The 140,150-nt window shown below is 39.4% G+C and overlaps 4 protein-coding genes and 1 long non-coding RNA gene across 7 annotated transcripts; 2 read left to right on the top strand and 3 right to left on the bottom strand.

Moving 5' to 3' along the window:
• Positions 1-9,350: 9,350 nt before the first annotated feature.
• LOC127661513 (homeobox protein engrailed-2a) lies at positions 9,351-12,195 on the top strand. Its single transcript, XM_052152252.1, has 2 exons — positions 9,351-10,137; positions 11,836-12,195. The coding sequence occupies exons 1-2, from the start codon at positions 9,675-9,677 to the stop codon at positions 12,150-12,152; spliced, it is 780 nt and encodes a 259-aa protein (XP_052008212.1). The 5' UTR covers positions 9,351-9,674; the 3' UTR covers positions 12,153-12,195.
• A 7,315-nt stretch (positions 12,196-19,510) lies between these two features.
• Positions 19,511-40,799, bottom strand: LOC127653845 (uncharacterized). Its single transcript, XR_007971867.1, has 3 exons — positions 40,617-40,799; positions 37,461-37,570; positions 19,511-19,699 (listed from the first exon to the last, which is right to left on the bottom strand). It is a non-coding gene; the product is annotated as an uncharacterized LOC127653845 (long non-coding RNA).
• Positions 40,800-54,391: 13,592 nt separating this feature from the next.
• LOC127657146 (RNA-binding protein 33-like) lies at positions 54,392-121,437 on the top strand. Of its 3 annotated transcripts, none has more exons than XM_052145820.1 (19): positions 54,392-54,557; positions 55,364-55,442; positions 55,724-55,772; positions 56,069-56,142; positions 64,204-64,480; positions 70,632-70,751; positions 74,998-75,184; positions 75,409-75,695; positions 78,282-78,603; positions 79,074-79,129; positions 90,125-90,251; positions 91,326-91,675; positions 94,409-94,702; positions 95,861-96,148; positions 97,464-98,033; positions 102,477-102,647; positions 115,445-115,612; positions 117,948-118,036; positions 119,249-121,437. In XM_052145820.1, exons 1-19 carry the CDS (start codon positions 54,539-54,541, stop codon positions 119,295-119,297), a joined length of 3,576 nt encoding a protein of 1,191 aa, XP_052001780.1. In that variant the 5' UTR covers positions 54,392-54,538; the 3' UTR covers positions 119,298-121,437. The 3 variants fall into 3 exon arrangements, with proteins under 3 accessions (XP_052001780.1, XP_052001789.1, XP_052001772.1); XM_052145829.1 differs by having other exon boundaries at positions 78,279-78,603; positions 91,326-91,663; XM_052145812.1 differs by having other exon boundaries at positions 78,279-78,603.
• Positions 121,438-124,415: 2,978 nt separating this feature from the next.
• Positions 124,416-129,051, bottom strand: LOC127655283 (putative uncharacterized protein DDB_G0271982; the record flags this gene model as incomplete). The annotated part of the gene is made up of 2 exons (XM_052143006.1): positions 124,416-124,792; positions 128,878-129,051. Coding segments are annotated over 2 exons (366 nt in total), but the record flags the coding sequence as incomplete, so codon positions are not given.
• Positions 129,049-136,141, bottom strand: LOC127657165 (sonic hedgehog protein). The gene is made up of 3 exons (XM_052145841.1): positions 135,487-136,141; positions 131,339-131,600; positions 129,049-129,775 (listed from the first exon to the last, which is right to left on the bottom strand). Exons 1-3 carry the CDS (start codon positions 135,784-135,786, stop codon positions 129,081-129,083), a joined length of 1,257 nt encoding a protein of 418 aa, XP_052001801.1. The 5' UTR covers positions 135,787-136,141; the 3' UTR covers positions 129,049-129,080.
• Positions 136,142-140,150: the final 4,009 nt, after the last annotated feature.

The raw sequence follows: 140,150 nt of genomic DNA, 5'->3' as shown, positions 1-140,150 counted from the left end.
CCATACCCGTGTCCATTCCACTCTCCACCACATTGCATTGAACTTTCACCTTTCATGCGAGTAGACAACTAAAAACAGGCGGTGAGAATGTTCCTCTCTAACCCACGGAAGCATAACTTACCTCCCATTGCTTCCGAATTCGAATTTAAATTTGATAGTGAAAACAGTATGTATTTTTCTTTGAATTCAAATGTCTTGAAACACTTCACTGTCAAAATATACAACAGTAGCCGGTTGAGAATATTTTTAAATTGAACGAAGGAATGGAGAAAAGTGAAGATAAAAGATTCGTGTGTGAATCGGTGAAATGTCGCATTCCCCATCACAAAGCAGGAGAGCAGCTGTGGATGGAGCGGGTTCTGGTCGAGTGCAGACACACAAAAGAGGACTAAAACTTTCTAAGAGGGGCACTGGAAGGGACACAGGGGTAAAAACCATTCGACTTACCCTGAAATGTCTGAGGTAGAAATCAAGTCTGCATTTAAAACTTTAAGGTTAATCGAAAGAAACATTCAAAGACGTTACTACACACTCTTATGGCGAAATCGTAAGGATTTATACGACTTTTCTAAATTAGGCTAATTCGTATGATATGTTTGACTGCACTTGTATGAATTCGTACGAATAATTTATGTTTACACACTCTACTGATCGGTTAGGTTTAGATAAGGTTTGGGTAAGGGCATAATATTAATAAGCATGTCCTTAACACCTCATGCCCAGAACTCAGGCTTACTTCTGCATTAGACATCTGGGTATTTGCATGTGATGAAACCATACAAAGAACGAACTGGTATGAAATCATATGAAATATCCAACTCCTCAAAAATGTACACATTTTCATGAGACTGTGTTGGACCTTTGACCGCATGTGTTTTTTTTATTACCATGATTGGCAACTGATAAAAGGCCTTTTTCAGCTGGATTGGAAGCGCTCTCAGCTGTGGTCAAAAGAAATATCTTAGACATAAGGGTTAGGTTAAAGGTGGACACATGGAATCAGCCTCTGTAACAAAACACTATTTTCTCTATTTATATGCTTAATCTCAAAATCTGATTACCTACGCAACACAAGAAGGAAATCCAAGCCCATTTACTTTCCCCATTTGCACAGCCATACCCAAAAAACAGACCCACAAATCAACGAAAAATAGGTACACCTAAATGTTCACATCTTGCTGCCTATAACGCCAGTTGTATAACTTCAGCTTCTTTTTCTTTGATGCTTGTTTTCAATCATTCTCAAACTCTTATGCACAGTTATAATTTTGACAAAATGAAATGGCAAATGAGTTAATTACTCACTTTACAAAACGTTATGCCACACTAAAGTGATTGAAGCAACAAGTGTACAGTAGCGATTAGGTGGGCAAAGAGTTTGGAGACAAATATTTACTGTGCACATGTCACGCGCCACACTTGTCCCGAGGGTCGTGAACAATCACAAGCGCGCGAGACAGGTGCCGACGGAATTCAAGGCATCTAAACACCCGAGAAGCAACCAGGATAGCCTACCACCATTTGGACCATGAGCTGTCTAATGTAATTTCCTTATAGTTGGAAGTTTTCAGGGACGTGCCTGCATCTTATGGAAGCTGATTTTCTTTGGGTCCTGTATTGCTCATGCCCACTCATAACGCTCACTCATAATGCCCACTCATAACGCTCACTCATAATGCCCACTCATAACGCTCACTCATAATGCCCACTCATAACGCTCACTCATAATGCCCACTCATAACGCTCACCTCTGCTCACACTTTCCTCTGTTTGTTTGTTTTTTGGTTGACAGGGACGTAAACCCCTTAACCCTATTGACGGGTATAGCAATCACGTGGTTTTTATTACTAATTGTCACAAGTAAGACGTCCAAAAACGTGAAGGGTCTAATTGCCCTCATATTCGCTGGTGTTCTGGCCGTTAAACATAAATACATATTTAGAGAGGGACGAACATTCCCAGAAGTCATTCACCGTGCATATTAAAAAATACATTATTAGTTATATTCGGTGCTGAAACATAAATATTTGAATGTCTTGTACATACATCTCTGTTGTCATATCTAAAAAATTTGTTTGGACTTAATAAACTGGGCGTGTAACCTCAAATGAAAGCTTATTACACTTTATGTTAGTGTTCTTGTTACAGTGTAATTACACGTAAGTACAGGGTAATATTAACCAACAACATGTACTTTAAGTTTATGGTTAGGGTTTGATTTAGGGTTAGTTGTTTGCAATTAAGCACAATTAACTGTTAGTCGTTATGTGTCATGTACAACAACACTGGACACTGTAAAATAAAGTGACCACTAATTCTACAATTTTGTAATGGCTTTTTAAATGTTATTTAACTTGATTGCATTTAATATAATATACATGATTAATTAGTTTTTTAAACAAGTGTAATTATTTTTGCTGACTGACAATTAGAAAATAAATTAAAGAAAATAAAAAAAGAAGAAAGATTAATTCTTTACAACGACAGATAAATATTATCTTTACATAGGTAAAATATGTTGGTCTCTTCGAAGAAACTGGACATGAGAACAGGAACTCATGGGATTAACCTATTAACGAATTATTGTCCCAATGTTATATTGCTGGCCTGGGAATAGCCAAATGATCTCAAAATAAATCTTGAATAAATGATTATTGTTAAATTAACGCCATCAGTAATGTTTACACTATGAGATAAACAATTCAAATTTTAAATATTTACTTGAGAAAAAAAAAAGTTTAATTTGGCAATTAAATAAAAGTATCACTTCTACAACACTTCAATGAAAATCCGATCACCTTGTTTGAATGACCAAGATCATTCATACGCGGTTATTACAAACCATAAAATTAGTATTGCTTTCACATTTAACATTTGAACCCCAAAAGGCAAGAAAACGCATTCACGTTTATAATATGATTCCACATCAAAGACAATATTTAGTCTTATATATATATATATTACACACACACACACACATACAAGAAGACCGTCAACGAACATGTCGTAACAGTGTTGGAAGAATTAGATAAGGTTTTTTTTTTTTCACTTTCGCAAAAGTTACTGACAACTGCAGCACAAACCAATCTGAGAAAAATGCGTTTGATCCGTGATGTTAATGAAATATAATTTGGACTGGCGTGTCTGAGAAGCACTCTAAATGCGAGTTTTCACGGTGAGAAAAAGCTTGGTATTTGTGAAATGCACCTGTGGCACTTTGAATGTCTTGCATTTACAAGGCTCTCTCTCTCTCTCTCTCTCTCTCTCTCTAGGCCTATAATTGTTTATTGTTTTACTTTAAAGTTGGAAAAAAAGCTCCACTGAACCACGAAAAAACATTTTGTCACTCTGGTTCACTGAAATATTCGAAGTGTGATGCTTGAAGAGCGATACATGGCTAAAGCTTTCACTGTCAATGAAGCCATTTTCTCCAAAAAAAAAAAAAAAGGGTCTCAAGATGGGAGCAACATTCAATTAGCTTGATCCCATCTAAAGAGCCTTAATTAGGTTTGTGGAGGACGCCGCATGCACGGTGGGTCAGGGACAGCAAGACTATGTCGACTGAAAGGAGACTTATTTACGCCAGGACGATCAGACGCTTTAGAATTAAGGGCATTTAAACCTATCAACGATATATCCTCCCAGCGTTTTCAAAGTGTCCACTCTGCTAAGACCCGGACCCCGACAGTTCTCTGGCTTTGATGGAGGAATCTGGACTTAAAACAAGCAGCATCAGTCAGGCATTTAGACCAATACCCACAGAGGTATTGGTTTCACTTCAAAACAGACACAATATTGGGTGGCGGATTATGGATATTGCCAAATTCATTTATTGGCGGTCATTTGCATCTTTCACGTATGAGGTAGCCTAATACACGACACTAGATATTATTCAAACTGAACATTTTTTACAAGTTCTTTGGGATAAAAATATATTTGGGTGTCATTTTGAAAATAACTGTCCTCGTGTGTCTGTTATCGCAGATGTAGTTGATTGGTGTAGTTGGCTGCTGGAACACTGCATGGTGTCAGGAGGACTCATATCACAAAGACAGGGAGAGAGTTGAGGGGGGTGTGTTCTCCTTTATATTGGGCGTTAAGCACTATGATCGCTGAGGCTCACTCGCGCGCGCGCATACTCTAGCGCGTCCATTCACAAATGGACTCAGCGCGTCAGCACCTATTGTAGTGACTAAGCGCCAATGGCATAAACTATGACGTGTTAGACCTCAAGAGAACCCGAAGACAACACAACGAGGGTCAAACACTAGGCGTCTTAAACCTAACTGGAACATGGCATCCATTCAAATAAAACTGCACTGTAAACCCAAATAAGTTAAAAATGTTGAGGTAATAATTTACAAAGGAACGGTCCGTTTTGTACTACTTATGCATGATAATTACTCTTAATTTGAAAAATTGAGTAAGCTAACTCACACTGTTTGACGGCACTTAACTTTTTGAGTAAACCGACAGATTTTTTTCCCCATTTTCCATTTATTTCCATCACTTTATTGACCCAAGTTAAGTTTGCCTAGTGACTTGACTAAAATGGATAAAGCAGTACGTAAGGTACACATTTGGTATCGGTCCTCAACCTAAGTTCAAGCTCCACTCTTCACTTTAATGGTAACCCCAAAATCCTAACATAACAGAAACTCTTCTAAATGGCAACATAACAAAACAGTAAATGCTAACAAGTTTCCCTCTTTGCATTCATGTTGCAAAAATACATAAAATAACACTCAGTTTTATCATTTACTTTCCCTAGACTCCCTGGGAACAAGAAATACCCTGCCCAATTTGAGTTTACCACAAAAAACATAATAATATCTATCTATATAATTAAATTAAACTCAAAACAATAAAACAGTTCAGGTTACTTAAAAGGTGTCAATTTCGTGAACTCAAATGGAAGAGAAAGTTCTAAATACTCATCCAGATTAATTTACTTGAACTAATTTGAATTATTGATTTTTCCCTAATCAATACAATTAACCCATTTGAGCATTGGGGTTTACAGTGTGTGCTGGTTGCATCATTGATAAAGGAACTTTATGAGATTTTGTAGAACCAGTAATTTCAAGCATCTCCTGTAACTATATTTGCACTTGTTGGTGTTTTGATTTCTTTAGCTAAAATACATTTTGCAAAAAGACCAAGCACTGGACTGTGGAAGACCATTTTGTTTGTCTGGTTGTTCGATGGCACTCGGGAGGACAACAAAACCCGTAGCATTTCTACTAGAGTGTAATTGTGATGTGTACCTGTATTCCATCTGAATCTGTATTTGCATTTGCAAGAATTAACATTTTTGCATGAATTATGCAGAATAATTTAAATTACCTACGCCCAAGCAGCCACCACCTCTTGCTAGCACATTTGACAGGTTTTGTGTGATCAATATTTATATTTTACTTTCGGTTTCAAACATGAAAATACTAAATATTCATTTTGCATAACCAAGAGAAGATTTTCCATTATGTTTTGAAACTATTTACAAATACGTCTTCCATTTATCCAATTTAAATAACATAATAGTTGTTATGGACCTTCCAAATAGATATTTTAATTCGTCTATATACCAAAGGAATAGGGACCATGTCTTGCACTACGCCTGTATGAAACTTAATTAGGCATATAGGCAATTAAATAAAAAAAAACCTATTAGGACAACCTTCGTTTCAACAACAGCAAACACGGCAGTTATAATAATATCAAAATGAAGATCATAATGATGAAAACACGAATAAACCACTTCGCAGGATCTCCAAATTATCACCAAGGGTTATTTTAAACAATATAACAACGCAAAAAGAGATAGCTGTCGATTAGCTACCCAAAAAAAAAAAAAAAAAAAAAAAGTCATGGCTTAACCTCAGTAAAGAAAACCCATGCACAGCGAAAATATCTGCCTCAGGGTTTACAAACAATCAAAATTGAGCGCCAAATTAATAGACTGCCCATGTCATTTCTTTAAGATAATGTATATAGCCTCTGTTACTTAAAGCCAATTATATTCGTTATAAATGTTTAGCTTATTCATTTCTTTTTTAATTCTAAGAAGAAACGTCCTTTTTGTACGCAGGAAATGTTTGTTTGTTTTTTGTCTGTGGGGATCACAGTGCTGTGAAATGCATCTTTGATGAATAAGGTGAAGTAAATGAAATGTCACCCATGGTATGTATGCAAGTGAACGCCAACACACAGACAGAAAGCGCACGTCAACATGCTTAGATAACACAGCAACACAAAAGAGGGACTGATGTCATATCCAGGCAAATCAAAAACTCAACCCATGGCCCTAACCCCATTCAGAGACTTTCATTAGTGTTAGTGCAGTTATGGCTGCATGATAGAACTTGGCCTAAAAGGAGTTGCTCGTGAAATGAACGTGATATGAAACACTTGGATTCCTTGAGGAACGAAACCCTTTCAGGGCACACGAAAGTTAAATAGGCTACTCGGGATTTATATAAAAATACGCTATTTATTGCCTTTATTAGCTGTAAGCTATCAGAGACGACGGTTTGCTGTAGCATAGGCTATGTTTACATTATCGCTTAACCTGTGTTTTGTTGTGACGGGGAGGTGGAGTGAAATCATCATAGCCTACGAACAGAAGAGGAAGAAGCAGCAAGGGTGGGGGTTAGGGAAGAGGGTGGTTCATTTATAGCATCGGTAATAACACTGATCTGTTACATTGGTATAGGCCTACAGTAAAAGTATTTTAATCACCTAAATGCTGACTCTTACGATCATTCCTAGATAGCAGACGTAGCTACAACTCCGAGATGTCCGTTTTAGATCTTTTCATCTGGAAAGCATCACAATCTAATTCATTTCAGATTAACATCTTTAAAAGATCAGATTTACAAACATTCTTAAATCATAAACGTCTCAAATACATCTGCTGAAAACATCCGATACATACTTATTGACATAGGCTACGTCTTACAGACGTATTGGAGATGAGCACACAACTTAAACTGAATAGCTAAATAAATAAATAAATAAAACGTCTTCCAGATGTAAACCCACACATCAAATAGACGTCTGGTTGATATACGTATGCTATCAGGGTTATAATGCTGGTAAGATTGACATATGCACGTTCGATAATTACTTCATTTATTTTGCGTGTAAGAAAGGAATAACGGCGTAAAATGCACGCGCGAGCTCAATTACAGTCTAAACCATGGCGAACGTTTGAGCTCTGTGTGTTATAAAAGAGAGGTTGGGTTAGAGGGTAGACTTCGGCGCTTGCGATCTGTCCATTGTCTTTCATCCATTTCGCGCATGGAGTCGGTGAATATTCTGCGGGTGATTAAAAATTGCTGCAGGATAAAGCCTTATGTCATTATAGCCAAAGCATCCTTGAAGATCTTATTTCCACCCTTGAAAAGACCGGTAACAGGGCACAAGCTGTCCCGCTATGGACTATTCGAAATGCTTGTTGTTGAGGGATCTAGCCTACATCAAGCAACAATAGGTCAATATGAATGTAGCTAATTAAAACAAAATGACTAAATCTCTATCACAACATAAGCCATTCCTTGACAACAGCATGACTGTGCAACAATATAATTTCTGCTATTGTGCTGCAGTCAAAAAAACAGTAAACACAATGCAAGACTAACCATTCAGTTTGACAACAACAACGTGCGTGATGCCTTGCAGATGTTACCGGCTATAGAAGTGTCAAAGATCTTAATCAGATCTACTGAACAAACATTGACATTATTGTTGATTATGATACACCATAAACGTCAAAGACCAATTATTATCATAGAATCGATTGTCGGTAACGACTTTGTCAGTGTAGCCTATGTGCTCCTATTAGGCCGAGGCGTTTATTATAACTATAACTTCACAGGGCTGCATTAATGCATAGAAAACAAAGAGAACTGACCATCAGAATAGCACAGATTATGACATTTTATGGATTTACCGTTATGTGGTTTACCTGCTTGGCAAATGCGTCACAGTAACCGTATCTGTAATAAAAGGTTTTGTCGTTGCCACGGTGCTTGCATGGGCTGTGGTTTAGATGGTTAAGACTTATAGACAAGTGATAGATAAGTCCCTCAAAGCTTCATCTTTGGCGCCCATAATATTTTTGAGACTTCAGGCTCTTATTAAAGAGTCAGCAATGAGCATCCAATCAACACTATCATCCAAACAATTAAGAATTCCCTCTCTGTCCCCCTTTGTATCTTTTTATTTGTAGTGCGTACAGTCATGCCCATAGCAAGGTATTATGAGTCCCCTCTGACTCTATATTGGTCAGGCCCCCTTTCCTTTTAAAAATTACAGTTTAGAATTTGTTGTGGGGCCCTCCTGGACATGTAGGCCCCTAGAATCATTACCACCTTTCACCCCACTAGCTTCGGCCCTACAGTGTATCCATATATAGTTAGGGTAGCCTATATGTATGATTCTGTAACAAGAACGCGCTATGTGCTGTCATAATATAGATATACAGCATGTCGATGTGAATTACTAATCTATGTTATTGAATAACACCATGACATTTATATAGCTACCACAGTTCTATATATGGAGTAGGCCTAGCTTATATTTCAAGCATTTACAGAGCATAATAGTTCTTTCATGAATCATGATCTGTTAGTATAATTTGGAAACATGAACTCCAGTGCGGAAACCATTTCTCTCTCACTCATTCTAGCTTGGCGCAAATCATAAAACATTGGTCTACCGGTCTTTACACAATGCACCAAAACGGTGATGTGAAAAATTTAAATAGACCCTTTATATATATATATATATATATATATATATATATATATATATATATATATATATATATATATATATATATATATAAAGGGTCTATTTAAATTTTTCACATCACCGTTGTAAACTCCACACCGTTGTAAACTTTCACATCACCAAACTCATTGATACAATTGTAACATAATTTACTTTTTTACGTTTTTAAATCAAGTAAAATATATATATATATATATATATATATATATATATATATAAAAACGTAAAAAAAGTCAATTATGTTACAATTGTATCGTAAGGGCGAATATTTACCGCACTTATTTATTTATTATTATTTATTTAAAAAAATCTAATGTATTCAGTATGCAGGCTGCGTTTTTGGCACTGCCTGAATTAGTATTTTGGTGAAGCACTGTGTCTTTAAAAGCGCAAGGATGAGCGTTGTCTGTTACTCTCGAATCAGGGTCATGTGACTTGCTCTAAACTAATCTATTGGTCAGAGGCACGTGTCGATTTTACTGGATTGTAACGTCACTGGGGGCTCGTATTAGAAATAAGAACAAAAATCCGGAGTGAAAGTATTTCAGGAGCAGTAAGGAGCCCCACTTCTCTGTCCTCAGAGAAACTGAAGCCCGATAATTGCATTGCGCAGGAAACGAATAGCACCAAACGGGCAAGTTACTGATCATCCACCTAAAATAGAGTTCATACCGTCATTGGAACCGCAAAGCGAAACTATGTTTTCCCTTTGTGACCACGGTGCGCAAAGGCTGTTTATTGTTCCCCAAACTCATTGACAAATTTTCTTAGTCAGTTTAAAATTTTTACTGAGGTGAACAAAGTGGACGGAGTCGCCCGTGGAGTGGGGTGCGGGAGAGCGATAAAGGGTTAAGGACGGAGAGTGGAAAGTGTTTCCCAGCATGGATGAGAATGAGCAGAGCGCAAGAGACGCGGTACAGCGAGGAGCCGCGGACGAGTCCAACAGTGCCATAAGACCCCTTCTGCAAGCTCCGGGGAACCTGCAGCTCCCGCACCGAATCACCAACTTTTTCATCGACAACATCCTGCGACCGGACTTTGGCCGTAAGAAAGACGCAAACATCACGCGCGATGAAAGCAATCACAGCCCTACGGGTCCTAGCACGGGACAGGTGGGAAGTACAGTACCAGCAGAGGGAAGTTCCACAACGCATACGAGCAGCGAAGGAAAGAAGCCAGAGATAGTGAGCCAAGAGCCCTTGAAGCCTCGTGGGGAGAATGTGGATCAGTGCCTTGGTTCAGAAACGGATACTTCACAGGCCAATTCAAACGGACAGACTGCCCAGCCTATGCTGTGGCCCGCTTGGGTTTACTGCACACGGTACTCGGACAGGCCATCGTCAGGTAGGCTTTCCTTATGTTCTTGCACCATGCGCCAGGACATCTTGTGTTAAATTTATGCAAAAGCACTATACGATTTTTTTTATCACGTATATCCCAAATGTATATAGGACATTGACATTTTTAAGTTGAAAAATAAAGCGCCAAAGTCTGAACATATGAACAATTCACAAAACAAATTAAACTCTGACGTATTTTGAACACTTACACTGAAACAACAAAGATAGGATTATAATATATAAACAAAACAAAGGTCCGAAAACGACAAAACACAAGCTTATGTTGTCTTTTAAAATGTTCTGAAAAGCACAAAAGTGCTTTAACAAAATGTACGTAAATCCGACCGACGCGTATGGGTTCAAAGTAATGGTTTGGATATTTTAAATGTCTTTAATGACCAATCCATTCCATGGCTTTTGGTTTATAACCCAAAGATAAAGTAGTTTTTGTTGTTTTGAGAAGAGATATATTCGAGTAGAATAGAGTCGAAATGGTTCTAGTTTCATAAAGAAGAGCGATTTTTTTTCATACAAACGCCATTTACACGCTGAATGGTTGTAAATGAAAGCTTTTGCCCTCCAAGCCTTCCGTCTTTGTTGATATTTCATTAGCATATTTTTGACAAAGGAGCAGGCCTCGTATCTACGATATCCCGAGCAGTTGCCCATCATGGTTTCTGTGTTAAAGTACCCTACATTGCATAGCCTACCTCGTGTATTTAAGTAAAACTGCATTGTTTCACACTGGAAATCAACTAATATTTAATAAGAGTAAATGTGCATGTGCATAACAAAAGCAGTAATTTGCTATGTTAAAAAAAAAAAAAATAATAATAGGCTAAAGGTGTTGGTGGGAATCTTGCACAACCAAAGTTTTAATGCAGGCTTCCAATCGGAAATATTTGGATCCGTTTTTGGCACACCATTCCCCATCTTGCAAATGGTCAATTGGTTGAACTAGTGGAGTGCCCCGATTGACAGTCCACATATACGCGAGAGACTGTATTTCATACGATGATTAGCATAGCCTATTTTCTTTTAACCAATCTTTCCATTTCCAATATTGTGAGCTAATAGTCACCACTATTCAACTTTGACGTTCTTTTCAAGTCAACGTCTTTTCGTAATGTTAACGGTATGGTGACTTTTTTTGTAGCCAAATATTTATGAAATCATAGAGCAAAGATTAGAAAGTGTCTTCGTTTTTCATCGTAGTAAAGCGATTTTCTGTTGAGTTTATTTGTTAAGAGTGCTCTAACTATTTCTACAGCTTTAAACAGACAATGGTTAGCAACTGTGCTCGCTATACAACCATAGCCATGCTATTTCACGGCTTGAAAGGGATTTTAACCAAGAAATGTCCAAATTGGAGCTAGCCGAGAATCCCTCATCAATATTCTGCTTCATCTCTGAGGTTTCCCGCATTACCTATTAATGTAGCCTCCACTGTGCAAGAGAGAGAGAGAGAGAGAGAGAGAGAGAGAGAGAGAGAGAGAGATAGTATACTGTTCACACCCAAATGTGACGCAAAATAATAAATAAATAAAGGACACCTAATAACATTTGGTTAAGAACACGCTACACCCCTATACTCCAGACCCTGCAAGAACATAAACAGATTACACTTAGGTCTGTTTTTTCTTCGTTTTCTTGCTTCGTTCTCAAACGTATAATTTCTGTGTTATTTTATCCACACACGCAGGTCCCAGATCTCGTAAACCAAAGAAGAAAAACGACAGTAAAGAGGACAAACGACCACGCACGGCCTTCACGGCGGAGCAGCTTCAGAGACTCAAGGCCGAGTTCCAGACCAACCGCTACCTGACCGAGCAGCGACGGCAGAGTCTGGCGCAGGAGCTCGGCCTCAATGAATCCCAGATCAAAATCTGGTTCCAGAACAAGAGGGCCAAAATCAAAAAAGCCAACGGCAACAAGAACTCTCTGGCATTGCACCTGATGGCGCAGGGACTGTACAACCACAGCACGACGTCAAAGGACGAACAATCAGACAGTGACTGAGATAGAGAAAGCTGGGAGGGGTGAAAGGTGGTGGTGATGGAGGGGTGGGGTTGGGGTGGTACAAGGTTATATTTACAATGCAATAAGACTAAGTTTAAAAGAATAAAGGGCCAGTGAATAAATATACCAGCATTACTGAAGTTAAATATAGGCTATATTGAATTAGGTCGAAAATACATTTATTGAATTCTCCTATGAAATAACGGTCAAATTATTTCAAAAACATAGGCTATATTGGTGCCGTTTCTTTGCACTGGGCAGAGTGTCTCTTTTGAGAAACAAGCGTTTCTATTGCGCGTTATTTTTCATGCCATCACTAGAAGAACAAAGCGTCAAATGAGCGTTAGCGCAACTGACGTTTAGATCAACATGTGAAAAAAATGCGAAAATCTTGCTTAAGTCCAAAGAGTCTTTCTGCTGCATCAAGGCAACTGTGAATAGTATCAATTGCATAAGAGTCGTTTTATTTCCACCTATGTCGTTTTATTTGATTTGATATTCATTTGATACAAAATGTAGCCTACGCAGCATTCCTCGGATCTCAGAATATCATTTTTAAAAACTGTTCATTTTTATTGTAAATAAGTATAAAGTCTTTGCCTGCATAATTACAATTAAAGAGTTTGAAAAAAGAATCGCGATGGACTACTCAGATCGCAAGAACTTCTTTTACTGTGCTTTACATATAGTTGTAATAGCCAATAACATGCGTAATAACAATGGATTAACCTTCATTTCCTGGTCAAAGCATTTCAACCAGGCGCGCTAAATAAATACATGTACCGAAGCGTCTTAAATCGCATACATAGTTTTTATAAAAGAGCAATACAATCATCTTTTGTAGCAAAGTATGTTTGAATCATTTCAATGCTGCCTATAAACGTGTAGCATACTGACAGTGATATACTCTTCTGACAATAGTCAGGGTAAGCGCCACAACATAAATATAAATAAATATATAAATATACAGCTATATATAAACACACACAACCATCAGATAAAAAATGAAACCAGCTGTTTACTGTATTACAGATGTTAAAATACTGTTTTATTGTTGACTTCATATTTGTTATGTATTTATATAGATTATATTAAGGAAAAACTTTATCCAATGACCGGTGTTGCTTTTTATGTGAGAGTAGATTTCTAAAGTGTTACATTTGCTTATTTATATTGCAATAATTCTTTATGTGAATGAAGCAGTATTGGGGCATTTGCATGAAAGCTGCAAATTGTCATATTAGGGCATATTCACGCGTGTTAAGAAAAGTTTAAAAAAGAATGATCGAGATTTAAGTTGCAGACTGTATATCCATATACCAAATTGTGGAGTTTTTACATTTTTTTTTTTTTATCTTATTTGTTTTATATCTGAAAAGAGTGTGTGACATAAAGCCACCAAACTTAACACACTTTGCCTTACAAGTTCAAGTGCGAACTTAATAACATAGAACTGTGCCGAATCAGATAACCAGTGTTAGTTTAATTGCATATGAGCATATCTATGAAATATGGCCTTCTATCTGGTATACGACTTAATGAATTTACTTATCAGCGGAGATCTATCTATAAAAGCTATGTTGAAAGCTAAAATGACAAAAGATGTGTAATACAATGCTATTTTTATTTTGTGTTTACAAGTACTCTTTGTTACATGTGTAAATAATTTGTATCACGTACGTATTAATTGTGTAATTAACTGCCTCCTGAAATCTTGATAAGAATTAAATAAACAAAAAGAATAACAATTTTCAATGCCTCATTAGTTTCCACCTTTTTTGTTTTGTCGTAAAGGTTAAATAACGATCTCGCGCTGCAGCCTTCTCTGGCTCTGGCAGGTTGAAAAGAACGTGCCACCCTCTCATCAAATGGGAGCTGAGCCCAGCGGATGTGACGTCAGGGCGCTGGCACACAAAGCATTACCAAATCAGGAGTGAGTAGTGCACCCTCACCAACAAGGCGTTTGAGGAGAGGCTGTAGATATCAGATATTATATAATAAACACTAAACAACGCATAGCCATATGGGTGTTTGTGCAACTCTTGAATCATCTCATTAGGCTCATTTTGGTTAACTGGGACTGGAAATATAAAGTCATTATCACAGAAGCGCTGCACAGTTAAATGCTTTTAACCGTAACTGACTAGACTCAGCAACTATATCGTTTCCATATGTTTCAGGAATATCAATATGACAATTTTAATATATGCTTATGTTTGCTAGCAACTTACAGAAATGTAAGTTTTCACACCATAGTGTACAGCTCACAGTCATTCGTACCTGTAAAAATACCTGTATCATTATAGGACTATTTCTAATAACAAAATTGAACCTATTAACGAATTATCCACATATGAGGACCAATGTTCGGGCACAAAGCGGGTTAAATTGAACTTATTTGTTCGGGATCCCTTTTGTTAGGAACTTCAGTTGGAATAAAACAAATATAGGCGAAGTCCCAAATAAGCAGAAATTAACATGCAAATTATAATTAATAGTTGACAGCCTAAACATTGAAAGTAACATATAGTAAAATTTTTGGAACGTACAAAATAAATAAATAAATAAGAATAAAAGAAAAACGGCCTTTCTTCATTCCTGTAAGATTAGCCACTGAAGAACACTGACGACAGTTAAAAAAAATAAATAAATATATATATATATATATATATATAAACGAATTAACCAACAGTGATTTCTTTGTTAATTTTATTTAAAATACCCGCCCAAAAGGCTTTGTTTTTTCCCTCCAAAGATCATGTGCGTTAACTTTTGAAACAGAATAAAGTGTCAAACTTAATCCTTTTTCTGCTTACAATGTTCAATAAAATTCATAAAATCAATTCATTATCACATAGAATTATTTAGATCATCAAAGGACACAATCATAAACTTTACTGCCTAAAAAAATATATAATCGCGAAATAACCTTGGTCGGTCTTCCGTATTTAGCCTAATTACTGTAAACTTTGATCAAAAGAATTACACATTACTAACACTTGGCTTTTTGCAGAAAAAGACAAAATACGAATAACAGTTCAAATTAGGCATGTCAAATCTGGTAAGATGTACTTGGGGTAAAACTTATCACAACAAACTTCAAACAAATATTACAGGTAATCTAATACAATGACTACAACATTAACAGGTCAACATTTATTTATACATATAAAGTGTTTTAATACAAGAAGCAAATTTCGTTTTTTCTATAAACAGACAAAGTTAGCTATAACAAACTTTCAGTTTCCTATGATATGTAAAACTGTTGCCTTTTGGAAAGCTCATCAAGCCAACCAGACTCAAACTAAATGACATCCTATTATTAAAACTCTCAACAGATGTCCTCTTGATTGGTATCAGTTATGCACATCACTCAAAAAAATAACTTGACTTTACAACATGGGAAATTATCTTTAGGTAAAAAAATCAAATAGAATCTAGTCTACCTGTCCTCTGGGGAAAGTGAAGGGGTGTACAGACAACTGGCATTTCCCATGCACTGACCTGCTCAATGACAAAGCCTCATATACATTTCTTTCTAGCACCACTTGTATGAGGAAGTGATGCCCTGGTTGCGGGGAGAGGTTCCTGACTGGCCTCTTTCTATAGACCAAAAGTATGTGTGTTTGTGTGCAAAGTAATGAGAGAGGCAGACAGAGATTTAGAGAGAGAGAGAGGGAGAAAAATACCCCAAAGAAGGTCAAAACCTCCTGTCATGGCTGCAGGTGGCTTATTTCCTCTGCAAGAAGCAGACCCCAATCCTTCCCACTCCCCCTTTTACTCTCTCTATATTGCACCCACATTACCCCCCCACTAAAAAATACATAAAATAAAGTTGAATCTCATAAGGTAGTTTAAGTACACATTTTCAGCACCGTAACAATGCAAGATAGAAAGGTCTAGGATACTGATATTATTGTCTGTGATAATTTTTTTACATTACTGTATCTATGAATCATCATCTTTAAGATTATGCTTTTCTGGTCATTACAGAGCACTTTTATGAATTCATTTAGACTTTCCCAACAAACATATTGTGAAAAAATTTAGTCTAAAAATCTTCAACTTTGTCTGAATCTTCTGAAAGCCATGATACCATTTAAACAAGAGTAAAGCTTGAGGGAAAGTATTAGAATATGGATGTCTACTCATCTGCTTTCCATACAAAAGACTGAGATTCCCCTCCCGCCCCCCCACTGAGATTCCCTTCCCTGCCTAGAGTTTTCCAAACGCTTCCTATGGACCAGCGAGGAATACGCCTGCAAGGTTCGGAAACATCCTTAAAGTAGTAAGGGATGCAAATGGAGGACAATAGGAATGACATCAGGCCGATTTCACACCAGGCCCTTGGATGGCCAGACCCAAGCCAGTGTCCTCACTACGCACGGCAGATCAAAAAGACTGCTGCACATACGCAGACCAGTCCAGTAAAGGAACGAAAAGGATGGTAAAGAACGCTAATCCGCAGGAAAAATATATATTAATCTTATTAGAAAACAATAATGCTGCAGCTAGATGATGGCAATAAGTTGAAGAAAAGGGATGGATGCATTCGTCATCTCATTCCTTACCTAAACACTATCCATCCATCCATCTATCAAGTTCCACCTTACAATAACACTCTTCTCAAACAAGAACATACACACAAACAAAGTTTTTTAATTTAGGGGAAAGCTCAACTAGTGGTGTCGGTGACCTCTACTGAAACCCCAGCAGGGCTCTGACATGCAAAGGAAATGAGTCTGAGTGTGTGTGTGTGTGTGTCTATCTTCTGAGCACCTTGGTAACTCTTGATCTCTCATGTATGGAACTCCAGCAATGGGCTCCTAAGAAGTCAACTCAGAGGACAAAAGGAAGCAGAGGCATTGAAACTACATTCTCTTGCTTTTTCTTGCCCTGTCTCTCTCTAGTCTTTCACACACATACCACCACAAACACAAATTTGTCTAATTTAAAGGAACATTAATAAGAACTCTTAATGAACACTATAGTGACTTGGAGACTGTTAACATGTTAACCCTTACATAGTGCTCTCAATTAAATGGCTTGCGGATGCATTGTCAAATCTGAACAACAACTATGAAGTCTAAAACCTTCTTGAAGACAACAAAATAAATATTTTGTGTATCTTTAAAAAAAGCAGTAATTCACTTGATCTTCAAAGTCTAACTTTCTACACATTCAAAGACAATTAAAAAAGTACCCTTTTTTGCAGAGGATGATGTCGTATTTCATAAGAATATCCAGCATTTAGAAAAGTGTGATATCTGTTTAATGCATTGTGTCTGCATGAAAAGTAACATTTGTTATTGATAAAACAAAAACAACAATGTTGAAAATACTCCTCAAGGCTGAGTTACTTTAACAAAAACAATTTCCTAAATGTGCAAATAAACACTGACAACTGACGACACGATATGGATAGGATCTTGAGTTTCAAAATTAGTAAATGTATTAATCTAGCTATCTCTCAGTGGTGGATTATATATCAGTATACAAATACTGTATAAGACAAACAAAATAACGCCCCCACAATGTAGAAACCTGATCAACCGGTGTCCAAATCCAGTGTATACTTACACAACAGAAGCTGTTGAATGTTATTGAGGGCTGAAGAGTCCTTTTTAGATATACATCATTCCAAAATTCATATTAAAATAGCCACACATTAAAACGAATTAACTATCTGCTCAAAAGCTAAAAAATCTCACATGACAGTAAAAAAGCCACAGACTGTATTTTGAAGTCTTAATGGACAGCTCTCACTGAGAACGTCTGAAGATTGTCATTACACAGGGACATGTACCATTGGAAACAAACAGTGTGGCTGACCTTTCCAGAATGGTTACGGTCGTCTTTTTAATACAGAACAGCGACTTTTGACCTTATACTTTATGACATTTGGAGACATAATTGGCTGTGGCTCCCACTATCCATGAGCAGGCCAAAAAAAAAAACATTTAAAACATTCAATTCAGCTTAAAGGTCTACAAATACTAAGCGAATGATGTGTGTATGAGCCAGCTCCTACTTGATATGAAAACTTGAAATTTGTTTTAAATTTAGTTTCAATTGACATTAAAGTCTAAACCTAAAAGCAGTAACACTTTATTTTAGTGTCTGTGGTAGACAAACAATACATGTTAATATTATTTATATTTGTTATTAAAAACCATTACCTGAATACACATCTACTTAAATCTTTTCAGTTTCGGAGTTCTGAAGTCATTTTTATATTTTTTCTCAAGGTTAATGTAAGAAATTAGGTGTAACCTAAAATAAAATAAAAGTCTCTTTTAACAGCTGAAATTCTTGAAAAAGTAAATGCATGTTGGCATAAGTAGTTTGAAATAATCTTTTATCTCTTTAAATAAGCATTGAAACAGTTTTGTTATTAATGTTTGAAAAACTTTTGTCCTCAACACCCAAATCAGATGATGTAACCAACATGAATATGCAGGTAGCCATTCTGTTGATGTAAGAAAAAAAACAAAAAAAAACAGAGGGGACACCTTTAGACTCTGATTGCTGTGTTTATTTTTAAAAAAATAATATTAGATATTTTCAAATTTCAAGTCAAATTCTTTTGTGCAGGTCAGATGGAGTAACCCCAAGAAAACATAAATATTCATGACTCAAAAGATAATTATGTTTGTAAAATGTGTAAATTACTTTTAAAAATTTGTTTGAAAACTTTTGAAATGAAATATAAAGTCGCATATCCACTCATGTATTCAAGAAGCAATAAAACAATTTGTAATAGCTTGTACTTGATTGTTACATCACTGGATATTTTTAAAGTCATTAACTCATTTTATTAATTTTTTTTACATTTGGGGCCTTCATTAAATGATTATTTTAGAAATGTTTTTTGAAAATGTTTGGAACCAACATGGATACAAAGATTACATTTACTGTAGACAAATGTGACGCTTTAAATTAGATTCTAAATGATTGATCATTCTGATCACCAATTTGTCTCTGAACCAAATACACAAATACAATACTGTAAAATAGAGTATGACCCTCTAAAATAAGTCAGTATAAATGACTAAATAAATCAGTATAATATAATTGCACCTTAAATAACATACGATTACAATTTCATAATTCACAATTGCTTCACACTATGTAACCATACTTAATGCATCAATATATGATTTATAGGAGCATTTCAAGCTGTGGAGGTGGATGGTGCCATTTTATAGAGGCCATAAGTTTGAGCCTCCAAGTAATAATAAAATAACGGACTTGGAAAAACTGAATACAGGTGAAATCCTATTTTATCTAACATGACAACAAATAACAGATCATCTGTTTATATAAGAAAAAAATTATGCGTGTAACTTGTCCAAAGTACTAGAAACCAGATCCTTTGCCATTTTTGTATTTATATGAAGGCAGTTAACAGTTCTGCATTCACAGAAAAAAGGAAATAGAGACAGACAGGAAGTGAGGGTATTATAGAGAGATATACATACAATTACTTGAATAGTATACCCGTTTTATCTCAGCAGACACCTCATCTCTGTTCCTTTTTGCCATTCCTGTGAAAAAAACACATTCACAAAGAGAGCATCAGTGAGACAAAATAATGTAAAAAGAAAAAACTATTATATATATATATAAATATAATTGCAAGCTTCATATTCAATGGCACCATCTGAAAGTATGGCATTTAAGTATAAATAGTGTAATTGTGATTCTGGCGTGCAAAGATCTATTCATTTGAACTGCCGAGCTCCATTTTAAGATCAACTCAAGCTGGAAAATAGGGAGGGTGACATGTTTTCCACAGAGTAAACTTGACATAGTCTCTTTAAATGCTCACATACACAAATACATTCAAAAGGGCAATATCAGACAGGGCAGATACGCTCCAATATATCATAGTCAAGGAGAGCTATTTTACGTTATTCGTGGATCTGCCCTGTCTCTCTCTGGTGTGCTGGCAAAGCCAAACACAAGATAGGCAAACAAACTGGGTCATTGTTCAGACCGTTTCTTGGTAACAATGATTTAATCAGACACCTCAGCAAGTTAAACTTTTCTATGACAGTCAAAATTTGAACTAGAAATGTAGAAACACATTATTATGTTACATATAGCTTACAGAATCTAAGCGCCCTTCATGGAAAAGGCCACATTTGTGAGATTAATTGTAAAGCAAGGCTGGAGAAAACGCAGCAGAAATTCATAGAGTCGACAAATGCTCAGGGTATCAGACATGTACATTTTCTATAAATACATTGCACTAAATTTGGTAGAACAACAGTCAAGGTTTTAATGGACCCAACAGAACACAATCAGTATGCTTAAGATGTACAAAGAAAGGAGACTTCGCCGAATGCAAACACCTGAGTGTTTTCCAATCATTTGGCAAGTGAGAGTCAGAAATGAGACACATATGACAACATTCATTAAAACATTCATGACATTTTGACTGCCATAAAATGTATTTACTTGAGTGTCCTCCGTATGAAGCTAAATTAGTTATATTACATTCTTCGCGGTTATGGACCATTGATTATAAATTGAGACGAGCTATGTATGTTCAAGGATAGGCATAACCGAGGGGTAACGTCCACTTTGTTTTCACGAATGAACTGCTACCAGTGTGGTATGTTCAAGCTTCGTACACAAGCCAAGACAGTATTAAAAACATGGGCTTGAGATGTGATAGTGGCAAAGAAGCATTAGCATCAATGCGAAAGGGGTCGAGACCTTCAGCCTGTAGAGGACACAAGAATCGAATTCATTTGATTGCAAAAAAGTGACAAAACATTGGAGAAGGAAAATGGGTGGGGGGACTGGGGAAATGGAGGGGTGGGTGGAGAGTCAGCGTTCTCTTGGCAGCTCACTGCAGCTGCCATTTTCTTGGCTCTGAGTGGCTGGTCAGAGGGCGGGGCAGGAGCAGCCACACAGAGTATGCCATAACAACCCCCACCACCCTGCCTGATCTACAAACCACCTATATAAAAGGCGTCCTCTTAGGGCTGTTCCAGGGTCAGATTTATCCAAACTGGTCTGAATTATAACCGACAGAACACTCGACCAGAACAGATTCTAGGTCTGTAAAGGATACTGCTGCATGACACTGGAGGGAACCGGCAAAGCAGCAGTTGTAGTAGTGATGCGGGCACTCACCCACACAGGAACAACAACAACGGCACTTCCTGCAGTTTCAGTAAGAAAACGATGTCTACAGCCATTCGTAATGAAAGGAAAGCCACTGTGTACACACATTATTCACAGCAGCGTTTCAGAGATGTTTTGAAATTGCAATATTCCTGCGACCAAATATTTCACCTGTCATCAGGTTTTGTGCATCCAACTCCCAAAAGGCTCAATCATCATATTTTAGCAAAGACCTTGACTCAGCATAATACAAGCAAGTAAGGACAATGATGTGGTTTTATGATTCAGTACCTTCCACCTTACGCATGTCAAATGAAAAAATAGATTCACAACAGAGAACAATAACATAACTCTATTTTGGTATGGGTTTGCTTCTAATGATTAATTTATACATGTAGAAATTTGTTTACATTAACACTGAAAATAGCATATATGTAATGCAGAATGTACTACCACATGTCTGTCAATCTAAATATAACACAAATGAAATTACATTCCAGAGAAGTTCTTTTAAAACTTTATCCCATAATGGCATATTGCTTGATCATGATTTGGAATCAACACAAACAGCAAAAAAGGCTACATAATAAGAGTATTATCAATTGTCTTATAAAAAAAATAAAAAATACTTACAGAAAATGTGGAGCCTCACAATTTGGGGTTTTCTGACATGTGAGGTTGTCAAGAAATTGTACTGGGAAGAAACCCAGTTTAAAAGTTTCTAAAAAAAAACGAAATAATTAAAAGAATTCTTAATACTTCAACTCCTCAAACTGCAGTGTAATTGTTGACCTTGATCTTGAACGTAAAAAAAGAGAGGGCAGAAACTCTACACCAACTACATGAAAAAGGTCATTATCCATTTGTTAACAGCAGAGTCTAGACAGGTCAAGGTGCAGGATGTTCCTTCCCAAATGCCCTCTCTCAATATCTCTGGTCGCCTCACATGATTCTCTTTGGAAGGAGGGGTCAGCAGTGGCCAAGTGCAGTTTAATCAGGGCAGAGGGTAGTGTGACCCCCCAGTGTCTCCACTTGGCTAATCAAAGCCGCTAGTGCTGGGTGTCAGGCTCTGGGCTGCAGAGGGCAACGGGGACAAAGATGATGGGGGGGGGAGTTGTGTCCACTCGTCTTTGTCTCCTTTTAGACACAGAGACAAGCTTCCCCTCAAACGGATGACATTAGGGCAGGGTTTTTTTCAATAAGGACACCCTTGATTCCAGAACAAAAGTGTAGACAGAAAAACAGCCAGACAGAGAGAGGCAGACAAACAGACACACACACATACATATAAATTCGCGCTCACACACACACACACACACACACACACACACACACACACACACACACACACACACACACACACACACACACACACACACACACACACACACACACACCTCTACACCATCTGGGGCCTTCATATCCCAAAAGGGCTGAGGAGGGGAAACCAGGGTTTAGCACAACTCCTCTTTTCTCCCTCCTTCCTTCAATCTTCTCTTATTCATTTCTCAGGGCATGTTTAAACAGACAGATACTGCAAACACACTGAAAAGCTCCTCAAAATCATCATGCAAATCACAAGGCAATCTGTGTAAAGGGAGACATAGGCATTTTGGGTTTGGGTGGAAATCATTAACTCCTTTTTCTATGTATTTTCACCAGACACGGCTCTTCCAGATGAGTCTGCAAGGCCTGTGCTGTTTGGAGGGTAGAGTCCACAGTTTTCTATGCTAAAACTGGTTTTATTAACTTATCACAACCCATTTTATTTTGTTTTCTTGTGGAAGAGCATCACTGCATCACTCTGACATTAATCTAAGAGTATGCAACAGACTGATCTCACAGTGACATCAGAAAATATTACTCTGTAGATTTTCCCATCAAAAAACAGTAAAGAACTGGCAGCAGGGTTGCTAGCAAGTTACTGTAAAAATAACGGTGTATTACTGTTGCCGAAATGTACAATTTGCTACTGTTTTTGCAAATACAACATAAAGCTGTAGTCGCCAGCATCATACTGTAAAAATACGGTGTTTTACTGTTGTTGGAATTAACAGCTAGATACTGATTTTACAGCTACCGTATACAACTGTAATTTAGCAGTAGATACAATACCTGTCAAAAGTTTTGAAACACTTGCCAGAAATGTTTCTCATGGTCTTAAAAATCTATTGATCTGAAGGCGTATGCTTAAATGTTTGAAATGGGTTTCGTTGACAAAAATATAATTGTGCCACCATATTAATTTATTTAATTATAAAACAAAAATTTAATTTAATAAAAAAAGAAAAAGTTTTTGAAATTGATGACTTGGACCATATAATAAAGAAAAGCAGCCAATAAGTGCCCAACATAGATGGGAACTCCTTCAATACTGTTTAAAAAGCATCCCAGCGTGATACCTCAAGAAGTTGGTTGAGAAAATGTCAAGAGTGCATGTCTGCAAATTCTAGGCAATGGGGGACTACTTTGAAGATGATAAAATATAACAGAGTTTGGATTTATTTTGGATTTTGTTTAGTTACAACACAATTCCCAATTATGTTATTCCATAGTTTTGATGACTTTACTATTAAGCAATTATATATATATATATATATATATATATATATATATATATATATATATATACATTTTGATTAAAATTATTACTAAATATTGGAAAAATATGAAAATAATTTTAATACTTAAGCAAGTTTGACAATATTGCCGGTTTGTATATTCACTGGATGAAATTTGTGTTAAAAATTTTTAAATGCCAATTAATGTAATTATTATTGTTTTGTTTTTTTAAATTATGTTTTCTCTGTTCAGTCAAGAACTTTTTGGAACAATTATTGCTATTATTTGAATGATTAGTGTTCAGGCCCCTTAGTATTGTGTAAAATAAAACCATGCAAATATAAGACAAATGACTGAGCTCACATATTTTGCGCTTGATTGCACTACATTAAAATGACTTAAATAAACAATTAAATGCCCAATTTGATCATTTTTATGACTTTTTTCAACCAATTCAAACCAATTCATTTTTCCCAACATGTCAAAACTCTGTCAAGTCAATTACATTACCTCGTTTGAAGTAAAAAAAATAAAAACATTTCAGGGTTTGATGGAAATGCACACAGCTGGAAGGCCAGAGAGAGCGTGTGTTTTTATACTGCATGTTTGCCTGAAGCACCCAGTTAATGAAAGTCTGCGGCAGCATCTTTATTAAAACGAGTGGAGAGGAAAAATGACTAGAGAATATGATGAGAGGAAATGCACACAAAACATCATAAAACTACTTACAAAATCTTTTCGATGTGCTAACTGACGGCTGAAGCATGAAATAAGTATTTGACATTGAGTTACACGTTTCAGTCTCCATATGCACACACTACAATAATTCAGGAGAAACTAAACAGCCTTTCATTCAGGCTCTCTAATATGCTTGCATTAAAAAGGATTCTGATTGGCTATCGGGTATTGCATGATTTCAAACACTTCAAACACTTAAACACTTTTTGACATACAAAAAACAAAAAGGCTTTAATAGAAAGTTAATGTGGTATTTCAGCTTATGTGTATTGGTAGTCCACTCTCTCAGAACCAAATGTAAAGAAAAATCCCTGGCTAAGTTGATTAAACTCTTCATGACAGTTAAACTGGAAAGTTCTAACAAGTAAAATAAAAAGGAGAACTAACAAGCACTCTTTATGTTCGTTAAATTAAATCTACTACAAGGGCATTAGGGATAATTTACCCAAAAATGGAAAACTCTGTCATCATTTACTCACCCTCATGTTGCATTAGTGTACATTGAGTTTAGAACTAGAAAAATTGTATTTCGGATGAAACTAGAGGCTCTTTTGACTCAAACAGGTTTCAATGTAAAAACTTAATTAGGTTTCTTACCAGATGTTGTTTTGTTGGTGTTTCTCCCAAAGACAATCTCTGCTGTCATCAGTGACATATTGTTTTGTCACATGACTTTGTACGTGGAATGTTTAACCCTTTACTGACAGCCCAGAGTCTCCTGAACTGAGATCAGTCGGTTTAAATGAAATTAAATTATGCGTTGTGTACAGCAAAGCCAAAATACAATGTCCACGCATGTTTACACAGGGGTCATACGAGGATAATCAACACACACACACACACACACACATACACACACACACACACACACACACACACACACACACACACACACACACACACACACACACACACACACACACACACACACACCAGCCAAAATCACCTAAAAAGTTATAGAGGAAAGTTAGAGGTGTATTTTCCTTATATATGGAAAGGACAAGCTTGATTGTCAGGACTAATATAGGTTTAGTGGCTGAATTTCTGCAGCATTTTAATTAAAAAAAAAAAACATATTCCAATTCCAAATTAATAATCGTATTTATTTTAGGAGTCTTATGGGGAGCCTTATATTTAGGAGCGCTGCTCTCAGCACACTAGCACACCAATAGAAAACACAACAGTCTGCTTCGTAGAGAGTAAATATTCGGATTACGAACGTGGAACACCTCTACTGCTCTGTTTTGATAGGGCCATTTGGTACTATAAACTTTCCTGTCAACAATTATTATGTAGTCATATGATCTACTCAAAATTCAGGATTTAAGTGGAGCTCAATTCCAACCCACACTTCCTGTTGAACACAGAGAACTAAGAATAGATTTCTAACTTGTTGCAGAGAGCATCCATGCTACATTCTGTTTTCATAAATACAAACAGCAAAGAGAAATTACAAGTGTTCTTTTCCTTACTGGCTCTCAAACTTTATGGATCATCGGCAAGAACATTGTGATCACACAAATGGATTTCTGTACATAAAGGTTAATTGCATTAGTAATTTAAATACTTGACCAAAAGTTCTCCAAAATAGTATTGTATAACAGTATTGTTTTCAGAATTACAGAACCTAATCAGAATCACCACTGAGTATTATAGAAATGACAAAAAACGTCAAATGTCCAGACACATTGAAGTAAACAGTAAAAGCACTTTGTTGTAAGCATTTTTAGCACTACAGGAAAAGTTCACAAAAAAAAAAAAAAAAAAAAAAAAAGGATCTACTCATACTCATGTCATTTTAAACTCATATGATTATTTTTCTTCCATAGAATGCAAAATGAGATATTTTGCAGAATGCCCAAGCTGCTCTAAAAAAGGATTCACATTTTTATTGTCAAGCTCCAAAATATGCAAAAAAGCATGATATATTCCATGGCTTCAGCCACCCATACCTCACTGAAAATGTTTCTTTTCGTCCATTCAAATCACAATGATATTGACATTCATCCAGAAGTGAATCACATTCGACACCAGAAGTAATTGTGAACTTCATTGGCTCTCACATGTGTGCAAGTGTGAATGCGATTTGAAAGCTAGGGAAAAGGCAATATTTTCAGTGAAGAACTACTTAAATGTGGTCTGTTCTGTACATACAGTCATATGGACTACTGTTATGTTGTTGTTTTTTTTAGGCCTTTTTGACCATGTAAATTGCCATTTATGGAAAAGAGCAGCAGGGTCATTCTGCCAAATATATAGCTTTTGCATTCATGATGGTGTGTAGATAGATTTTTAGTTTTGGGTGAACTATCTCTTTATTGCAGAAGTGTGTAATTTCTCCGCCACCAGCATCACCAAACATTATTTAAAAAAATAATCCCTTTTCAAACGGATTCCACTAAAAACTCCCCCCATCTTGCATTGGATGTATAAATAGATTAACTTAACCCAAACTGACACCACTGATCAAGCCAGCGTTGCAGTGTCTGGATGGATGGGCCGCTCAAAAACAAAGAATGTTTTATTAGCACTAGAGTGAAATTAACCTACAAATTGTTTACTTATTGTTGACAGCATATTAACCTGGGATGGGAGAAAGAATTTTAACATTGAAACAATACACACATTAAACTTATAGGCCTCTATACAAACCAGCATACAGTAATCCAGCACATTTTATACGTCTTTCCACTTTCCACGATTGCTCTATTTAAGGCCAGAATATAGTTATTGTTGTAAAATCAAACTTTTCATGAGGAATACAGCAGTTTTACTACACGAACATTACAGGTCCATGAATATAAAGTAAGGCCAGTTGCAGTTTATTCCCTGAATGCCGCTACACACCAACATTACCCAGACTCAAACTGTGAGTTTCATTCTGCTGGCCTTGTTATAAGAGAAATGCTGTCAACATTGCTGATTCACTCTCACCAGAACAACACCAGCATCACCCCACAGCATGACTAATCATCTAATATCCAAGCATCCTTCCCAAAGACACTCTTGATAACATGTCCAAAAAAACTCTGAACATATCAGTCTACTTCCCCTATTAAACTAGTGAATTATATACAAAAAGTCAGACAGAGAGTCAGCGTAAATAGGAGAGAGAGAGAGAGAGAGGGAGGTCGTCACTAATTAGGGAAGCAGGTGACCCCTGCAATTCAGCAGACCTACACACTGATCCTATCGGTTTCCTCTGTGTTGCAGGGGTTAATCCCCTTCAGGCACTAATTGATAGGAGATAACATGCTCATTCTTATCGAAGAGTCACAGTGTTCATTTAGTGCTTATGTTACAGACTGTGGCAGCGGGGGCGTGGTCAAGCGCCCGTCCGGGAGAGAAAAGCGGTAAGGGCGCTCACACCTGAGCTAAATTATGTCTAACACCTGTCTCTAATTGCAGTAGCTTGAGGAGAGCGGCATAAAAAAGCAGCAGCAACAGAGCCCAGAGAGAGCCCGACACGAAGGCCAAGAAGCTACTGTGTTACATTAGTGTGTTATATTAGTGTGTGAGAATTAAAAACAACCTTACCTGAACCCTGTTGCTGTTTCCGTCCCTTCCTCACTGGAAACTTGTTACACTGGTGCCGAAAGCCGGGAGTTTGCAGGAACAGTGGTCCAAAGCTATGGAACAGAGTCGCCCCCATAGAGTCCTCCCAGCTGGCGGAAGTCCTCCAGTCCCTCGCTACGCTCCATCAGGGCCACCAACAGTCTCTGCTTGAGCTCCGACAGGACCAGGATCGTCGGTTCTTTGAGATCATGCGGGCTCAAGCAGAGGACCGGCTTGCCATCCGGAGCCTCCTCAGCCAGGAGGCTGCTCCAGACGCAGCCGCGACCCCGGATACCCGCGCCACACTGCCCCCACCCGCGCTACAGAAGATGGGGCCGGCAGATGATCCAGAGGCATTCCTGGACCTCTTTGAGCGCACGGCGGAAATTTGGGGTTGGCCACGCGACCAGTGGGCAGCCCACCTCGTCCCTCTCTTGTCCGGGGATGCACAGCTCGCGGCACAACAACTTCCGGGCCATGAAACTGGATAAATCCGACCACCCGTTTGCGTTCGCCCAGCGGCTCCGTGATGCCTGTCGGTGGTGGCTGCTTGCGGGGGACCGCGACGTCGAGGAGCTCGTCGATCAAGTGGTACTGGAGCAGTTTGTCCAGCGCTTGCCCCGGAAAACGGCGGAGTGGGTCCAGTGCCACCGCCCGGCGTCGCTGGAGGAAGCCGTACGACTCGCGGAGGACCACATGGCGGCGATGCCAAGGGCGGATGAGCCCTCTCACTCTCTCTCCCCTTCCCCTGTGTCTTCCCCTGTTTTTCCTCCCCTCCCCTCTTCCCTTTCACTCTGCTCTCTCCCCAGGGTCCGTTCCTGCCCCCCGCAGGCGCGGAGGATTCACGAGACCAACTTCCCGGCCGTGGGAGAACCCGCCTACCCCTTCCCGTCCTTCAGCCGCTCTCCTCCTCAGGTGGGAGCCCGCCAGCTGCAGGTGCGGCCGTGGCGCCTGGGCGGTCTGCTGGAGGTGCGGAGACCCGGACCACTTCCGGGATCAGTGTCCGCTGATGGAAATAGGGGCGGTGGTGCTGGTCTCCGACTTCCGCAGGCTGCCCCCGATCGGGCTGGACCGTACCATATTCCGGTAAGGATCCAGGGGGGTACATACCAAGCATTGTTGGATACCGGCTGTAACCAGACCACCATCCACCAACGCTTGGTTCAACCCGGGCTTTGGGATTAGCTAAACTGGTGAGGGTGAGGTGTGTGCATGGGGATGTTCACAAGTATACCATGGTGACCTTGGCGATTAAATTCAGGGGAAAAAAACATAGTGTGGTGGCAGCGGTTAGTTCCCGCCTCACCCATCCGCTAATCTTGGGTACTGACTGGCCGAATTTCAAAGATATTTTAGAGGGTATTTGTGCGGATGGGTCCTGCATAAAGAGGTGTCGCGGTGTCGCGATGCTTTGGCAGGGAGGTGGAGCGGGGCCGTCCTCGGCTGCTTCGGAATGACGAGGGAAGAGGCGAGGTGGCGCCCCTCCTCTCAGGGAATTCCCTGAGGGGACTTCCCTCTAGAGCAGTCAGCGGGACCGAAACCCTTAAACATGCTCTTGGCCAAGTGAGAGTAATTGATGGTCAACAGCTCTGGCGGGCGTCGCCATTGCATACCCATATTTTTAAACTTATTAAAGATCGGTTGTACAGAGTGGCGTGGGGCGCTCTAACAAAGGAGGAAGTGACACAATTATTGGTTCAATGGAGCTGCCGGAAATGGTTTTCCAGGCGGCTCACTATAATCCTATGGCGGTCACTCGGGAAAGAAAGACACTTCTCCGTCTAGTAGCCCGTTTCTATTGGCGGGCATTGGCGGTGGCGATCCGCAGGTGGTGTCGCGGCGTGCCGTGAATGTCAGTTGGTAAACCCACCGGCCGCCCCAAAAGTGCCTTTGCGCCCCTTCCATTGATCGAGGTCCCCTTGAAAGAATTGGAATGGACCTCGTCGGGCCATTAGAACGGACAGCACGCGGACATCGGCTTTGTGTTAGTCCTAGTGGATTACGCAACGCGATATCCGGAAGCAGTGCCCCTGAGCAACATCTCCGCGCGTAGTGTTGCTGGGGCACTCTTCAAAATAATCTCCGGTGGGGATTCGAAAGAAATCCTCACCGATCAGGGCACTAACGTTTATGTCACGTACGCCGCAAGCTTTACGAACTATTGGGCATTAAGTCGATTCGCACTAGCGTTTACCATCCGCAGACTGATGGCCTAGTGGGCGATTTAATAAAACACTAAAAAATATGATTCAGTAAGTTAGGTACCGAAGGCGCTAGGAATTGGGATAGGTGGCTCGACCCCTGTTATTCGCAGATGCGGGAGGTCCCACAAGCCTCCACGGGGTTCTCACCGTTCGAGCTGCTGTAATGGCGGCCCACGCAGGGTCCTCGGCGTCATCCGTGAAGCTTGGGAGGAGGACCTTCTAATAGTAAAAATGAAATTCAATACGTTCTTGATCTTAGAGCAAAACTCCACACACTGGGGAAATTAACACAGGAGAATTTGCTCCAGGCTCAAGAACGCTAACGCCGGCTGTATGACAGGGGTGCTCAGCTACGGGAATTCGCACGGGAGATAAAGTGCTTGTATTACTCCCAACATCGAGCTCGAAATTACTCGCCAAGTGGCAAGGACCCTTTGAGGTCACCACGACAGTAGGGGATCTCGATTATGAGGTTAAATGTACCGATAGAGGCGTAGCGTCAAATATATCACCTCAACCTCCTGAAATTGTGGAGAGAAGCGGCCTCTGTGGCGTTAGCAGCGGTAGTTCGGAGAGGCGGAGCTCGGACCGGAGGTAAACAAAGCCCGCAATCTCAACACCCAGGTTCCTTGTGGAGACCACCTCTCACCGCACCAACTTCGCAGAGGTTTCCGAATTACAAAGAAGTTTGCAGGCGTGTTTTCTCTTCTACCGGGCCGCACAAAGATCATACATCACCATATCGAGACCGAGCGGGCGTGGTGGTACGTTGCCGCCCCTATCGCTTGCCCGAACATAAAAAGAAAGTAGTTCGAGAAGAATTGGACGTGATGCTTGAGATGGGTGTAATAGAAGAATCCCACAGTGATTGGTCCAGCCCGCTCGTCCTGGTTCCCAAGAGCGATGGGTCTGTACGTTTCTGTGTGGATTATAGGAAAGTCAATGCGGTGTCTAAATTTGACGCGTACCCAATGCCCCGTGTTGATGAACTGCTCGATCGGTTAGGTACGGCTCGATTTTATTCGACCTTGGACCTAACGAAGGGTTATTGGCAGATCCCCTTGACACCAATTTCCCGTGAAAAAACGGCCTTCACCACGCCGTTCGGATTACACCAATTCGTGATGCTTCCTTTCGGTTTGTTCGGGGCACCAGCCACGTTTCAGCGCCTCATGGATAGGATCCTCAGACCGCACACTGCTTACGCCGCTGCCTATCTAGACGATATCATCATTTATAGCAATGATTGGCAGCGGCACATGCAACATCTGAGGGCCGTCCTGAGATCGCTGTGGCGGCGAGGCTCACGGCAAACCGAAAAAGTGCTGCGGTTGGGCGTGTGGAGGTACGGTATCTGGGGTTCCACTTGGGTCATGGCCAGGTGCGTCCCCAAATTGACAAGACCGCGGCGATTGCGACTTGCCCTAGACCCAAGACCAAAAAGGGGGTGAGGCAGTTCCTGGGGCTGGCTGCCTATTACAGAAGATTTGTGCCTAATTATTCGGATGTCACCAGTCCGCTGACTGACCTCACTAAAAAGGGGGCTCCAGATCCGGTCCAATGGTCGGAGCAGTGCCAACAGGCGTTTACACAGATTAAAGCTGCACTTTGTGGGGGGCCGCTTTTGCATGCACCTGACTTCTCTCTCCCTTTTGTTTTGCAGGCGGACGCTTCAGACAGAGGGCTGGGGGCGTACTCTCGCAGGTGGTGGAGGTAGAGGCGCCGGTGCTGTACATTAGCCGGAAGCTCTCCTTGAGGGAGACTAAGTACAGCACCGTAGAGAAGGAGTGTCTGGCCATCAAGTGGGCGGTCCTCACCCTCCGATACTACCTGCTGGGGCGGGCCTTCACCCTCTGCTCGGATCACGCCCCACTGCAGTGGCTCCACCGCATGAAAGATACTAACGCCCGGATCACCCGTTGGTATCTGGCCCTCCAGCCTTTTAAGTTCAAGGTGGTCCACAGACCGGGGGTGGTAGGCAGGCCGGATGACGCCCCGGCCTGAGTCGGGCGGTGGGGGTATGTGGCAGCTGGGGCGTGGTCAAGCACCCGTCAGGGAGAGAAAAGCGGTAAGGGCGCTCACACCTAAGCTAAATTATGTCTAACACCTGTCTCTAATTGCAGTAGCTTGAGGAGAGCGGTATAAAAAAGCTGCAGCAACAGAGCCCAGAGAGAGCCCGACACGAAGGCCAAGAAGCTACTGTGTTACATTAGTGTGTTATATTAGTGTGTGAGAATTAAAAACAACCTTACCTGAACCCTGTTGCTGTTTCCGTCCCTTCCTCACTGGAAACTTGTTACACAGACCCTTTGCTGGGATTAACCACTTGGCCTTTAATCACTGTGACCAGATCATTTGGTTTTCAACCCATCAGCACATGCTTTAGCAGACTGGCATAAAAAACAAATTCACTCCTGTTACTGTTAAGGAGTCTGAAACCTTTGTCAGTTTGGTAAGCCCCAACACCTTGCAGAATAATCATGAGGCTGAGATTACATCTGAGTGTGACTTCTTGAGTCATAAATCAAACCATTTAAAAATATATATAACACCATTGCGGAAGACATGGAAAGAAAAAAACAGAACTGCAGTACAGCATACTGTAACTAAACGATTGGTTATTGCGATTTTTAAAAACATATTGCAGTCATAGTTAGGGATGGAGAGATCATTTTTGTGCTAATCAGCGATTTAGTGTCAAAGAGAGGCATACAGGGACTCATCCACACATTCAAACTAATTAAAAGGCCATTAAGTGAACAGCAGCTGTGAAAAAGGAAACAAGGCTGAAAAAGACAAAAGAGACAGACTGTCAGAAAGACAGAGATGAGATTTCATTAAAATACCATGCCTTAAGGGATGTTGGAATGAATAAACCTTTTCCCTCCAAATCTTACTGAAATATTCAAACAACTTAGGAAGCATGCCTATCACAACAAAAATGAATAAAAAGTGAAACACAAACAACAACATGCATAATCTGGAAAATGTTTGCCTGCAGCCATATCACCCTGTAGCTCAAGACTAGTTGCCCAATGAAGCCAAGCAGTGTTGAGCCTGGCCAGTACCTGGATGGGAGACCTCCTGGGGAATACTAAAGTTGCTGCTGGAAGAGGTGTTAGTAAGGCCAGCAGAGGTTGCTCACCCTGCGGTCTGTATGTGTCCCCAGTACAGTAAAGGGGACACTATACTGTAAAAAGGCACCGTCCTTTTCAAGAGACGTTAAACCAAGGTCCTGACTCTTTGTGGACATTAAAAATCCCAGGGCACTTCTTGTAAAGAGTAGGGGTGTAACCCTGGTGTCCTGTCCAAATTCCCCCATTTGCCCTTCTCAATTATTGCTTCCTAATAATACCCATCCATTAATTGGCTCTATAACTCTGTTCTCTCTTCTCCACCAATAGCTGGTGTGTGGTGGGAGTACTGGTGCACTATGGCTGCCGTCGCATCATCCAGGTGAATGCTGCACACTGGTGGTGGTTGAGGAGAGTCCCCTGTTCACTGTCGTAAAGTGCTTTCATTGTAGTGTCAGAAAAGCACTATATAAATGTAACATTCACTGAATATGATTACTTTTATTTTAAAATACGCTTTAGAATCATAAACTAGTAAAACATCCAAGAAATATGGCGAAATATTTTAAAACAAACTCTGCATGAATATTATTACAAATATAACCAGCAATTTTGGAAATGCAAGAAAAAGGACATATCCAAGTTTAAAACGTTTAAAACCTTTAAAAAGCCCAACAATTTTCACAACTAATATTCAGCTGTGCATTTTGGTATCATGAGTCAAATTTGAAAATTCAACCATCATAGCAATGTGCTGTGTTCATGACCTTAACCAAAGGGTGAATATTGTTCTCGGTCAACTCTTAGTGATGATTGGCATTTCATCTAATATATATAAAAACAACATAAAAAAAAGAATCAGAGACATTTAGACATTACACTTCTTTTGAACCGAAATACATGAAAATCAATGAAAATATAAAATCGGTAGACATAAGAATAAAGTTCAGCGAGCCTAAATATCTTTAGTTAAACAAAGAGTGCATGGTGGTAATATTTTTACAAAAGAGAGATTATGCCAATATACAAGAAAAACATAACATTAATTTAAAGCCTAAAAACAGCTTGAAATTATTAAAAATAAAATATCTGAACAAAAGGGCATGTGCCACTTGCACTGAAACAGTACAACGTTTTTGTTGAATAACCAGTGCCACAACGCTAATTTTCAATGAATCATCACACAACTTTTAGAACTTCTACAACTGTGAAACAGGGTCATTCTTCTTATTTTAGCCATTCTTCTTTTATCATTTCCTTTCTTAGCATCACCAAAAGCCTTGAGTGTACAATGTTACATAGTGTACATTACATCTATCAGTCCTTTTAAAAAAAAAAAAAAAAAGTTAAACTGGTACATGTCTGTCGGCACAGAAGTCTTGTGCAAATACACGAGGCAAGAGTGAATGGAAATCTGAATGGGAATTCCTTTCTATTATGTTTTATAAAGGTTAGAATTAAAACTTCAAATTATAAATTGCACATATATGCCTTCAAAAAAAAAAAAGTTTCTTTTGAACATACCTATACCAATAAATATGTAAACATCAAAGATTTTAGGCACATTGAGTCACTTTAAAGGCCAAATCTTCCACAACAATGTGTACCTCATGTACTGAGCCACAAGGCCCTAGACACCAAGCCAAAAATCCACCCTCCCACACACACACACACACACACACACACACACACACACACACACACACACACACACACACACACAACACAAACAAACAAACAAACAAACAAACACAAACCCTTACACCCCAAACCAGTCTCGCTCATATTAAGTATAGTTTCATCTTACAAGAAGACACGGTTACATTAAATGTAATTTTATTACAATGAACAATAATTTTTTTTTATTCACTTCACATTTAGAATGAAAAATTATGTAATTGTTCGGGATAGCATACAATTACGTTAAAAATGACTATCAATTTAAGCATATATTGTTTTATCAGAGCAATTTAAAATAATTTTATTACAATAATAATAATTACATTTACCCAAATGTATGAAACAATGCTGCAACAATGTTCAACAGTTATAAAATCACCACGATTTAACAAAAATAAATAAATAATAAAAAAAGCTTTTTGACCTGACACTAAAATCAAAATCTAAAACACAGGTTTATTGTGTAATTTTTATTTACATCGATTAATGTTTGATTCAAAATCCACTCACATTTTCTGTTCAACATAAATATTTTTATGTTATAAACACAATCACCTTCAGAGATTAAAGCATAGACAGTAACCAATATTATTCAAAATTGCATATGGAACACACACACACAGAAAAAAAATATTTAAAGGATAAGAACAAAAAATAGTAAATATACGCTTTCATGTATGTAATGTCAAAGACAGAATCAACAGACTAAACATTGTATCCCTGTTAAAGAACCTTGCTAAACGTACAAGCAAAAATATTTTATGGTCATACTATCTGCCAAATGTGCAATTTAGGGGGTAAAACCTAATATATCATAGTTAACTGCATGAGTAATATAGAATAAAATAAGACAAATACAATTTCACAGCAGATTAGAAAACAACTGTTTACCATTAAAATCCTAAATGGCCTGAGGACACCATTATATTTGGATATTATATTTTTATATACCTTTTTTAATTACTAACCATTTCAATTTCAGAAACATGTTTTAAATGCCAATTTGTCAGAGTGTATGGGAACACAAAAGTTCTTTAAGATCAGCTTTCATAATAACAGCTGAATAATGAAGAAAGCAAAAATTTGTGAACAGCCAAAAGGCACATTCTGAAACTGGTAAGCTATGCGACAATAGCATGCTTCATAGTGTTACAACTGCAAACATTTTAATAACTTTTATTAAACATTCTTTTTATAATACCACAAGAGCAACTGAATCAAAATTGGGAGTAAATTGATTACAAACAAACAACAAATGAACACCGAATGACAATTTAAATCTCAATTTAAATCTCACTTTTGATAAAAGCATTTGCTAAATGACTAAATGCAAAAATATAGCTAAATCGTCTCAGACAATGCCACAAATCAGAACTCTTTCACGTTGCAAATTCTGGTATTGTAGAAAAGGGTGTCTATCTTTCTCTGCAAAACTCCTCCCTAAAATGGAGGCAGCTGTCCAAACACATCCACGGTCTCGCTCCAGCACTTGGGCAAAGCTTTGAGAAGAGTCAGACATTATGCTGCCATCAGCACAAGGACATGAGTAAAATGAATAAAGCAAATAAGCCAGGACAGCCACCAAAAGGAGAGAGTTTAGAAGGAGTGTGGCTCTTTGTTTCTGACTCCCTGCCAGTGATCCGTTTAAAATTCCATTGTGGCTTTAATACATAATAAATGCACACAATTCAGGAGAGTGAGAACATTGTTCTTTCCATACGTTCACTCCATAAGCGCTAGAGAAAGACCTGGGAGGCATAGTGCATCTTGTCCTACTAATATAACAACAAACATGGCCGCCATCTTTATTTTGCAACAGCTTATTTCTCGCAAAAAGTTCCGAAAAAGATTGGGGGATTAAATGCAAGCTAGAAATGTCTGCACCTTTTCAAAGGTCCATTTGTACTCAAAAAACAATTACTTCTAGTAAGAGTCTTTTTTTGTAACCTTTACATTAAAATGCAGTGATAGGCTCTTTCTATGCCAAGCTGTCGGTTCAATGTTCAGATTTTTTTAGCCACTGAATTATCTGTCTACTAATTTACCCATCTAATCTTGGTGTTCAATGAAGAAATCAGTAAGAAGTGAATACTGGAAAATATTGGTGAGCCAAGCTGAAGATGTGATAACTAAGCAACATTTCAAACGTCACATCTGACAAAGAAAAACAGTGACTCGTTTCGGTTAGCATTAGCCTCTCTAATGCACACTCATCAGCCTGCAGGCTTTCATAGTCGCACCTTTGCACACCTCTTCGCATTCCTGCCATTCCACCTCACTCTCACCCTCTCCATGACAGGACCAAATGTGCTTCACAGAGTACATGGTGGGGGGAAAAAATGCCCTTTTAAACCTACCGTCAGTTTGGCAGCATAACTCCAGAACATGGGTATCACCTTTTAGTGCAGCTGATTCTGTGGCAGCACCAAGAGGTCATCACAAGGTACCAGAATGTCATTCTTCTTGCCTGTAAAGAAAGCCCAAATACAAAAAATTAAGAATGAATAAATTACAAATATATATATATATATAAATAATCAAAATGGAAGCAATGCTACCAAATACCACTTGACAATTATATGATGATTTATATATAATTGCCAATCAACTAATTGCCTTATAACTTGAAGTTATAAGAATGGGTTCTCCCCACTATATTGGGATATGGTGAGGCTAATTCTATTTACAGTTCTTTACATTTATTATCACATACTCTAAAATAAAAAATATTATTACAATTTTATAAGATCATCACTTTTAACATGTTGAATAAATCCAATTAATTCGGAAGGCAGCAACACATTAAAAATCTTTGTGCAAGCATAAAATATCTAATAAAACTTCACCTTAAATGCCACCTTGACATATTCCTGAAAGACAAATCAAAAGCAAAGCCAATTGAAAAACCGTCAAACGGAGGAGTATAATTTCACCAACAGGTTGTTGATATGCACAGGTTGTTGAGTACTACAACAACAATATTTTTACAGGCCTGTGGGTTGAATAGAAAAGCGCGCACACACACAGATGTCTTGACCAGTTGAAACATGTCATGGAGTACTGAGGTTGGACACTGATAGGCCTGTGAGGTGAACTGATATACAGAGGTGTGCAGTGGAGCATTTATAATACCATCAAACATTACAGTAATGAAAACCTTGTCAAGTATGAGGAAAAATAAGCACCTCTTACGCTCACTGAACTGCTCAAATTGGCCGAAAATATCGGTCCATCAGTTTGTGGTACATGCAAAACAAAATAAATGCCAAAACCAAAAGAAAAATAACTTCTCAAGGGCTCTCGGCTAGCCACATCTCTTATAAATTGGCTGATGTACACCAAAATTGTATACATTTTGATTACAAAATACTAAAGCTAGAAATAAATAAAAACTTACCACAATGTTATAAACACTACTTTTAAAATCAGTCAGTTAGTGCCTGATTTGACTAATTTGTGCATAAATACTGCAAGAATTGAAATAATCTTGTGTACAAATAAATGTAGCAGGTTGTTCTGGAGGTATGAGAAACATCCACAGCGCAGTACATCTAAAAACAGAATATTTCACAATTCAACAGGACATTGGCACACATTTAACTTTTGTGTATGAATGGAGCTCTTCCTTTCTGTTAACCATAGGACATTATCTACAAGCAATCACAAAATATAATTCTTCATATTCTAAACTTACATTGTCATGAGTCGTAAAATGGCATTAAAACATTATCTAAAACGTATCGAAACTACAGGTAAGCTGCCACAACAGTGTGGATTACTAAAGAACAGTTTTGTGCCATGACCTTCGTCACGGATTACAAAAATAGTTTATTTGTTAATATATTGTACTTATTTAATTAAACGAATTATTTTAATCATCTGCACCCGGTAAGAGAAATGAAAACACGATGCAACATTAAGTGTATATAACTAAAGTAAATCAACACAATCATATTTGTTTATATATTCATTTTGGATCACACAACACCTCTAAATCAGGGCATGACATCACTCTATGAGTGCAGGGTTCCACTCTCGCCTTATGCTAACTGAAAACATTTTAACAGACAGGATTAAAGAGACTATGTTGGAGTGTCTCCCATAAGGCAGCCATCTTGTTTCGTTTATAGCTGAAAAGCTGAGTCATATGATTCTGCTCCTGCTTATATGATAATATCGAAGGCAGACGTCTCTGTCTGCTTTCACATTATGAAAGCGCACGCATGCAATGCCAAGACACACGGGCAACCAATTTAAAGTGCCTTCACAAATCTTGACAAATAAGGACATACAATAGTTTAACAAGAGTAAGAACAATCAGAGAGCAGAAACGCAGAACTTCTGCGGCTGAGTTGCGGAGACATTTAAGGAAGGAATAGAGACCTACTCTAAAACGCTATATAACTGACACTTTATATTAAATGTACAGAAAAGGTCAGGTAATTAATGACAAATTTAAAAGACCGCAAGGATGCCTTAACTAAATCTGAAATGTTTTGGTCTGCACACCACAGAGGAATCCTGAAAAACTGCACAGGGTGCATTTTGATACAGGACTGTAAATAAAAGAAGGGTATATTTAAAAAAAAAAAAAATCACATACAAGCATTAAATACATAAGAATAAAAATGAGGGGTTGGGTGGGGGTATATCCTACCTTAACATTGGGGTATATATTAGGACCAAATAAGCTTTTTTCAGAGATGAATACTAAGTAAAATATGAAATAATTTTTATCATAAAAGATAATCAGTTTGTTTAACCATAACTAGGCCTAATGCTTAAACATTTATGGATTTTGGGGGACAAACCACTTATGTATCCACTACCATCCTCCACTCTAATGACACCGGTTGTGAATTGTGGTCAGAGACGTCATGACCCACAAGACACGTGAGCAGCTTTTGGATTTCTATTTCATGATTAAACTCTCCAAATGCATCTGACATGTTAAGTACTCCATTTAGACTTACAACCCCTGTCTTTCATTCTACATGGGTGCACTCTGTCTGTAAAGAACTCAAAAATAAAACCCAAAGCATGATGTAATACAGTGCGGTCATGCACCGCATGCGGAAATCTCAAGTGAAAGGCTTAAACGGAAAAGGAAGGGACTAAAATGCACAGATAATCAGCAAATGTTTTGGTGCATTGCGATGATCCAGTGTGTACACTCTTTCCTGTGCTCTCTCCAGACACTGCAGACTGTTTTGGCATCACGAGGTCATGGGGTTAATGAGAGAACGTGCTCACGTGAGCACAGGTGCGTCATTTGGCTGAAGAGACGCAAACTCTTTCACCGGACGACATGCGGTAACAAATAATCACAATAAAATCACGAGCTGGCAGCGGTTTACGTGCGCGGTCTTGTATGCCACGAACAAGCAACATTGAATGATTTTCACACAGTTAAGTATCTTTTCATGAACAACACAATCACCACCATAATAATAATATTAGCCAAAAAAAAAAAAAAAAAGAAAAAGATTTGCGCCCCACCGCGATCGTCTTACCTTTAAATACTGTCTGATGAAAACATGAAATAAAACTTTGAAATGCGTTACAACAGAACCAATATTTTTCGAGCTACAATATAGCTATAGTGTTGGACGATTGCAAAGTTCCGGTCTGTCTTTCTAATGAATATGAGCGAGACTCTGGAAACTCCATCAGCATTTGTATCAGTTTCAGACAGACTCCAGACACTCTCTGGCCACTTGCGTGTCGTGCACTGTCTGCGCGGCGCGTTCACGAGCGTCGGCGCGCTGCAGACTGACAAGCAACAGACCAATAGCGTCCCGAATTTCAGCATGATATCTTATAACAACAGCCAGAAAAGAAAAACCTCTTACTGACTTCCCGGATGCAGAGAAACTAATCTTTAGGAAACGCAGTCAAAGGAATGTGGTTGGAGCTGGTCGGGTCTATCATGCAGACATGTCCCATGAGAGGTAGAAACTCTTTGAGCCATATGAGGGAATAATAATAATCAAACATTTTATAATTGATTTCTTCAGCTACTTTGATTTTGAACAAATATTGCGTGTATTGCAATATTTCGTATAATTGAAATCATAAAATGACTCATAAATATTATAGGCAACTTTATCATTATGCACTTCTTTGGGATATTTGGATAATAATTTTATTATATGAAAACGACAAAATAGAGTTTACCAGTAGAAACCCTGTTTTGAGGCACATAAATACAATTAAAAATATATGGTACATTGCATGTACTGTTGCTTAATCGTAATATAAATAAATGATGGATTATTGTCTATTTAAAATAAATAAGACATTCAAGAAATCAAATAAATAAATCCAAATAAATGATTCTTGTTTGAAATCAAAGCATTTAAATAGGTAGCTATGCTTCAAATAGAAACACTACAGAGCACAGTGTTTATTAAACACTTTTATTCTTTGTTTTGATGTACTAATGCAGAACATGGCTGATGACTGAACCTTAATGTTGCAAACTATTGATATTAAACACACACAAAACTAAACAAAACAAAACTTATAATTTCTATAAAGGTTTTTAAAAATATTTACAGAGTTGGTAAATGTTTTTACATATTTACAATGCACAGTCTTTCACATAAATACTAATACAGAAGGCTTACAATCAAATTATCAAACCTACCTTAAAAAATAAAAATAAATAAATAAAAATATATCCATGGCCAACTCAAAATATTTTTTCGGTACAAAATCGGAATTTTCATTTCCGGTCATTTTTAATTATTATCTAAATGTCTTAGCTTATCTCCTACCTTAGTCAAAAAAAACAAAAAAAAAACTGTGAACTGTGAAGAAGATCCCTTGAAAACCCTCTTTTGACTAAATCCAAGTGGGACACTTTTTTTTTCCCCCTCTTAAACAAGCTAGACATGGGCCTGCACTTTAATATCGTTTATTTTAAGTATTTATTTTGTTTGCAACATAAAGATTGCATAAACATATTCACTTGTTAAATCAACTTAAATGATCAAATTAAAGTAGTTAATTCTAAAAATATCAGTATTAATATTTGTGTAAAACATTTTGTAAACACTGTTAAGTATTTTACTATACACTGTATATATTTATTCACACACTGAGTACTTTATTGGGAACACTGTGGTCCTAAAAAAGTGCCTGACATGGTCTTCTGTTGTTGTAGCTCATCCACCTCAAGGTTTGAGGATTGGTGCATTCTGAGATGTTTTTTGTTTTTGGCATCATTCAGAGTAAATTCTAGAGACTGTTGTGCATGAAAATCCTAGGAGGTCGTCAGTTACAGAAATACTCAAACCAGCTCGGCTGGCACCAGCAATCATGCCATGATCAAAATCAATGAGATCACATTTTTATCCCATTCTGATGGTTGATGTGAACATTAACTTAAGCTCCTGACCCATATCTACATGTTTTTATGCACTGCTGACACACAATTAGCTGATTAGATCATTGCATGAATAAGTAAATGTACAGGTGTTCTTAATGAAGTATATATATATATATATATATATATATATATATATATTCAGATAATTAAAATGTATTACATTCTTGTAGCAGAAGACTTAATCATTGATAAGACGATACAAAAAGCGGCTTTACAATACAATGTATTGTTTACTACCATATTATTGATCATAAGTCAATCATTGGCACACAGTTCACAGCAATCCATTTCACAAGTGAATTTGTCAATCAGTTCGAGATTTATTATGAGGGCTTGTTTAAGAGACCGTCAATCTACACCTGTGTCAGACATGCTTGTGTAGCGTCTTGATGTCACGAACGCTGGTGAAGGCGCCTCCTCCCTCAGCCGTCAGAGATCGCCTTCACCCGAATACTGATCATTTAAACTACATTTCCCTACTGCCCGCATACCTAGGTCTGATTAATCCACAGCTGTTTTGTGTTACCCTGCCCTATTTAACCATGCCTGTTTAATCCTTCTTTGCGAAGTCTTGTTAGCCCCGGTGACATTACCAAGCAAGTTAAACTCTGTCTATTTCTGTAGTTATTCAGTGTGCCAACCTAGCCTGTTACTTAGACCTTGCCCGTTTGCAGCCTGCCTTGTTTACCTCTTGCCTGTCTCGTACCACGATTGTTTGCAGCCTGCCTTGTTTACCACTTGCCTGTCTCGTACCACGATTGTTTGCTGCCTGCCCAGGCTGCCTGTTTTAGTTACGCTATTGCCTGCCTGTTATATTCTCTGTTTGCCTGCCCACGACCTTGCTTGTACGACTTGTGTTCTGCTATTCAATAAAGAACCGCAGATGGATCCCAACTTGCTGAGTCCTCGTTACAGAAGACTTCGCCACCCATCGATCCAGCGGTGATCTCTCGCATGTCCGAGGAACTCTCCACGCAAGCGAGCCTTCTGTCCGCACAGCAACATCAGCTCGGGCGGCTGACATCAGCCATTGAGGAGATAATGCGCGCCGTTCAAGCCTCGCAACATCCCATATCCGCGCCAGCACCCACGCCCGCGGCGGGCCAAGCCAGCCTAGCGGCCGCGCCATCTCTCCTCCGGTAACCGCGGCCAACCCCCGACTTGCACTCCCGGAGAAATTCGACGGAACACCCTCGAAGTGCAGGGGCTTTGTGATGCAGAGTTCCATCTTTCTGTCACAACAACCGGCTCTATATCCGACCGACGAGAGCAAGATCCTCTTCATCAGCTCAGTGCTGATGGGCAGAGCCCTCGACTGGGCGACCGCGATTTGGACGAACCAGGGTTATTCACAGTTCACCTTCGACTCATTCATGCAGGGTTTGATTGAAGTGTTTGACCATCCAGAAGGCGGCAAGAGCCCTGGGGAACAGCTCCTGGCACTCCGCCAGGGTAATCGTTCAGCGTCCGACTATGCTCTCACTTTTCGCACCCTCGCCACTCAAACCGGCTGGCTCGAGAGCACGCTCAAACTCCTCTTCCGCTAGGGGCTAAACTCGGAACTGCAGTCGGAGCTGGCATGTCGCGATGAGGGAGTTCCGTTGGACCAATTCATCTCGTTGGCGATCCGCGTGGACAACCTCATCCGCTCCAGACGACCAGCCAGGTGGTTCCTGCAGCCCGCTACAGCGCCTCAACAGCATGCTGTCCCAGAACCCATGCAACTAGACCGTACTCACCTGACCCAGGAAGAGAGAGAGCGCCGCCGCGCCCATCACCTCTGCCTATACTGCGGTTTAGCCGGCCACCTCCTGGCCAACTGCCCGACGCGACCGTCCGAACCACAACGACCCGGGGTGAGTTTGTTGCTTTCCTCAACCCTAACCGGGACCAGCCTAATGGTACCCAATAAGCTCCGTTGCCAGTCTTTTAGTGTAAACACCCACACTATGGTTGATTCAGGATCAGCAGGCAACTTATTACTGTAAGCAACATAACATATCCCTGACGGCCTGCTGTCCTCCCCTAACAGTGGCGGCGCTAGACGGACGTCCCTTGGGCTCAGGTAAGGTGAGTCACACCACCACCGACATCTTCCTGCAGGTGGGAGTGTTACACACTGAGACCATACACTTCCACGTTGTTACTTCCCCCAACCATCCAGTCTCCCCTGGCTCCGACTTCACAACCCACGCATCTCCTGGCGGGACAGCCAAATCGCGCAGTGGGGCTCCGAGTGCTCGGCAAAATTCTTGAGGACCATTCTTTCCACCACCGTGGGGACCACGAAGGTCCTGGGGTCGCCCGACCACTCCACCTAAATACCCCCTGCATATGTCGACTTGAGGGAGGCCTTCAGCAAGACCAAGGCATCCCAGCTCCCTCCTCACAGACCTTACGACTGCGCCATTGAGCTCAAGCCAGGAGCCACTCCACCCCGAGGTCGTATCTTCCCCCTGTCCGAACCCGAGTCCCTCGCCATGAAGACTTACATCGCAGAGGAACTGGCCAAGGGCTTCATCTGACCCTCCACCTCTCCGGCGGCAGCCGGGTTCTTCTTCGTTGGCAAGAAGGACGGCTCCCTCCGCCCGTGTATTGACTACCGAGGCCTGAACGATGTCACCGTCAAGTTCCGCTACCCCTTGCCACTTGTCCCCGCGGCCCTGGAACAACTAAGAAGCGCCAAAGTCTACACCAAACTGGACTTGCGGTGCGCCTACAACCTGATCCGTATTCGGGATGGGGACGAGTGGAAGACCACCTTTTCCACCACCAGCGGCCATTATGAATATTTGGTGATGCCGTTCGGATTGTCCAACAGTCCCTCCGTGTTCCAGTCTTTCGTCAACGAGGTGTTCAGAGACTTGCTCAATCGCTGCCTGATTGTGTACATCGACGACATCTTGATCTACTCCAACTCGCTCGAGGAACATATCTGTCACGTGAGAACGGTTCTCAAACGCCTGATCGCACACCAGCTATACGCCAAGGCAGAGAAGTGCGAGTTCCACTTGAAGTCGGTGACCTTTCTGAGGTATGTCATCAGCCCGGAGGGGGTGGCCATGGATGACAGCAAGGTGCGAGCCATCTTGGAATGGCCACAACCTGCCACAGTGAAGGAGCTCCAACGTTTTCTGGGGTTCGCAAACTTTTACCGCCGGTTCATCCGTAGCTTCAGTACTGTCGCCGCACCTCTGACCTCCATGTTGAGGGGGGGAGAACCAAGCTCCACTGGTCCGCCGATGCCCTCCAGGCCTTCGCCCGGCTTAAGGAGCGTTTTACCTCCGCTCCCATCCTGCATCATCCCAATTCTGACCTCCCTTTCGTGTTGGAGGTGGACGCGGACGCCTCGAACACTGGCATAGGGGCCATTCTCTCTCAACGCCAGGGAGACCCCCCGAAGTTGTTCCCCTGTGCCTTCTTCTCCCGCAAACTGTCTTCGGCCGAACAAAACTATGACGTCGGCAATCGGGAGCTCCTGGCCATGAAAGCTGCACTGGAGGAATGGCGCCACTGGCTGGAAGGTGCCAGACATCCATTCCAGGTCCTCACCGACCATCGAAACCTCAAATACCTCCGCTCCACCAAGAGACTCAACCCCAGGCAGGCCCGGTGGGCATTGTTCTTCACCCGGTTCAATTTCACCATTTCTTACCTCCCAGGGTCTAAGAACATCAAAGCTGACTCCCTCTCTCGGCAGCACGAAGCCACCTCCCAAAGTCCTTCGGCCGAACCGATCGTTCCCCCAGCACTGATTCTAGCCCCAGTCCAGTGGGATCTCATGTCTGACATTACCCAGGCCCATGCCTCAGCTCCGCCTCCACTTGAGTGTCCACTTGACCGGACCTTCGTGACCCCAGTCTCCGGGAGAGGACGCTCCACTGGGTGCATGACTCCCTGAACTCTGGTCATCCCGGCATCTCCGCCACCACGCGACTTCTAAGGAACCGCTTCTGGTGGGAGACATTACCCGAAGATGCCGCCGACTTTGTTAAAAGATGCCACGCCTGCAACTTAACCAAATCCCCGAAACAAGCACCGGCCGGCCTGCTACTACCACTGCCCGTACCCCAGCGCCCCTGGTCACACATTGCAGTAGACTTTGTCACCGACCTACCCAGCTCCCAAGGAAACACCACCATTCTCACGGTCATAGACCGGTTTTCTAAGGCTTGTCGCCTAATACCCCTACCCAAACTGCCCACAGTACGCTGAGCACCTGTTTCAGTACGTGTTCCGCTTCTACGGGCTGCCAGAGGACATTGTCTCCGACCGGGGGCCCCAGTTCACCTCCCGGGTATGGAAAGCTTTCTTCCGCCTCCTCGAAGTCAACCTAAGCTTTACTTCAGGATACCACCCCCAGCCCAATGGGCAGACGGAGAGACTCAACCAGGAGATCATCAGGTTCTTACGCACCTACTGCCACCACAACCAGTCTGACTGGAGCAGATTCCTTCCTTGGGCCGAATACGCCCAGAACTCCCTGCTCAAACCGTCTACCAACCTGACCCCCTTCCAGTGCATCCTGGGTTACCAACCCCCTCTTTTCCGGCGAACCCTCACAGCCGGGACGGCTGTAAACGACTGGCTTCAGCGCAGTGAGGCAGTGTGGGAACAGGCCCACGTCCACCTACAACGGGCCATGAACGGCTCCAAGATACAAGCGGACCACCACCGCCGTCCCGGCCCTGACTACGCTCCAGGCCAATGGGTTTGGCTTTCCACCCGAGACCTCCGTCTCCGCCTACCTTGCAAGAAGCTCAGTCCTAGGTATGTGGGTCCCTTTAAGATTTTAAGAAAAATTAATCCAGTAACCTTTCGTTTACAACTCCCCGCTAATTATCGTATCTCTCCCACTTTCCATGTCTCCCTATTGAAACCGGCTGATGATCCGAGGGCTGAAGAGGAGGTGACCCACGGCCCCCCTCGCCTAGTAGTGGGCGGCGAAGAAGCCTTCCTGGTGCGAAGTCTGCTTGACTCCAGGCATCTCCGAGGTCAGATCCAATACCTGGTGGACTGGGGTCGACGCCGGCGACATCTTCGACCCAAACCTCATCGCAGAGTTCCATCGGGTCAACCCGGAGAGACCAGCCCCTCAACCTCGGGGAAGACCTCGACGCAGGTCGCGTCTTCGCGTCAGGAGCCGCTCACAGGGGGCTATGTCATGAACGCCGGTGAAGGCGCCTCCTCCCTCAGCCATCAGAGATCGCCTTCACCCGGATACTGATCATTTAAACTACATTTCCCTACTGCCCGCATACCTAGGTCTGATTAATCCCCAGCTGTTTTGTGTTACCCTGCCCTATTTAACCATGCCTGTTTAATCCTTCTTTGCGAAGTCTTGTTAGCCCCGGCGACATTACCAAGCAAGTTAAACTCTGTCTATTTCTCTAGTTATTCAGTGTGCCAACCTAGCCTGTTACTTAGACCTTGCCCGTTTGCAGCCTGCCTTGTTTACCTCTTGCCTGTCTCGTACCACGATTGTTTGCAGCCTGCCTTGTTAACCTCTTGCCTGTCTCGTACCACGATTGTTTGCTGCCTGCCCAGGCTGCCTGTTCTAGTTACGCTATTGCCTGCCTGTTATATTCTCTGTTTGCCTGCCCACGACCTTGCTTGTATGACTTGTGTTCTGCTATTCAATAAAGAACCGCAGATGGATCCCAACTTGCCTGAGTCCTCGTTACACTTGGGTGTGTTGCATCATAAACATAAAATGTTTAGATCACTGTTTCAATTTAAATATAGTTTAATACTCAATCGTTAAACACATCTTGAGATCCCTTAGATCGCATTTGCGCTCCTTCGAGTGTTTTGAACACAAGAACGTAACGCATGTTTATGTTTTTCTGCTGCTCAAGGGTGTTTTTCTTCAATGTATAAACTGTGTGTTGCCACACAGCTGAAAATTCACTTATTGCGTACATTTTTTTGTAAAATTAATCGCACTGAATTAACGCGTTAAATCGACAGCCCTAATATATATATGTATGTATGTATGTATATGTGTGTGTGTGTGTTTTACCATTGCTTTTCCCACTGGTGTTCATGAAATGAGCTCTGCCATGCATACCGATGCCACTTTACCCTTTGTCCTACTTTAACCATATTCACCCTAATGAACTCATGTTTTACAGATAGAATTTATTCAGGGATGTGATACAAAGTACATATCCAAATATGAACAAGGATTGCTCACTCAATATTTTGCCCTCATGTCATTCCAAAAAAAAAAAAATCCTTTTCGAGAAGCACAATAGGAGACATTCAGCTGAATGCCCAAGCTGCTTTTTCCAACAAAAGGGCTGGGGCTGTCCATCTCTGAGCTCCATTAAAGTAGTCCATTTTACTCATGTACTGCATTTCAAGATTTAGAAGGTCATACAATAGCTTTGTGTGAAGAACAGACCAATATATTGAGGGCCTGGGTAGCTCAACAAGTAAAGATGCTGACTACCACACCTGGAGTCATGAATTCGAATCCAGGGCATGCTGAGTGTCTCCAGCTAGGTCTCCTGAGCAACCAAATTGGCCCGGTTGCTAGGGTGGGTAGAGTCACATTGGGTTAACAACCTTGTGGTCACTATAATGTGGTTCTCACTCTCGGTGGGGTGCGTGGTGAGTTGTGTGTGAATGCTGCACAGAATAGTGTGAAGCCTCCACACGCGTTACATCTCCGTGGTAACGCACACATCAAGCCACGTGATAAGATGCGCGGATTAACGGTCTCAGACGCGGAGGCAACTGAGATTCGTCCTCCACCACCCAGATTGAGGCGAGTCACTACGCCATCACAAGGACGTAAAGAGCATTGGGAATTGGGCATTCCAAATTGGGGAGAAAATGGGAGAAAAAAAAAGAACAGACCAAAATTGCAAATGTTGCACTAATTGCACTGTAAAAATCTTAAAAAAATGACTGTGATTGGTTCTTACTTACAAACACTGAGAAAAGTAACAGAGACCATGTTGCAGGCTGTCAACATGCCACTTCTTCATAACAGCGATGTAAATTAAATGCACTGCACTGAATCGTGAACATTCATATTTATTGGTACCTATGGCAATTAAAAACAAACAGCAACAAAAAACAAAAGATTACATGATGCCCCCCGGACGTGGTGCCCTTGGGCATGTGCCCAACTGCTGATATGGTTAAATTGGCCCTGCTGAGTATGAACTCAAAATAGAAGGACATTATCAAATTGAAACATTTTTATTATACAAATTAGGCTATCACAACTTGCGTTTTTTGAAACAATATGTGCATTCACTTTTAAATTGTAACAACATACTATGAATTTAGATTGAATTATTCAACTTCATTAGCCTGTAGATTATAATGAATAGTGAAGATGTTTGAAATGTACATGAAACGCATGAAATTATTAAACAAATAACCCATGGATTATAATAATTATTAAATTAAATAATTATAACACCAGCAGCAACATGCCACAGTGTGACTTCTGCCCCAAGCAACATTTCACTTTACAATATCACAAATTTAAATATATTACTGTGTCCAAAAATCTCTCATTAACAAATAGACATAAAACTTTTATTATCCAACATAATTGAGTCAAAGATCACAAGTTTCCAATGACACAAAATTAGATCAATTAACCTCAAAACTGTTCCGATGGAATAAATCTCACAAATGTTGACAAGAAATACATGAAATTGTCAAGATTAAGAAGAGCATAGCCATTTAATAAATGTGTTGAGATGAGATTTAGTGCCATTTTACCCCAGGGGGTGTCTTCCCTCATCTTCCAAAATCACCAGTTACAGAATGTTTTACTTTGTAAATGTTAATATTTAATGCACTTAATATGGACTTGCTAAACATTTTGCAAAGACTTTCCCATGTGCTGTGCTGTCTTTTTCAAGCAGTGACAAAATTGTCTGTTGTCTGATAACCATTTGTTCTGTGAGGTTAGAGGTTATAAACGCTAAAGGTGGTCCATTGGTCTCATGCCCAACCCTCACTCCCATTAAACTGAGCTAATTGGATTTGTTGTCCCTGATAAATTTCCTGCTAAACAACCAATGTTTAAAAAATTAATTGGCAGCATATAATATATATATATATATATATATATATATATATATATATATATATATATATATATATATATATATATATATATATCTCAAGTTTACCTGTTGAGAGTGTTGACACAGTCTGTGAGATTGGTCAGTTGAGCTGCCAGGACTCCAGTGATGAGTCAAACAATCATGCAGCAGCTTTGAAAATTTATTGACAGTTACATATTCAAAAACCAAAAGGGCGGGAACCCCTAAAGAGCTATTTCAGCACAAAGGGGTTCTGCAAGAAGCTATGGTTCTAAATAGAACTATTAATGTTAGTAAAGCACATTTACAGAACCATCATTCCACACAATGCAAGTCAAAGGGTACCAACATTTTAAAGCTCCAAAAGCACATTAATGCAGCATAAAAGTAATCATAAGACTCCAGTTTTTAAATCCATATCTTCAGATATGTGGCATCTTCATGATAGTTATGGGGGAGAAATAGACCGGGTTGGGAGGGTTACTTTAAAATGTATTCCACTACAGATTACAGAATACATACTGTAAAATGTAATTTGTAACCTATTGCACTAGATTACTTAATGTCAGTAACTTAATCTAAATACTTTGGATTACTTCTTCAGCACTGTCAGATGTTTATATCTATAAGCAAGCAAGTAAATTAAGAAAATTGACTGTAAAAATACATTCTCTGAAAAATGCCTAAATATCTTATGCAGTTTTGCTACTCAAGTAAATTGACCTTGTTTTAAGGATTTTCTTTAAAAAAGTTTACAGGAAAACAACATTTCAATTCTATTTAAGAATAAAAATGCTGCTCTAATATCAAAATCTTCATTCTAACATCAAAGGTCTTACTAGAGAAAAAATGATATGCTCCAATTGTGAATTTTCTTAATAGAATTCATTATATGGTAACCGATGCATGTAAAGGCAAGAAATAGCATTTTAGCTTGGCATAAAGCAAATGTTCATACGAAAATGTACACAAGTTTAACTATTTTTGCTGCTACAAACTTCATCGACATCCTTTTCAGATTGTATGTGGATTCTGTTCATAGAATGTGGCAGTAGCTTCTATATAATGATAAAGGCTACATCGGTTAGCATTTCTTGTAAAAAATACCATAACCACATAAAAAACATTGAAAAGGCAAGTAATCATGTATTTATTGGATTTATGTTTCATTTGTCAAAGCATTTCTAACTGTTTTTTGTTAAGCTGTAGAAACAAGATGTAGCTCCTCTAATAAGCTCCCAAAGGAAAGATCCTCAATGACGTCATATCCACCTTTTCACTCATAACAGTGTGAAAGCACTCGTATGAATGAAATGCATCATAAAAAAAGTGTTTCACCGCTGTTCAAAAGCTCCTTGGATTGCATAATTTATATGTATAAATGTTTCCCATCTGAAAGGACTAAATATTAAACTAAAAAAATCAAAAATAAAAGGCAAAGTAATCTCTTTGGTAATCAAAATACTTTTTGATTGTATCTGTATTCTGATTTCCAATTATTTAAATTGTATCTGTAGTGGAATACAGTTACTTATATTTAGTATTTAAATACATAATTTCATTACATGTATTCCGTTACTCCCCAACTCTGGAAATAGTTTACTATTTAAGTCCTTTTTTACTATCAATCTCCACTTTCACTTTCACGTTCTTCTCCTTTTGTTTTTGTCGATTCACATTCTTCGTGCATGTCGCCACCTAATGGGCAGGGAGGAGAATGTATAGTAAAAAGGGACTTAAAGGAATATTGTGGGTTCAATAAAAGTTAAGCTAAATTAATAGCATTTGTGCATAATATGAATTACCACAAAAAAAAATATTTTGACTTGCCCTGCCTTTTCTTAAATAAAAGAAAATAATCGAGGTTACAGTGAGTCACTTTCAATGGAAGTGAATGGGGAGAATCCGTAAACATTAAAATACTCACTGTTTCAAAAGTAATAACCACAAGACATAAACAATATGTGTGTAAACATGATTTTAGTGTGATAAAATGACCTTTTCTGTGAAAATTACAGCCAATTTTACAACTATGATGCCATGACGATGTAATTTCAACAAACCCTAAAACTACTGAAGAATTAATGCAAGTGCTTTTATAACATTATAGGCTTCACATTTATATGTTTAAACCCTACAGAAATTGGCCCCATTCACTTTCATTATAAGTGATCACTGTAAACTCGATTTTTGCTTCTTTTTTTAAAGAAAAGGAGGAACGAGTAAAACAATTTTTTGGGTGTGGTGTAATCAACATTATGCCACAAATTATGTCAATTGAGCTTAACTTGTATTGAACCTGGAATATTCCTTTAAATTTTTACCTGTTTCTCACCCACACCTATCATGTTGCTTCCGAAGATATAGATTTAACCATATATATATATATATATATATATACATACATACACACAGGGTTGGGGAGTAACGGAATACATGTAACAGGATTACGTATTTAAAATACAAAATATAAGTAACTGTATTCCACTGCAGTTACAATTTCAATAATTGGTATTTAGAATACAGTTACATTCAAAAAGTTTTTTGATTACTAGAGAGATTACTTTGCATTTTATTGTCATTTGTTTCATTTAATATTTAGTCCTTTCAGATGGAAAACATTTACACATATAAAAAGTGCATCTGAACAGCGGTGAAACACTTTCTTATGATGTGTTGCATTCATATGAGCAGACAGAGAAGTAAGTTTGGAGCAGCAGAAATAGAAATAAAACTTGTGTAAATTGTCAGTTTTACGCTATGCTAAAATGCTATTTCTCGCCATTTTACATGCCGTCACGATTCACTGTTGTCTGCCCTGTGTTTCTCTCCTGTCATCTGTTCCCGGACTACACTTCCCATAACTCCCTGCTCTCATCACTGCCAGCTGTCCCTCATTGTTCCTCACCTGTGTTTATGTTCTCATTAGTCTTTGTGTATGCCCTGATTTCTGTTCAGTATTGTCAGGTGTTGAATGTATCTAGACCCACCGTGTGATGCCTGTGCCCTTCGTGGATGTTATCTCATGTTTGTGTTTTGTTTCCCATCGTGGATGTCTTATTTTTTCCGTGTTTTTGTGTATCCTGAGTTACTCGGTTCATCTTTTGTTTTCATTAAAAGCTGCATGTAGATCCTCATTCCTCGTCTGCCTCGTTACACATGCACGTGTTACCAGACACGATCATATTTTTTATCAAGATAATTTATGTTGGATCATAATTTCCTTTTTCTACAAAGATCTTTGATTTTAGGGCAAAAATCTTATTCTTGATAATATTTTTTTTTTTTTATTGTTTACCTGTAAAAACATTAAAATATCCTTAAAACAAAATCAATTTGATCGATCTTGCTTTAGAAACAACACTGCATAAGATATTTAGGTTTTTCAGAAAATGTGTTTTAATATGTGTATTTTGTCTTACTGTACGTTTTATGGTCAAAACAATGTATTTAGTAATCCAAATTATTTAGAATACGCATCCCTGCAATATGGAAATTTAGCTAAAGGTAATGGTACAACTTCTCATTGAGGGAAATTGACAGAGCAAAATTGACCAGAATTTTCAAAAGACTCGTGTTCATACATGACCTCTTACACGAACATTGCAGTACGTTTTCTGAGAAAGGCTTATGTGTGAAAGGGGCTAATATCATTATTTATTTTCCTACTGTCACTGAGAATAACATTACCCTAAAGTTGCTGTACAATTATAAGCTCAATTTTATTTTGAATCATCTCTAAATCACTGAGGGTTAGAAACATATTAGGTTGAAGTACCATCAGCACATCCTCCTCTCAGTCTCATACCCATGATGCAGCGCTGCTGGGACCAGTCGCCATGATTCTTCTGCAGATGTTTTCATGCTAAGCTAACGGCCTGAAGCTCTGCACTTAAACCTCTTCCAATGCACTCACTGACGTTATAGGGATACCAAAAGTATCCAAGATAACATACAGTCTTGTGTTATGGCGACCAATGCCGGTGGTATGATATATATGTTATATTAATTGACATTCAGTTGAGCTCCCAGCTAATGCTAACGAGTTAGTAGCTTTTGTTCAATAATGTTCTGGGCTTCAGAGACCTGCCGCTGGTTTTACAGTTGAACTCCGCTTACCTTTATGCTTTGCTTTTTAACTGTACACTTGTGTTATGTTAACGGTCGTGGAGCATGTGTTATGCGCAGGCGTGTATTTACATATTTTGCTGCAGTGAACGCGCTGTCTCTGTGTTTATGAGCAAGATAATGCAACTGCACAACTTCAGTCATTTGTTCTTCTTCACGATGCTCAGCTGAATGAAGAAGTGTCGTGAGTTGTAAAATATGTTCGGGTCTGTATTGGTTATGTAACCAGTTAAATCTGCGTCTGAACCAGTTCAGAAATGCAAAACAGGCTTTAACCCGTGTTTCAGAAGACCAACACATCTGCAACGTCATTATCGCGGTCAGCCGCACATAATTATTAGTGGAAATAATTACGTTGGGAATAGTTTTCGTACTTTAAATCTAGATAAATGCAATCTTAGGAGGTAAATATTCGTAGAACAACACTGGATGTAATCGTGCAATGGGCTCTCCCATATAACCTTTAGAGCTGTGTTAAAATTAAAGCCTTCACTTTTAAGAATAGTAAACACTGAGTCAGAAATTGTGGGTGCATTAGTGGGATGTGCTGAAGAAAGGTCCTTGTGATGTTACGTGTTTTTATTAGCAGTTAAACATATATAGGGTAGAAATACTTTTATCTGTCAATAATAGCGGAGTATTTCTCTCTGCTGTCCACTTGTAGATGATGAGTTTGATGAATATGATAAGCCTGGTGCTGAAAGGTCAAGAAGACGAAGAGGAGATGATGATGACTTGGAGAGGTAAGTCTTTATCACAGCCCTATTGTTGACTCCGTGTTGCTCTATATATTTCATGCCACAATGAGGCGGATTGAAAACAATGGAAGGAGTATCAGTTCCCTAGAACCCTTTTTAGTATTTCAGGATAGAGTCTCATGCAACAGAATAGATTTATTGAGTTCATTGATATTATCGCTGTCATGCTTCGCTTCTGCTGAAATGGCCTCAGGACATTTCAGAGACACTTTGGACTACACAAGGTGATAGTAGCACATTTTTATCTTAATTTTATCAATTCACAGTGATTTGGAGGAAGACTTACTTGAAGAAGATTGGCTGTTATCAAAAAAGGTAACATTATTTTCATCACTTCCAGTTTCATTCCCCTCCACTAACTTCTGATCCCTCTGTTGTGTTTTATAGCAGTGAACATAATTTTTGTTCTTACTATTGTAGACTTTCAACTGCTTCTATTTAACTGATACTTTTAGGAATACAAAAATGATACTTTTTCCAGAAAAACTAATTTTACTAAATGTTCAAAACTTGAAAGGCCAACTGTAACAGTCTCAAAATGGAATCATAAAAGCTGATGTTTATATGATTAAGCAGAGGATTTCACTTATTCTACTTTCCTTTACTTTTAGAACCCATCAGAACTGTCAGATGAGGAGCTGAACGATGACCTCTTGCAAAGTGATGAAGAGGACCAAAATGCAAGGTACTTCAACAATATACATTTAAATAAAATCCATCCATTTCTATGTGACCTTGTGGTGTTGTTTTAATCACTTTTGGGCAAAATCTTTATCTAACTCAACTGATTTACACTACTTCACTACTGTAACTTGATGATTTACACAAGAAAGATGTGTTCACCAGAATGACCTGTGAATAGGGGTTGGGCAGGATGGTTATCTAGTCATCCACCAACCCTTTAAAAAGGGTTATTAAATAAGGAAATACATTTGTAAAAAGTTAAAACAGTACTGCTTACATTTCAGTTATTTCTTAATAACATGTCTTCTTATTATTATCATCACATGACATTATAATTATCAAGGAAAATTCGAAAGAAATTTCTGTGTCTGAGTACATGAAACAAACTCAAAAAGCCATAGCAGCAACTGACAAGCAGGGAGAACATTTGTGATATGTCAAGCAGCAGCTGTAGTATTATTATTATTATATTTATTTAGCTCAACAGGTAGAGCATGCATGCTAGTAACGCCAAGATCATGGGTTTGATTACCAGGGAAGACACAAACTGATAAAATGTATACATTGAATGCACTGTAAGTCGTCTGTAATTTAAAAATCTTTTGATCTGAAGGTGTATGCTTAAATGTTTAAAATGAATTCCCAGTCTGTCGCTCACTTCGACGTTGTGTCGAAGAAGTGACACTAGGGGTCTCTCTTGAGTGCTGAATATACCTCTGAACTATGAAAAAAGGCCAATGAGAAGTTGGCAGACAGAATTTGCATGTCCCGCCCTCGGACATACGGGTATAAAGGCAGAGAATTGCGTCTGTTTCATTCAGAAATTTTCTTCGGAGCTGATGGTTGTGTATGCTGCGAGTCACACACCTGTTCCCTCTCACCTCTGAGCGATTACGGCTGTTGGATCTACGGCGCACTTCAGTGGCTTTCTCCTTCTCTACACGGCAGTGCGGTTTGCCCCTGGGCGCTTCGACAGCGCAATACTAAAAAGAGTGTTGTATAAAGAGTAATTCTCTCTAAAAGAGCGGCGTTGAATGTCCTTTTCAGGACACGTCTTTATAAAGATTATAAAGATTCCACCCTTGTGTAGTTCCTGGATGCGGTAGAGTCCTCTCCGCTTCAGACGGCCACAGGCGCTGTCTCGTGTGTCTGGGCTGCGATCACACCGAGGTAGCGGAGTGTGGATGGTTCATGTTCTCACTGCGAGATCAGGACCATGGCAATGTTGCGGTCGTGGCTTTCCTTCAACCGAATGGAGGCAATCCGGGGATGGTAGCGGGCATGGTTTCGCCGGGTACGTCCCCATGAAACCCCTGCCCCCCGGCACGCTCGTTGACTTCCGTCCGGGCTCGAGGCAACAGCGGCTCGCCTCACAGCCAGCCTGCCTATCCTCTTGAGCCCCCCTAGCTGGATGAGCTCGCCGCTGCATCGGCGAGAGGTCCGGCATCTGACGTGGAGGACTGAGGCTGATGCCCAGATGTCCGACATGCTTGCCCTGGCCGCTGCCAGCATGGGGTTGGACAGTAACCCTCCATCCTCCACACAGCCGTCGCGGCTGGATGATTGGTTCCTGGGGTCTGTGCGCCGCTCACACATCCTGCCCGGCCGCCACGGGCCAATCCCCGTCTGTTCGCCGAGGGCATCCTCCTGCGGCTAGAAAACGTGTTCCGCACCAATCCCAGGCCCAGCTCTCAGCCCCAGTGTCGAGCACACATCTCATGGCCCCCCTCGAGGACCCGGAAGGCTGAGACGTTCGACCCAGAGACCAAGACGCTCACTCCGGAGCTGGTAAGAAGACCACTCCGTCCCCTGGTGGATTGGCAGGAGGAGAAACTTTATTTGAAGTTATTTTATTTGCCGCACCCCTCCGGGGCTGTGGTACCCACATTCTCTATAAAAGAGCGATTTCCTTTGTCTCTGGGTCACCTGGTCTGCAAATGCCGTTTTCACGGCACTCTGCCGCCAGACCACGACTGTCCCCGGCCGGCCGGTTCTGACGAGTCTAGAGGACGCAGACGCTGGACCTCCTCCTCAGTCACTTACCCGCCCCCTGCCGGGTGTGCGGAGCAAGGTAAGTGCTTCGAGTCTTTCCTCCACACCAGAGCCTCGGGATGCACTTTCGCCTCCCGACGCCGTACTACGCTGCGAAGCCCCGCCGGGTACGTCAAAAATAATAGTCCCTTTAGTGCCCCTAGCACGGAGCTTGGATGCGTGGCTTTCACTTCCCAACCCGTCTCACTGTCTGGCCAGGGCCAGCCTACTTGGTTACGCAATTCAGTTTGCCAGGCCCCCGTCCACCTTCACGGGTGTCCGCTTTTCTGCAGTATACGGCGAACATGCCAAGTCCCTGCGCGCGGAAATTGGGACCCTTTTGCTCAAAGACGCGATATAGCCTGTCCCTCCAACCGAGATGAAGAAGCCGTTTAGGGCTTCAGGTCAACTGGGAAAAGAGCAAGTGGAGCTCACCCCAGTTCAGAGCATCTCTTTTCTCGGCATTGAGTTTGACTCAGTCTCAGTGTCAGCGTGCCTCACCAACGAGCGTGCACAGTCAGTGCTGAAATGCCTCGCCACCTTCATGCCAGACACAACGGTCCCTTTAAAACTTTTCCAGAAGCTCCTGGGGCATATGGCATCCTCCGCGGCAGTCGCAACGCTGGGGTTGATGCATATGAGACCGCATCAGCATTGGCTACAGACTCTAGTCCCGAGACGAGCATGGCGCCGCTGCACTCACCGTGTGAGGGTCACCCCCGCCTGCCGCCAAACATTCAAACCCTGGACAGACCTCTGGTGTTCTTCTTGGGGCGAAGACCCACAAAGGTGCGCATTCAGTTCAGTGCTCTCATTTCTGCATGAGAGGTTGGAGGGGAGGTTGTCCCCATCCACCTTGAAGGTGTATGTAGCTACTATCGCAGCCCACCACAACGCAGTAGACTCAAGTCTTTGGGTAAGCACGACTTGATTATCAGGTTCCTAAGAGGTGCCTGGAGGTTAAATCCCTCCCGGCCAAGCCTGTTTCCCTCCTGGGATTTCTCAGTGGTCCTCTCGTCCTTCAGAGACCCCCCTTCGAACCGCTAGAATCAGTTTGACTCAGGGCCCTCTCCTTAAAACGGCCCTGCTGATATCGCTCGCCTCCATCAAGAGAGTCAGGGACCTATAATCGTTCTCTGTCAGCGACACTTGCCTGGAGTTCGGTCAGACAGACACATATGTGATCCTAAGACCGCGGCCGGGCTATGTACTTGCTCAAATATATACTGTGCAATGCCACAAGCACAGCCTCTAATTGGCTCTTTATTACTGTGGTCAGTGTAGCTAGACTTTATAAAAAAATAAAAGATAGTCAATAAATTATATGATAAACAATATCTTGTTTAACTGTGTTGCATCTGAATATGGTTAAATTACAAAAAAGGTTTTGTCAGAATATCACAGTTACTGTAGCTACTGTAAAATCGTGATCAGGTTTAGTAATAGTGTTGATGGCACAGAGGTTTGACTTCCTCCATAGCACTTTAACATCCTGAGGCCCTGGTGAGATTGCTGTTTGCATTTTCCTTTATGATTTGTAACGAGTAGCACCTAATAACCATGTAAAAAAAACAATAATAATAATTTCTTAGAACAGCAAATAGTTTCTTAAAGTTATGTCCTCGTATAGGGACAGCTGGTCTATGTTTTGGAATCTGTAATTAATACCAACATATAGAAAGTCAGCTTTGTGTATAATGTTTTTTGTAACAGTGTTTTCTCTTCTTTGGCAACAAAATCTCTGTTCACTCTCTGCATTGTCAAACATCAAGTAGCAGTAGTTGTTTGCCAGAGCTGTGGCATTTGAGAAATCAGAAATTAGCTTAATCAATTCTGAATCAAAGTAACGGTCAACATAGTCCAATGGCTGCCAACCATGTTGAAATCAAATTTAATTTGAATTTTGCATGATTCAACATGGTACAATGACTGCTTATAACTTTTATTGGTGCAAAATGTCATCTGCAGCCTGAAAGATAACTCCAGTCCTAACCTGATGTCATTATGCACTTGGTTGCATAGGAATGCTATAGACAGCTGTATTGCTGCCTATACAGTAAATTGCTTAACCTACAGCATTTCTTTTAGTATGGCACTCATCTCAGAACAGTTTGAAAGGCACCTTATTTTCATTTTATGTATATAGCCTCCAAATATGCAAAATGCAGTTGAGATCATTGGGATATTTAGCACTTATAAAGTGGAAAACGTGAAATTAATATCATAAAATTTACTTCAACGGCCCACAATTTCCTTTGGGTGTCAGCAGAAAAAATTTGGACGGGGGGAAAACCCTTGAAAAAAGACAAACTAGCAAGCTATTCCAGCGAATCCAATTCTCTCGCATTCATTTTGAACCTGTCAGTCTCAATACATTTTCATTCACACTTATTTTTTTTTAACCAAGTCAAGATAAATATTATTTTAATATAATGGCAAATTATATTGTAAATATATAATAAAATGTAATGCAATTTAATATTAATTTGACATTAAAGGAATAATGCAACCAAAAATGAAAATGCTGTCATCATTAACCTCATGTTGTTCCAAACCCATATGACTTTGTTTCTTCTGTGGAAGATCCTATTGAATCAAATTATCATATTAATTATTTTAGTCAGAGTTACTGGGAATTATTACCATTTTTCAAATCTATGTTTTTTTTTTTTAAATTACCTATAGAAATGCATTTTTTCACTTCTGAAAAATGATACTACTGATGGAGGTTTTTGTACCTATCCAAATAATTGATAATTATATTAGTTAAATTATTTATTTTTTGTAAATTTTAAATGTAAATTATTTAATTATTGTTTTTTTTTATTGATTAGTTGTTGTAGCCATAATTGTTATTTGGATAAAGGTCAGCTTACAATTTAAATCAAATACAGGACTATATACACTGTTCAGCAGTTTAGTAAAGTAGCTAATTTATAATCAAAACTGACATTTCAGATTGTGGGGTCAAAATTGTCTTAATTTCCCATAGTTTATGCAAAGCCGTCAGTACTTTGACAAAAATCAGTAGAGCTGTTCATCCATAACATAATTAGAGATGACATTGAACTAACTTTGACACCTATGTGTAGATCTCTGTGAGGTTATCAAAAGCATCTGTCTTCCTTTTTGTTTTTTGTCATAACAGTGTTTTCAGAGCGGTTCTTTGTTTCACAACTCCATCTCGTGTTCTGTTTGCTTACGTGCGCTGAGCACCTTATATTTAATGCATACCAGATTCACTTTAGTTTAACTTTTTTGCTTAATTCCAAATATGTTTGGCCACTACAAGTTAATATACAAATAATACACCCCATGGCATTGGGTATGTATACTCTGCGGACAGAGGAGATGTTAAAATGAGGAGCACATTATTCAGTTGTTGTAAATGTAAATTCAGCTAGCTACACACAAAACACTTCATGCAGATGTCGCCAAAATAAAGCTCAACGGTTTAACTGAACTGCATAGCAATGCCCTGTGTATGTTGAAAGAATAAAGATATGAACCTCTTTGTTACAGTTTTATTTATTTGTTTGCTTGTGGCTGGAGTGAAAAAGGTCCAAGTTTAGTCATTTTTTTTAGAGGTCTTAAGTGTGAACCCTGAAAGTCATTTTTGGCATTAGAGCATGGGCAAATCATTACCTAATTTTGGTCAAATGGAATCACTTACTAGTTTTCTCATATTGAGGTTGAAATCGCATTTCAAAATAATGGCAATATTACTTTTTTCCAAATTGTGCAGCCCTAACGAGAAGATCCTAATGGTAATTCTGCCGTAACGAAGTAAATTTAGTTTTTTAAAGAATTGTTTAAAAACCGTGAAGCACAAAAGGAAATATTTGAAAAATCTCCACACAGATATTTCCATTCAATGACAGTTGATAGTGGCCATGTTTGTCAAACACCGCATAATATACACATTTTTTTAGGTTTGATGTCAATAATGTTTGGTCATGAGACATAAGAACAAATTACTTTTGATTGGGGTGTAGCGGTTCACTCGTTTTCTAGATGCATCAATTACTAATCCTGCCGATTCATGTGCATCAACTGATCGAGGACAGTTAGTGTTAGCCAATAACCGATTGAATCAGGTAAAAATCTAATGAATCACAATTTAGCAAAATAGAATACAGTATTTTAGAAAATATAAATATGAACTTGGTTAAATGTGCGATATAAAGGAGACATGTATGGCAGCATTCTCTAGCATGCCTCGGAGCGTGCGCCTCCACATCTCTCCCCTAAAAAACTAACATTGCACTCTTCCGTCGCCCTTTGTGGGATCGTGCACTTTTGGTGGTGGCGTAGTGGGCTAAAGCACATAACTGGTAATCAGAAGGTCGCTGGTTCGATCCCCACAGCCACCACCATTGTGTCCTTGAGCAAGGCACTTAACTCCAGGTTGCTCCAGGGGAATTGTCCCTGTAATAAGTGCACTGTAAGTCGCTTTGGATAAAAGCAAGTGCCAAATGCATAAATGTAAATGTTCTCTGTTCCGTCTGTAACATTCATCGAAACTAAGCAACAATAACACATGCAGCAAAGACATTCAGCAACCCACAAAAAGACTCTGGCTTATGTGAACTCTTCCAATTGCATAAGATGAGTCTGGCTGCTGTAATAAATCCAGCAGATACCAGCCAAAAGTCTGTTCTGGATACACCCACTGGCAACACTGATATGTCCCCAAGAAGACACTGTCTTGGAGATCCTATTCCATCCCCCTATTATTTGTAAATCTCCAAAAAAGTATGCACCAATGAATATTCTCATATGGCATGCAGAACAGCACCTCTTTCTGATTTACCTTTTCAACATTTATCAAACCCATTTTCTAAAGTCTGTTCGGAGTGTAATGTACGATATTATATTGGATGAATTTACTTGTATCCCTGGTGGCCCATCCCACGTTTGAAATAATATTTTGCCAGATCTCTCTCACCATCTCATCCCCCAAATTTCTTTGCCATATTAATCTTCAACTTTCACAAACTGATCATCATCTTGTCTACTTAAACATTTCCTGTAAAACACTGAAGCTGAGTGTAATACTGTGGTTTCTCTAGAGAATTCCTCAATGATATTCGCTCCCTATTTATTAGATTTCATTACAGAACCAATACCACTCTGCTTTTGTAAATATTTTCCAAAGTATTTCTTATCTGTTAGTCTATATTGTTCCTTCAGTTCCTAAACATATTTGTACCAAGTTTTGTACCATTATAAATATCCCCAATCTTTCGGAGACCGCTTCTGAGCTGCCTGTCCCACACAACAGGTCTTTCGCCAGTACAAATGACTGGATTGTTCCACACTGAATAATATTTCTACCTGTATTGTGACCTTAAGAACATTATATGTACCTTTGCCCAGACCCCCTGCGATTGTTGTTTTATTTGGTTCCTCACTTCACATTTTACTCTCTGTGATAAGACCTCCACAGGCAAAAATGGTGAGATGATGTAACTTTAATGTTTAATATTTGTATTAGTTCACTGATTCATGGTCTCCACGGTCATGGAAATCAAATTTAATTTTGTATCAAATCAAATTGAATCGTTCTGAATTGCAAAAAATGTCTTTTGAATCAAATGAAAAAATTGTGAATCAAATCGATTTGCTTTAAACTCAAAGATTTACACACCCCTAAGTTTGATGTAGTTGACGTCCAACTTGAGGCATATTTGGTATAGGTCCCCATGGCAGAGGTGAAGATTTTCAATGAATATTGACTTAAATTACAGTCTGTTATTCAAACAGTTATCTTCTGGTTTCAGAAGACTTGAGCACAGTTATATGGACAACTTTTATGGTGCTTTTATGGTGTTTATGTATTTTCATCCTTTCAGAGTTTGACGGACATGGTCAATTTGTTCTATGAAAAAAGCTTTTTGAAGTTTCTTCACCAAATGTTTCTTTTTTCTTCCACTGCTATGAATGATAGTAATAATGTCATCCTTCAATAATGTCATATATAAGTATCCAAATCTACAGTTTTAGCACTTTGTTTTTGTCTCTGATACAGTGGACAGGGTGAAGTTTTGAGTTTAAATGCGACCCTGGGCCTGGGTACCTCAGGTCATCTTCAGGATGAAGACCCCAAAGGGGGCCGATATACGGAAGAGGCCTATGAAGAGACAGAGGCAGGGCAAGAGGGTTTTGCTCATGATGGTCAGTATGAAGGAGCGGAGTTTCAAGGAGCAGATGAAGGGGTGGAATACGCAGCAGAGCAGAATTATGATGGATATCAAGATGAAGTGCTGGACCTACAGATCAATGAGCCACTGGATGATGATTTTCAAGTAAGGAACTCTTGCTATCTATATTGCTTACACTAACACTCTCTATACTCCCTCCACCACATCTCCCCCCTTGTCTACATCTTGACACCTCATGCTTTGTGACCCTTAGGCCTTGTGGTTTTTTTCAGAGTGAGAGTCTTTGTTCAGTAGATGTCCTGCCAATCCATGCTGGTTAATAGAAAGTGCTCTCAGACAGGATCTGATAAAGTTGGCTGTAGGCAAAAGATTATTGACCTACTTTAAAGTGGTCTTTAGCAAGCATGACACAGGGGCATGATTGATGAGTTGTTGATGTGTTTTTTCTGTACATGCTCATTTATTTATTTACTTGCTCAGATCTTAAAGGAACAGACCAGAAAGACCAAATTCGAAACATGTAACTGGTATTTTATGAAGAAGCTGTTTTACTTCATTCAGCCATTATTGAACCAACAATGACAAGATGTTTTGTTGTGAGTACCAAGAAGATAAGGCACATTTGCCAGCTATTTGCAGCATTCTTGAAAACTATTTTCACTGCTTAAATCCTGCTCTGCGAGTGTTTTGTTTTACCATTTGATATCTCTGTTTACAAGGTTGCTTAGCTGCTGGGGCTTAGCATTTCCATGTTTGCTGTTATCCAAAATTAATGTGTGGAACGGTTTAGAGGATTAGCCATTTGCCCTGTAGGTGGTCAGTTTATGTGCTGTGTGTGCAGGATGTATGTCATAGTGATTTGGTTCTATCCAACGGTCTGTGTTGAGGCCTGTTCACACCAAATCCATGACAATTTTGTGAGACGAACTTCCGATGGAAGGTCTATTCTCATCGAGTCCGTAAAACTTATGTGAAAATCTATTTCACCCCTGTACAGTAGATAGCGCTGTTGCTGTTCTACAAACATTTATACCAGTCTCCTGCCCTGCCCAGCTGTCAATACTAGAGATTATTATACTAAACGTTGTTAAAGCATTTATTTATCTAATTTGACATAACTGTTTCATTATGTTCTTGCCATAGTGTTGATGCATTTTTAGGAGCATATAATCTGTGTTTTTTAATACGAGTGTGATGTGTGTTTTCATAGTATTGTACTCTTTTTGCAGTACTCTTTCATTGACCTTTAATGTACAGATGTCGTTGATCATTCTGTCAATGTGACCACCATAAAAGGTAGAGATTTTGTTAGGGCTGGTTTATATGACAATATATTCTGTGGGGATGATATAAAGTGTCAATCGATAGAGATTTTGCTATATCGTGTAAATCACGATATGTAAATATCCATGTGCTCTGCGTCGGCTTATCCATCAGTGGGCAGGTCATGACATGCAAGTTTTTTTGGCATTAAAAAAATGTTGGCGGCTGCCAGAGCAAATTCAGTGACATTCATCTTGCGTTTGGTTAATATGCTTCTTACCTGACGCGTGCATGTATTTCATATGCTTGTTGCATGCTCTGTAGAACGAGTCCAGCAGGCTTCCCGATATTTACTGGAGAGTGCAGATAAAATAATAATAATATTTGTCAATAACTTAGACTGAAATGTGGTATAATGTGTTTTTAAAAAAAATTTTTTATCGTGATATAAAATTACTCTCATTGTGATATAAGATTTTGGTCATATCACTCACCCCTAACTGTCGTACTGGTACTAGCTTTATTTGCATAGCTGTTGGTATACAGGACTGCTTTACATTATTAAAATTAACCTATTTATAGTGGTGCACCGATCAGGAAAGTTTTTATGAGACACTTTTTAAAAGCACTACAGACACTGAACAGATCAGACACGCCTGTTTAATTCTTGAACTAGTGTTGTCACGGTACCAGAATTTCAGTAGTCAGTACCAGTGAAATGTCATGGTTCTTGATACCAATTTCGGTACCACAGCATAAATATGCTAATATGACAATGTGCTATTGACCACACCCATTTGGAAAGTTACAAAGTTTCAATGTAAAATAATTATGGCTGTCAATCATTTAAAAATTTTAATCCAATTAATTACATGGTGTCCCGATTAATTAATCGTATATACAAATATTTGCTGAGAAAGGCCCTCATAACAATAATTTTATATATAATGATTATACATATTTATATCAGTATATAATAATTAGGGCTGTCAATTGATTACAATTTTTAATCGAATTAATTACATGGTGTCCCGATTAATTAATCACATATACAAATATTTGCTGAGAAAGCCCCATATCATAAACATAAAATGCTTAGATCACTGTGCTAAGTTAAATATAGTTTAATACTCAATCTTTAAACACATCTTGAGATCACATGGTTCAAATTTGTGCTCCCAAGTGTTTTGAAAGCAAGGACGTAACGCATTTCTCAGGAATCTTCCGTATTATGGTTGGGGGGTCATTGTGATTAATTGCATACATTTTTTAACACATAATTTTTTGTCAAATTAATCGCACTGAATTGACATGTTAAAAATAATACATTTCAATAAATGAATGCTTCCTACAAGTGTGTTTCCATCAAATATGTGCTTTTAAGGAGCACAGTGAAATCTGTTTTATTCTTTTCCAAATCATGTTTTCCTTTTTGTTATTATTATTATTTTCCAGAAAGTTTAATTTAATTTCATCATCAAAATAGTGTCTAATCAATTAATTCTTAAAACTTTGAACAAGTGAAAATAGAACTTTTCAAAATTTTTTGCTTAACTTTTATTCAACAGCAGTCTTGCTTGTGATATATTGCTTACTTATTTATAATTATATATTAATTATATTGCTTAATTATTATTTATTATTAACATTACTGTTAATATTACATTTCACTATACCGTTGTATATATTTCAGGGCTGTAGTTTATATTTTGTATTTTTTTTGCCTGAATCTTCACTTTCTGAATAAACAGTTTCTCTCAAATTTCAAAAGTTTCTTTTGAGTCTGACAAATGAAATGTAGGACACAGTTTTGAAGTGTTTGTATTTTAGATTACTGGTGTTTGTGTATGGTATGGTAATTTTTAAATGTTATTTTTTAAATTCTATTACTGTGAAGCACTCAGCTGGTCAACTGTTGTATTAAATGCTATATAAATAAAGCTGAGCTAAGATTAAAGCACAAATGCTGTGATCTAATTATATAAATATATAGTTTACATGTGCTGCGTGATTCACAGTAAATTAGTGCTTTGTCCACTGATACAACGTGAATAATTCTCAATGTCTGTGGAGTTTCTAGTGGATGAGTGGTTGGATTTATACATTCATTTATAGTAAGCATCTCCTCCACACTAAGATTGCAGCCTTTAGCGGTTTAATAAATCACACTAGGACTTTTCACAATTTTAATTTGATTATTTGGCCATTGCATGATCTTTATATGACAAAAACTCTTTATAGTAATTTCACTCCAGTTAAATGTGTTCATGTTTGCTATTGATATTAAATATAAGTTACTGTTTTAAATTTGTGCTTTTAATAAGTTTATTAATATTAAATCAGTTGATATTGTCACTTTAACAGCTCATCAGTATTAGTTTACAGGTAAAGCCCTGAACACCGTATCCGTTTCTTTTTTAGTTTCGGTTTTTGGAGAGCATTCAATAACCCAGTAAAAGTTCAATATTGGAGTGCAGCTTTATAGATTTATCAACAAAATAGAAACTACCACACACAGAGTATTTTTTAATTGTAAAAGCTGTAAGCGTATTTGTTTACTTTTCTCCTGCTATGTCAAAGTATAAGGCTAAACTTCATAGTTTGATGTCCGCAAATCCATAATATTGTTTTCTGTGGTTATGATTGTTCATTGTAAAAGATACAACCATGCTTCATTTCCCTGATCGTTTATGTATGTATGTAGGTATGTATAAGTTCTGCAATAAATAAAAAATCTATAGCTGACGCTTCACAGAGAGAGAGAGAGAGAGAGAGAGAGAGAGAGAGAGAGAGAGAGAGAGTGTTGCGCAACTTGGCGAATGAGATAACCACACATCAAATGACTATGTTTCATTTAGAGTAGAGGTGCTTATTGATGGTTTAGGAGAGCTGTAGGCCGGTATCTATGTCAAGGAAATCTTGGATTGTTAAACTTTCCCTGCATATTCTAAATCTGTGCGAGTCAGAGGGTGCTAAGGTGGGACATCCATCTTATTTGCTTCTATTGAGCTCTCAACCAATGATGCACTGGAGCTACGCAAGGACCGCCTCCCTCATTTCCATGTTGCACACAGAAAAGTAAAAATAAATACATGTATAAATAAATATATATGGGAATATATAAATATGGAAATAAATATATGTGGGAATAAATAAATCTAAAAAATAAATGAACTCATAAATTAAAAACAATGCAAAATAAATGAATAAATAAAAAAAAAGTTAAAAATAAATATAGAAAATAATAAAGGAATAAAGTCATACAATAATAAATTCAGGAATAAATGTAATTAAAAACAAATTATATTTGTTTTATCAAGTTATTTATTCCTTTTAGTTATTTTTTTTATTATTACATTTATTTATTTATTATTTTTGCAGGTTTGGGCCTCCATATAAAATCATATTCTCATGGTAATCAACAACAGCCCATGTTGAACATGATCTCATATATTTAACTCTGTACTGCATCTCAAATCCTTCTGGTCATGGTGTGTGTGTGGATTCTGCAGTGATTTTTAAAAAGAGACCATATTGCAAGAACGGCAAGTGGAAGTGGGGAGTGGCCCATTGGCTGCTTAGGAAAGTCATGGGTAAGTAGTGCTGTCAACTGGGCTGAGAAACTAAATTTGATTTTTACCTTAAATATTACCAAAATTGTAATCCAATTACAAATTTAAGTCACCAGATTTTTAAATGGACGTTGTTTCTTTAGTCCAAAAGAGGGCACAATGAATATAAAGAATTCCAACAGCACCGTGTTCTATTATTGCAAAGAACATTCCTGGCTGTTAAAAAAAGTGTGTTCCATTTTAAACTAAAGTAGGAGGTAAAATAATTTAAAAACTAATAAAATAAGATTTACACTGTTCTTATTCTCAAATGTTAAGTAAAGAGTAAACTGAGGGGGAAAAAAGCTTCAACACGGTCTTACGTGGACATCGTGAACATTTAGCCTCATTTTGTAGTTTATTCAGTCTCGCGCAGTAGCACCGAGTTTTTTAGTTGCTGTGTCAAGTTAAAAAGAACTTTTAATCTCGAAAAATCAGCATTCAGTTAAACTTTGTTTAGAATTTGCTGCTCTGCATCTAGTCTTTAAGCGCAAGAATGCAATTAGTCTGAAGTCATCATCAGCGATTGGCACACGTCCAAAATTGGAATGCATAGTTTTAGCACTCGAATGTGCATTTTTATCTTAAATTCAACTACTATTCGATTTAAAAATTTTAATTTCACAGCCTTAGTGGATAGCGGGGGGACGCAAACAGGATTTGAGGTGTACTATTGCAGTAGAATGGTCACAGGACCTGTAAGCTATGGCTAGGGGACTCAGACAAGACCTGTGGTGGGGGGCACATGGGGTTCAGCAAGGTAGTGTGTAGAAGCTGTCTGTCTCTCCGAATGCTTTTGTGCATTCTGTGCACGAGTGTGTGTGAATTTGCTCAAAGTCAGATGATGATATTTTCCCTGTCACTGAGCTATGTGTGCACCTCCGCTTACTTTGTGTCTGTTTGTGTGTATAAGGACGACACAGTCAATGATATTTTCACCACCACTGAGCCGTGTGTGTGTTTATCTCCCCTTCTCTGTGTATCATGTCAAACATTTACATCTCATTGAATTTCAAATATCAGCAGGAATGGTAATAGGGCATAGTAATGAGACTGGGCTCGCACTATTATGCTAATTTAGGAAGAGTCCCCTTCAGCACCCACCCTCCCCAACATCATATCGCTACACTGGGCCTTTCTTGATTCTCCATCAGATGTGGCATTAACATTGTTTTTATTCAGAAGTGATTTTCCTTCAATCTAATGCTTCATCTTCATCATCAGTTACTCTTTTTTTTGTGTTGAACAGGCTGTGGTAGTACTGACCTAGTATACACCTCCCACAACAGGTGTTTTTCATATATATTCAAGACCAGCTTTGCCCTGATGTTCAGAGCCAGCATGAATTTCCATTGAAGCAGCTTGATTTTAATGTTAATTTGAGATGTTTTAGGGAGTAAAGATTTGATTGTTCTTCGCAGGTGGATGACTATCTCGCTGACTATAGTGAAGTGCAGCAGGAAGAACAGACTGACCAACATGAAGTTGCTGAGGAACAAGAGGAAACTGAGGATAGCTCTCAGGTCACAGAATTAGAAGAGGTAAAAGATGGCTACTTTAACATAGGGGTTGCGCGACTAATGATGTATCCTAATCCCCTACTCATATAAGCCTACTGTACACAATAGATAGATCTATGTTCGCTACAATGTAATGGGTTTTAGCAATTCGCCGTCGCCAATGCCAATAAATCTGCCGATATTCTGACTTCTTTCATTATTGGCCAAACAATTTCATATTTGGCCGATTTGTTTTCTTGAAGGTGCAGAAAATGGCCTGCTTGCATGTGAAGTGACTGAGACCCAGTGTAATTTAAATGGTCTGCATATCAGAGATGCGGCAGACGCTTTTGAGCTCATAATGTTAACATGCTTGCCTGTTTCATTCTCCCTCTCTATCCTCAATAGTTCCCTGGAACTTGAACTGTCTTATTATAAAAAGGCAAATATCAATAAATCTAATATCATTTAGCATCTGCAAATATGTGCACATCTTGTTTAAACATATGTACAGTAATAAACAAACCTCACAAAACTTGAGCAGATCCAGCATCCTGTGGACCTCTTATAAATCTTCCTCTGAAGCATGTATTCTAACAGTCTCTCCTTAACAGTTCCCTGTAACTTTTTTTTTAAAAGGAAAATATAAATAAAACTTCTGTTATATACCTTTTGCAAAATGCAGATATCTTGATTAAACAGATGTAATTCACAAACCTCACTAAAGGCTAATGTCTTCCTCTGAAGCATGTATTCCATCAGCCAGAATCAAAACTTCAGGATAAGGATCAAAAGGTCCTCTGATTCACAAATCATGACGATAATCCAGGTCATTTAAACTGTCAGGAGATTGAGGCTTGTGCTGGATCAGCAATTGTCCTAGCCTTTATAGCTAATGCGCATGCACGTTCTCGAGTTCATTGACAGGTGATGTCTGTATCTAAAATGTGATTGGCTTTTTACCTTTAAGGCAGGACTTCCTATCTACATCCATTGACCACTGGCTGCAGTTGGGTTTTCTAATTTCTCCCATTCATTTTAATAGAAGTGCCCCACCTCTGGTGCAACTTCGAAGTAAAAGCACCTAAAGTGTGCTATAAGTAAATGTCTTATTCACTATGCACTGTATGTACAATTGGTTTGATTCTTGATCGAGTAAATGCGATTGTTAATGTGGACATGCCATCCATGGTTGCTGGACTACTGTGTGTACTGTTATTTCCTTCTTCCTAATATATTAACAATTTCTTCATGTGCAAATAAATGACAAAAATGTTATGACTTTGATGCATTAGGCTGTGCCTGGGATCTTTTAGGTTGCCATGGAAATGTGAGTATTACTTTGACACCTGAGGGGAAGTAATGAGAAATGAGTAATGGCATTGTTCGGTGTTCACGAGTGGGGCTCATGACAGTGTTTTTAGCACTCTGAGTGGTTTGCGTGCATTGTGAAAGCAAAGCAGTGCAGGGTCACACATTAATACAATTCCAAACTTTTGGAACAGCTACAAGTTATACAAATCTAAAAACGGGACATGGTATCACAGAAGAGGAGGTGACAGCATTCCATCAGATTTTAAATGAGCAACATTTCAGTGTTCCTCCAAAATTAAAGCTCCAAGTCAAGTTAATATGACAAAAATTCCTTCTCATGTTCATTTTGTGAAAAACTGTTGAAAGCATGCCATTTTATAACAAATAAAGAATTATCAAGATATATATTAAATATTGTTGTAGCGAATCAGCTCTATATTCTTCCACCATTAGGTAGCGAATCAGCTCTATGAAATATTAATAATCAATCATAACTTGTTATAATCGATTATGAATATTTGGATCAGTTACTTGATGTAGCTACATTAACATTACAACCAAATACTCGGTTCATCCCTTGAACACTCAATTTTGGTTATTAATTAATTAATTAATAGAAATGTACATTTCCGGGGCATGGGAAATGTCTTTCTTACTAAGTATTAAGAGCAAGTAGTCAAAATCTATGATTAGTGACTTTAGATATGAGCTTGAGACACAGACAACTTTACATGTGACATGAACAAGACTTTATTAACTAGACTAAACATTTAAACTACTCTAACATACATATACATACATTCATACAGTTTACCAAGGGAAAGAGGGCTGAAGCAGAATACAGGAAGGCAAGAAGTTATAGCATTGTTTGAAGTTCAGCAGATCAACAGCTTGAGCAAACCATCATATTAGTTCTGACACGCCCTTTTTAGAAAGGGGTGAGGATACTTAATGTATCAAATAATGAGACTAAGTTTGATACTTGCATGTCCCATTTGAATTAAACTGTCCTGATGCAATTTGTTGAGGCTCCAGTTGATCTTTGATGATGTTGTCTTGATGAGAGAGAGAACCAGTGAGAATCAGAGACAAGGCCGTACGTAGCCTGGCACACGCTTGGGAGTCCTTGGGGCCTTCTAGTTTGGCATGATTCAGCGAGAGAGTGAGAGAGCACAAGGCTCAGAGGACCAGAAAGGCAGGAAGCAAGAGAGGCTAAGAGTGAGTGAGGAAGAGCTAAGAGGGGGCTAAGAGGGAGAGAGAGAGAGCGAGAGAGGAAGTGGCGCAGCAATTTTATACCCTCAGGAAACAGGTCCCACCTCTCATTGGCTCGACCAATAAGAAGGGTTTGAGTTCTAGGCGGGAATTTGGTTTATTGCTCTTTGTTGTAAAATTGCCCATTGCATGTGCAAGAAAGAAAATAGGAAACATACTTGTAATACTAATATGTTGTTGTTATCGACATATCATGTACACAGTCATTTCAATCTTCAGAATACCAAGTTATAGAGACCAAATATGCCACACATATGATTTTGGTTAACCATAGTATGCAAAGTCTGAAACATTAACCCATTAGTTTGCAAGAAAACATAGATCAAGCACATTTAAGGAAAATGTGAGATGGCACATTAGATACATGTCAATATTTATCACATGGATATATAGAATATATATATAGGATTAACAGGGTTCATTTCTCTTTCTCAGTAAGAGAATGAAGTGAGGGTCAGCACTTCTCTGAACATTCCTTTGGAGGTCGTAAAAGTCTCCCTTACTCTGGGCATGAGAGAGTTCCTTTGTCAAAGCTCATTTGCATGTTTATGACAGTAAGAGATTTTGGGCTGAATGACTCAAAAGATAGTAAAACATCGCGTAATATCATTCTACAGAGATCTTATATTCGAATTCAGCTCGGACAAATCGTAAGGTTTAATTTGATACCAAGAAACATGTGTTTAGTACACTTAGAAAGGGAATATACACTGAGGCTATTAAATATGAGGCCTCAGAGTTTAAAACACACAACTGAAACAGTTCTAACGAGTTTGATATACCTCAGAAATACACAACATACAGGGATTACACGTATTTCATTAGCAATATGCAGTTCTGTGTTTAACTGAAAAACACACACACACACACATTTTTACGTTCAAAGTTTCCCCCTTCCTGTCCACATGATAAGCACGTGGTGAGCATGCGGATGTCACATGCGGTTCTCTGTCAATAGTTCATTGTCTCTTTGTCAATACATTTATTGTGCTTGTGGAGGCTGGTTGGCGCTATTTCAGTAATTAGGGGAGTTTTTAACAGTAAGTTCTTGTTTGTTCGTGAATCTGTTAAGGCCACTGATCCTCCGCCATACCTTACATTGTCAATAAACTGAAAATATCGAGATATAATTTTTGCAACTTTATCACTTAGCCCTAGTCCTACATACTGTGTGCATTCAAATCAGTAATGCGGACAACCAAAATATGCTTTGTTTTTTGGTTTTCTTGTCGCTAAAAATTAACACTGCAAGGGAGAGTGCTCATTGCATCATCATTAACAAGATAAACGATATGTAATTTTCTCCTCTTTCTCCCCAATTTGGAATTCCCAATGCACTCTAGGTCCTCGTGGTGGCATAGTGACTCGCCTCAATCGGGGTGGCAGAGGACAAATTTCATATGCCTCCGGGTCTGAGACCGTCAACCCGCGCATCTTATGTCACTTGTTGAGCGCGTTTCCGTGGAGACATTGTGTGTGTGGAGGCTTCATGCTATTCTCTGCGGCATCCACGCACAACTCCCCACTCGCCCCACCAAGAGCGTACCACATTATGTGAACCACGAGGAGGTTAACCCCATGTGACTCTACCCTCTCTAGCAACCGTGCCAATTTGGTTGCTTAGGATACCTTGCTACTCTGGATTTGAATTTGTGTTGCTTTAACTGTCAGTTGGATGATGTATCTGTCCCATGTACTTTAGGCAGAGAATGACCCTGAAGCTGAAGCTGAGCCTGACAAGGACGTGGATGTGAAAGAGGAGTCAGATGAGGAAGAGGAAGATGTTGAAGAATCGGGCCGTCTGCGATTTAAGAGTGAGCGTACAAATGCCACTGTGGTCAGGCTGTCGGATGCCACCAGTAAAAGAAGGAACATCCCAGAGACATTAGGTTAGACCCTATCAACTAAAATCTTCTCTGTTGGATGAGTGTAAAATCTGCCCTTTGAGCATGACAAAAAAAAGTTGCATTTATCCCCCACAAGAACTTTTACTGAAAGATGATTTAGATAATGCTGCTTTTAAACATTATTGCATGAGATATGGCAGCTCATTTGTCCATATCAAACAAATAAATCATGTGTAATCTATATCTTTTTTTGTTTTTCCTTTCAGAGCTCTCTGAGGAAGCTAAAGCAGACTTGCAACAGTTTGAAGAAAAAGAACGTCAGAGGAAGCAGGGCTGTTTTGGAGGGCGAGGGAGAGGCGGGCCACGAACAAATGGAGGGAGAGGAGGAATGGCTGGTAGTGGAGGGGTCAGGGGAAGAGGAGGACAAGGAGGCGGTGGAAGATGCGAATTCCCTCCATTTGGAATGGGGAATTTACGTGGAGATGGAGTCGGAGGGCGAGGAAGAATAAATGAGCAAAGGCCTCCACTGATGCAAATGCACTTGGGGATGCAGGTAAGAAACTGAACGGTCTCTGAAATGACACAATACGAATGCCCCCAACCTATTCTTTGATGTGAAGAGAGTAATTTTTTCTGTTTTATTTTCTCTCTATAATTTTCTATAAAAGTTTAATTGTGTAGCGACGGCTACAAATACATTTCCAGATAAGTGTAAACACTGTGTCTGTGGTGCTTTTAATTCAAATCTTTGTTTGTTTATAGCAGTCAGACAAATCAACTTAACCAACTGCCTAAGCGAATGCCTTTTGGTGCAGAAAGTGTGTAATTTCTGTGCCACTAGTATCACCAAATGGAACTGTTTTTATACAGATTCCAGCAGATACTCTGTCCTCCATTGGTTGTACAAACAGATACACCTGCTCCACACCATTGGCCGAGCCGATGTTACGGTGTTGGGCTGGGTGGGCCATTCAAACAAACAGCTTTATTAATTCAGTTAGCATTCAGTGATATGCTATTAGTTGAAAACAACTTACAAATTGTGTACTTAAACTTGACATGTTAGGCTGGGAAACGAGAAAGAATTTTAACATTGGAAAATTGCACTCATCAGTATTAAGGACCAATAATGAGTCCTGATGTAGGAGTCTTAAATTGGGATCAGATTTGTCCCAGATTTACTTATTTATTTATTTTTACCCAGTAGTATTTCACAGATTTTAAAAGATTGATTTTATAAAGCTTTACTTTTTTCAAGTTTAGGTTTCAAGGGTCAGTGACCAGAAGTCAATAGGGCCTGTGTTAAAGCTGCAGTGTGTAATTTCTGCATCACTAGCGACATCAAACAGGTTCCCAAACACTCACCTTTTCTACCAACACACTACTCTTGAGACACAGGATGCATTTGTGAGTTCTATCTCTGCTATTATTTAATTGTTGGTATATATACACACATGAGCCAGGCGCACTGTGAGCAGTGCATTTTAAGACACTGTGTTTAAAGTAAAAGTAGCTCAACTTTGAAAACTGAGACTTAAGACCCCTACATTCTATTACATTCTGATGTTTGCAATGTGGTGCATTTTGCTGCAGCATATGGTGTAATATTTCTTTAAGTGAGGTAAAAGGGCTCTTGTAAAATATTGGCGATCAGTTTCGGTTAATCACAGTGTTAAAATAGTGGTTATCAGTATAAGTCTCAAATTTCCTGATCGTTTACTCTGTTTTTAAGCAATAACATTCTTCAAAACAGTTTTTTAAAACATTGGTCAGGCAGTACTCTTGTGGTGATTGAATCGTACCAAATTCTTTCTAGCAAGTCAGTCCACTGGCGGCCATCTTTGGAAGGCTCCCGGGCAGCTGTTTCTCTATGTATACAAGCGGCATACAAGCTCCTATCTACAGAATGGGGAAAGATTGAAATCTCAAACGTTTGGTCAAGATTATGATCAAAGAACAGATTTCAAATCTGCAGTAACATCTGACAACACCGGTATCATAAATTGTGCTGCTTTACCTCAGATTATGTTAAAAACGCAATTTTCCCAGCTTGTATATCTAATGCGTATGTGCGTTCCTGAGTTGATTGACAGACAATGACTGTATTTAAAAGATTATTGCTCTTTTACCTGTAAGGCAGGACTTCCTCTCTACAACCGTTGACCATTTGGATGTTCTAGTTTCTCCCATTCATTTAGAAGTGGCCCGTCTCGGCTAAATAGTCTCTGATTGTACATTTTGAGATTGTTAAAGGGTTTTTAGCAGCAGTTTTAGATGATTGTTAATGGACTTGTGTCTTGTTAGATTGTCTCACCGTTGTTGAGTGGAGTCAGTTTGCATTTAAGAAAGTCAATTATCACCATTGTCACTCCCCCCCTTATCCATGTTGATATATGGATTAGGGCAAATAACTTGGCGGGAGTCCATTGAGGAAGCATTATACCAAATTAATTTTGTACTTTGCTGAAGGATTTAGCTTCCTGTGCTTATATTATTAATATCTGTTGACGGGTGTAATCCCTTTGCGCTTGAGCTGTTCGTTCATTCTCGCTGTACCTTTTTCCTTTTTTTGAAGCAACACTTCTTTATTGGGAAGGCAAGCCTTTTCAGGCTTTTGATATAACCTGTCAATCCTCGACATTGATGTGTTCTTTTACTTTCAGGCAGCAGCATATAGTGCACTGCTGTAATTATTTAATTGAATTCCCCTTCACTGCTGTCAATGAGTTGTCATATGGATTACAAGTCGTCTTTATCTGATGATGCATTAATTAACTTAATATCTGTCTTTCTAGAAGAGAATGCAATATGCATCTGTGAGAAGAGTTTATTTGAAATTAAATGGTGTCCTTTTAGTCATTTGGGAAACAAAGTGATAATGATTTTAGAGGGTGCGTTATTTTGTATTCCTCTTGGCAGCTCTTTATTTAATTCAGATTCAGTTCGTCACATAGCTTTGATGATTGATTACTTGATTAAGGGGTCACATTCAGTCCCAAGGTCACAACACAATAAGACACCAGTTATGATTTTTTGGGTGAAAGAGTGAGTTAGAGAGCTTAAGAAATTGATTGACGGTCTATCTTAACCTTTCTGTTTCTCCCTTCTTTCTACTTTCTCCTCTGTCTCAAACCAGCAGCTCAGAATGACTACTCCACTACAGCATCATCATCAGTCTCGTCTGCAAGGCCAGAGAGGTGCTGGAGGTCCTGCACTTTTTCCAGAACCGGGTGCCCCAATCACTCAGCAGCCACTGCAGCTGATGATGCCACACCTGGCCCACCGTTCACCTGGGCCTTCCACCAGAGCACAACACGACATGCACGGGCTGCGCATGTTGAGCTCACCGCCACGGCATGCACCCCCACACCCCAGCCAGCACCAGCAGCATCAACAACAACACCCTAAGAACATTCACATCAACCCTCACTTCAGAGGACCCTCCTCTTCACCTGTGCAAGGTACAGCCCCAGAGACAAAATTGCCAACCTGTTTTTATATATAGTTTTATGTAATGAGGTGAGGTGATAGAAAAGTATAAATGTATTTAACGTCATAAAGTGTCTGTTTCCTGTCTACTTCACACTTTTTGTGGATGCTAACACTCATACATTTTCACTTAGAGTTTTTGAGAATTTTTTCTTTGACATGTCCCTCACTCTGTAGGCAGCACATCAGCACTAAACCAGCTTTCTGAAATGCACACATATCTGGAGGTGCAATGATTCACAGTGAAATTACTTCTTTTGACTGTCAGTTATCTCATTAGTTGGGCTAGTCTGCTCGAGAGAGAAGCACACAGTTTAATCAGCAGAACAGCCCTCTCTCTGTGACCAGCTGTGACAAACCATGATTAGACACGTGGCAAGAAGAGACTTTTATGGTGTTTGTCCGTCTAACTTGTTGTCTTTTTATTTCCATTTAATCTCAGTTTCCTCAATGCCTCCTGTGCAACCAAGGCCTAACATCACTCCACAGAGACACTCGGTAAGGAACCTCACTTTTCTTTAAGTTAGAATTAAGTCATTTCACAAACATTACAAACAATGTCTAAAAATCACGACTTGTCCTGACTTTGATAATTGATTTTGCTGGCTTATATCCACTGAAAGCACAATTTATCTTGCTGTGTGAATGGTGTGTCTCTAAAACGTCCTCGTGTGGGGGAGAACTGAACGATTGAAATTGAAATGGAGACTGTGAAAACTCTGAACAAGATGTAAAATCTCTTTACTGTTTGGTAAAGATAAGCACTAGTAAGGATGTAGAAGAACCATCAGGCAGCTTTTCTTTGGCTAAAGTGATTACTGCTGAGGAGCAGACCATCTCATTCCCCCACACTCTCTGTCCCCTGCTCCGTTCCTTTTCCTCTTTGATATGATACTTCAGTCTTTTTCCTTTTACTGTTGGTGTAACACTGTGTTATTACCAGGTGGGATGCGACAACCAGGGCGACTGTCTGTAATTTGTGAAAAGGCTACATGACACAATTATAACCAATCAAGATATTTAATGTTAAGTGGATCAGGTTTTTGGACCAATGAGATCGGCTACCCAGCACGACACTGCAGAGAAACCAAGGGACTGACAAAATGTCCTTCACTTGCTGTGACGGCAGCTGGATAGGACAAAATCTAAGATTTACATAGAAGAGTTTGCATTTAATATAGCTTTATCGGCTTGCGTCACTTTAGAACAAAAGGCCTGTTTACACCAAATCTGTCACAATTTTGCGGAATGTACTTCTGACCGAATGCCTAGTCACACGGAGTCCGTAAAGAAAATTAGGCGAAAAACTATTTCACTCCACTATAGTAGGTGACACTGTTGCTAATCTACAAACTAATCTATATATATATATATATATATATATATATATATATATATATAAAAATTCTTTCTTTGCAAATGAGATGAGGAAAAAGCACTGTTGCATATGTATTTTCCTAATAGTATATTCCAAATTGACCCTGAACAATATTCTCTTTTTATAATGTCTGGATTAGTGCCTGGATGATATAACACAAGGCACAGTGATATAAGTACACGTGGATATGCACATTAAGATTAACATAAAGCATGTTAAAAATAATATAAAAGAAAACACTGCCTCATGGTCTTTTCTTCATATAAATTATTGCAATACTTTTTTTATATTACCCTTGCAATTAAAATAGCAGTGTTTCTGCTATTTGTTTGCCTATAGTAAAATATTGCATTTAACAAATATTTTTATGTGGATATTGTACTAAAGCTTAAAGTGCAAATGAATTGCTATTTTTAATGCCATGAGAATAGGAACAGTGATATACGTATGAAAAATCTTTTACATGAAGACAAAACGCCATCAGTAGACTTTCTAAAACATACCAGGTTTATGTTTGCGGTACAAAGGGTCATTGGTGGAAAAAGTACTCTATTTCAATACTCAAGTAAAAGTACAGATACCACACAAATGTATTACTTAAAGAGCCCATATTATGCTAATCTACAGGTTCATGATTTTATTTTGGGGGTCTACTAGAATAGGTTTATATGCTTTAATGTTCAAAAAACACTTCTCATACTGCACATTGCTGCTAAACCTATTTACATCCTGTGGCTCAAACGCTCTGAATTAGGTCCTGTCTCTTTAAAGCCCCTCTTTCCGAATGCCCAGTCTGCTCTGATTGGTCAGCTGGCCTAGTCTGTTGTGATTGGTCAACCGCATAGAGTGTGTGTCGAAAATGTAATGCCCCTTACCATAACTGAGTTTCAGGCTTCCTTTACAGCTGTAACACTGTTGTAACTATGGCATCAATTTGTGCAGTTTTTTTTTTTTTTTTCAGTTTTTAGGTTGAGTCCGATAATGAAAGTTTGGAGGAACAAGCTAATCGACCCGAACCACCTTCGCAATCACTACTTGAGCATTTTTTATTTAGTAGCTTTATTACAAATACACTGTTGATTATGGTGAACCTAACAAAGCTTCAAGTAAAAGACACGTAGTACATCTAAGTTAGTCATCTTTTGCTGGAATAGATATAGCCAAACTTTTTTCACCCGAGCTATGAACTGAGAAACAGAGGCTAACTCCAGGTTGGACATTACCAGGGTATTAGAGAGTTTGTGCGCAAGTTAGCCGTGGACTGCAGATAGCGGCTGTAACATCACAGCTTGTAATTACATAAGACTCTTGATATCAACCATTTTGTTACACAGTTTTAGGGAAAAGCCGGCCCACAGCTGAATAGTAAACCCTTATCAACACAATAATATTAGCTAGCAGGTTAGCAGAGGCCTACATCAGTGCACTGGTTGTACACCATAGCTACAACACAAAACTCCGCATTTGAACTCTCGGTAGCAGATAAATCCACAAATAATCAAGCTTACTGGTTGTGATCCTGAAGTGCCAGATTGTCCCAACAAAGTGGGAACTGCACCATCTTTCAGGGGTAACCATCTTGAAAATTTGGCATTGGTTGTGGTTGTACTGCTGAGGAATAGTGGTACAAATACATTTTAACCACTGATTCTTCAATTCGTTTTGAGCCTTTGGAAGTCCAAACAAAGAGGTATTGGTTTTGCAGTGAAGAAAATGGCGTCTTCTCGACATGGCGACAATACTACTCATCTTGGCCTTTGATATAACTACGTTTGTTTGAGGGCGGGCCAAAGTAGCTCTTAGGCAGGCATTATGCAAATGTGTTACATAGTGACGTAGATACTTTCCGGAACAAATGGCTGGACTACAAACAGCCCGTTTCTTGTAGTTCTTGAGCAGTGTTCTCTATGGGAGAGAATAACTCCCTTTTATGTCGACTTTGTACTTTGTAACTTTGCAGACCTTTTACTAGGGATGCACCGATACCAATTCAATTACGATAACGGAAATCTCAGTATCGGACGATACTGATCCTGATCCGATACCAGTGTTATTTTTTTTGCATAATCCGTTTAGAATATCTTTACATTATTGTGTGGAACTAATTGGGAGTACTCTTTAATATGTAAAGAAACACAAACCTATAACTACACATTATTTCAATATAAGTGAATTGCGTATTAAAAAACTTTATTAACAACTATACTGGATAATGTAGCAGCTAAATATCTTTTTTTTTTTTAACTTGTATCTGGATTTTAAAGGATTCAGATCTCTTTTTAATTGTAAGATATCTGTTCACTTTTCACTTAAATATTATTATAATTTTTAAACAAATGATTATAATATGTTATAATAGTAATATATCTCAATTGTGCATCTTTTGCCATGGATCCTCTCCATGAAGTCCGGTATGTGTCTGTTTTTAGTCAAGTTCACATTAGTTTAATTTGCTTCTTCAAATTCTGGTGAAAATACACCTCTGGTGCCATTCTAAATGCATATAAGTGAATCAAATTATTGAGCATCTGCATCTGAGATGTTGTTTGTGTTATTGCGAATCGCGTTAAGGCTAAAATTAGCAGCGAGTGTGTGAGTAAACAGAGCAGAGTCATTCAATAACGTGCTGGAGCTGCATGTGCATTTTATATATTTACTTATAAAACACAGCTTTTTGTGATTCACAGAGCTATCGTACGTCTTCAAGTGGCTTTGAATAAAATGAGTCATATGAACTACTTTAATTGTGTTTTAATGGTTCTTTTATGTCATTTTTTGAGCTTGACAGTAACGAACATGACTAACGCACAGTATCGGATTTGGATCAGGCTCATTGGACCGATCCACAATCCGTTTAAAAACGTCAGTATCGGAGCCTATGCAGATCCGGGTATCGGATCGGTGCATCCCTACATTTACATGCACAAACAGCTACATTACACACTACAGGAAATGTAAAATCCCAAAAAGCATAATAGGGCCTCTAAGTAAAAATCATCCATTACAATACCACTTAAGTTAAAGTAACATACCTTGTTTTAAAAATACGTTAGTATCAAAAATGTAAAGTAAATGGTGCAAATTCAAATCCATTCATCTTAAAAATATGACCCGTTCATGTTGTTATTTTTGAAGCCCAATTATTCAGTCTCTTATAATTAATATAGAATACAATAGTGATATTTCAGTGTAAGTAAAGCTTTGTCGCTGGTGGATGAGTACAGGGCATTTTATTGAATGAATTAACGTTACATTTGATATAGTGCTTTTTCTGACACTACACTCAAAGTTCTTTACACAGTGACCAGGGGACTCTCCTCAAACACCATCAGTGTGCAGCATTCACCTGGATGATGTGACAACAGCCATAGTGCTCCAGTACGCTCAGCACACACCAGCTATTGGTGGAGAGGAGAGAGTAGAGTTATAGAGCCAGTTAATCGATGGGGATTATTATGAGGTTATGATTAAGGGGTTACACCCACCTACTCTTTACGAGAAGTGCCCTGGGATTTTTAATAACCACAGAGAGTCAGGACCTTGGGTTAACGTCTCATTTGAAGGATGGCATCTTTTTATAGTATAGTGGTCTCGTCACTGTAATGGGCATTAGGACCCACACAGGCCACAGGTTGAGCACCCCCTGCTAGCTTCCCTAAACCTCTTCTAGCAGCAGCCTTAGGGTATACACACTCTAGGAAATTTGTACTGTGCATGTTTGACCTCCAAAGTCCAGTTTGTTTGACTAGTGTGATTTAGTGCTGGGTATCGAGATACATTTTAGGCACCGACTGAATTGCCTCTAAACAATCGAGTATCGAAAAATGTCTTGCCGATCGTTACCAAATTTCGATACCTAAGGGGTTAATCTCGTCAACGTCAGTGATAAGCATGTAGCATGCTAGATGTGCCCAAATCTAAAAGTGCTGGTATCAGAAAATGGTTTGATTTCCAGGGCTGAGAAAGAATGTTATCAGTAACATTGCTAACACTGTTCTACATTACAGAGAAATACTAAACCATAATAAGGAGCATTTAAAATATAATTTTTACAAGCACACGCACAATGCGACACCGGGAAAAGGGGTAATGATTCTGAATGTGTCGGGAAAAACCAGCAAGAGACTGTCTGAACATTTTGTTAATTTATAGAGAGAAATGCGCATTCGGGTTGAGCAAACAGACAATGATCTTGGGATCAATGATGGTCAGAGTGATCGGCTACAGCTGATGCCTTTGACCATGTCATGACGATATTTGGCTCGTTTTCCCATTAATCTATAAAATTATTATTATAAGACTGTTATTATTATCAAATTAATATTACAAATAATTTGCCCATAAACACAACGTTTGAAGAAAAACTCTTTATTATATTATCAGACATCTCAGTTCAGGAGGTGCTTTGAGTTCAGTTCACTTTATTTCCTCAGAGCAGTTTATTGTGAACGCAACTCTGCAGCCTGTAAAATAATACAAACTATAATAATACAAAAACACATTCACCTCGAACCATGATTTATATTTCAGTGATTATTATCATTATAATTATTATTTTTACATTTATTGTTCATATGTCACAATTGTTTATGTCTTCATTTGTGTAAGTAATTTTCCACCTGCATGTTTAGACAGATTCTTGCCTGACGGTAAATGGAAAGGTGGTTACACACACACACACATATATATATTTTATCACTTTATTATTTATTTATTTGCTTTTTCATTTCGTTTGGAGTGCAATTTGAATTTAGAAATGTATTTGATATAAGTTTTTTGTTTTTTAAATAAATGATACAATTTTCAATGCAAAATCACTAAAGCAAGAATATTCACTAATCCCTCAGCGTCAAGGTTATATTTTCCTGGATAACGAAATACACGACGGGTAGAGAATGCACAGATGATGCTGCTTTGCCAGAGAGAGATGTTCACAAATGTAAAACCATCTTTCAAAAAGTTGAACAACACATTTTAAATGTACTTTTTATTTTTTTTCCAGTTTCATTTGAACTTTTAGCGGTTTGTCGCTTTCCTGCAGTTGTGTTTTTTTTTTTTTGACCAAAAATTTGAAAAAAAAAGTATCGTTTAGGAACCGGTATCGAAGTCAAGGTATCGTTATATTATACAACACAGAAGAACACACAAGAACAATGAGATATTTGGTCAAATTTGCGACTATCTTCATGCTCATGGATACCAAAGAACCTAATGGCCTCCCTAATACCTCCTCCAGCAGCAACTTAAGTATTCCCCAGGATGTCTCCCATCCAGGTACTGACTAGGCTCAACACTGCAGGGCTTCAGTGGGCAACCGGCTTAAGCTACAGGGTGATATGATATGAGACTGCATTTTAAGAGATAATGTAAACACACCCTTGTAAATAAGAGTCGAAAACAGTGGTGAACAGCAGCATTTAACTATATATTCAACTAATAAGTTGTATGTAGATGTAAAAATAGGGTATTCGGCATGAAACTCAAATTAATCATATTTTAATATGGTTCATGTAAATTAACTGAAATTAATCAAACTTCCCAATGCTTCATTTCAGAGAGAGAGAGAGAAGAGAATGGATTTGGTGAGCTTCATACACATGAATTGTCCAAACGAACTAACTTTATAAAGATGAACATGAGAGAGTGGTTTAGCAGAGCATGTTTGATCGGTTTTCTGTCAAAAACTAAATGGTACAACTCTCATTCAAATGCTCATTTGGAACTAACAATAACACCTAAAACACACCGTCTTTGAAAGAACAAGCCTTTAGTCTAAGGGCTGCACAGTTCAGTGTTTCAAAATGGCATGAACTGAGTTCTCTACAGATTTTCCTTCAACTTTTGGGACATTGGTGAGCTGACTTATAATGGCTGGTTGTCCCTCATCTTGCTGAGGAGGTTCCACACTTGTTCATGACACATTTTTAGCTGTCTGTCTCCCATAGCTAGTCCAGTATAGCCAGGACACCATTTAAAATTCCAATGACTAAACAGGCAGCCGCGTCCATTAGCCCTCTGGGTGCTTGATTATCATACATTAGCATACGATCACATCTCATCCGACAATAGGCTGATCGACAATTTCTCTATGACTATTAACTAGTGCAGAGTTTTTGAATACTAATCTCCATGCTACATATTTATGTTTGTTACTGGTTGTAGTTCAATAAAATCACTTTAGTATTTTTGTAATTGGTAAATCAAGCCCTGGCTGCATATGGCAAGTTAGTAAGAGTTTGCTTTTATATGACCGCTTTTTCCTATGCTAGTTTAATTTATTACAAATTATGCTATTATTCCAGTTCACAAAGTTGTGCTTTAAGCACAAAATGGTATCGATTGCATGAATTATTTGCTTTTAAAACACTTTTTGTATTGGACTGATTAGTTGTAACGAAACAATGTTTATATGTATGCAAGGGCTGTTAATCCATTTAAAATCTGAATGAATTAATTACATGTGCCGATTAAACTAATTAATCACATATCAATATTTACTGAGAAAAGCCCCCAAATAAAGATAATTTAATCAGTTAATCTTAATCACTTTGAATAATCATAAATATAATATATAATAAATGTTATAATGCAGATAATTCAAATTAGTGCTGGGCATTGATACAGATTTCCTAATTTAATTACAATTCACCGTCATATTGATCATATTCGATTACACATGGTCTCGTCGATCTCATCCTTGGACACACATTACACGGAACAACTTTTATTCTAATCACACAGTGAAAGGATCTCACTGCTTAATACTCCACCACTATATCACACAATCACTGTCAGTGAAATGTAAACATTTCCATCCAGTTGCCAACTATATAAATTGTAGTCGCATAGCGTGATATTTGGTTGAAAATTCAAGCGATTACTTCTCATTGTAGTGGACGGTGTTGGGTAACGTTACTTTTAAAAGTAACTCGTTAGAATATTGGGTTATTTCTTAAAGTGACAAAATTAATTAAAAAGTTACTTTTTATGGAAAGTTAAAGCATTGCATTACTTTTGTTACTTTTTTCTCACAGCCACTTTCTCTTCTACTATGCTATGCATTCCATACAAATAAGCCTTGCATTTCATACAAGAAAGAGTCATTACAGGTCATGTCCAGCAATTGAACCTGTATCATATGCCATCATATGCTGTGCCAGTTGGCAATGCCAGAGACCACTTGAGATTAAAAAAAAAAAATCTGAATAGAATTAAGTGGGGAATGCCAGCCATGTTCAATGAATGTGTCTGATAATAATATTTTTTTTTCTCTTAAGTCATCTCAGTGCACGGTTGTTTTGCATTGATCCACTGGTTGATCGCATACATCTTCAAACACGCATATTGATACAACTTGAATGGAATATTTTTTAATGCTACCAAAATGTCATAAAAAAGGTTTGTTTCACGATTCAAACTAATTGTTTATTATAAAACAAAAATGTAGAAGCTTTTTACAAATTAAGACGTTTCTCTGCATACAAACAGTGTAGAATGTTGCTCACAGCTGCTGATCCAGAGTCAGCTTTTCTTATCCCACTTTCCCAGTTACGGGGAGCTGTAACACTGAGCAGTTCAGCTGCATAAGTCAGTAACTTGAGTGAGTATTTCACTCTGTGTAACATGCCGTGGCCAGTGGAAGACTAGTCTTATAATCCCTCTGCCTAAACGTTTTTAATGATTTTTTTTTTTTTTCAAAGTAAAATGTATCAAATTATGATTGTTAGTTACAAATTATTACAAGACATGTTTATTTTTCAGCCAGATCTTATGAAGGAATTTATGGCCAGACCTTAAAAAATTATAATTAAATATACATTATACCCTGTGGCTATTTTAATATGAATGCACAGTATTAAAGGTGTTTTTTAATTAACATGTTACTTGCAATGAAAGTGCTAGCTAAGATGAATACTGAAAAAAATGTTGGCCCCTGCAAAGTTTTTATCTGGATAATCTGGCCCCCACAAGAAATTATTTGAAGAACCCTGGCATAGAGTATACTTCAGTTGTCTGCATTGCTGATCGCTCCGCACACAGTATGTGCAACACAAATTTCGTCATCAGCACAGCCGCTCGGCCTGATCGCGGGCCACACAGATTTTCTTGACCTGTGGACGCTGCGGCCCTCGTCTGTGCACATTGTCGGTGCATGCAACGGCCATTGGCTGCATCAAAAGAGTATCACAAACCATAGTAGTGCGCATGCAATAAACACGTTCATATTCACTCACGGTCAGAAAAGTATACTTTGGAAGGCAATGTGGTTGGCCAGGTGCGATCTGATCCGGAATGCGGAAAAGCTAAGTATACCCGGGTCTTTACGCATGGAGTAAAATATCGATCTTGGGATATAAGAATCAATATCGGGATCATTCAAATAAAGATTGTGAAACATCAGAAAATCTATATTTTTATCCACTCCTATTTCAAATACATTACATCATATACATACAGTATATTGTTGCAGCAGCAGACAAGTTTCTATATAGTCAAATAGAATGTCAAAATATTGTTTGTTTTATTTTCATATCATTGAAGATAACCCCATTATTGACCGACTTACATCTGCTCTGTTTTTAATTGTTGGTCTATGTACTTCTCACTTTGGTTGCATAACATCTCACTACTTTTTAACATGTTTTGTCATAAGTGCTGTGTTTTTAGAGTTCTGTGTTAAGTGAAATGTAGTTTAAAACTCCAAAAAATGCATCTCAACACCCCTACATTCTGTTGTGCTCGATCTTGTTGTCATTGAACGCAAAAGCGCGACTGTGGAAGGCTGTGCTGCCAGCTCTTGTTAGTTAACAATGTGCGTTGCCTGTACAGCTGGAGCGTCGACTCCCCCCATACTGCCACGAATTTGCAAAAACATCAAGGTGTTACTTTAAGCTCGAATTGCTCAGATGGTGAGAGCGTTCTTTATTACATTATTTACATATGGGTCGAGGGCATGACAAATTGTAAATTTTTTGTGTGTTATTTTTCATATAATCACACCAAATTAACATATTAAAACGACAGCCCTAATGTATACAAAAACATACAGATGTACATACACACATGTACATCGAAAACATTGACCATTCAGGTTGGATATTGAATAGGTTTTGAAATATGAAAGATTTGTGGTACATAGCTTTTTTTTTTTTTTTTCTTTAAAATTTGAGCATTGATGAGATACCAGAGTCAACAGCAGAAATGAACAAGTTGGAAAGTGAATTTTACCACTCGAGGCTTGTCTTCAAAATGGCATCAGCTCGTGTTTGGCATTTGTCTTTCCCACTCCTTCTCTATCTTTTGAGCTCATCATAACAGGTTACATATTAAACAAATCCATGCGTACTTACGAAAGATTAGCTCCCAGAAAGGACAAGCTCCTTTGATCAACAAATGCAAACTAGCTAAGGTATTGTGAATGTACTTAAGCTCTCATTGTGTTACAGGAGCTGACCTTTTGAATAGAGCAATGAAGTCTAAAATAACAATGTGATTCTCTCTCGCTCCCTCCTGTCCATCGCTTAGCTAAGCTGGCTGATTGACTTTCTGTTAAGCAACTTGGCTGTCCTTCGTGACATTCATTGTCCGTCTGAAGATCAGAGCTGAAAACGTGGATTAAAAGTTTGATTGCATCTTAAGTCATTTATAATGTGTTAAAGAGCTGCTAAGCATCACAATTTGCTAGAGTGCGGCCCCTTTGAACGAATGCTAATTTCTTAAGAGCAAAGGATATTTAAAAAAAATAAAGGAGAGGGGATTCGTATTCACTACAGGATTAGTGAGGATCATTATCTTTTTGTCTCTGGAAAGGTAGAGGAGGGATTTCGAGTTTTATGAGCAATTGGTTAGGTAAGCACTGAGAACGGATAAAGATTGATAATCAAAAGCATATGCAAATAGTTTTCTTTTTAGCTAAAAGATTTCTCAATGTCATAAGCTGATCTTATTATGAGATGTTACATTTTGAAATTGAGCTAAGCTGCAAAGATAAGCTTTTTGACTTCTGAACTCGTGTGCCAACAAAAATAATATTCTTGTTCTGGCATAGTCATTATCTTTTCTCTTGAGTTATTGATTTTTGTCTTTATTCAGTGCTGTTTTCTGTCCTCTTACAGGCTCCTCCTGATTTTCAGCAACATCTCCAAGGGAATTTTGGCCCAACTCAGCGGCCCGTGCCCCCCCAGGAGCAATGGAGAGGACCACCACCTCGTCACCAGGATCGAGAGCACTTCTTCACTGGTGGTAAAGACAAATCATTTGAAGATTTGATGCAGATCTTACCATAAAAATCAATCAATCTGAATAGACTTGCAGAGACTGTTTACCAGCCCTTAAATTTGCACCAAGTCTTTTTTTTTTTTTCTTTATTAAAGGTTTTTACACTAAGAAATAAATAGTACTTTAAAGAAAAAGTGTAGAATAATGTACACTCAAATCAGGTGAAGATAGTTATATCAGTGTTGTTTTAAAACATAAATATATGCACTGATCAGCCACAACATTAAAACCTAATATGCCTAATACTGTGTAGGTCCCCCTCGTGCCGCCAAAACAGTGCCAACCAGCATCTCAGAATAGCATTCTGAGATGATAATCTTCTCACCACAATTGCACAGAGCGGTTATCTGAGTTACCATAGACACCAGTCTGGCCATTCTCTGTTGATCTCTCTCATCAAGGAATTTCCCTCCACAGAACTGCCACTCAATGGATGTTTTTTGTTTTTGGCATCATTCTGAGTAAATTCTAGAGACTGTTGTGTGAGAAAATCTCAGGAGATCAGCAGTTACAGAAATACTCGAACCAGCCCGTCTGACACCAAAAATCATGCCATGGCCAAATCACTAAGTTAAAATTTTTTCCCCATTCTGATGGTTGATGTGAACATTAACTGAAGCTCCTGACCCGTATATGCATTCTTTTATGCACTGCTGCCGCATGATTGGCTGATTAGATAATCACATAGATGATTGTTGGTGGCAGATGGGCTGGTTTGAGTATTTCTGTAACTGGAACAAAGGAGCAAATATCTTTACACAGGGCTTTTCAATACAATGACAGTTTATAGTGAGCACAGCTGTCAAGCTCAAATTTTTATGTCAGTGATGATTGGTCATGTTGCAATGCCATTGACATCAAACCTGACATGTTGCATCTAAAGCTGTCATATTTGATTGAACACAGATGTATATGAGATTATAGAGCCACTGTGGAGAGCATGTTTCCCTAGCAACTGTAGCCTGTGACATGAACAATGCCCTCAGAAGTGATGCTGTAGATTTCCGGCTTCTCATTCACAAATTTTCTCTTTTCAAGAACCACATTTTCCAGGCCAGCACCTGTTTGACCAGACAGGCCCTCCCCCCCTCATGAATAGCAGTGTTCATCCGATGTCGGGACAAGGCCCACCGCCTTTCCCCCTACAAGGGGGGCTCGGAGGTTCTGGATTTGGTTCTTTGGGACTTGGGCAGAGCCAAAGGCCTCAGGGAGGAGGTGTTTTCCAGAGAGAGCCCCCACGACAGAATATGGCCCCACTGCATGCAGGCCCTCCAGGACACCCAGATCCCTGTGGCTTTGTGGGTCACAGACAACCCTTCTCTCCCCAGCAGCAAGGACCCCCATTTAGCCCCCAGAACATGCCGTTTGGTATGCAGGTACGCCAGAGAGTAAGTTGGTTTACCAGAATCGACACGGGGTGATGTTTTTTGGGGTGATTGAAATTTATTTATATTTACAGCATGGCATGGAAAGATATTATTTGTGTGTGTGAACAAATTTTTTTTTTTTATTTGTTCTATTATCTATTTTATTCTATTTTCTATTCTGTGATTGTGATGTGGTAAATTCACAGGCCTTTAATTTAGGTTCATGAATACTGTCTGGTATGGGACATAGAGATGTAAGGTGTTTTAACTCTGTTTTAAACCTGTTTTTGCAAGCAATAAATGATCTATACCTAAGTACATAGAAATATTTTTGAAATTCAAATGTGTGATAGTGGTCAGCTGTGCAGGAAGAACCCTCCATTTCTTTAGTCAAAACAGTGGACAAGACTGCCCTCTTGTGTTATCACTGTTAGTTATTTGAGGTTATTGGTTATTTTAAGTCACTCTGTCAATGATAAAAATACTTCCTCTTGATAAATTGATGGCATCAAACACAAATTGGTGTTATTTGTTTTAAATCTAAGAATTGAACATGACATTCAGGTAATAATGACATTATTTTTGGAAGACAAATCTATCTGTTTGTGGTCAACTCTAGTGAATATTGTATAGATGCTCAATGGGTATGCCCATTCTTAATTGTGACTGACCCATTTTTCAAGTCTAAAGGTCCTTATGAAAAGGATTCTGTTTTTTTAAACTAGATCTGATTCATTGATACATTTGTTTAAGGTGGCAACTTTGTGATACATTTGTTAACCGCGCAGTAGAGTCTGTACAGTGGCAAGAAACTGTATGTGAACCCTTTAATTTGTCATAAAATGTGGTCTGACATTCACCTTATATCTCCTAATAATAGACTAAGACAATTTGCTTAAAGTATTGATAAACAAATAATTATAGTTTATGTCTTAATTGAACACAATGTTTAAGTATTCACAGTCCATACTGGAAAAGGTATGTGTACCCTTGTATTTAATAACTAGTAGAACCTCCTTTAGCAGCAAAAACCTCCACTGGATGTTTCTGTAGTTGTCGATTTGCCATGTGTATCACTGAGGAGGGATTTCAAATTTGATTTCTTGCATCTTCAGGTCATGCTGCAACATCTGAAATAGGGGTTGGCGATATACTGGTAGACCTAATACACTGGTAGAAATTTGCCAACCGGTGTACATGTTGGATTATCGTCTCTATTGCGTTAATGCAAAATTGCCACACAAGAAATGTGTATAGCTAATAGCACGTACGCATTACACACTGTTGGATAAATAGAAGAAGGCGGAGGGACTGCTTGTTCCTCAAATTCATTTGAATGAGAAGATGAGAGGAGATTATCAAGGAAAAGTGCGTCCTCCGTGGCTTTAGAAAATGCGATACCGAGCAGAAAAAAAAAGGATTTGCAAGGTTTGTACATTGTGTATGTCAATATATCCATGTGTGCATATATATCAGTGGTCAAGGCTGCACTTGAGACTGATAGAAATAATTAAATGACACAGAATCCGCTTCTTTGGCATGAAATTTCGCTTGAGCCATTCATTCAACATCCAACAAAACACTTTGGGAGACACACATAGACCAGGCGTGTGGCAGTGGACTCCAAGCTAAATGCAACATGCAACAGAATGTAGCATCTTCAAAACTGAACTTCAATTTAACAAGCATATTAAAAACGTGATGTTATTGCATCTCCTGTTAAGCCAAACACGATTTGAAAATAGACAGTCACTAAAAAAGTGCACGCTTACTAAGATTACTAGGGTAACCTGAAGGATGAACAATCAGAGATGCGGGTTGTGCAGATTGTTTCATTGAGTTGGGCAGCGATAATGACAAAATATGTTCACGCAATAATTCACATAATGACAAAATATGATGCATTATATTTTGATTATGCAGACTTAACTACATTTTGTAACAGATTATTTCATAACAGCCTATAATAATGAATAGACAATACACTGGAACAACGAGCGGCAATGCAGCAGCCATAGACGTTTGTCAGACATGTTATTATATATACAGTTGTGTACTTGTTATTGCCCCTCATGTACTCTATAGTCAGGGTACTCGAGTAAACAAAATGGCCAAAATGCCCATCCCTAGTTCTTTTTCACTTCCTTTAGAATTGCACATTGTGCTCTTGGGAGTAACTGTGTAGGACGCTCATTCCTAGGCAAACTAGCAACTGTGATGAATTTCCAACATTTGTAGACAATTTGTCATACTGTGGAATTGTGAACATCCAAGTCTTATGCATTTTTTGTAGCCTTTTCCAGCTTCATGTATGTCTATAAATCATCTTCGAAGTCTTCTGACATTTGTTTTGATCAGGGCATGGTCCACAGGCTTCTTGAGAAGTTCAGACTTTGTCAGTACCCAGACTGTACTGTTTTTATACTGCAGGGCACATCTAAAGTCCACACCTAAAATCTCAGTGCATTGACTGGAACATCTTCCTCCAATTAACATTTTTGAAGTCAGAAGCCCAGAGGTTCACATACTTTTTCAACCCTAGACTATGTATGTTTAAATTGTATGTTCAGTACAATTGGATCTTTTGTCTGTCATTACTTTAAGCAGATTTTGTCTGTCTATTAATTGGACTTAAATCAGACCGCATTTTATGACTAATGCAGAAATTTCAAAGAGTTCACATGCTTTTTCTTGCCACTGTAAGTGTCTGTCTTGCTGTATTTTAAGGATGCAATTGTTTTATGGTTTACACAGGGTCTAATGCAACAGCACTCTCAGCCCCTGCACCATGATCCTCCACTTTCCCATCTGCCCTTACACCAGCAGCAGCACCAGCAACACCGACAGGACTTGCCACCCCAGGGCCTGCCTCACTCCCAGCCACCGCCCCAACACCATCAGCACCACCAACACCACCCAAGGGACCAACATCCCACCATGCACCTCTCCCAGACTAATTTCCGACAACCCTTTCAAATTGGGCATAGACTGATGCAGTCCCGCCAACAGGGCACCCAGCAACGAAACAACCCTCCCAGACCTAGAATGGTACATTTTTTAATTGTCTCTGTATTCAATTATATATGTTGGTTTATGTTTAGTTGTGGAGCTATTGCAAGCCTCTCAATGTTTCTCAGGGGTCTTTGGTATTTTGATGTTTAGTGTAGGGCTGACCCCTAATAGTCGACCAAACATTAGTCGATGAGAAGAGTCTTGGTCAGCCAAGTTTTGATTGGTCGGTTGGTCACAGGGAAAAAACTAATTCCACAGGAAATCAACGAACACCGGTATTACCTCTGGTTGTACGCTAGGTGGTACTATGGGGTAATTTTCGTTAAGCCTACACAATAAAGCAAGACACCTTGATTTCAAACTTTAAACTTAATGTTTTATTTATTTTAACTAAAAATTAAAATTAAACTGTAAAGAAATTAAGTGCAAAAATGTGTGTTGTTCAACTTTTTGAAAGATGGCTTTACAACAGTTGTGAAGGGCAACATATCTTTGGAAACTGACCTACATCTGTGCATATTCTACCAGTCTGGTATTTCGAGGTGAACACGTTTTGTATTATTTTATGTTTTATCACAGATGTGTAGGCAGCAGAGTTGTGGTCACAATGAACTGCTCTATGGAAATAAAGCAAACTAAACTCAAAGCAGCTCCTGAGCTGAGATGTCTGAGGTCATTTGCAGCACTCATAGATGATTCTGTTCTTGCAAAAAAATAAAATAAATCAGAAGACAGAAACAAAGAGAGAGTGAGAACCTTTTATTTTCACGTGTTCCGCGAGACTGCACTTCTCTGAACAAACAGCATGTCATACATACGTATATACGGCTTTTCTGTCATCTGTTCTTAATAATATAATAAAATGTTTCTTCAAGCGCGTCTGTGTGTCTACAAGCTAATTATTTGTAATATTAATTTGATAAGAATAATAATATCCTAATAATATTAATAATTTAATACATTTATGGGAAAACAAGCCAAATATCGTCTTGACATTTTTTGTCAGTTACTTTGTAACTTCTGTATTAAAATTTAAATTGTTGTGGAGTTAATTTAAGGTGTTTTGGCTTGTTCTTTTTTGGTTCAGAATTTTTTTTCTGAAATGAGCAAAGGCATTTTAATGGATTGATTTTCACTCATGGCAATACTTCTTCAAATGCTGTTCCATTCATCTATCCTCCTCCTCTTCTTCAGACATCTCCTTCTCAGCAGCAGATCCCTCCTCAGCGCAACAGCAACCTTCGTGAGCTGCCCATTGCTACTGGCAACAATAATATCAGCACATCAGTGCCTAGTGGGCAAGCAAAGCCAGTTACCAGGGCAATACAGAATGCTAAGCCAGGGCAGCCTACTCGTGCTGGACCTGCTGGAAGAGGAGGACCTGTGGCACAAAGGCAGGGCACTGCCAAAGTACTGCAGCAGCCCAGTGCACCTCAAATTAAGAAAGAGCAGCCAGCTGCACAGTCAAGCACCACTCCAGAGGTAATACTGCATTGGATGACTTTATAGAGACACCTCTCATGTGGAAAGAGGATAACATTACGCATGTTTTTCACCCATAGACATTGACTGAAAACACTGCAGAATAGGCACGTTCATTAACAGTCATCATTGAATGGACAGGATATTTGTGCATTTACCAAAGTGCCATGACCACGCAATAAAGTCTTATTTTTTCCCGAAATAAAGGGAGGCTTTATTTAGGTTTAATTATTATTAATTTTTTTGCCTTTTGCAGTTGACCAGCAGTGCTTGGTAGATTATTTCTGAAATGTAATCGGGTACTGATTACAAATGACACAATTTAAATTATAATCTGTTACATAATCTTTTAGGTTACACTTTTTAGGTAATCCAAACTGATTACTTTTTATCTTGGCTGATTTCTTGAATGTAATCATGTAATCCATAAAATGTAATTGTTATCTGATTTTGCACATTTTAAAGTGTAATTTAATTCCATTATAAATACCTGATATTTGTAATCTGATTGCATAATCCAGATTACATGTAATCCATTACTACTCAGCACTGTTGACCAGTAAGGATCTTAGGTTGTCTAACATGGTTGGTCTTTTCATATTTTAGTATGTTTTTCTAAACTTGATGGTTCACAGTACCTGACAATCGCATAGAAACTATGCAGACTGTTATAAATGTTCTATTTGAAAACATTTCTTAGCATTTTAGTTCAGTGGCAATTGCTTTTAAGACAACACAAGAAGCATGCTTCCACTAAAATTTCATAAGAAATGTGGGCTCAAATGGGCAAGACTTCGCTACAAACAGATAATAATTGAAACTGTGATGTACAGCGTATGAAATGTAAAGCAGCAATGTCAAACACAGAGTGTTCAATGGATTGTAGAAACACACACAGTTATTTGCAATTTGATGTAACTCATTTATTTCAGCTTTCATAATTGGATATTTTGTCTTTTCTTGCTAAATATTTTTTAGCTTAATTATTTTCTTTAAGAAATTTTACTGTTTGAGTAGTAGTTTGAGCTGCTTTTGGGAGGACAATTGTAGATACCCCAAAAAAAATAATAGTCTGAGCTTCCCCACTTTTGAAAAGCACTGGCCTCCTCTAGTGTAGACCAATCCTGCTATTGTGACCAAGGGGCTTTCCTTATCCTGACTGTTCTTCTGCTGATATTCTTTTAAATTCAGCAGTACAATGTCCAACAACATATTCTTAAACAATGTCTACTTTTCTTTTAGAACCTTATATGGTTGTTTATCATCAAATGAAATCTCTAGTTCTTATCTTGAAATTTTTTTTCTGTTTGTTTAGGACCCAGATGAAGATGAGGAGACACGGCAGTACCGGCTGAAGATCGAAGAACAGAAGCGTTTGCGAGAAGAGATCCTCAAGCGCAAAGAGATGAGCAGGCAGCTTCAGGCTGGTGTGCGCAAAAAAGAACTGATGGAAAGAATCAGTAGCCAGAGCCAAAACCAGACCTCACAAACACCAAATTCCACACAGCCCCCTGTAGCCCAACGTTCATCCCAACCCCCCCAGCAGGTCTCTTCACTGGTATCTAATGGCACAACCCAGAGCCCTGCTTCAGGTCTTAGCACACCTCATCAGAATGTTAAAACTCGTCTTCAGAACACTAAACCTCAGACACTGGCTTTAAGCTGGTCTGGGGCACAGCCACAAGGCCAATTGCAGCTACAGCAGAAGAGGACCATGAATCCACAGAACACTCAAGGACAGGGCACAATTCAGAGTAACCCAGTAGGAGGGCACAGCCTGGGTCAACCTCAGCCAGGGGGAAAGAGAACTGTGATGCAGCGAACAAACAGCTTGGAATCCCCTCAGGTTCCACCGAAAGTGCGATTGGTTAAGCTTTCGGGGGAGGTTAGTAAATGTGTTAGCCGTTTAAGATCTCTAGACGTAATCTTTAAAGTTCACATGCCACTGATTCTTTCATGCTCTTTTTTTTTTTTTTTTTCTTTGTCCTTTTTGTTATTTTTTTCCTGAAGTGGTTGTCACTAGAACTCTTGATAGAATAAGTAAAAGAACCCATCTCAAAGTCAAGAGTCCATTTTTTCCGAAGTTGTTCGTATTTTAAACTGTTTAAAATATAAAGCGAGTTTCTCTTTTTGAAAGAATCGATACATAAAGTGGTGTCTATGCTGTATTTTGTGACACCATTGTGACAACACTTTCACATTCAACATTCAAGCCCATAAATGGCACCATCCTCTTTTCATCGAATCCAGGATGTGCTGAGTGACTCCAAGCCAGGTCTTCTAAGCAACCTAATTGGCCCAATTAGCCCAGTTGCTAGGGAGGGTAGAGTCACTTGGGGTAACCTCCTGGTGGTCGTGATTAGTGGTTCTTGCTCACAAAGGGAAGTGTGGTAAGTTGTGCCTGCATCGCGGAGAGTAGCCTGAGCCTCCACATGCTGGGAGTCTCCGTGGTGTCATGCACAACGAGCCACATGATCAGATGTCTCAGAATGTCTGCGTGGATGACGTCTCATGCGGAGGCAATGGAGACTTGTCTTCCGCCACCCAGATTGAGGTGAGTAACCTTGCATCATACATGGACCTACTAAGTAGTGGGAATTAACCATTCCAAATTGGAGATAAAAATAAAGTGAGTCATTTGGCATTTGGGCCAAAGAGTGACTATAGATCCTGCCATTCGAAAGGTTTGTGTCTTTAAGTCAAGGTGCTGTTCTAAGTGTACAGTTGAGCAAGACCTAATTGATTTTAGGTAGAGATTGGTGCTAAGGGTTTCATCATTCATTTAGCATTAACGAAGTCTAGATTTTGAGGTGATTATTTACAAACCTGACAGGGAATTTCATGCATCTGAACCAAGAAATCAGGGCCAAAAGATGATTTATGGGGTTTAAGAGATGATTTTGCAGCACTGAATGAAGAGAGCATCCTTTTCCACTTTCCTGTCTGAAGCAAAGCTAAGTATCTCTTTTGAGTGCCGGATTTCTGTGGATGAAGATAACTGCGTGTCAACTTAGTTTATAGAAAGCTACACACAGCTATCTGAAGTGATGTGGCTCTGACTGACAAAGAGGAAGAAGGGGGAGGGGGTGTAAAACCAATAGATGCTGATCCTCTAGATGCTTTTCTTCTGCTGTCAACCTCAGTTGCCTGACAATGTTATCTCTCTTTCTTGTTCTCCCTTCTAACTTTGCTCTCTTTCTCTCTTCATCTGTCCTCTCCCCCTCCCCTGGCCTCTTGCTTTATCCATCCATCAGCTCATCATTGAAGTGTGCTAGAATAGGTGTCAATCTGGGGATGTCTGCAATTAATCTTCCTATCCTATGTTGATAGCAGTCTAATAATACCTGCGAGAGTCGGGGAGAAAGAGAGATGGCAGTTTGGGGCGGATTTGTATTTTTCTGAGCTTAGCGGCACCGATAAGAGCAAATTAAATTTTCATCAGGAAGAATACAAAGCCTGCTCCATAAAAAAGAAGCCAGGGAGTGAAGGTGAAGGAGTGGGTGGGGGAGGGGAGGTGCTTGTCAAGTGTAGTCACCCCGCCCCAGTTTATTGCAGTGGAGCATCTGATAGGTGTAATCTGTAGGTGTGGATTTTGCATTGAGTTGGATTAAACCATAAAACTCCTCCGATAGAGACAGACAGAAGAGAGATTGTTTAGAAAAAAGAAATATGGGTGAAAATCAATTATGTACTTGTCATAGAGTGAAGGAATGTGTTTACAAGAAGCATAATTAAGTCATATGATTAAAACTTGCTTTTTAGACAAAATATGTCCAGCTCTGGCAAGTCAGTTTTTGCTATTCCAACAAAAATTGTTCCAAAAGAAGTTAAAGCAGTGTCAACCATTTTGTGTCGCCAAGAATTGCACAGATTGACAGCATGTCTCAAATGCTGCAGACTTGTTCAAGCAGAGTGATACAAACAGCAAAACGTACCAGTGTTGCTTTGCATATATCATTATCAGCACTCTTGGAATGCTGCTTGACCAATCAGATTAGAGGCCCAAAACCAAAGTCTTCCTAGCAAGTCAGTCCAATGGCGGCCATCTTTGGAATGCTCTCGGGCAGTTATTTTTCTGGAAACAAGCAGCATACAAGTGCAGCTCCTATCTACTTGAATGGGAAAAGACCGAAATCTCCAAAACTGTTGGTCAAGATTAGGGCTACAACTAATGAATATTTTGATAATCGTTTAATCTAATGATTATTGGAACAATTATTCGAATATTCTGCGAGTATTGCAATGATTAATCTTTAGCTCTTAACCAATTATTCAGATTGAGTCCCGACCTAAAAGATTGTATTAAACGTCCTTACTAACCATAAAGAGGACAAAATCATGTTTTAAAAATACCTTTAAATGACATTCACTGAAGTTTAATTCAGTAAAGAAATTCACTGCAAAAAATAATTTTGTTATCAAGTGTTTTTGTCTTGTTTTCCATTTTTAAAATGGTCTAAAAATTCTTAAAACAAGATACATTTACTTAAAGCAATATATAAGATATGTAGACTTGCTTTAAGAGACTATATTAAATATAAGTTTATTTTGTAGAAGTGTATTTTTTCACTTGGTTATACTTCTGCGAGTGCAATAAAGACAAAATATACTTATATTCAAAATCAATTCTCTAAAAGCAAGTCTAAATATCTTATATGCTGCTTCTCAGGTGAGTAAGTTTTTTAATGGATTTTTAGATATTTTAAAATATTTGTATTTTTAATATCCAACATTTCTAAGATAACAATTTTTTATTCTGCAGTATAGCTGCTAAAGAAAATGTATGTTGTTTTAATTGGATACATGTATGTGTAAATTTTACGCAATGGAAGAGTTTTATGGAAATATTGTAAATAAATATAACAAAGTAGATCATATACATTTAAGATAGAAGGTGTACATTTGACTTAATTTAAGGGTTTTAGGGAAATGCACTGTTTAGGCTAGAAAATATAATCACTATCTGAAGTTACAGTTGGCATAGTTATATAATCAGTTTTCCAGTGATGTCATAAAATAAATTAAACATTAAAAATGGCTTCTAGGAAAATAAAAACATCTTAAAAAAAAAAAAACTTATATCCAATATGTATTTCTGGGACATTTAATATTGACCAATAGAAAGCAGAGATTGACAGTAAGGATGTCAATGTTAGTGCTGCATTTATGCCATCAAATCAGTTTCCTTGCATGTAGAGCTGCTGTTGCGCAAGCAGACATCAGCTAAATAACAAATCTTAGTACTCAAGGGGAAGAGTTACCATTAAATGTTGGTGCCATTAAACAAGGTGTTATCTCTCTACCTGAATACAGTTTAGAATGTCTTGCTCAGTAAGATTATCTACAAACTATTGCTCCTCCATGACAGTAGTTGACCTGAAAGAGAACACTAACCATAGAAGAGGATGGTTAATCTACAATATAGTGGCCCCTATAGTGGCCCCTGTCTGTGTAGACTCATGGCATCTGTGTCTGTTCTATGTTGTTTTATGTAGCACCATGGTCCTGGAGGAACGTTGTCTCGTTTCACTGTGTACTGTACTAACTGTATATGGTTGAACAACAGTAGAAACCACTTGACCTTGCAGCAATGCGACATGGCATAGAACATAGCCATTACAATATTAATGCCATCACCCCAAACAGTACTTGCAATATGCACAGAGCCTGTTCCTCAGTTAGGCAAAGCAAGGCAAATTTATTTATATTGCACATTTCATACACAATGGCAATTACTGTGAATAGCTTAAATCAGGATATTTCTAATGCCTGAAGCATGTAAAGAATGACAGCAGCCATCAGATCACACAGACACTTATTGGAATGGTTCCCCAATTCAGTCATCTTATCTCATGGCTTTCTGTGCATGACACCACGGAGACTCGCAGCATGAGGAGGCTCATGCTACTCTCCGCGATCCACGCACAACTTACCACGCACCCCATTGAGAGCGAGAACCCATAATCGACGAGGAGGTTACCCCTTGTGACTCTACCCTCCCTAACAACTGGGCCAATTTGGTTGCTTAGGGTACCTGACTGGAGTCACTCAGCACGCCCTGGATTCAAACTCGCGAATCCAGGGTTGGTAGTCAATGAAGAGAGCAGCGTCAATAATGAGATACCCAGGCCCCCAAAATGATGAGTTTTGATATGAGCTCTTTTACCTTGAACATTTGTGATTCAATTGGTCTCATCCAAGCAAGATGGATTGTAATATTTAATTTTGTATTTGATGGTCAAGCTCATGTATGCCAAGTGAACCTAGTGTGTTTGGGATTTTCTGTGTATTGGTCATAAAATGCCTCTCTCTGCTCTGTATCCTGCAGGCAGATGCTGCTCCCAACACTGGTGCCCCACCTCAGCCGCAACATCAGCAGCAGTCAATTGGTCGGCCTGCCCTCCAACAGAGGCTTGGTCCTATCAGGAAAGTTACCATGACAACTGGCGCAGTACAAAATCAACAGGCTGGCCGTGGCATGGCAAACCAAACAAACAGGGTATGAATTGAATCTGGATTATTCTTCAGACCCCTAATTGGACAGGTGCACAATGCCATTTGTGAACAGCTGACACCAAACAATGACTAGTACTTTGTCAACAGTCTAGCTTTAGTATGCTACACAGAAAACAATAGTTATACACTTTGCAGTGTTTCAAGTACCTATTTGAAGGTAAAAGCAAGCCACATTGAAGCTGTAGTTTGTAAGTTTACATATGTTTGAATTGAGCTACAGCAGATTTTTGCTTAGTCAAGCAACAATCTTCCTCTTTTTGTCCAATGAATATACAGTGCTTATAGAATGTCATCATACCAATCAAACTCCTTACAATTTGTCACATTACATCCTGGAAATGTAAATAAATGTAATTTAACATTTCCAACTGTATTTACACATCATAACCTTCAATATCAAAGTGAAAATAACATAACTTTAGAAGTAAAATACCTGGTTTAGATAAGTCATCAACCCCCTAAGAGTAACCAATTCAAACCTATTTAGGTGCAACCAATCACCTTTCAGATCACATATCTTGCAAAATGCCTCCACTTTACATCAAGTGTAGTGGTTTTGATTACTTAAGAATAAACCTGGCTGTTCCATGAGGATTCCATTACTAGTAGTGCATGGTAATGAATTCAAGAATTCACCATATTTGAAAAGGTGCTTTCAGAAGGCTTTGGGATAAAATTGTGCAAATTCACAGGTTATGAGAAGGGTACAAAAAGATAACAATAGCTATCCCTCTGAATTCCATTCAGAGCATTATTAAGAAGTGGAAAGTGCATGGTACCACCAAAACCTTGCCTAGATTGGGGCCGACCCTTCAAACTGGATGACCATCCCGGAGGATGTTGATCAGGGAAGCTATCAAGAGGCCAAAGGCAACTTTGAAGGATTTACAAGCCCTTATGTCTGAGATTGATCGGTCCGTGCATGTGACAACAATCTCCCAAGCTTTACACAAAGCTGGCCTGTATGGATGGGTGGCAAGAGAAAATAATCTTCTGAAAAAGTGCAACACTAATTCTCATTTGCACTTTGCGAAAAATAACACTGGCAAAACGTTTTATGGTCCGATGAGACAAAAATGTAACTTTTGGACTGAACTGCAAGTGCCATTTTTGGAAAAAATCCCACAGCACACCATCCAGAACGTACCATACCTACTGTTTGGCATGGTGGTGGCGACATTGTTGTTGGGGTGTTTCCAAAGGGGCAATTGGGCAGAATTGAAGGGAAAATGTATGCTGCCATATACACCCAAATTCTTCAGGAAAATCTGGGGCCCTCTGCTCGACAACTCAAGGTGGGCAGGAAGGTCAAAATCCTTGATTGGCCAAGTCAGAGCCCTGACCTAAATCCAATAAAAAAACCTGTGGATGAACTGAAGAGGGCAGTCCATCCCCGCTAACTGAAGGTGGGAGCACACTGTATGATTTTTTATAGTCCTTTACAATTGTTGCTTGTCAGACTGCACAATATACATCTTAGCCAACTGTGGTCCCAATCGTCCCGATCAGTGAACATGTCTCAATTTACAGGAGTGTTGCAGAATTGAAGTGAAACTGTGAAATTTGCCCACCACTGAGGAGCATTTTTTCTCTCTTTGAAAGTCAGGACATCAGCATTTCCATTGCTCCAATACCACTCCATCATGAGCATAGGCTCACATTTACAAGATGGATTTAGTAAAATAGGCTTCTAATAAGACAGCTTGATCACAAATACAGAAAATTACAGATGAATTTAATTGAGAATAATGCCGTATAATCATATTGCTGATCTGTTACACTTTTCTCAAAGTATTTTCTGCTTATTTATAAAAAATTTGTTTATATGAAATGAAAAGAAGAAAAAACATTTAAATTGTTTGAGTAGAGTGATAACTGGGCACAAATGTTGCTATGGTGGTGCAAACACAGAGCAGGTTTCTATCCATGTGAATTAGGGTGCAAGAGGAGCGGAATATCTCATCTGGCCATCGTAATAGCAGTCACACTATACGGCTATGATGCTAAATTTCAGACACTGCCCGAATTTCGGCAGAGGCCGAAGATCATCGCAAAGGCCATCTGTGAACATGTAGCACTGAATGTTGTAAGACTGCCAATTAGATTTAGATTTCAGGCTGCAATACAAAAAAAAGTGACTTCAAAAAGGGTTTGATGATTGTGAAATAGTTCAAGGACGGGACGGAAACAAACGTCAACTTAAGGGGTAAGTTTTTAATTCTTGAGTTTTTATCACACATCAGACAGTCTTCCTTGGTTCTCTCTCCCCATGCTCCGTCGCTCCTCCCTTTTATGCCGCTCTCCTCACGTTACTGAAATTAGACACAGGTGTTAGTTATCATTTAGCTCAGGTGTGAGCCCTTACCGCTTTCTCTCCGGACGGGCGCTTGACCACGCCCCGCTGCCACATACCCCCACCGCCCGACTCAGGCGGGGCATCATCCGGCCTGCCTACCACTCCCCCATTCCTGGAGAGGAAGTCAGCGGCAGCCATCTGCACCCCGGTCTGTGGACCACCTTGAACTTAAAAGGCTGGAGGGCCAGATACCAACGGGTGATCCGGGCGTTAGTGTCTTTCATGCGGTGGAGCCACTGCAGTGGGGCATGATCCGAGCAGAGGGTGAAGGCCCGCCCCAGCAGATAGTATCGGAGGGTGAGAACCGCCCACTTGATGGCCAGACACTCCTTCTCCACGGTGCTGTACTTAGTCTCCCTCAAGGAGAGCTTCCGGCTAATGTACAGCACCGGGCTCCTCTCCCTCCACCACCTGCGTGAGTACGGCCCCCAGCCCTCTGTCTGAAGCGTCCGTCTGCAAAACAAAAGGAGAGAGAAGTCAGGTGCATGTAAAGCGGCCCCCACAAAGTGCAGCTTTAATGTCTGTAAGCGCCTGTTGGCGCTGCTCCGACCACTGGACCGGATCCGGAGCTCCCTTTTTAGTAAGGTCAGTCAGCGGGCTGGTGACATCCGAATAATTAGGAACAAACCGTCTATAATAGCCAGCCAGCCCCAGGAACTGCCTCACCCCCTTTTTGGTCTTGGGTCTAGGGCAAGTCGCAATCGCCCGTGGTCTTGTCAATTTGGGGTCGCACCTGGCCATGACCCAAGTGGAACCCCAGATACCGTACCTCCACCGCCCAACACGCGCACTTTTTCGGGTTTGCCGTGAGCCCGCCCGTCTCAGCGATCTCAGGGCGGCTCTCAGATGTTGCAAGTGCCGCTGCCAATCATTGCTATAAATGATGATATCATCTAGATATGCAGCGGCGTAAGCAGTATGCGGTCTGAGGATCCTATCCATGAGGCGCTGAAGCGTGGCTGGTGCCCGAACAAACCGAAAGGAAGCGTCCGCAATTGGTGTAATCCGAGCGGCGTGGTGAAGGCCGTTTTTCACGGGATATTGGTGTCAAGGGGATCTGCCAATAACCCTTCGTTAGATCCAAGGTCGAATAAAACCGAGCAGAACCTAACCGATCGAGCAGTTCATCAACACGGGGCATTGAGTGCGCGTCAAATTTAGACACCGCATTGACTTTTCTATAATCCACACAGAAGCGGACAGACCCGTCGCTCTTGGGAACAAGGGCGACCGGACTGGACCAATCGCTGTGAGATTCTTCTATTACTCCCATGTCCAGCATCGGCGTCCAATTCTTCGAACTATTTTTTTTATGTTCGGGCAAGCGATAAGGGCGACAGCGTACCACTACGCCCGGTTCGGTCTCGATGTGGTGTTGTATGAGGTCTGTACGGCCCGGTAGAGGAGAGAACACGTCCGCAAACTCCTTTGCAGTTCGGAAACCTCTGCGAGTTGGCGTGGTGAGAGGTGGTCTCCACACAGAACCGGGGTGTTAGGATCGCAGGCTTTGTTTACCTCCGGTCCGAGCTCCGCCTTCTCGGAACTACCGTTGCCAGCGTCACAGAGGCGCCTCTTCCCTCCACAATTTCAGGAGGTTGAGGTGATATATTTGGCGCGCCCCTCTATCGGTGCGTTTGACTTCATAATCGAGGTCCCCTACTGCGTCGTGTGACCTCAAGCGGTCCTTGCCACTTGGCGAGTAATTTTGAGCTTGATGTTGGGAGTAATACAAGCACTTTATCTCCGGTGCAAATTCCGCAGCTGAGCACCCCTGTCATACAGCCGGCGTTGGCGTTCTTGAGCCTGGAGCAAATTCTCCTGTGTTAATTGCCCCAGCGTGTGGAGTTTTGCTCGAAGATCAAGAACGTATTGAATTTCATTTTTGGCACTAGAAGGTCCCTCCTCCCAAGTTTCACGGATGGCGTCGAGGACCCAGCGTGAGCGTCGTCCGTACAGTAGCTCAAATGGGGAAAACCCTGTGGAGGCTTCGTGAACCTCTCGTACTGCGAACAACAGGGGGTCCAGCCACTTATCCCAATTCCTAAGCGTCTTCGTGCGCAATTTACTGAATCATATTTTTGAGTGTTTTATTAAATCGTTCCACCAGTCCATCCGTCTGAGGGTGGTACACGCTAGTGCTGAATCGATTTAATGCCCAATAATTCGTAAAGTTCGCGAAGTGTTCGTGACATAAAAGTAGTGCCTTGGTCGGTGAGGATTTCCTTCGGAACCCCACCGGGAGATTATCTTGAAGAGTGCCCCTGCAACACTGCGTGCTGAGATGTTGCTCAGAGGCACTGCTTCCGGATACCGCGTTGCGTAATCCACCAGGACTAACACAAAGCGATGTCCGCGTGGCGTCCGTTCTAATGGCCCGGCGAGGTCCATTCCAATTCTCTCGAAGGGAACCTCGATCAATGGAAGGGAGCAAAGGCGCTTTTGGGGTGGCGGTGGGTTTACCAGCTGACATTCGCGACACGCCGCACACCACCTGCGGACGTCGCCGCCAATGCCCGGCCAAAAGAAGCGGGCTATTAGGCGGAAAAGTGTTTTCCGTTCCCCAGGTGACCGGCCATAGGATTATAGTGAGCCGCCTGGAAAACCATTTCCGGCGGCTCCGTGGGATCAACAATTGTGTCACCTCCTCCTTTGTTTGAGCGTCCTGCGTCACTCTATACAACCGATCTTTAATAACTGAGAAATACGGATATGAAACGGCGACACCCGGCGGAGTTGTTGACCATCGATTACTCTCACTTGGTCAAAGCGTGCTTAAGGGTTTCATCCCGCGACTGCTCCAAGGGAAAATCCCCTCAAGGAAGTCCCTGAGAGGAGGGGTGTCCCCTCGCCCCTTCCCTCGTCACCTGGAGCAGCCGAGGGCGGCCCGGCTCCGCCTCCCCGCCAAAGCATCGCACATCACACATCTCTTTACTTTCATGCAGGACCCATCCGCACAGACTCCCTCTAATACATTTCTAAAATTTGGCCAATCAGTACCCAAGATTAGCGGATGGGTGAGGCGGGAACTAACAGCTGCCTCCACACTATGCTTTTCTCCCGAATTTAATTGCCAGAGTCACCATGGGATACTTGTGAATATCCCCATGCACACACCTCACCCTCACCCGTTTAGCTGTGCCCAAAGCCCGGGTTGAACCAAGCGTTGGTGGATGGTGGTCTGATTACAGCCGGTATCCATCAAAGCTTGGTATGTACCCCTGGATCCTTACGGGATCGGTGCGCTCCAGCCCGACCGGGGCAGCCTGCGGGACATCGGAGACCCGCACCACCGTCCCCACCTCCATCAGCGGACACTGATCCCGGAAGTGGTCCGGGTCCCCGCACCTCCAGCAGACCGGCCCAGGCGCCACGGCCGCACCCGTGCTGGCGAGCGCCACCACCTGAGGAGGAGAGCGACTGAAAGACGGGGAAGGGTTGGGCGGGTTCTCCCACGACCGGGAAGCTGGTCGAGCTGTATCCTCCACGCCTGCGGGGGCAGGAACAGGTCCTGGGGAGAGAGCAGAGCGAGAGGGAACAGGGGGAAAACAGGGGAAGACACAGGGGAAGGGGAGAGAGGGGAGGGCTCATCTGCCCTCGGGATCGCCGCCAGGTGGTCCTCCGTGAGCTGCACAGCTGCCTCCAGCGGCGCCGGGCGGTGGCACTGGACCCATTCCGCCGTTCTCCTGGGCAGTCTTTGCGTAAATTGCTCCAGTACCACCTGATCGATAACTCCCTCGGCGTCGCGGTCCCCGCGAGCAGCCACCGCCGACAAGCGTCCCGGAGCCGTTGAACAAACGCCAAGCGGGCGGTCGGATTTTTCCATCTTCATACTCCGGAAGAGCTGGCGATTCTCTTCCGGGCTCCGACCAACCCGCTGCAGAATGGCCCTCTTCAGGTCAGAATAAGCCAGGAGGCTGCGTCGCTGGCAGTTGTTGTGCCGCGAGCTGTGCTTCCCGGACAGAAGAGGAATTAGCCGGGCTGCCCATTGTTCAGGCGGCCAGCCCCAGATTTCAGCCGTCTTCTCAAAGAGGTCGAGGAAGGCCTCAGGATCATCTGCCACCCCCATCTTCTGTAACATGGGCGGGGCAGCGTAGCGTGGGTGTCCGGGGTCGCGGCTGGGGCTGGCGCAGCCTCCTGGCTGAGGAGGCTCCGGATAGCGAGTCGGTCCTCTGCCTGAGCCCGCATGACCTCGAAGAACCGCCGATCTTGATCCTGCCGGAGCTCAAGCAGGGTTTGTTGGTGGCCCTGATGGAGATTAGCGAGGGACTGGAGGATTTCCGCCAGCTGGGAGGACTCTATGGGGCGACTTGGTTCCATTACGTAACCAAAAAAAAAATAGTCCCTGGGTTTTGGCACCACTGTGAAATAGTTCAAGGACGGGACGGAAACAAACGTCAACTTAAGGGGTAAGTTTTTAATTCTTGAGTTTTTATCACACATCAGACAGTCTTCCTTGGTTCTCTCTCCCCATGCTCCGTCGCTCCTCCCTTTTATGCCGCTCTCCTCACGTTACTGAAATTAGACACAGGTGTTAGTTATCATTTAGCTCAGGTGTGAGCGCCCTTACCGCTTTTCTCTCCCGGACGGGCGCTTGACCACGCCCCCGCTGCCACAATGATTTTCTATAGGCACTGTGTATGACACAATGTAGAATCGAATATTTGAAAGGACATCAGCTGATGAAGTGCTGGTTAATACATGTCACGTGTTGCCTCTGTCTTTTGGAGCAAGCACACTACTGCAAATTTGATTGTGGTTCAATTGACGTGTATACATGCTGGATGAAGCAGAGCTGCAATCGCATTATTTGGTATGTTAGTATGACTTCGCAAATATCAGACTGATATGAATTAAGTTGGACTAAAGTGTTTGCATGACATTTTAAATGACAAATTATTGTTTTAGTCCTACTGAAATCAAACATTGGCATTGCATGTAAACATACTGAGTGTGGCTGTGACGAACTTTGAAGTGTTTGTAAGGTTGTTTATTTATTTATTTTTGTACTCCGGTAAACAAAGGAGTAGAAATGGCTTGTTGGGTGGTTGTAGAAATGACGAGACAGCGGCAGTGATGAAGTCCAGTAAGGCTCTTTATTTATTTGCCTTTTTATGTCTGTACCAATTAAATCAACAAGTAACACAAACTTCTTCAACAGCAGCTACACACACTCTTCAGCTTCACAATAATACAAGACACGCCAGTCGCTGGTCGCTCGTGTCATTCTCTCACCCCGTCTGGCGATTGTGTGGCTGTTTATATGCCACTCTCCCCATGCTCACTGGAATTAGAGACAGGTGTTAGACATAATTTAGGTCAGGTGCAAGCACCGTTACCACTTTCTCTCTCCGGACAAGCCCTTAACCACACCCCTGCTGCCACAGTGGTATTGCATATTTATGTAATTCCTCCATACAATGATATCCCTGATAAAAATATTTATATTCCACATAGTCTTGTGTAGTGCTGTCCAGAATATAGAATTTACATCTTCACTCTGCTAGATTTATTATATAAATGTTTCTTCATCATAAAGGGCTGTTCTAAGTGGTTCTCTCCCTCACGCATCAGCACTAGTAAAGATGGCAGATTTGGTTTCCTGCTATGGTTCAGCTGTGCCACTACTTCTCCCAGGGGACTGTTAGCTGTTTTGGAAGAGAGCTGGAGCTGTAATGATATGGAACAGAGTGCCAGGTGTGATGATATTGACAGGCTGAAACAGGAGAGATGAAGATGCCTTGGCCATTCCACACACTGCCGTCTCTGTACAGTAGTCCATTCTCTTGGGACAGATGCGGTGCTTACATGTGTCAGTCAGTCACAGCAGAGTGACTTGCACAACCACTCACCAACTCTCTCAGTCACCTTGTCTTACTGCATCTGCCTGAGCTCTCATGTTGTGTCAGATATTGTATACTCGCATACAAACACGTCCTGCTGTTTATTGATATGCCCATGCCCTTGTAAATCACTTGCTGACATTGTACCTAGTGTCTTGCTTGGAGCTAAAGTAGATTGTATGCTCGATGATAAGTGGTAAGAGCATGTGAAGTTTATTTTTATTCAATGATTTATTTGATTTTTTTTGAAAGCCTCCAGAGACAACCCATTCTTTATTCTTCAGTTTGAAAATATGTACTAGATGCCTTTGCATTGTACTGGAATATTTTGTTGATATTACACCTACAAATTTTAACACATTTATAAATATTTCCTTTCAGCAACACAATATGTCAGCACATTTATTATTAAGGGCTATTCCTTTCTCACAGATGAAAGACTACAATTTATTTTACGTAGTACTTTTTTTATTTAATGCAGACCATTTTCGTTTGACACGTGATTGTAATGATGGCATTAACTGTGTGTGCTTGAGTGCTTTGCTTACAAGGCCAAAGAGCTCTGCTTCAGTCTCAACAGACCACAACATTTTCATTCATCAGGTTTTGTCACATGGCCTCTAGCAAACTCCAGGCCTGACTTAATGATGGCCTTTTTCAGAAGTATCTTCCCTCTAGCTGCTTAACAGGTTTAATGAGTAAAGTGCTGAAGTGATTGGTGGACAGTCTCTTCCATTTCAGACAAAAAGCAGTGCTGTAGCTTGCCTCTTGGCCACAAATACACGTTTTATTTCATAGACTGCACAAATATAAATTTACGCTGTTGTACGTATTGAACAAATGGTTTTAATTGTTAATAAAAGTTAACAAGTTCAAGGTTTATAAAGTGTGTGGACTTGATGATGATGATAATAATTGATAATATTTAAAAATTAGGGAACTTCTTGATTGGCAGTAGACTAAACACCTTTGCTATTGTGTTTTCTGACACAACTTGGAATTCATTGGTCCCAGATTGTAATTTATTATTCAATCACAGAGGCAGCAAAACATTTCACATGCTTATTATCTCTCTGACTGCTTCAAATATAATTTTTTTGTATTTACATAATGGTGAATACATTTATTAGAAAGTTTAACATTTGTTGATCTTATCTGCTGATACATTTTTTTGCTGTATTTTATTAGTGCACTTGTTTACTTTTGGTGGCCTCCCAGAATACCAAAGCAGATGTGAACTTTAGAAGGGTAAAGTTGTCACTTGCTTAAAAAGGTGCATGGGATAACGTGGCAAATATTTTTGCATTCCTATTTGCTCCAACACCAATGTGGCAAGGAGGAGGGTGGTGCCGGGCCATGATGACGCACGCCTGGCCCCTAATCAGGCTAATCAAGCCGACAAGAGGGATAAAGGCCACCAGAGGCAGCAATTTGGCAGAGAGAGAGAGCTACAGGCAGCTACCCTGTATGTATTTGTGGTGTCTTTTGCTTCAAGTTAATCATTAAATTATTATTTATATTATCAAGGCGGTTCTCGCCGCCTCCTTTCCCTTTTACCTCGTTACATTGATGCCAAAATCCTGGGAAGGATGCGCCGTAGTAGAGTCCTCGCCACTACCATCCATTCCAAAGGAGTAGCCGCGGCCACCCACCGGGTGACTTAGGAGCCTGGTCGCCTGAAAGGGGCTCCCTACCAGTCCCTACCAATTCACTGCCAAGGGCGGAGGAGACGCCTACCGGGGGTCCCCGGCCTGAAGCAAAGGAGGGAGGATTGTGGCGAGGAGGTTGTGGCGTGATGATGCACGCCCGGCCCCTAATCAGGCTAATCAAGCCAACAGGAGGGATAAAGAATGTTGGAGGTGGCAGTTCAGCAGAGGGACAGCTACAGGCAGCTGCCTTGTATGCGTTTCCGGTGTATGTCTTGCTTTAAGTTAATCATTCAATTATTCTATATATTGTCAAGCCAGTTCTCGCCACCTCCTTTCCCTTTTACCCCGTTACAATCAAATAAAAAGTAGAACAATAAAAAGAACTGCTGAATACAATTTCACAACTTTCCAAAAGAGGAAAAATTGAGAGAGATGGACTAAAGCCTGTTCTCTCCGCAAACAACATTGTCGCTTAGTGTTATGGTGGAAATTCACCTGTGAAGTTAATCAGGACACTCAAGTGGTAAAGCTTAAGCAAAGAAAATCTTTATTCCTATTCACGAGCCCAGGTAGCCTCTCCTACTACCAAAGTTTACCTCAGAGAGCTACGAGTGTTATTCCCAAAATTCAGAGTACTTATTTAACACAATCAAACATATTCATTTATCAGAAAACAGAATCCACTAAATGATTGGCTAAATATAAAAATGAATTACCATAGAACCTCCTATCCACACTAGTAATAATATGTTTTTCACTCTTCGGCTGTGTCCTCTGATAAGACACAGTTCTCTGCCTCCCTTTTCTCTTTGACCTTGGCAGAGATGGCCACACAAAGAAACTTTTTATCTTAGGATTTGAACATGTTTAGTTTGTTTACAGAAAGCAATTTGCAGGTAATAAGAAATGATAGCAAAGAAACTGCATAATGTAAATTAATTTTCCACTCTGTGATTTTTTCACTGGTGGGCGCTCCTACTGTCTCTTTAATGTTATAGGTGGACTGTACATCTGACCAAAGTAGATTTGTAAACTGATTACAGATTAAAACGAAGATATTATTCTAATTTGACAATGAATCATTTGAAAAATTAAAAATTTACATTTGACAGGGTAGAGTGTTTTATATAACCTGCAGGAGTGCTCAAAGCATCATATGAACAAGATGAATGGTCTATCAGTGTATGAATCAGACTCACTTGGAATGCTGACACTGTTTTCCACGCATCATTTTTATTGGGCTATATCCATGTATGTGTTTATAGGCAAATTATATAGAAAAGTGAAAACGCTCACATAAACGTTTAACTTCTCCGTCTTGCCTAAATTCTCTGAATATCTCGCACACTCACTGCCTGGAGACGGATGACGTGAGCTCCACTGTCTTAACTATCATTGGTAGTCGCAACTGAATTTCACTTCTCATTTGCATAAAGTTGTCTTTCAACTTTCTTGTCGCTCCCCACAATGATCTCTGTTGCTAATGGTCACTGCAGCTTGTGTCCCTGGAAGTCGCTCTGCTCTCAATGAAAATGAATGGGATCATGTTGCTTTATCGTTTGATGTCGCCAGCAGTGGGAACAGGGCTTACGGACGTCAGAAGAGAGAAAGATGCTACATATACTGTCACTCCCTCAGCAGCTGTATTTAAAACCCTATTGCAGCAGTGGTGACTAGTTTGCTATTTTCTTCTTTAATGTCAGGGTCATAAAACACAATATATAAAAAACATTAATTTAAACATTCAAAATAAATCAAATTTAGTATGTAAAAAGGGAAAACAACAGTAAATGTCTACCATTTGTAAATCTGCTAGACTGTGAAGTGATGAATCCCCAGTGCCTTGTTTAATGTACGGCACTTAATACATTCAAGATAATGTGACATACCAGATCTCCTAATTGTGCTAATTATTTTCTAATTTAGTTCTCACAGTATCTAGATTGAGTTCCAGATTGTGTGAAATCATCAACAATGAAATTGAACCAAGTAATCCACATATGAGTCCTGCTTCTTTATAAATTCTTTTTTGAGGTCTGCACAGGCGTTCAGTTGAAGCTCAGACTTGACCTAAGACTGTGTGACCTGACCCAAACTGTATCATCAGATTTTAAACCTGAATCTAAAACTGCTCACTCTGTAATTTCCTCTTCAGACAAGTAAAATCATCGCATATATATTTTTTTTTCAGCATCGTAGGCAACACTCGTAACATAGTAATAGTGAACAAATAGTTCTAACAAGGCATGGCAGCCTCATCACACCAGAACAAAAGGACAATAACTCTAGTGTACCGGTTATGAAGTGCTAAAACTTTGCTGAGTAAAGATCAATAAAGTAATAGTGTAACAATCCTCTTTGCAGCTTGAATTTAGTATTCAGTTGTGTTGCACAACCATTTAAACTTATAACACCTCTATCAGTAAGAGTTGTGAAAGAAGAATGAAGTCTTAAGTTAAAATATCATATCAAGCCCTGCACGAGCCGTCCATCATCATTTTTCCAAAACAAAGCTTTCCCCACTTGTTTTGGAATAGTAATAAGTTATGCCATACCAATTTTTGGTTCAGATTAAGTCATTGAGTCATTCTAAACCTAAAGATTTCCTGTTAATGCATCTCTGAGTCAGGGTGTGCGTGAAATAAGTTGTTAAAGCTAAAACTAAATATCACTTTTTTTTATCATCATAAACCCAAGTCAAACCCAAAGTTATACTTTTAAAAATGTACCCCAACCTGGCCTGAAACCTGACTGTTTGTCAGGTCCCATTGGGCTCAGGTCCAGTAGCAGAGCTCAAAACCTTTTGTAACCCATTCTGGTGTTATAAATAGCAGCCAAAATTATAGTTGGTAAATATCATGAAGGTTGTTGTAAAGTGTAAGCTAATTGTTCTTTCCATTTTTATTTCAATATTGCCCTTACTTAATGTCCACAGGTGGTAGTTCGGGGTCGTGGACGAGGGCGTGGAGGGGGGCGTGCAGTGATGCAACAGAACCCAAGAGCTCAGAATGGTCAGCACACCAGCGTCTGCATTGAAGGTTTGTCCACCACCACCACCGACAAACAGCTCATGAGCCTGCTCAACTCAATTGGACCTGTTGAGGTAATGCCACCTTACCCTTCTGTTTGGCAACTAAAAAAACATGTATTTATAATTTGTGTTAATCTAGCCTCCATGTTAATTTTAACTTTTTTCTGTTATTGTCTTTTGATGAAAATGTTTTCAATTCTGTCAATATTTCATCATATCATAATCATACATTTTAGTCAATAGCCTGAAATAGCATATAAGTCTAGAAAAAAAAAGTATGTGCAAAACACATTTAGGCTTACCAAAACCTAACAGACCAAATTTTCTATTTATAAACTACATAAAATGATTTAAACATGTATCAAACACATTAAAGATTAATATGTAAGATGAGAAAACTGTCCTGAAAACCAGAGTTCCTGAGAACATTTTAGAAGTTACTCTGTTGTGAATTCCTCATGTTTACATAGTTTAGAATAGGGTTGGGCCCCCATGTTTGAGTCCACAAATATTTTTTATTTTTCCTCATTTAATTGTTTATTTCTATTACAAATTATATTATCTGCATAACAGTTTGAGTTAATTGTGTAAAACACGATGATTATGATAAAATCATGATTCTGCTTAAGTGCTTTAATAAAAGTAAACCTGTCTTTTTGTACAGAATGAGTTAACACAGTTAATGTCAGAAATTTGCTTATTTGATAACTGATCACGAAATATTGTGGAATCTTAAATATTTCTTATATAATGCTATATATTTTTCAAAATCACACAGAGGGGTAATTACTAGCACGTAAGCAACAGCGAGAGGAGCAGTCTATTCTATTTATGTGAAGTTTTGTGCTCCTGCATTCCAATTTACATCTTGATGTAACCCTTCCTCCTGATCACGTGGTGTTTTCATCAGCTGAATAGGAGACTAAATGCTATTAAAGTGTGATTTTTCGGTGAATCGCAACTCCAAAATACTAAAACTTTATTTCCAGGTTTAATTTATATTTTGAATAGACACAGATGTGGGTTTATGTTTTCTCTTTTAATCGTTTAATGTAATTTTGAGTGTGACTGTGGTTAAAGGAGGGTGTACCTGTATGTGAAATCTCAAGGATTAATTGTGGTGCTCTCCTTATTACATCACATGTAGTTCTGAAAGCAAAAAGAAACAAATGAAACTCAGAATGCAGGCTGTCATCAGAGCAGCTTGACTGCAGCAAAGCTGGTGCGTTTTTACATGAATGATTAACCGAAAGTGAAGCGCTGCCAGCTTGTGATGGCTTGCATGTGCTGCACGAGTCTGTTGGGTATACTGCAATCTCATCACATATTAACTTTTTGTTTATATTTATTTATTCGAGATTTTTCTTTCTTAAAATAAATAAATGGTAACACTTAGCAATGTAAAAATGATAGATAGCCCCTTACTCTACATTCAGTTAATTACTGACTTATTCATGTGTAACTAGTGCATTATCGTGGCCCCTTAAAGTGTTACCCGATAAATAAAACCGTGTTAGTGCACTGTTAATGTCTTGCCAAAATTCTCATATTTTCATCAACAGGATGTTCCAATTAAAATCGGTTATCATAAATATGTGTCTTCATTTTCATGGACAAAAAAATATAAAAAAATAAACATTTTCGATTAACACTATTACCTAAAACCTTATTTTATTAGATTATTGTTGACCCATTTAAAAGTGCACTCGGTAATGTTTTTAAAAAGTTTAACTCCTAAATACATGAATGGCTACTTTGCAATATATGAAATCACGACCACTCACATTAAAATGAAGACTGCTGTTTTATTCTACATGGAGAGGGTCCACACATGGGGGCTGCCATGTTAGAATCACATTGAGGTTAATGTGCAAAATGCAAAACACATTTTCTGAATACAACTCACTTAATCTCAGTAACTGTCCTGTTATTTGACACTTTCACTCACTGATTAAAGTAATCATGGCTGACTGTGAACTACGTTTCTACAATAACATCTGAATCTGAAAACTATAGATTTTAAATGATGCTGCATCCAAGCAGCTAGGTGTCAATGTAAGTCCAAGATGACACAAAGACAAATGTTAAGCACCTTTAAGCATATCTTGTACTACTACTGGTTTTATCAACTAAAAGCTCAGGTAACCACCACCATAATATATTTAAAACAAAAATGTGAAATTGATTATAGTACCATTTGTAAACGGGGCGTTGAGTATTGTGGTGTGTTAAAATATTACAATTGCACCACCTAGCGAATGCATTGTGTGCTGCTCTTCTCATATTACTGACTTGCTTATGCAGTTTAGGTATTTTCACTCTTACACTGTTATAAAACAGAAGTCATCCCTTAATAAAAATGTACACTGAATTTAGACAATTTAACACTAATAAACTTTATTTTTAGATGTTTACGATGTTTCCCGAGCAGCAGAAGGCCATTGCCAAGTTTGTGAGCCCGCAGCATGCTGAGAGTTTTCAGCACAGCTTTCACAGGTAAGCTTTTAGCATTCAGTGTGCTTGTATGTGCCCAGATGCGTGAATATGAATAAAGTCACATCCAATTTATGAGTATTTTACATTTGGGGCCTTTTTGCGGCTTTCCCATAATTTTAAGGAGCGTAACTCTTGAGCGACAGCAAAAGACTAAAGGTTACATGAATGTTGTTCTGATGAAGTGGTGTCTTTTCCTTTGATGTTAATGGCTGAAGCAGATCAGAGTAATTGTGCCTGATGGATTGTTAATGAAGGGTAAATTAAATGTGCTAACAAGCAGCAACGGCAAGAATTAAAACTCCGTTCAAACAGCAGGAGCCAGTGTAACACTGAACAAGATCTCTACTGTGACCCCAAGCTAATAAGTTCTGATGGAGTTACATGCTTGAGATTAGTTTGCCTTTAAGGGGGCTTTCACACTAGCACTTTTGGTGCGCACCCCAGTTCGAATGATGTCAGAGTTCGGTTCGTTTGGATGATGTGAACGCTGTCTTCCGAACTCGGGTGCGCACCCGGGAACCGTACTCGGGTCCGCTTAAAAAGGTGGTCTGGGGTACGGTTCATGTGAACTCCAGTACGGTTCGCTGCTGATATGAACGCAATCGAACCAAACCGCGGAAGTGAACCGCTATTGATGACGTATAATGTGGTCGTCAGTCTCACACGCGTCGCTTTCAAAATGAGCGGAAAGGGTTTACTTTCGTGCGTGCGCGTGTGTATACACTTACCTTGACGAAAAGCGGGATTGACGCACACGCACTGCAAGCAGAGAGATGATTTCTGCTTGCCTTCGCAAAAATTGTCTTCGGCGGACAGCCCGCTGTCTTTTGAACGATTTCAGTATTTTTGCGGCAGACAGGCGCAAGTGTGTTTCTGTATCTTGATGTTGAAAACAAAACCAAAGGTTAAAAAAAAGAAGAACAAATGTGAACCGAGAAAGTCTATTCATTGAATTTTGACGCCTTTTCATTTCGCGGTTATCAAGCAACACGATTACGCACCAGCTGCAGCTTGATGACGCAAGCGTACCGCGGTTCGGATACAAATATATAATGTGAACACAGTCCATCGGGGGGAGGGGGGAGCAGTCGAACTCGGGTTCGGAACAGGCAATCGAACCAAGTGTGAAAGCCCCCTAAGTGTGACTTAAATTAGTTAAATCCCATTGCCTTACAGTGTCTCATCCAATCACATTTTCCCTTGATTACATAGGCATATGATAGATTTGTCTCACATCGACGTTTCCATCATTGATGGCTGAGGAACAAGTCAGTTCAATTTAAGAGAAGAAAAGACAAGTGAGCAAGAAGCTTTTCTGAATGATGGATGGTCAAGCAGGAGGCCGAAGCTGTGATGAAAGTGCTGTCAACAAACTCAAGCCACTTGCATGACAAAACCAGATACAAAGAGCCTAAACACTAGTAGTGTCCTGCTGAACATGGCAGCAGCAGGACTGATTTTGAGAATGACTTTAGCATGACGTCTCGCTCTTGTTTATGTATCTACATTGTATTGGGGAAATTAGTACATAGATGGGGGGAAAGCTCTTGCCGGTCTGAACCAACAAGTGAAAAGAGACACAAGGTATGAAGCCAAGACTTTTTACATGACAGTTGATAGTAGTTGCTCCCATCCTGTTGCTTGCAAGACAAAGAATAACAATTTTAAATAGCTTATTATAGTCAAGCGATTTAGGAATGCTTGCTTGCTTTGGATTTTCCTAAGTCACTAACAAACTGGCATCGTTGAATGAAAAGGTTTAGGACTCTGCAGTTGTTTTGAACCACCTGTAGAGGGCAGCATTTGAATGCAAATTTTTGCTCTTTGGATTCGGGCACTGAGCACTGAGCCTGTTGTTTGACTTCAGGGTCACCAGGGTTGGTGAAGGTTTTGGAAGCCTCTGTGAGATTGGAAGACTCATGTTTGTGCATTTGTTTCATGACTGTTAATGTTAAGTTTATTCATTTTCCATTTCACCACTATATTTCTATTTCAGCTTTGCTTCAGGTTGGTTTTTGTTCTGCAGAGCTGGAGTGGTGTTGCATGGCTTGTGAGTCTTTTTGGCCTAGTGACATGATCTTTTCAGTGTTCAAAATTATTTGACAATAAATAGCTTTTATACTTAGATTTTAAGTTTAGGTGCTAGAGTGGCATATTTGGATTGTTTTAATTGTTGACAATGGCTTCTAAGGAAGTATAAAAGGCTGGGGTCAGTCATAAAGCATTTCATGCCCCCTCCTCCCTTTTAAAGTTTTTTTTTTTTCTGTCCTCATAGTTTGGCACATATTGTGCATGAAAGAGGATGGTAGAATCATGGCCTATATAATGATTTCGTAGAATTTTATTGTTACGCTGTGTTTGCGTAAACAATCTGGATGGTCTAGAGCACTAGATGCTTTTGTGAATTCTTCTTGTAACTATTCTGTTACAAAAGCGACTTTTGGTTATTTGGGCTATTTATAATGAGTGTATGGTTAGAACTTTGTTTCTAATCAGGTGGTTAGTTGTAGTTTTGATCTTTGTCAAATGGGGTAATTAATACCTGTTACTAAACAAATTGTGAATAGGTAAAGTAAATACCCATCATCAACTGTCAGGTGACCTTTAAGAACCCTTAATCTTAACATTTGTTATTTGTAAGACTTTTGTCAAATTTGTAAGATGGAATTTTTTTTTTTTTTTAAATTCAATTTGCAGAAATCTTGCTGATATATTGTCAGTCTCCAGTTAACATATAGCATTATAATAATAAGCACTCACTCAGGATTTCCTCACTTGAATTTTTATTATTATTATTATTATTATTGATAGTCCATCTGTAGTGTAAGCAATCTGCTTCATCTATTCTAACTATACCGCTTAACCTAAACATTCACACAGTATGACCCCAAAACTGGCCTACATTATTGTGTTCATATTTGTGATCAAATGTAAGTGGTCAGGTTGAATTTATTAAGTTAACACTTAAGTTACTCATGTACCAAAACAAAATCTTGTTTCTGTATATTATCTAGAATATCTTAAGTCTCGAATATATTTGAGCAACCTCAATGAGAACAAGATAGAATAAGGGTTCTGTTAGTACATGCTACAGTTTCACAGGATTTTGGAGCAACTATTATCAGTGGTCAATTTCTTGTATATAATGAGGAAAAAAATGTTTGTATGAAGCTGTCTGTTGTTTTCTCATCTTGAAATCTTTTCATGTTTTGAAAATGGTTTGAAAAAACCTGCTGGTATGTGACAGGTGAATATCTTTTCTCAGTTTGTTTTTATATAAAAATGTAGAAGAAGAAAAAAACTATTCCTTGGTCATTTTACAACAGTTTTGTTATTGGAAAACTTAGAGCTTATTATTTGAGGACATTTTAAAGATGAAAAATAAAAGATGGTCATGTATATACCATGTAAACACGGGTATGTGAAGCCAACTAACTTTATCACCCTTAACTGTTGTCTGATGTTGATTTGTGTTTAAAGATTCCCTCTTGCATTTTAAAGTGCTTTTTATTATCCGAACATAACATTCTTATCTAATTTTCCATCCTCCTAAGTGTTTCTTAATAATATAAAAAATGGATTTTACTGGGGAAATGATAATGTTCTTAGAAAGGTGCAACATTTGATCTCAAGTCAGGTGTAGTCTAATGTTTTGGTGCTTATGATCAGACAAAATAGCCCAAGGTTTTGGCCACACGGAGTCTATTAATTTCATTTTCGTAAAGCTGCTACCTTTAACCTCCCGCTTGTTTTAAGAAGTGCTTTTAATTTGCTAACATACCCTCTTCTATTATATTATAGTTGTCGGGAATGGTTAATCCCAAAGCCCTTTTTGTTTCTTTTTAAAAAAAATTGAGTTTTCAAGGAGTCATAGAAAATATACATAATGGGTAAAATTGTGAATAATGTTAAAGAAGCAAAATGTATAGATCTTTTTAACTTTTGATTTAGTTAATTTTGTTAGTTTTTCTAGTTCTGCTGCCAATTTAAATGATGCATAAGGCACAGTTGATGTGTTTGCTCAGTTGCAAACAAAGTGTATCCAGTTTATTGGATTGTTTAAAAAGAATATAATATATATAAAGAGAGTGAATCCAGTGGATTTAAAGAGTTTCAGCTAGGCTGAATGTTTCTTAAGACCTTTTCGAAGTCTTCTAAGACATGACACGTATTAGTAGTTTGTCTTATAAGAGAGAAAAAATTATTCACGTTGAACATTTACTAGTAACTTCATTGTAAGTATAGCATTTTACATTTGGGAAACTGTCTTTTTCCAAGCTAATTACTCAAGTGATGTAATTTTAGATTTTAAGAGGTTCTCGTTTCTTAAATTGGTTTTGAGAAAAACTATTGCTAAGAGATTTTAGACACTCTGTATAGTCCAAAAGAATGGAAAAGGGTATCATGTTTCACAGAAAAGTATAGGCTACATGTTTACTTTTTTGTTGATTTTGTTTGTTTTTGTTTTAAGTCTGTCCAATTAATTGTCTGGCACACTCCAGATTATTTATTTCATGTGGATCCTGCTGCAGTTTTTGAGCAATTGGACAGTATATGTAAAAGACCAGTATAGCCTGTTGTTTGAACATTTGGGCTTACATTTATATATAATGATAAGACCAGAGATGCAGAGATTCTGGTGCCCATTTTGCCTAACCATTTTGCCTGTTTTTTTGTTTGTTTTTTTTAGCATCAAACACGAGATTCGCATTTGGCAGCAGTATGTTCGTTTTAATTTGAAAATAAACCATTCTTCTTTCTTTTCCAGGACAGAGCTTCCAAAAGCACAGGAAGGAGGGTTTTTCATAAAAGAAACTGTCTTTTTTATTCCAAGATGTAGTTTGCATTGGTCCTTTATTAATGCATTTTTGGATTTATAGTTGCACACAGTCTACAAGTGAAACAGAATAAACCGAAAACCAAGTCTTGTAGTAATTGCTGATATTTGTTGTATTTTGTATTCCATTTGTAGGAGATTATGTATGACAGAAAGGCTATTTGTTGCATTTTAAACATAACATTTTGAACGTTAGTGTTCGTCCTGTGGCTTGATTGAAAAAGATGATCAGCAAAGTTAACCTAGCATATGTACATTATAACATGGTGTGAGTGGGAACGACCTTACGAGACCATGTTTTAAGAATAGACGCTAATTCAAACAAAACTTTCTGTTTCCATGATATTGCATTTGGCGGAATGATGTCATAAAACATCATTAAGTGTTTTAAGTCTTCTGACTGGCAAGTTAATTTTGAATCAGGGCTAGTAGGACAGTGTTGTTGAAGAACTTGTGAATTAATTTTAGCTTGATGGCTAGACTGTCAGTTTTTTTTTTATTTAGTTTAGTGTGTATTTGTGTCCTGTTCATCAGCTTAGTGTAATGATTGACTGTAGTACCGTATTTTTACCTGATACCTTCCCATACCTGCATTCATCACACTGTATTCAAGATGTGTGTTTTCAGGGGCCATTTTAGATCTGGTGTTTAGCTTAATGGCTTTGCAGATAGTGTCAGAGATGGGTTATTAATAAAAATAAAGATCTAATAGTTAAAATAATATAAAATCTGCATAAGTAAACTACATGTTTGATAGAATTCATTCATGAAAATGGATTAAACACACAACCACTGAGGTGTAGGTATCTCACTCAAAAGGAAGATTATACAAACCATTACATATCAAAAGACAGAATTAATATGATTTTGTGATTGGATGCATATCAAAATACAGATATACTGTAAATTATACACTAATACATTGCTGTTATGAAAAACCCTCCTTTTCCTACCATTTCTCCAGATGATGCTAATTTGTAAACATTTTTCAACAGGTGCTCTTCAGTTTAAGTGATACCAGAAGTATTCCTTCTGCCTTCCTTCCTCTCTGCCTTTCTTTTTCTCTGCCTTTCTCTCTCTCTGCCTCTCTGCCTTTCTCTCTCCCTGCCTCTCTGCCTTTCTGCTCTCTCTGCCTTTCTTTCTGCCTCTCTGACTTCCTTTCTGCCTGTCGTTCTCTATGCCTTTCTTTCTGCCTCTCTGCCTTCATTTCTGCCTTCTTTCTTTCTGCCTTTCTTTACATCTTTCTGCCTTTTCTCTGCCTATCTTCCTTTCTGCCTTTCTCTTTCTGCCTTTCTGCCTCTGCCTTTCTTTCTAACTTTCTCTCTGACTTTCTTTCTCTCTGACTTTCTTTTTCTCTGACTTTCTTTTTTCTGCCTTTCCTTTTCTCTGCCTTTCTCTCTCTCTGCCTCTCTGCCTTTCTCTCTCTCTCTGCCTTTCGTTCTCTCTGCCTTTCGTTCTCTCTGCCTTTCGTTCTCTCTGCCTTTCTAACTTTCTCTCTGCCTTTCTGCCTCTCTGCCTTTCTCTCTGCCTTTTTCTCTGACTTTCTGCCTCTGACTTTCTTTCTGCCTTTATTTCTGCCTCTGACTTTCTTTCCTCCTTTCTTTCTGCCTTTTCTCTGCCTCTCTGACTTTCTTTCAGCCTCTCTGACTGACTTTCTGCCTCTCTGACTTTCTTTCCTCCTTTATTTCTGCCTTTTCTCTGCCTTTCTCTCTGTCTTCCTCTTTGACTTACTTTCTGCCTTTCTTTCTGCCTGTCGTTCTCTCTGCCTTTCTTTCTGCCTCTCTGCCTTCATTTCTGCCTTCTTTCTTTCTGCCTTTTCTCTGCCTATCTTCCTTTCTGCCTTTCCATCTTTCTGCCTTTCTTTCTGCTTTTCTGTCTCTCTTTCCGTTTGTCTGTATTTCTTTGTCTTGCTCTCTCTCTCACTTCTTTGCTCTTTTCATCCCAGAATGAGGCTTGATGGGAAGGCAGTTGATGCTCTCAATGTGGTGTTGTGTGAACATAATCCTCTTGTATCAAAGCAGGAGGATCTTGCTTCTGGATTTCCTTTCTGTATTAACACACGTCCGTGGAAGTTTTGCGTCTCTGGGACCACACCCAACTGAGTTCCAAAGTTCAAAACCTTGCACAAAGCCACAAGAATGACCTGTACACTCTTCCAAATGTACACATGTTGTTGGATGAAAAGAGAACATTACTTGGATATGATTGTATGAAGGGGAGTGATTTATGCATTGCACTGTTTTGATCACTGTTTTTGTGATCTTGAGTCTTGTGTTAATGAAATTGTTTTGATGTGTCTGAAATGCTTACTCCAGTCTTGCACCTTGAATTGTGAGGAATAGAAACAGTGTTTGTTTAGTAGCCTTTATTATGCTTGTCAAATGAAAACCAATAACATGCCTTGATTGTACTTGAATAATAAATAATTGTATGAATAAGTACTTATATACCGCTGTCTGGGTTTTGTCTCCTTGACTTGTGTTCTTATCATTGTGGAAATTGACTTATGACTGAAAACTGATGTTTGGTACCATTTGAAAGCATTCTTTGTTTGGGACAGCAAAAATGTTATCCCACAGATCTTGAGAAAGTAATGAAAGCAATGGTCCACACCAAGGTCAAAATCTGTAATTACAATTTTTAATGTGCATACCCTAATTTTCCCAGAAATTGAGTTTTGAATAAGTGATTACCACTTCAGTAAATATTGAATCCAGTCAAGATGAATGACTGGAATTTACCATTATGCAACCTTTATTCCCGTCTCACTTCATAAGAGTTGCAGGCCAGTTTTGTGTGCAAATGCCAGAAAGCGGTTTGTTGAAACAGTTGCTCACTGTGCAGACGCAAGGCCCCTCTAAAGGATTAGTTGGTTTTATTTACCTGTTCCGAGGAATGCTTTCGCCGGTCGCTTTTGTGTCTGTGTAAATGCTCAAGGTCAGGTCTGAGAGTCTGCCTCACCAACAGTTTGCAAAGCAGCAAAAACCGCGGCACAATGAAGTCTTCTCAAGAGATGCTCGTGGAATTTCTATTCGTGTTGCAACAGAGTTCAAAAGCTCAAACGTCCATTCACTCACTAGTTAACACCCTTCAAAGTGTGCATGCACGCACACACATGCACCCATTAATCATAAAAGACAAAAAGGGATATATTTGTATATTTAGGTTTATAGTTGGTAAAGCAAAGAGAGGCTACTAAAGACACCTGCCCAATATTTTATATTTGCCGATCGTTCATGATGGATAGCGAGATTTTAATAATTGCTGCCTCAGTTTTGACTCCTTAAAAATATCAATTCAGGAAGTCAAGCAAGAAAATTCAATTTGGACAATTGTTCTCAAAACAATACCACTAATTTTTATGAGCTTGAGCTCAGACTGACTCTTGGTGATCGTTCCTCTCCGTGTGATACTATTGTTTAGTGTCCGAATAGCAGAGGGTTCAGATATAAAATATCGCATTCAGGCAGGCACTTGTGAAAGTTTACTATTTTTTTATTTTATTTGGTAAAGGTGACACCTGGCGATTAAGCTTTACAAACCAACACAAGTTCACTCGGTTATTGCTGTGGTCAGCATAGTTTAAGAGACTTTTGCTATAATTGTTTATTTATTTCTGAAAACACATCTTGGGGATGTCCGCTGAGCTGGGGTTAATCCCCATTACAGGACTATTATAGGTTTAGAGCAGGTTAAGGTCAATGGACAGCATTTGTTAAATAATATGAATTAGTACATTAAAAATGATTGACATTCGTCCCTCATTTATAATAAAAAAAGGCCAAAAAATGCATTTAGCCTACAGTAAGGCACGTACAGTGGAAATGAATGGGGCCAGTCCATAAACGCTACACTGTTACAAAAGTGTAGCCACAAGATATAAACATTGTGTGAACTAGTTTTTAGTGTGATAGAATTGCTTTATGCCTTTTCTGTAAAGTTACATCCAATATCACAACTTTGTTGCCATGATGATGTGACGCTGATAAAACATTAATCTGATAAAACCCGTAATGCTAACATGTATATCGTTTACTTTTTGTGGCAATGCTTTTGAAATATTGTTTATTTTAACGTTTTAAACCGGCCCATTCACTTCCAGTGTACTTGCTTTACTGTAACCACGATTTTTGTAATAAATGAGGGACGAGTCTAAAACAAATTTTTTGTGGTTATCAACATTATGCAAAAAAAAATTAGAATAATAAATCTGTCGATTGAGCTTTACTTGAATTGAACCGGAAACATTCCGTTCTCCTCCATGCTTGGAAGCAGAAACCACCTTACATCCCAGACTTAAAAGGAAAAAAAAAGATTCCTAAAATTTGAGTGTTCCTTTACTTCCCCCTCGTTGCACCTGATGGTAAAGCCAATACACCGATCCACCTGTTTCAGTCCTGAGATTAAATATAACATTGCCGTTATTGGAAAACAATGCAACTAAATTGCAATTATGACGTGTTTAGAGTCTTTGATTTACGTCACCATTTCCACAGCGTCGAAGTTTCCTTGACGATTAACGAATTAACAACCGCATATATGATCCTGGCATGGGAAATCCAATAGCTACAGCAAGTAGCTGTTTCCTGTAAATGGGGTCGGTGCGTTTTAAGCATATAAACAGTGAGACATTTTCAGATGTTATTTGTGAAAGGCAATCCTCTTCATTTTTAACATGGCATCACAACTTTTCGCAAGCACACTCAGTGCAGATCAAAGACTTTTTACACGTCTACCGATGGCCGTTTTCAATAGTCCGATTTACCGTCATTTCACATCTGCACACGTTTTTTAGAATGCACTTCTTTGTCCCACTCGAGCTTTGTACAATTGCAAATTGAACCGCTCGGTTTACGTGAGAGAGAGAAAACAGGAAACTTACTATGCATCAGATACAATTTTAATTGCAACAGTTAAATCATTTGTATTTAATTTTCTGCACTTTACTGTTAACTAACCTGTTGACTGTCATTTGTCTTGTGGTAAACACGACACGTGAATTGTAGTGCCTGTGGTGGTCCCAATAATATTTTAATAAAAAGCCACTGTGAGCCAGCTATTTAAATAGCACAAATAATACAATAATATTTATAAGCATTATTAATAACCAGATTACAGACCTGGATTTAATGTCAGCATTACCAAACGAATATTCTTGAAACAAAACAAAAAATACCATCGAGGAGTTTGAACATTTTCTTTATCTCATTTTATAATAAACATATAAATAATAAATTCGATACATTTCCTGACACCTTGCCTTAATGAAAGGTAGGCTAAGTGTCATGGCCACTCAATCATATGCTATCCAAACTGTGCATCAGCTGCATTTTATTTCTATAAAACTATTTACCTATTACAAAATACGAAAAGAAAAATACATTTTTAGTACAGTAGGTACTAATTAATTTATTTAACGAAACATTTTTGCTCTGTACTATGGGACTAGTATCGTTACTGAATTGTCAGAATGTGCATTTCGTATTTTCTCATAAACCAAAATGACATCAGGACACAATGAAACCAGACAAGAGTGAACAAAGGACTGGGAATTTGTCTGTCCCACTCTGACAACAAAACCAATGACAAACTAATATACAATTCTAAAACAGAAAACAGCACAAGACTCTGCAACTATTTAAATTAAAATATATTCTCGTATCTTACACTATTTCAAATAACGAAAAGTGATTAGGTCACGATCGGTCAAAATCGAATGTACAATTCTGTGTATAAAAATATAATTTCTGGAGCCCAACGGCGTTTGCTTACCCCTAAAATATAACAGTCAGTTGCACATATACACAGAATGTTACAACCTGTCATGAAAGTTCCTTACAGTATCACTTTTTTCCTGTTTACATGAGATATACAAAAATAAATTCTGCACAATCGGCTAGTCACACTGCATTAGAATCCGTATGTGTGCCACCAGCCTGAGTTCACGCGAGAATAAATTATGCAAAGAAAACTTTGAAGGCTCCGTTTATTCTTTGAAAATGACAAATTTTAAAGTCATTGTAATAAATATCCCAACTCCGCTGGGAAACTTTTCTCTCTCTCTCTCTCTCTCTCTCTCTCTCTCTCTCTCTCTCTCTCTCTCTCTCTCTCTCTCTCTCTCTCTCTCTCTCTCTCTCTCTCGTACTAATATTGTCTTATATCCTACATTAGTGTGATTTCTCCTGCTTTATTTCCATAAGAGGGTTTTCAGCTCGAGTTTACTGACATCCCCAAAGGATGAAGCATGCGCCTGTCCAAAAGCCACGTTCCCGTTTGATAAAGGAGCTTAGAGTACCAGTGAACTCCCTCCTGTTGTAAAGTCGCATTGGACTGATTGAGGAAGTCTTTTCGGAATATGACTGATGACACGTCATAATAGAGCCTGACTGGCGCGAAGACCAAATGCGCGAGACTGTGGTCCTCTATTACCGCGTAACAAGACGCCAGTATTCGGTCGACCACAATGGTTCCATCAGCAGTCACTGGTGCGAAGGAGCCCTGGTGCTCCTCCGTGTATATCCGGTCGACGATGACAGATTTAAGTTGACCGCTATCATCAACAACCATCACCTTTTGTCCATGTTTGACACTGCTGGCAAACGTGGCGGTCATGGTGTGGAGATCATCCGTTGAGTTGTCAAGGACAAACAGGAGGTGAGCTGCGGTCAGGGTGATCTTTTCAACGGGTTCTTTAGTTTCTATGACGTAAAACACACGTCGCGTCGTCGAGTCTCGGTCCGTGAACATGATGAAGTCGCTGTACACGAGGTTTCCCGCGCTGTCCGCCGCCAGCACCTTGTCACCGGGGTTCAGGTCCCTCAGGGCCTTCTGTCCACCGTCTTTCAGCGTGACCAAAGCCGAACCCGGGAAGCAGCCTCCAGATTTGGCAGCAACCGAGTTTTCTGTCAAGATAAATAGCATGCAGTGAACAAAAAAATCATAATGTTATGGCATTTTTACTATACATTGCACTCTGCATTTCTATATCGGGAAATTAACGCTCTAATAAATTATTCTCTAATAGACTTTCAACGAAATGTTTTGAGTCGTTAAAATAAGGTTGAGGGAAATTAGTCAAACAGCTGTAAAAAGTCTGAATAAACAAAAGAAAACGTGGAATTGAGCTGTACATCGAAAGGTTTAAAAAAACCAATGTCTTTGTGTGAGATGAAGGACGAAAGAGCTTGCTGGACTGCTCTAATTAAAAACCAATAAAGCCCCGGACATTGTCATTATAATGCAGCTTGTGTACAGAGCACTCTTGGAAAAGGACATTTCTGCCTTTCCTCGCGCCTCTTTCATATTTGCTCAGGTGCAGAAACGTCTATGTGACAATTCACACTTATACCCTTCTTTCCCGAAGAAAGAGAAAACCCCAAGCAGGCTCAAATAGGCTAGTATTTACACAGCCCAGACACTTCTCCGAGGCTCCAAAGCTGTAGATTTGAATGTAAATGAGAATTGCTTGCGGTATTCAATCAGTGCCCTCCTCTTCGTTCCTTTCATTTTTAAACCATCATGCTCTCCGTTGTCAGGCTTAATGACAATAATTCCGGCCTTGTGGGAACTCTTCACATTCCGATCTCGTGGAAGGGTAAACAGAGCTACAGAATGGACTTTGTAAGTCTAATCCTCTCATAATGTTCTAGCGCATGAAATAGGATGGTTACCACTGAGAAACAGATTTGGGCCCTGTTCAAAGTCTATAATGTATTTGTAAACGTGTTTAGAATTTATAATGAAAGATTTTGCGTAAGGAGGAAAACGTAGGCTAGGCCTTTTCCCGCAAAATCCGATAATAATGCATTTCATTACTCCCCTTCAACCATTGATAAAATAAACACAATTCAGGATTCCAGTAATTAGGCTAAATCGAATTTGCGCATGTGATATCACAAAGCCTTCACAGGCTTCACCGTTGCTTATTTTACAAGCGCGTGTGTAATAACATCCTCAATTTGAACACGTAAATCTTCAGTTATGTGTCTGTGCCTGTCTTCTGTTGCAGTGAGTGATCTTTGATAAGCGCTTCCTTCACAGAAACAGAGTGGGGCGATATAAGCTCAGTTAATAGCCTATTTTGCTTGAAGTATTTTACTGTATTAGTTATAACTCAGTTATAATTATCTGTCCTAGCAATGCTACTTCTTAAGATGTAAACACTTAAAAGCAGGTATACTTTAAGACACTTTTGCTCATCAATAGGTGATTATTCACAATATTTTAAATATAAATGTTTTATTTTAGAATTATATTATTATGCCAGAAGTTAAGATAGGCCTACTTATAATTTAGTAGACTTCCAATATTAAATTTGGAGCACCTCTCTTTGATGTTCACTGCATATGCAATTAACAGTTTGTGTTTTTATACGTGTTACTGTAAAACATGAAATGTGTAGTTTTATGGGCGCTTCTTTTATCAAAAATGGTTTTGGTATTCCAGTCAAGCCACCATGATCTTACCTGCTTTGACAGAGCAATGGATGTGGGCTTTGGATTCATAATAGACCCAGTCAAATCCAGCCTCTACGGCCAACCGAGAGAGCGTCCCATATTTGCTCTTGTCTCGATCAGAGGTGGTGATATCAACAGCTCTTCCCTCGTAGTGGAGTGATTCTTCAAAATGGTGACCATCCTCATCCCAGCCCTCTGTTACACGCAGCTTAACTCCTGGCCACTGGTTCATTACAGATATGGCCAGTGAGTTCAGCTTGTCTTTGCACCTCTTATAGAGAGACAGAGAGAGAAAGGGAGGAGAGGTAATTAACTGATATGATTTATAGTATGTTTTGCATTTTCAACTAAAACAATGACTATGATATCTGGTCAAAGAGTTCTGAGCTTTCCAAGCATTATTTTTTGGCAATAATTATTTAAGTAACCAGGTTGATAATTCCAGACAAATCCACTGCCTAAGTCTATGAGAAACCTGTATTTACACTGACAATTCAACCTTGCGTGCAATATATTCTGTCCAAAGAGCTCAATGAAAAATGGATAAGTTATTGTATTTGCTTCACTGATCTAAAATATATAGATCAAAACAGGGAAAGGTGTGACTGCATCAAGGCCTCATCACATTGAATGCACCCAAAGGAAATAGTAAAAAAAAGAAAATGATAAGCTTAGCTTAGAAGGCAAGAAATACAGATTAGTAATAGTGTTTATTATTAAAACCTTGATGTTAAAACAAAGGACCCAGCTGAGGTGCAGGTATCAGGCTATGTTTGGGTGATGCACCCACTAACCTTTCCCGAGACCTAGTGTTGAGATGCTTGGCCTTCTCCCGGACAACTCTTCCCAACACTTAACCAATATGTCAAATAAAACACCACAAAAGACTCTTTTACTGCTTCCAAGGGGAGAAGCAACTACTCATTATTCTTGCAGCACAGGTTTGCTCAAGGGACGTGATGTGATTGCTTAACCAGGGCTCTTTCAGAGGTTATATAAAATCTATTGAAAATATCCTTGCAAATTGTGACACTAAGCCAAATTAATACCTGTAATAATTCAAACATGTATACACTCCTCGCTTTGACTCTGTCCTCCTCTCTTACTTTCTCTCTCCTTCTCAAAGTGTGTCACACCATCCTTAGCTTATAACATCCACATTCATTTTTGTTCCAGACATTCCCCCACTCTCTCTCACCATTTGACATGACCGTCTCATTTTCATGTCAGTAGTAAAGAATCCTCATCCACTTCATCTATAGGCACTCTGGACTATATATACCTTCATAATATACCTATTAAACCATGATGTATATTCAATTATAATATCTAGTGCTATACTTCAGTCTCAACACTCCATTAAGTGTTTATTATGAAAACTGTATACTACCTGTAATATAAGTTTTTCAATCTGTCAAACCTCTAACAAACCTCTCTCTCAACCTTTCTCTATATCTACAGTCACTGAGCACTTTATTAGGAACACTATGGTCCTAATGAAGTGCCCAGTGTGGTATTCTCCTATTGTAGAACATCCGTCTCAAGGTTCGACGTTTTGTGCATTCTGAGATGCTATTCTGCTCACTATAATTGAGTTATCTGAGTTACTGTAGCCTTACTGTCAGCTTGAACCAGACTGGCCATTCTCTGTTGACCTCTCTCATCAACAAGGCATTTCCATCAGCACAACTACCGCTCACTGGAGGTTTTTTGGCACAATTCTGAGTAAACTAGAGACTGTTGTGCGTGAAAATCCCAGGAGATCAGCAGTTACAGAAATACTCAAATCAGCCCGTCTGGCACCAGCAATCATACCACGAACAAAATCACTGAGATCACATTTTTACCCCATTATGATGGGTGATGTGAACATTAACTGAAGCTCCTGACCCGTATCTGCATGATTTTATACATTACACTGCTGCCACATGATTGGCTGATTAGATAATCACATGAATATGTAGGTGTTCAGGTGTTCCTAATAAAGTGCTCAGTGAGTGTATATCCTCATGTTGCCTTCTACATTAAACATGTTCAAATGAAGATACTGGATCTGTGGAATATCAGAGACGAAATGGCAAATGATAGAAAAGTACTTAATCCTAACACAAATAAAACATATTTCCGTATCTGTATTGCAATCTGCACACTGTAAAAAGTGACAACATGCACTAGTTATCTTAAAGAGCTTTTTCTGCCTGACCCAATCCCTAAAATTTGTCATTTATTTCCTTGTCAATTTAAACCACTTAAATTATGTGTTACCTCATGATGCACATTTTAGATTAACCTTTTTTCTTCAGTTGAGCCTATCACTTGATGCACTCGAATGAAAGAGGAAAATCCAAACAAGGGGGCAAAGCTTTCTGGCACATTCTGAGCAAAACTGCTGGGGACTCAAGAACCGTGAAGCCTAAACTCTTTATTAATTCATTGGGTCGTGTGCCACAAATCAAGCCAAATTCTGTTCAGCCACCATGAAGCGCAGCGGGAACCCCCAGCGCCACCGCTTTGTGCTCCACACAAGGTTTGTTCAACAAGCCGCCTAGTCACAGTCGGCTCCTAATCTCCTCCTAAAATGAACTGATTTAGAGGAAACACTTATCAGCTACCTGTCAGAGCAAACAACCTCTGGGATGCCCTCACGGTTCTGCATAATTTCGCAAGCAGTACAGTGAAGTGTAATTCACTATATGGCTTGTTATACCAACAAACCATCTCAAATCCAAGTTGGATGTGCTTCTCAGAAGCATTTGTTAGCAGGACACCTTGTTAACTTCCATGAAAGCCTGGAGCATCAATGTTTAAAGTTAGTAAAGGGCAGCTTTCCTATTTTAATGGCATCGTATGGTCATAGAACACTTATAATCACATTCAGCTTAAGTAGAGTTTGATATACATCTGAGAAAACCAAACCAGATAAGAGTTTCCTCTTTTCAAGGTCCAAAAAGGTAAACTTTATAAGCTAATGCACCTGCGTGCCGCACAGCGCACATGCTTACAAACACTTCAGCAACCCTTGTCAATGCGATAACCAATCATAGACTTTGAACATAATATTGAACAGGGATACGTTCAAAATAGTCATGTAAAAAATATAATAGCTACTCTGGGTAATCACATTGTAAATGTGTACACTGAAAACAAACCTATTTACTATGCACATTTACTATGTAGCAAATATATTTCCAATATAGGCCTATTTACTAAGTAGAGATGTTATTCTTTCTTTGCATTGGCAAAGGGTCAGAAGTTCACATGATTTCTGCTAATGAGATGTGAGTGGAAAGCCATGTTGGGGACAGACAGCCTATTCCCCAAGCGGTCGGATTTTTTCAGAGGCCAAAATAAGAATTAAAGATAAAATAAATATGTATATCCGACCTGTCTGATTATATAATTTTAATCAGAAAAGACTGATAGGCTACTTTGTGAATATATGAAGTCCTCTGCTGGCCATAATATTAATAGAGACTAATTCAATTAAACTATGACTACCTGGAGTGTACCACATAAAAACTTATTCCAGACCTGAGAAAACTCCTTGAAACAAGAGGGACTGTTGTGTCTGATTCTAATCGGTCACTATAAGTGGAACCGTCCATGCCCACTAATAAGTAGAAACAATCTTCAGAGCATCCTTTTAGAAATGTCAATATTTTCATGCCCTGATAAGCAGCCGCTGCGAGCGGGTGGGCTGCGGTCTGACTAAGCGATCCCATGGACATGTATGCTTAATTTTGTTCTATATTTAGCTGTCATGAGATTGACATATCCACAGTTCCTTAAAACCAGGTGCCGTATCTCTCTAGCAGATTGCAGCGCACGTAAGTCCACGTTTTATATTGCCTAAATAAAGCTAGTCTGCTGCTATGCATCTGAACGCGGATACATTTGCAGATATGAACAGAGTGGCACATAAATATTTCAGGCAACCTTCCACAATGAGGGTGAGCAAGGAGGCAACCCGCCGGTCCTTTCTTGATGGCATTTCTCTCGCACAGCTTCACAGGAGAAAGCAATGCATAACCCACAACGTGCAATTCACAATCCTTTAACGAACTGTATTGCTACTTTTTGAAGCTCTCACATCAAGAGTAAGCAGAAAGATGCGGTCCGGGGAAGTGTGCAATAGTATCTGAAGGCAAAGGAATTACCTGTGTCATGAGCCTGTCCGCGCCCGTGTTCTCCTCATCCTTAAAGATAATGTCGGGATTGTAATTTGGAGTAAGTTCTTTAAATCTCTCCGAATTGCGCGTTATCTTGCCCTCATATCTGCCGCTTGCCCCCAAGGTCTTTTCCGCGACATTAGGTATGAACTGCTTGTAGGCGAGAGGTGTGAGTTTCTTCGGATGTCTTCTTCTGCCGTAGCCTCTGCCAGGACCGCAAGCCAGTCCGGACACCACCAAGGACAGACTGACAAGAGACACCAACGCCACTCTCGTCATAAGCCGCATTCTGGCCCGGTGAATGTCGCACGAATCCTGGGCTGCGGTGTTCTGCGGGGCGTCCGTCCGGTCCGACTACCAGGATTTCTCCTGCTGCGTTCTCACTGCGCGGATCTCCTGCGATGTCCTTGCCGTCTCCTCCTCCGGTTCAGTTCACGCGTGTCCCTCAGAGCGAGCCCCTACCGTGACAAGTGCGGTAATGCGCGTGTGATAACGGAACGCATCGGTGGTTTGCGGCGCGAATGTGGGAAAGGTAATACTGACCTCGAAATCACAAGGTTAGTTGAAGTCACAGCCACTTATGCGAGAAGCCTCTTTACTCCTATGTATTATAGCTGCGATCTGAGGTAGGGAGGGACCTGATTGGCTCGACAGGACGAACCCTTATGATGTTAACCCACAAAACAGACGCGCAAAAATCTTTAAAGAAGGTGGGCTTCAGGGGAGGGACACCGTGAGACGTGAACGCATCAGTTTGCCATGCGACATGCATGTGTGGCTCAGTATAACTGTGATGCAGATGCGTGATGCCATCCATGCATGACCTGCTGATGGACTATTTTGTGAAAAAGCTCAAAACAACTCTCATGAGGTGCATATCAGGGTCAAATAAATGATGCAACTCTGAAAAGTCGTTAAACTTCATTCATCATTCTGTACTGTAATGTGCAGACTGTGCAAATGATACATAATTAAACATCATAAATGAAGCCATTTATACAAGTATATACAGAAAAATAGATGGGCTAAAATTACGGACATTTCTTTTACATTTTCCTTAATAAAGTCAAAGTCATTCACCCCCCCACACTGTGTGTATGTTATATCTCTTTAATCTCATAACTGTCAGCTTTATAACTTGTAACCGTAGGTCACAGAAGCCATATCAAATAGTTGTGTTTATAATAAATGAAAACCTTCCACATTATTTATGATGGTTTGCCACTTTATGAGCATCACGTTTTGCCTACATTAAAACAATATTACGTAAAAGTTCAACCATTTCTGAACAAGCTATGGGCCATATTTTTGTTTCAAACACAGTTTCCGAAAATCAGGAAAGTTCTGATTCAGTTAGGAATAGGATATAATTAATTTTCCTCCATCTCAATCAGCTGCTATTCTATTGGCATAAGAGAGAGAGATTAAATTGGCTATTCTGCCAATCACAACTTATTGGAGATATTGGAATGGGATTTATCTGTGCACACAAATGCTAAGCTGTCTGTTTGGAAGAAAGATCAGCCCGCAAAAACCCTGTCACCCCTCAAAGTCCACTTCAGTGACAGATTAAGCCATGGTAACCACTGTGTTCCCTAGCCCATAGCTGCGGATAAGGTATGTGTCTCATTGTCTTATTTTCTCTTGTTTTCACATGTTTTCCAGACTGCTCTATCAAAGATGGTGGCTGCTTGTCTTGTGAAATACATTAAAGAGAGAAGGCCCCCTGCTAAAGCATTTTGTTCAATTGAAAATGACATGGATGATTTGTTGGCCTGTTTGTTTTAGTTTTTAGGTGTGCATTTTTTTTGTCTGAATTTCAGCAATGCCACAGAGTAATGATGATATATGAGGAGCAAATCAGTTATCTGAGAGAGTAAAGATGCATAACATGGGAGAAGTTTGTCTTTTTTTTTTCTTTCCCAAAGCTACAAGCAAATAGATGCACACCTTCAGGGTCTATATAGACACCCCCCTTTAAATTGAAAATTGATTGTGTAATTGTTACAATTAACCAGACTAGTACTTTAGAAAAAGTCAAACCTTTTGATATAAACAGAATCCACCAAACAAACCCATCTTATGATAGCATTGGACAAAGCCCCACGTCACACACACCATGCATAAAGACGTGGTTTTAACCCTCCTATTGCGTTCAGAATCTGCATAAACCTATTGCATTTGCAGGTCAGTTCTGACCCAGTGGATTTCAAGACTATAAATCATTCATAACCTGAAGGTTTTTTTTCTAAAACTATATTTTAAGTCAATAATAAGTTCTTAACTGTTTATACATGTAAAAAGATTGATCTTTTTGGCATGTTAACTGACAAATATAAAGGTGATTAATTTGCCATTTGTTTTACAAATAATAAAATGTATAAATTATTTTACATTTCAAAATATACTACATTAACTACAGCAAAACCAGTGTAAACATGTATACACATGTTTTTTTTATCAACATCTCTTTTGATCTTAATATAACATAATATACAATTTCTATTAACATCTAATGTGAGAATTACTAGTAATTTGAATGAATTTCCTATTACTCATATCTGCTCAATACAACTTGGTGGTCAAAAGTTGTGAAACTAACATATACTTTGTACCTTTGATTTAGTTTATTTTGTTATGTTTGTTATATCTGTAATGTCTGTTTTGTACAGGAATGTGTGTGTGTCTGTTTCTGACTGTATGTGTATGTGCATGTTTGTAAACAAGACGTGGTCCCAGTGTGAGAAAAAATGTGTGTGAGAGTTTGGGAAAGAGTCTTAATGTAAGAAAAAAATCAATATAATATCCCGAATAAAGGCACAATCGATGCCATGGTCAAAATTGACCCATGAATGCAAAAGATGTAACAATGTTTTTTATTTTATTTTATTCAAAAATATGAAGAAATAAAAAATATGTGTTTTTTTTAAGTCTTGACAAAGTCCCAAAATTTGGTCCCACATTAAAAACTACAGAATGTGGTATTTTAAAAATATGATCTACCTCTCCCGGGTCAAAAATGACCAGAGCGCAATAGGAGGGTTAAAAATACTACAGGCTCCCTCTGCTAACACTATACTAAATTAATATCACACATGCGCCATAATTCTTTAGTTAGTACCATGTTGGCAGGTTGGTGCACTTTACAAACCAATAGAGAGCAAGGAGGAGGCAGTGTTCATCTCTCACAATGTTGAGAGCAAATCCAGCAGTAATTCTCTTCTAAAATATCTTCATCACTCATTAGCACCAAACATGTGACTGAAAGTAAGGCAATTCATTTCTGCTTCTACTCCTTCTAGCAAGTTGTTACACAAAAGTTACTTTATGCCCAAATTCATTTGCTTTTGATCAGTTATCTAATTGATCTATTAGGTAATACAACACTTGGCCATGGAGGTCAATTGGAGTGCATACTGTACTAATTAATGGTGATGCCACACTACTATGGTGAACAAATTATGTACTTTATGTAAACATATGAAATATGAACTGATGTTTAAAGTTGGAAATCATCTGATTACTACAGGGAAGGTACTCTGCTACAGATATTACACCTGCGGTGAATTGGAAAGTTAATCAATAAGTGCTGTGGTGGAGCAGTTGTGATTTTCCTGGTCCTCTCATCTTTCACTGGCTGAATTAGTAGAATTACATCTCTGTAACTGCAAATATTAGCATTAATGAGAACATTGATTTAGTTATACTTACAATACTGAAACTCTAAATTATTATTATTATTATTATTATTTGCTCCTTTTTATGAGGCCAGACTAGTTATGTAGACAATACATTTATAGCTGACAGCAATGGGTGTCATTAGGGCAAGTTTTAGCCCTGTGGTCAGAATGTGTCAGAATCTGGCCATGTACTGCACAAACAGTATGTGTAATTAACTGTATGTGTAGAATTAATAAGCTCTTCAAACAAACACAATGTTGTTTAGTTGCAGAACTCATACAAGATTATGTGCGGCCAAATGATTAATCCTTTGAGAATGACCCTATGCAGCCAGTGTAAAGCGAAACAGTATTAAGGACTAGCATTCGGTGGAGGAACATGTTTCAGCTCTTTGTGTTGTTGTGGACTTCAGGGAGTGGAACGTTGGGAATTTCACAATTGCGTACCTGAGGTTGCAGCTCAGCTCAGTCTCGGAGTGTGTAAAGAGTTTTTATTTGCCTCGCTCAGCCGCTCCCTCTATTTAAACACACTCTCAGTCCTCTCAAGGCCAAGGCAAGACAGCCAAGCCCCAGGTCAGCCTAACACGGCAGGAGGGAGAAGAGAGTCTTAGGGATGTGCAAATAAATGCTGTTTTCTAACAGAAATTTAGGGGGTAAGGGGTGGGTCTAGTGAGAAGTAATAGTAATTCATAAACCTAAGACTGACAAAAAAAGAAGTGTTTTTTCATGTTATCAATGGCATTTTCCTATTGACTTCTCACATTCCACTCAGTGGCATGATAAAGACTACACATTAATCTGAGGAGGCTGAGAAATCTGATTTACTCGTCTTCACCCTCAATACAATAACATAATAATAATATTACAATGACAATTGGTGTTAGCATGTCATTCCAAAACTGTATGTGGTCTAATCAGGAAAGATACAATATGAGATTCCACACACAAATTAAGAGAGCATTTAATGCCTCC

This window comes from Xyrauchen texanus, chromosome 2 (assembly GCF_025860055.1).
Source record: "Xyrauchen texanus isolate HMW12.3.18 chromosome 2, RBS_HiC_50CHRs, whole genome shotgun sequence".
Classification (NCBI taxonomy): Eukaryota; Metazoa; Chordata; class Actinopteri; order Cypriniformes; family Catostomidae; genus Xyrauchen; species Xyrauchen texanus.
Note: the sequence above shows the minus strand (reverse complement) of the source record. Positions and strands in the feature narration are given on the sequence as shown.

Excerpts from the sequence above, each read along its gene's own strand:
- LOC127661513 (XM_052152252.1), top strand. The coding sequence starts at position 9,675 with ATGGATGAGAATGAGCAGAGCGCAAGAGACGCGGTACAGCGAGGAGCC. Across the intron at positions 10,138-11,835 it reads CTCGGACAGGCCATCGTCAG|GTCCCAGATCTCGTAAACCA; the intron begins GTAGGCTTTCCT and ends CCACACACGCAG.
- LOC127657146 (XM_052145812.1), top strand. Across the intron at positions 55,773-56,068 it reads ATTGGCTGTTATCAAAAAAG|AACCCATCAGAACTGTCAGA; the intron begins GTAACATTATTT and ends CTTTACTTTTAG. Across the intron at positions 98,034-102,476 it reads TGGTTAAGCTTTCGGGGGAG|GCAGATGCTGCTCCCAACAC; the intron begins GTTAGTAAATGT and ends TGTATCCTGCAG.
- LOC127657165 (XM_052145841.1), bottom strand. The coding sequence starts at position 135,786 with ATGCGGCTTATGACGAGAGTGGCGTTGGTGTCTCTTGTCAGTCTGTCC. Across the intron at positions 131,601-135,486 it reads CGGACAGGCTCATGACACAG|AGGTGCAAAGACAAGCTGAA; the intron begins GTAATTCCTTTG and ends TCTCTCTATAAG. Across the intron at positions 129,776-131,338 it reads CCATTGCTCTGTCAAAGCAG|AAAACTCGGTTGCTGCCAAA; the intron begins GTAAGATCATGG and ends TTATCTTGACAG.